General features: G+C 39.8%; 1 protein-coding gene, 2 long non-coding RNA genes and 3 pseudogenes across 5 annotated transcripts; 4 read left to right on the top strand and 2 right to left on the bottom strand.

Annotated features, from left to right (window-relative positions):
* Window positions 1-45,794: 45,794 nt before the first annotated feature.
* On the top strand, window positions 45,795-81,317 carry Gm33605. The gene is made up of 4 exons (XR_878224.2): window positions 45,795-45,875; window positions 52,002-52,269; window positions 79,678-79,756; window positions 80,713-81,317. It is a non-coding gene; the product is annotated as a predicted gene, 33605 (long non-coding RNA).
* E530001F21Rik (RIKEN cDNA E530001F21 gene) lies at window positions 62,754-63,881 on the top strand (annotated as a pseudogene). Its single transcript, NR_002167.2, has one exon. The product of NR_002167.2 is annotated as an RIKEN cDNA E530001F21 gene (transcript).
* Gm39532 (predicted gene, 39532) lies at window positions 75,911-77,644 on the top strand (annotated as a pseudogene).
* Window positions 81,318-86,118: 4,801 nt separating the features above from the next.
* Window positions 86,119-87,503, bottom strand: Gm6292 (predicted gene 6292; annotated as a pseudogene).
* Gm45946 lies at window positions 92,036-102,461 on the top strand. Of its 2 annotated transcripts, XR_878221.2 has the most exons (4): window positions 92,036-92,372; window positions 97,040-97,140; window positions 99,207-100,668; window positions 101,964-102,461. It is a non-coding gene; the product is annotated as a predicted gene, 45946 (long non-coding RNA). The 2 variants fall into 2 exon arrangements; XR_003953100.1 differs by having other exon boundaries at window positions 97,040-100,668.
* A 1,836-nt stretch (window positions 102,462-104,297) lies between these two features.
* On the bottom strand, window positions 104,298-107,881 carry Magee1 (melanoma antigen, family E, 1). Its single transcript, NM_053201.4, has one exon. It carries the CDS (start codon window positions 107,646-107,648, stop codon window positions 104,892-104,894), a length of 2,757 nt encoding a protein of 918 aa, NP_444431.3. The 5' UTR covers window positions 107,649-107,881; the 3' UTR covers window positions 104,298-104,891.
* Between the last annotated feature and the right edge of the window lie 328 nt (window positions 107,882-108,209).

The raw sequence follows: 108,209 nt of genomic DNA, 5'->3' as shown, positions 1-108,209 counted from the left end.
TTACTCAGGAGCTCCAGGAACTTAAGCATCTTCAGATACTCATTTCCATCATTTGTCAAAACAGACTTGAATAAGTTGGTTTAAAGATTCTAGTATGATGCTCTAGTTTAGTACCTTCCTATCAAGAGTCAAGTGGTATGATAATTTAGAGCATAGACCTTGGTGTCATGATACCTTGGTTCAAATCAAAGCTCTACTACTTACTTGATTCTGGGATGTTAAAACTCACTAAATATCTGTTTATCATATTATAGCAGTTTGAATGAAAAATGTCCCCCATAGTCCTAGGCATTTGAACACTTGGTGCCCAGTAGTTGGCACTGTTGGGGAGAATTAGGAGGTATGGCCTCACGGGAATAAATATATCATTGGAATTTCAGAATTTCAACTTGTGCCATTTCTAACCCCCCCTTTTCTGCCTCTCTCTTGTCTTTCCTTCCCTCTCTCCCTCCCGCTTTTCTTCCTTCCTCCCTTGTTTTCTCCCTCCTCTGCTTTGTGCTTGTGGTTTTACATGTGACCTCTCAGCTTCCTGTTCCTGCCACCATGCCTGCTGCTTGGTGTCATGCCTCTGCTCTACCACCATGGATTCTCAGCCCTCTGGAGCAGTAATTCCAAAATAACCCCATTCCTTCTGTAAATTGCCATGGTCACTGTGTCTTATCCCAGCAACAGAGAAGTAACTACTACACACATTTAAATGTGGTTGATAGTAATAATAACCTAGTGCCCAGGAACAGGCAAAATGCCCACCATCCCTTCAGGGTCACTGGGGTTTCTAGCCTTAGCTCAATTGGGAACCAGGATACCTTTCACAGCCCACTGCCCAACATGGAAAGCTCTCAATAAGCTAATTAGTATTACTACTATTCTTCTTATTCCTTTCCTGAATTGTTACCATAGATATGACAGCACTCAAGAGAGTCCCTATGCAAAACTGCTTTCCCTACCATCTCAAATTCTACTAATTTAGAATTATTAGCTAAGCACAGTAGGACATGCCTATAGCTCCAGTTTTATGGAGACTGATATGGGAACCTTACTTGAGACTAGGATTTTCAGACCACCCTGGGCAATATAGAAAAAAAAAAAACCAAACAAACAAAAACAAACAAACAAAAAACCCTTATATCAGAGAAAAAATATTGTAAGTTTTCTTATTCTCTGCTAAAAATGAAAGTAGATGCCATGAACAGATGAATGGATAATGAAAATTTGGTACATATGAAAAATTTACAGCTCTAAAGAAAAACATAATAGTAAAATTTTCAGGAAAATGGGTGAATTTAGCATAGGAAATATTAAACAAGGTCATACAATCTAAAAAAGAAAAAAGTCCAACTCCCTCACACATGGAATCCTAACAACGTTTGTGTGTGCATGTGCAGGTATGCATGTCTGTGTACCTCATGTGTGTGTGTGTGTGTGTGTGTGTGTGTAAAGAAATGTATACATTGGTACAGCATACCATGTAGAAATGAGAACAAGAAAGGCTAAATGTTAGAGGTTAACACTGAGTCAAATTATCTTAGTTTGCTTTGTATTCCTATGATAAAACACTATGACCAAAAGCCACTTGGGGTGAAAAAGATTTATTCTAGCTTAAAGTTTACAGTTAGCCATGAAAGAAATTCAAGACATGAACTTAGGAGAGGAACCTGGGGGTAGGATCTGAAGTAAAGGCCATGAAGGAAGCTGCTACTTTTAAAACTATAAACACACATACATACACCCGGGGGTGTAGGGAATGAGAAAGAGAAATAATATAATTACACCCTTCCCTTTTTGCCCTCCAAATCAATGCCATGTACCCTACTGCTCTCTTTCATTTCTTATACAACCCAGCCAGAAACACCTGCCCAGCAGTGTCACTGTCCAGAGTGGGTTGGGCGCCCCCAAATTAATTATTAATCAAGACAATACCCCAACAGACTTGCCTGCCGGCCAATCTTATGGAGGCATTTTTTTAATTAGGGACCTTAGATGAAATGTTCAACAGTGGGGAATTTGTAGAATCCACCTCCAGTAGAAAGACAGGGCATCAAGTGGAGGGATGGGGTTGCCATCCCACAGTTAAAAACTCTGACCCAGAACTGTTCCTGTCTAAAAGCACTGCAGGGACAAAAATGGAAAAGAGACTGAGGAAAAGGAGGTCCAGTGACAGGCCCAAATTGGGATCTAGCTCAAGGGGAGGCTCCAAGGCCTAACACTATTACTGATGTTATGGTGTGCTTACAGAAGGAAGCCTAGCATGGCTGCCCTCTGAGAGACCCAACAAGCAGCTGACTGAGACAGACTCAGATACTCACACTCAACCAATGTACTGAAGCCTGGGACCCCTGTGGTTGGATTAGGGAAAGGCTAGAAGAATTTGAGGAGGAGGGCAACCCCATATTAAGACCAGCAGTCTCAACTAAGCTGAACCCCCGAGATCTCTCAGACACTGGACCACCAACCAGGCAGCATACACCAGCTGATACAACCCTCCACCCCCCCCCCCCAATATACAGCAGAGGACTGCCTGGTCTGACCTCAGTGAGAGAAGATGCACCTAACCCTCGAGAGTCTTGAGACCGCAGGGAGTGGGGAGGCCTGGTGAGGTGGGGGTGGGGTGGAGAGTAGGGACATGCTCTTGGAGATGGGGAGGAGGAATGGAATGAGAAACTGCCAGAGGGCAGACCAGAAGAAGGATAACGACTGGACTATTAAAAAAAGATTAAAGATAATTTTTAAAAGAATGTTCTGCCCAGATATATCAAAATTGTATCAAGGTGACCAAAAAAAAAAAAAAACCACAGAAGGTGATAGACATGAGTTATGAAAGAGGACTTAGGCTAATTGTTTTGTTAGTCCTGGATGTGTAATTGATTTGAGGTGGGGTGTGGATAAATAAATAAAAATATATTCGATAGCAAAAGTGAAAATCCAGTGTAGAGCTCCACAGCTTCAGAGTGGCTCTTTTAAGAGTATAGACGTTTGTTTGGATATTTAGTCTTTGTTTCTGGTTAATTTAGTGTGTGTGTGTTTCTCCTAAGAATTTTTATACTAGCATTTTAAAAACTATTCTTTCCACCTCACTCCTTTTTTTCTAATGGATCCCTGTTTTCTACAAAATATTTTAGTCTCTTAGAGTAGTAAGCAAAATTCTCCAGAACATAGTTTGCCCCCACCCCCCTTCTTGAGACAGCATCCCAGGATGACTTGAAAGTCCTAATCCTCCTTCCTTAGTTTCCCAAGTGCTAGCATAATAGCTTTGTGCCCTGGGCCCAACTTTATGGTATAGACTCTTTGTTGTTCTCTAGATTCACCTTTCAGGACTGAAGATAGAGGACCTCGTGTACATAATCCGTTTCCTTGCCTGTGTGTCATACTTCAGCTGTTTCTTCTCTATAAGATGGCCTTTTCGGGGATTTCCAACTTTCACAGTTTTGTCCAGGGCCCTCTTTTGAAGCACAGTTTAGATGTAATGTCCTCAACAAAGTTTTTCCTATTCCTTAAGTCTGGGTTATCTTCTAGCCAGATACTCAAATATTTTTATCTGTATCCTTCAGTAACAGCTGATGAAATATAGGCTATTTAACCTATTTTTACTTATTGCAGCATCCAAAATGTTCAAATCAAACACAAAGTCCAAAACAATTATATTGTAGGTAGGGTAAATGGTTTACCATGTCTAGTTTATCAAATCTAAGGATGGGAGTGCAGGACAATAATCAAAGTTTGGCCACCCAGTGGAGGAAATTTTCTAACCTGTGCTTGAGAGAAATGTGGGGATTCAGATTTTTGGCAGTAATAAGCTTATGTAATGAGAAATTGGGCAATACTCTGCTGCGCTGATAGGAAAAATGGAGTTGGGGTAGGGCTAATTGATCTGACTTGACTGTGCAGGTGCAGCAAGTTTATATTAGAGAGCAGGGAGTGAAGACAACCCTACAATTGCAAAGAGAAGCAGTGCTATTTTTGTCCATTTAACTTAACTTTATAGCCTTAGTAACATAGGATTTAGTAACAGAAGTATTCATAGTTGCACAAGATTTGGAAGACATTATCCACTGAATTAATGTTAGTTTAGTGTATATATATATATATATATATATATGAGTCTCTTCTACTGAAAGTTTTAACTGCTTATCCACAGATAAGAAAAATTTCCAATACTCAAATATCAGTAAAAGAAGGTGTGTGTGACTGAGGGATGTGACTCACACTCAGCATGGATTGTACCTTCTACATTGTACCTTAGACAGGCATGAAAAGAGAGTGATGTGTGCCTGCCTGCTTTTGCCTCCTTTCCTGAGCTGTGCATCCTTTGGCCATTCTCAAACTGACACCACACTCCGGCCTCTTCAGCTCTCCCAGTGCTGACTCAATAGAAGTAGCTGTGCAGGGAGCTCTGAGCCTTAGGCCGGGCTTGTGACTGTTGAGGATCTAACCCATGGATTGAGCAGCTCCTTGCTTTCTGATGTTGAGATAGCCATTTTTTGAACCACCCATATCCTGTCTTATAAACCAATCTAATAAACACAACTTTATACCACAAAAAAAGAAGGTGTGTGTGGCATAAGATAGTAAATTAGTGGCATATCTTAAAAGAAGTGCCAGTGTATATCAAGTAGAACTAGGTATATATATATATTCTTTATATGGTAACCAACTGGAGGCTCTGTATTAATTGCCATCAAGAAGGAGCTTCTCTGAGAGTTGAGAGACACTCTCATCTATGGACATAAAAATAAGTCATTAGTAGTAGTTTTTGTTTTGTTTTGTTTTGTTTTGTTTTTTTGAGATAGGGTTTCTCTGTGTAACCCCAACTGTACTGGAACCTTCTCTCTGTAGGCCAGGCTGGCCTTCAACTCAGAGATCTGCCTCCTCAGTGCTGAGATTAAAGGCATGTGCCACCAGCACATAACTAAGGAGTAGTTTTAATACTACGTGCAATTAGTAGAATTCTCACCTTGGTCCATTCTTTAGTGCCAGGTATGTTTCATCTCATGGACCTGGGCCCTTGAGTCACTCAGAAAGTGGTTCCTTATTCCAACAGCATTCATGCCGCTCTCACAGCAGTGAATCTATCTTGTTAGGCCAGTCATTGTTGTAGCTTGCAGGTGAGTACCAGTTTGATGTTCCCATGTTTCATGATTCAAGTATGTGTTATCTTCAGCAACATGGTCTTAGCATCAATTTCTAGAGGGTAGCAAGGAGTACTGACAATGACCTGTGGTATTTGGGGGCTATATGACCTTGTTGCTTGACAGCTCAAAACAAGGTAATTCATTCCTGGTGGTAAAGTTTACATTTGCTAGCATGGGGTGTCTAATTGGTGTATTATCTATGTCATAGAGCAACTCCATTAAGACATATTTTCACATGTATATATTTTATGAAGTTTTGCAGTAGTTGGATTCTGTATGGCTTTTTAAACAGGCCTTTTGTGTTAGTTATCCCTCCCTTTACCCTCTCCTCTTCCATACCGTTTACCACCCCAATTTAACCATTCTTGTTTCACTATGTCTCCTCCCTTGAAGGCCCTTCTCCCCTATGGTTCCTTACTAAATCCTGATCTCTTTGAGTATCCCAAATGGAAGACATATTCAAAGCTAACATCCAAAAATGAGAGTAAACCTGAGATCTTTATCTTTCTGGGTCTGGGTTATGTCACTCAGGATGATTGTTTCTAACTCTATACACTTACATGTGAATTCCGTAATTTTTCTTAACAGTTGAATGAAATTCCATTGAGTAATTGTATCTCATTTACTTATGAGTTGGGCTTGACATCCTACCCCTAGTTGAAGGCTGTTGGTATGTTAATTTGCTGATAGAGGGAGAGATAGCTTTCTCTAAGACTAGAGCTCATGGTAAGATACCCTAATTCCAATGGAAGACCATGCCTCCAAAGATATTTAGACAGCAAAATTTTATCTTAAAGGTTGTTTTAAAAGGGAGACACAAAATTGTGTGTAGAGAGAAGGACATGAATCTGGGAAGAGTTGGGGGAAGAATAGTGATTATAACTGAAGTACATTGTACAAAACTTGCAACAGACTAATAAAAATTTTAAAAAGCAAAACATAAAATGAAACTAATAAAAACCTCAAACATTTCAGGTATTTGATAGTCAGATCATAACATTGTCAGCTGCAGATAGACTGAGAATATAAGAAACTTGATGTGAACAGATGGGAGAGATAAAGAAATGTAGAAGCTACTCTTGGACGATGTGAGATACGATATTGAATATTGACTGCTACTTCAAGCTCAAGAAATATGAAAGCATTAGTAAGTTAATATATTAATATTAAGGCATTAATAAATTAAAATGTTAAAGTGTTCTCTGTCATCCAAAAGGATTGTTGAATGAGTTAGAAGTGGATATTCTCAGACCAAACATGCTGAATATGTATCTGCAATTGAGAAAATTTCCAGGTGATTTGTTTGTTTGTTTGTTCATTTATTTATTTGTTGTTGTTATTTGGGACAAGGTTTCATTCTGTAGCCCTAGCTGTCCTGGAACTCTCTATAGAGACCAGGCTGGCCTTGAACTCATAGGGATCCACCTGCCACTGACTGCCTCCCAAGTCCTGAGATGGAAGATGTATGCTACTACATTCAGCTTTCCAAGTGATTTTTATGCAATTAAAATTTGAGAATCACTGTAAAATGTATAAAATATAAAGATATTAAAATTAAGGAGAAAAAGAAAATAAATGAAAAAAGAAAGAGGGGATATAAGATAATGAATGATGTGAACAAGAGACAGACTGGTCAAGCAAAAGAGAGATTCTCCCCAACCCGAAAGCAGCACTTCTGAGAATGCCCTTGCTGGAGTTCGGGGATGTCAGAAGAGAGTTCTGATGCCCGTTTCTTTATTATTTCCTACACCAGCACCTTTGCCTAAAAGCTTTTAATGCTAATATTTCTGAAACTGAGAGGAGACACCTAGACACTGGGTTGGGCTAACTGGACTGAGCCACTCATATCTCACAGCTCCTGCTATCAAACCTGATTGTGGGAGGTTTGTGCCTTTGGAACTGTTTTGTACCTGGTACAGTAAAGAGTTTGGTACAGGGCTTTAAATGCCATAGCATGCTGGAAGCAGAGCTTAATGGGCCATTTTTGTGAAAACTTGGGAGACAAGAATAATGGAAAACACAGACAGTAGAACTCTGGCTCATGACATCTTTGGAACTGAGGTCAGGGGCTTCACTATCTACTTCTAGCTCCTGATAATTCCAGGGACCATCTGTGTGAAATTTTCGCCAAGAATGTGTTTTCATTCTATCTGTGTTCTGAGAACCTGTGTGAAGCTGAATTTGGAGATAATGGACTAGTTTATTTGGCAGAAGAAACTACAAGACAGGAACACATTCCATCTAGTTCTGAGAAAAGAACCGTAGTTGTTAGAGGATATCTGCAACACATTGGAATGGTAGGAAAGATATCCCAAGGGCAAAATCTAACCCCTTGAAGGCTTTATCTCCTAAGGAACCACATTCATTTCAAGGAAGAAAGCCTGGCCTGAAGAGGTTTCCTGATCCTTAAAAGTAATCCCCAATAAACAATTTCTCTCCACACAGAAGTTGTATAGGCTGCATGATGGGAGTTAGGCTCTATCCCAAGATGAAAGCAGACATTGCCAGCATTATTCATGTAGTAGTAGATTTGAAGACATGAATAGTGCATGATTTAGGGGGCCATGGAAAGCAGCTGAGGCCAAGCAGCATGTAGAATGCCTACAAATAGACCCTGAGAGTCCATTGTATGCAGTTGTGAAGGTGAAGCCCAAATCTCAGTAGAGACCCCAGGATAGTGAAGATGCCAAGACTATGGTGTGCCTGCAGAGAAAGGCAGCAAGGATAGAGCTGGAGGGGTGAGGCTGCCAAGCCCCTTGGGGCACAGTTGGTTTACTTAACAAGTCTCAGATGTTAGACATGGAGTTGCAATGTAATGTTTGCCCAGCTGGTTTAGGATTTTGACTCCGTATGATCATTTCTTGCTGTCACAGTTCTTCCATTTTGAAATGAGACTGTTTACTCTGAGCCATTCTGTGGTACATGTATGTATCTTGTACTTTTAAAAAAATTTGGAGGAACTCATAGTTAAAAGACTTTGGTCTTTAAGATTTTTGGTATTGTTTAAGACTACAAGGACTTTTGAAGTTGGACTAGATGAATTTTACAGTATATTATGGTCATGGGCTTATAGCACAAGAGGTAGAAAGTTATGGCTTAAAAGTAGTGCATTTGAGTGTCAAGTTGACAAGATGTGGACTTGTAAATGTTAACTGTGGGCTTGACAGAATCTAGAATCACCTGGAAGATGGGTCTCTGGGCATACCTGTGGAACATTATCTTAATTGGGTTAATTGATATGGAAATGCCTATCTTAATTGTGGGTGAGACCAATCCATTAGTAGGAGACTCTGGACCACACATGAGTGGACAGAGCAAGTTGAGCATGCATGTGTAATATGATCAGCTGTTCCTAGTTTTTTAAAATTTAATTTGAATTTTTACTTATTCACCTTATATCGCAATCACTGTCCCCTCCCAGTCACCCCTTCCCACAATCCTTCCCTGTCGTCTCCCCCTTTCCTTCTCCTCTGAGTGGATGGAGGCTCCCTGGGTATCCTCCAACTCTGGCACATCAAGTCTCTGCAAGGCTAGGCATGTCCTCTCCCACAGAGGCCTGAAAAGGCAGCCTTGCTAGAAGAACATATCCCAAAGACAGGCAACAGATTTGGAATAACCCCTATTCCAGTTGTTCAGGACCCACATGAAGACCAAGCTGCACATCTGCTACATGTATGCAAGGAAGCCTAGGTCCACTCTGTGTATGTTCTAGGTCCAGTCTGTGTATGTTCTTTGGCTGGTGGTTCAGTCTCTGAGAGCCCCAAGGGTCCAGGTGAGTTGATTCTGTTGTTATTTCTGTGGAGTTCCTATCCCCTTCAAGGCCTACAATCCTTCCATAAGAGTCCCCACTACTGTGGGTCTCTGCATCTGTCTGAGTCAGCTGCTGGGTGGAGCCTCTCAGAGGACAGCTGTGCTAGACTCCTGTCTGCAAGCATAACAGACTATCATTAGTTGTGTCAGAGACTGGTGCTTGGCCATGGGATGGGTCTCAAGTTGGGCAGGTTAGTTGGCCATTCCCTCAGTCTCTGCTCCATTCACCACGCTTGCATTTCTTGTAGAGATTCTGAGTGAGGTAACTCAGTCCTAAAAGGACATGCATGATATGTATTCACTGATTAAGTGGGTATTCGCCATAAACACAGGTACCATGCTACACTCCGCAGACCCAAAGAGCTAGGAAAACCCAAAGAAGCAAGGAAGCTTAAATCTCACTTAGAAAGGGGAATAAAATAATCATGGGGGAATAAAATAGTCAAAAGAGGTAGATGGAGGGAGAGAACTATTTCTTTTTTTTAACTGATTTTTTTCACATGGTACCAAAATTTTTATTAGATATTTTCTTTATTTACACTTCAAATGCTATCCCAAAAGTTCCCTGTATCCTCCCCCAGCCCTGCCTTGATTCCCCTGCTAAGATAGACTGTAACCTAGAACTGTAAGTTAAACTCTTGTTCCCATAACTTGTTTTTGTTAGGATATTTAATCATGGCAAAAAGAAAAAATACTAAGACAAATTTCCATATGCATTTGAACTACCAAAGTAAAACCAAGATGAGATAAATGATTAAAACATATATACAGTATGCAACAAGATTGAAACAGTAATTTTAAAACCTAAAGACAAAACAACAACAACAAAAAAGTCCACCTATAGTGGAATTCACTACAGAATTCTGCAATGCTCGCTTATAAAGACAAATGAAAAACAGTGGTTCTCAAAGTTTTCTATAAAATATAAAGGAAAACAGTTACACTGATAGCCAAACAAGATAGACACAGAAAAAGGAAAACAATAGACAAATCTCCCTGATGAAGATAGATGCAATTATTTTATGGTGAACTGAATTTAAGAACACTCAAAAGATCATCTACCATGCTCAAGTTGGCTTCGTTTTAGAAAAAAAAGGGGAGAAATGGTCCAATATACATAGCTTTAAAAAAATGTAATTTATCACATCAATGACCTCAAGGATAGAAGGTACATGGTCACCTAAATAAATGAAGAAAATGCCTTTGACAAAATCTAACATCCTTTCACAATAAAATTTTTTGAAGGACTATGGATGTAGGGATCTCATTTCAACAAAATAAAGGCTATGTATTACAAACCTTTAGCCAACATCATAGTAAATCGAGAAAATACTCAAAGCATTCTCACAAAACCAGGAACATGACAAGTCTCTCTACTTCTAATCAATATGTGTATTTAAGTCCTGGAGCACTAATATAAGAGAAATAATAAAAAGGGGATATAAGTAGTCAAAGAAGTAAAAGTGTCCTTATTTACAGCTGACAGAGGTCTATACATAAGAGAGCCCAAAGACTTAACCAGAACACAGAGTTGACAAAATATTCAGCAAAATACTAGGATATAAAACATACAAAAATCACTAGCATTCCTATACACTTACATACATACTGATAACCAAATTAATGAGGGCTAGGTAAGGAAGTCTGGGGATGTGGATTAATTGGTTGACTGTTTGCCTAGTATGAAGGAAGTCCCATGTTTGGTTCTCAACTCCACATAAAACTGGGCATAATGGTGGATGTCTGTAATCCCAGCCCTCAGCAATAATGACATTAAAATCAGAAGTTCAAAATCATCCTCAGATATATGTTAAGTTTGAGGCTAGCTTAGCGTATGTGAGACTCTACCCACCTCCCATCCCCCAGAATAAATGAAGGGAATATTCCCATTTACAATGAGTTAAAAATAAACAAAATGCATTGAAATAAATCTAGCTAAAATCAAAGACCTCTAAAGCAAAATTTTAAAAACACTTAAAAATTGAAGAAGACACCATTATCACATAATTAGAAAAATCAATATTGTGAAAATGTAATCTACAGGTTCAATGCAATACCAATCAAAAGCCTAATGCCATTCTTCACAGAAATGCAAAAGGCAATTTAATGTTCATATGTAAACATAAAAGACAACACATAGCCAAAGCAGCTCCAATAAAAAGTAATTCTGATTGGTAGAATTAATATTATGAAAACAACCATACTACCAAAAGCAATTTACATAGTCAACATGATTGCAACCAAAATACCCACAATATTTTTTACAGAAATTTTAAAAACATCCTAAGCTTCATATGGAACCAGAAAAGACCTCTGATAGGCAAAGGAATTCTGAACAAGAATGATAATACTGGAGGGATTGCTATTCCAGACTTCAAGACATTATAAAGATTCCAGTAGCTTGAATGAGGATGGCCCCCATAGGCCCATATGTTTGAATGGCTGGTTCCCAGTTGGTAGATCGTTTAGGAAGGATTAGGAAGTGTGGCCTTGTTGGAGGATGTGTGTTACTGGGGGTGGACTTTGAGGTTTCAAAGGCCCATACTAGGTCCACCCTCTCCTTCTTCCCCTCCTTCCCACTCCTCCATCTTTCCAAGAAGATGTGAGCCTGCTTCAGTACCATGCCGACTAACATGTTTCCTGCCATGATGATCATGAACTAACCCAACCCTCTGAAACTGTAAGCAAGCCCCCAATTAAACGTGCATATATATATATATATATATATATATATATATATATATATATATATATCCTTGGTCATTTGGTCATGGTGTCTTTTCATGGCAATAGAACAGTAACTAAGATATAAGTATAGTAATAAAAACAATTGGTACTGGTACAAAAACAGACATGTAGACTGGGGGAATAAAATGGAAGATCCAAGTACTCACAACTACAGCCATATGATAATTGGTGAAGAGGCAAAAAAATTAACTGGAGAAAAGACAGCATCTTTAATAAATGGTGCTGAGAAAACTGGAAAAAACAGTACAGAAAAGTGAAGTTAGACTCTTATCCCTCACCCTGCACAAAAATTAGATCCAAGTGAATCAAAGACCTCAATTTGAAATCCAAAACACTAAAAATGCTACAGGGAAACATATGCAGTACACTATAAGATACAGTGTAGGGAAGGATTTTTTCAACAGGACTCCATTTTCCAAGGAATTAAAGACAGCAGTTGATAACTGTGGCCTCATTTAAAAAAAAAAAATCTTCTGCACAGCTAAGACAACAATTAATTGAAAAAGAAACCAACAGGAATGAGAGAATCTTTCTTTGCCTACTATACATCTGATAGATGATTAATATGAAAAATATAAAAACTAAAAAAAAAGAAAAGGACACACATAAAATGGGCTAGGGATCTAAACAGAGTTCTCAATGAAAGAAATAAAACTGGCTAAGAAACACCTCAAAAAGAGTTCATTTTCCTTAGCTATCAGGGAAATACCAATTAAAATGGCTTTGAGATTCCAACTCACCCCAGTCAAAAATGACAAAGATTAATAAAACAACTGACAATGGCTGCTGGTAAGGATATGTAGAAAGAGGACCACTTATCTGTTGTTTGTGGAGCAGACCGTGAGAGTCAGAATACCAGGAAGTCTGCTATTAAGTGGTCTCTCCTAGATATGGCTACATAAAAAGACTGAAAAAAAATAACAGTATCAATGGACATGTTAATGTAGAAGGTGGAAAGTTTGCAGGGTCCCACCCCTACACAAAGTTACAGGCTGCTACTTCTCCCAGGGATGAGCCCCTTTGTTAGTTGTTCAATGAAGAATGGTCAGCCTTGAAACTATATATGCATAAAAAACAAAAACAGACTCCATAGATTATATATAGAGAGATTTTTATATACATATACATACACACACATAAGAGATAGATAGAGAGAGAGAGAGAGAGAGAGAGAGAGAGAGGCTATCAACATGAGAGTGAAGAGGGCATGAGAGAGATTCGAGGGAAGGAACTGGGAAGGGTCAGAGGGACAAAAAATATGGGGAAGTGATGTAATTCCATTTCAATTAAAAACACTAAAAAAAAAAAAAGAAAAATTTCTGAAGGGATTATCATACCTGGTTTCAAGTTACTCTAAAGAGCTGTAGTAACAAAATACTCCAATCAAATGAGACTAGGAAACAAGAAAACATTACTATTCTAATATCTGACAAAGTAGACTCCAAACTAAAAGTAATCAGAAGAGATTTAAAATTTTTCATTCTAATCAAGGGAACAGTTAATTAAGAAAGCATTGCTATTCTAAACATATATTCAGAATTAAATATCACACACCAAATTGACTTAACAGACACCTACAGAGTATTCCACCCAAACACCAAACACAAAATAAATCTTAACAAATTTAGAAAGCATGAAATAACTCCATTCATCCTGTCTCATCACAACAAAATAAAAGGTAAAGCCAACAGCAAACAATTCTCTAGTAAGTGCATACAGCTCATGGAGATTAAACAGCCCATTATCGAATGTTGATTGGATCAAAATGAAATCAAGAAAGAAATAACAAATTCCTTGGAACCAAATGAAAATGAAAACACAACACAACAAAACTTTAGGGACTTATTAAAAGCAGCCTTATCCCTTCATGGGAACTTTTTATCTCTAAATGCCTACAATAAATCATAAAGAGCACAAATAAATGACTTAATGATGTAACTCATAAATTTGGAAGAACAAGAATAAGTCAAACCCAAACCCACTAGATGGCAAGAACTAATAAAAGATCCAAAATTAGTGAAATAGAAACAATGAAAACAACAGAAAGAAGCAATGTATCTAAGAACTGGTTCTTTGAGAAGATAAATAAGGTTGACAGATGCTTGGCTCAACTAACCAAAAGAAGGAAGGAGAAGACCTAAACTAACGAATCAGAAATGAATAGAGAAACATTACAACAGACACTGAAGAAATTCAGAATGTTATAAGGGAATACTTTAAAAACTTGTACTCCATTAGGTTGGAAAGCTAAAGGAAATAGATAGATTTCCAGATTCTGCCAAACCACCTAAATTAAACCAAAAAGAGATCAGCAACCTAAACAGACCCATAACAAACAGCCCATAACAAAGGAATAAAAGGCCTTACAACTAAAAAATGTCCATGCTCAGATGGATTCCCAGCAGAATTCTACTAGAATTTCATAGAAGATCTACAGCCAATCCTTAAACTATTGAAAGAAAGAAAGAAAGAAAGAAAGAAAGAAAGAAAGAAAGAAAGAAAGGAAGGAAGGAAGGAAGGAAGGAAGGAAGGAAGGAAGGAAGAAAGAAAGAAAGAAAGAAAGAAAGAAAGAAAGAAAGAAAGAAAGAAAGAAAGAAAGAGAAAGAAAGGAAGGAAGGAGAGAGGAAGGGAAGAAACAGGGGAACATCTAAACTCCTTCTATGAAGCCAGTATTGCACTAATACCAAAAACAGGTAAAAGACACAACAACAAAAAGCCATAGCAAACTGAATACAGACATACATCAAAAAGACTATGACCAAATTAGATATATCTGACAAATGCAGGGATGGTTTAATAGATGCAAGTCTGTTGCAGGAAATATTAAAAGAAATAAACTGGCATGTCCCACAGTTGTGCCTCTGCCCTGGCGGCTTGGCTGGCCAAGCACTGGTGGGCAATAGCTGACCTGTTTTTATCTCATGGAGACGCTGACTCAGAACTCCACAATCTCTCCACCCAGCTAGATAGGTTCCCACAGGCTGGTCATTACCATGCCAACCCTGTGCTTCAAATCCCCCCACAGCCTTTATGGTGCATATCTGGCAAATCCACGCTTTGCCACCATACCTTTCTCTCTGGAACCCAGATGAGCTGCCATGTAAAGGAAAACGCAACACAAACTTAGTCCAGAAAAAATGGGAACTCAATCTCAGGGCACAACAACTAAAACCTAATCTTGTTAAAATCCTTATTAAAATCCAATTCCTCCAGTGGTGAATCCTTGCAGATCCACCATGATACCAGGAAACTCTAGCAACTACATCTTACCCTTATCCTGTCTCCATTCCAAAAAGACTTAACTTTCTCCTGCTTCCTCTCTTCCTTCCATCCAACCTGCAAGTCCTGCCTACTCATCCAGTGATTGGCTCCTTTATTCATTAGGGGATTTGCTCAAAAGAAGTCACCTGAGTTTGACTCACTTCAGGTCCAAAGCCCCTCGCAGGAGAGTGGAATTAGCATACGAATAGCACCAGGCCCATTCACAACACAAGTCAATGAATGTAATCTACTTTTAAAAATAAACTTAAAGATAAAAATATAATCATATCGATAGGTACAGAAAAAGCTTTTGGTGGAATCCAACTGTACCTTCACGATAAATTTCTTAGAGAGTAGAACTAGAGACAACGTACTTGAACATTTTAAAAGCTATAGATGAGAAAAACTACAGGCAACATTATTCTAAATTCAGAAAAACCTGAAGCAATATTATACATAAGAAGTCCCAAAAATTCTACTAGAAAAAAAAAATCTAGAAATGGTCAACAATTTCACCAGTATGGCAGGATACAGAAGCAACTTGTAATAATCAATACCTTTTCTATACACCAACAACAAACATATAGACAAAGATATAATTGGCACACTCCCAATCACAATAGCCTCAAAGAAAATAAATATTTAGGAATAAGCCTAACTGAAGAGGTGAAAGACTTTCATCATAAAAACTTTACATCTCTGAAGAAAAAGATAAAGACACTAGAAAACAGAAAGACACCCTATGACCACAGATTGATAGAATGTGAAAATGGCTTTCTACCAAAAGCCATCTATAGATTCTATGCAATCCCAATCAACATCTCCATCTCAATCCTCACAAAAATAGGAAAAAGATATCTTAAAATGTCTATAGAACCAGGAAAGATCCCCATTCTCTGAAATAACACTGAAAAAAAAAGAAAAATGCAAGAGGGATATATTACAGAGCCATAGTAATACAAACAATTTGGTGGTGGCACAAAAGTAGGTATATGGATCAGTGAAACAAAATTTAAGAAACAAACATGAGTAACTGTGGCCATCTAATTAATATTCAATCAAAATGCCCAAAAAATGTACACTGGGGAAAAACAGCATCTTCAACAAATGGTGCTAAGAAAAATAGATACCCACATACAGAGGAATGGAATCAGGTACAATATCTATCATGTTGCACAAAAACTAACTCCAAATGGACCCAAACTCAAAATGTGAAACCTGAAATAGTGAAACTGATAGAAGAAAACATAGTCACTACCCTACACAATATAGGTGTGTGAACGGACTTTCTGAATGGGAGCTCATTTGTTCAGGTAATGAGGCCAGCAATTGACATGTGGGACTCATAAAACTAAAAAGCTTCTACACAGCTGAGGAAACAACTGAGTGAAGTAGCAGCCCATGGAGTGAAAGAGAATTTTTGCTAACTATGTATTTGGCAGAGGATTAATATTCAGAGTATACAAAGAACTCAGAAAACAAAAATGATCCATTCATAAATGGGCTAGGGATCTGAACAGGGAGTTCTCAAAAGAAGAAATAAAGACGGCTAAGAACTGCTTCAAAAAATGTTCTTTTTTTTCCTAATATCCACTTATTAGTGAGTACATACCATGTATGTCCTGTTTGATCTGAGTTATCTCACTCGGGATGATATTTTCTAGTTCCATCCATTTGCCTGCAAAATTCAGGATGTCCTCGTTCTTAATAGCTGAATAGTATTCCATTGTATAAATGAACCACATTTTCTGTATCCATTCTTCTATTGTGAGACATCTGGGTTGTTTCCAGCTTCTGGCTATCACAAATGAGGCTGCTATGAACATAGTGGAACATGTGCCCCTGTGGCATGGTGGGGCATCTTTTGGGTATACTTCCAAGAGTGGTATAGCTAGGTCTTCAAGTAGATTTATTTCCAATTTTCTGAGGAATCTCCAGATTGACTTCCAGAGTGGTTGTACCAGTCATGTGCTGTCACCTGAGGTTTTGATCTTAGCCATTCTGACTGGTTTAAGGTGGAATCTCAGGGTCGTTTTGATTTGCATTTCTCTGATCACTAAGGACTTTGAACATTTCTTTAAGTGTTTCTCAGCCATTCAAGATTCCTCCATTGTGAATTCTCGGTTTAGTTCTATCCTCCATTTTTTGATTGGGTTGTTTGGTTTTTTTGGTGATTAACTTCTTGAGTTCTCTATATATTTTGGATATTAGCCCTCTATCAGCTGTGGGGTTACTGAAGTTTTTTTCTCAATCAGTAGGTGGCTGATTTATCTTATTGACTATGTCTTTGCTCCACCCCTTAATGACCACAATTCTGCTTCCTGTTCATGTTTTAAAAATTCATATAGATTGAACTTTATAGCATTGTCTTCTTTTGTGACCTAGTTTTCTATACTAAGAATAATGTTTTCAAAGTGCACCCATGTTGCAGAACAACTGCTGTCAAATGACATGCCACTTCTACGGCTTATCTCATTCAAATCCTCTCAATAGCCCTATGAAATCTGTTTTATTTTGTCATTTTATGGTTTAAGCAAATAAGCCTCAAGTATGTTAAGTTTTCCAGAGGACATGCAGCCAAATATAGCCTACAACATTCAAAGATGTTTTTCCCAAATGCCTTGTTTCCATTAGGACACTGTCACAGCTGTGATGATTTGATCAATATCCATGGGGAGACAATCAAAACTACATGCATTGGCCTGCTTCCTTCATGCCTGATTATTTGTTTTGTTTTAGTTTGGAGAAGATGTAGGCATGCATGTGTGGGTTTTTCTGAAATGCTGATAAGAAACAGAACAGGCTCTTAGAAAAATGTAGGCCTGGAATGTTCATAATAAATCTCTAACATTCCAAGTTTAAATGGTCAGCACATTTGGACATATTTTGGTATAAATGTGAAAAATACAACAGTGAACATTACAGCTACAGCAAAGAGGTTGTCAGAGACAAGGCATAATGACAATAAATAAATACCATCCTAAATTTCAAAACCCTAAATTACACAATTAAGCATAGTCTTTGGTTCTAAATGCTCAGATCTTTTGCCTATTTAGGGAGTTAATATTCCTCTGATGACTATGTCTTCTTGGTGTAATATTTAATATTCTCTCCTCTCTTCTCCTCTCCTCTCTTTCTCCCTCTCTCTCTTCCTCCCTCCCTTTCTCCCTCCCTCCCAAACTTGGCCATTTGCCTGCATACCCAGCTATATTAGTTAGCATTGTTATTGCTGTGATGAAACACCATGATCAAAAGCAACTTGTGGAGAAAACAGTTTATTTAGCTAACATGTCCCAAGCCACCAGTCCATTGAGGGATGCCAACACAGGAACTCAAACCGGGTGGGAACCTGGAGGCAGGAGCTGATGCAGAGGCCATGGAGAAGTACTGCTTACTGACTTGCTCCACATGGCTTTCTCAGCCTGCTTTCTTATAGAACTCAGGACCATCAGCCCAGAAGTGGCAACACCCACAATAGGTTGGGACCTCCCCCATCAATCACTAATTGAGATAGTAGTCTGCAAGTTAGCCTACAGCCTGATCTTATGGAGGCATTTTCTCAGTTAAGGCTTCCTCCTCTCACACAATCCTAATTTGTGCCTAGTTTAAATCAAACCAGTCAGCACACCAGATCAGGTAGAGCCAATAGAAGACAAATTTCAAAAGTAAAATATTTTTGAGAAGCCGGGCATGGTGGCGCACACCTTTAAGCCCAGCACTCAGGAGGCAGAGGCAGGCGGATTTCTGAGTTCGAGGCCAGCCTGGTCTACAAAGTGAGTTCCAGGACAGCCAGGGCTACACAGAGAAAACCCTGTCTCGAAAAACCACAAAAAATAATATTTTTGAGAGAAAATGATGCCGGGTGTTGTTATGTATTGTGTGTCAATAAAACTAACTCACTCTAAACAATAATAAATGCTAGCCAAACTAAACTTAGTCTGCCAATATATATATGAAAACGCATGTGTATGGTAAGCATTGTGAGTCTAGGGAACAAAATAGGCATTCCTTCTAATTTATGATGCTCTAAATTTCTCCAGCCAAAAATTTTGGTTTATAGTAACTTGCAAAATTATCCTTTCTCTGGATTTTTCTCACTTTCATAAGTTGAATTTTAAAGAGTAGCAATGTACTTCTGTATGTTTAATGATGTCAACTATTACTATAAATCTGAGAGAAAAACATAGTTTTCTGTCATTTTTTCTCATTTTCATTGGCTGAATAGTATATCACTGGAAATGAAATATAGAGTAGTATCTACCGGTGAACAGAGAGACAGTTTAATCCTTTGGGGTCAGGTAGCAGCTTTTGATGAATTTGCCAAGCAAATAACCCCTCTAATTATATAAAACAAATTTTCCAGAGTTGGAGTAGAGATTAATTCTGGGGAGAAAAGGTTTTCAAATGGCAGGATTATAGCTTGTAATAATTTCTCTTTTGAATGCCTTTTTGAATTCACATCAAAGGAAAATGCTATTCCATTCCATCCAGGCCGATCTTGGACACAAAAATCATCACTTTTTCTTGTTAGCTTTAACAACTATGAAACACTATAATTGTGAAAAGAAAAAAATACTAAAAATAAAGTAAATGCGGCAGACAGCAAATGAGGGAAATTTTTAGCATTAGAAAATAATCATGTTTGTAAAAAGCTGACATCTCAGTCTATTAAAGCTTCTCTGATTCACACTCTAATTGAGAAATAGCTCTTTTTAAAAATTCTTAGATTGAATGCCCCACTTTCTACTTTATTTTATAAGGATTTCCAGAACTTTAAAAAAAAAAGTCACGATAGGCAGCTACTTTTCAAGGAAACAATAGGTTAAAAAAAATGATGATCAGTTTTTTTCTGAGTGAATGGGAAAGTATCACATTTCTCTAGGAAAATTAAAGTTGAAGGGGCGATTGACACTTCTTCACTTAGAAGGACAGTATTCTTTTTACAGAACCAAAAGGCATTGTGACATTTTTAATGTGATGATCCAATGGTACAATGGAAATAAAATAAATATAAGAGTGTGACTAGAGAGGTCCTCAAATAGTCATTTTGCAATCGGTCTACCCTTTATTTATATATATATAAAACACTAAAGCTTGCTGCCCCATGTTGGGTCTGGCTTTATGATAAGATTTTGTTATATTGAGCATATTATGATAGGTAAGCCAAAATGGTCATATCCGGCAGATGTTAGTAACCCAGAGAAAGTCACCCATTACTTTATTATGAAGTAACTTTCAAGAGAATTATCAGATATGGAACATATTATACTGTTAGGCAAAATGCATATGGCTCATATGTGAAGCTACTTTATTGTCATTAAAATAATAGCTATAGTTTTCAATTGTTTTTCTCCCATAAGGTTCCATGAGATTTGAAGTTTAATTATAGCTAATAGAAATTACTTCAAACATGGTCTATAATTCATGGGTATGCTACAAAATTGTCAGATCACACAGTAGGCTTAGTTTTTTAAAACCTACTTTTAACAAGGGTTCTCAAATTCCTCAACCCTGCTTCTAACCCACCATCCAGAGGTAAGGAAGAAAAGATGGTAAATAGGACAAGGGGATATGGACTTGTTTAGAAGAAGTTCCTTGGGGTGATTCCAATCTCTGTTGTCAGGATACCAGCAGTCCAGTTCAGCAGTGTCAGGATATCAAACACAAATTATCTATGGTGGCCTGATCCAGCAGAAACAGTCAGGTCTCCGCTGAAGCAGGCCTGGTTGCCAGAAGTTCTCTGCAGTGCATTTTCTCAACGAAGTGAAGATCAGCAGAAGTGAAGATGAACACTTGAGACCAATAAATCATTGCAAGGCTAGCTATGCAAGTGCACCATCACTGTCTATTGAGTCCTATGTACATTCTCTGCAAACATCACTTGTCCTCCCATGGGTCTTGCCTTAGCAAAACATCACGTGAGTCTGTATCACCTGACATATCCAGAAACTTCCACTTCAGACCACTATTTTACTGGGCTTAAAAGTTGTCCAAATGGAAAAGAATCTAGTCTTCCTGTATATAGGAGGACCTTCTTATCTCACAAGTCATAAGGAAATAAAAGTAAAAATGGGGATCTTAGGTTCAAGATAGAACAACTGGCATATGATTTTTCCCTGTTTCTTCCATTACCATTAATTTTAAAAATATCCTGTGTTCCCATACAGTTCCATGTTTAACTATCCTTAACATACGCTTAGTACTCACAAGTTCTGAGTATATCTGAATACAACCAAAGCTTGAATTTACGAATAAGCTGTAGTGTATCAGAGCAATAAAAATTTGCAAGTCCTTGACCAATAAATGTTACAATTTACTTCACTAAAAGTTGTGTTATGGCCATAGGAGTCAAAAGAGTATCCAGTGTTTGTGGAACAATTGATATAGACGTAAAGATTTTGAATGGTGCTAAAATCAGGTCAAAAAATTAGAACTGATGTCCTGATGAGAAAGAGATAATATACAGTATACAAATGAATTAATGTGGAAACCTATACAAAGCTGTCAGTATTGTGGGGTAAACCTAAAATTCTGTATAGCTATTTAGTGAGTGACCTATGGATTAATGTTTAATATGGGTAAATCCCATAATGACAAGAAAGAGAATTGCCATTCTCCAAGATGTTCTGATACGGATTTGCTTTATCATTTAAATATATTTTTTGAAGTAGGGGAACACTGATATGTAAAACAGGTAAAAGAGACAGACACACACACACACACACACACACACACACAGAGAGAGAGAAAGAGAGAGAGAGAGAGAGAGAGAGAGAGAGAGAGAGAACACTGGTCTGGTTTGAAAACAAGCTAGGAAAGTTAAGGCATTTGTGGTGTTTTGTATATGTTTGGCCCAGGGAGTGGTACTATTAGGAGGTGTGGCCTTGGAGTAGGTATGTCACTGTGGGCATGGTCTTTAAGACCCTCCTCCTAGCTAACTACTTGGAAGCTGTTTGCCTTCAGAGCAAGATGTTGAACTCTCAGCATCTCCTGCCTGGGTGCTACCATGCTCCTTCCTTGATGATTAAGACTCAACCTCTGAACCTGTAAGCCAGTCCCAATTAAATATTGTCCTTATAAAAGTTGCATTGGCATTGGCCATGGTCTCTGTTCACAGCAGTAAAACTCTAACTAAGACAGCACTGGTAATTGCTCTGCCCCCTTCCCAAATATCTCTGTGAAACAGCAGAGCTCAGCAAAGCACAGCTTACAGGTCTCTGTACCAGTCTAACTTACTTTCATTGTATACAGACACAAAGCAAAGAACAGAAAGAAATATAACCAAGGTTGCAGAGGATTTATCAAGGAATAATACTGAGTTGAGACTACTTAGATATGTACCTTATGTGTAACTTAGTAATGAATGATTATGAGTATTATAATACTATCACTTGCTTCTGTGTCTCAATTTGTGAGCTGCAGGTAACAAATTGAGTTATTATACATAAAATGCCTAGACCAGTTTGATGAGTGTAAATATATCCCAAGAATTCTTGTAACACCACATGGTACCTCTTATGTACTCCAAAATCCATGTGATTATGTAATCTTTAAACTACACCTAGGGATCAATCAAGTAATTAGAGAAATAGTCTTATGAGGTTCATCATATGCTATTCTGAACTCTGCTTAGATGTTGTGGGAAGACCATGGATTTTGGCATAAAGTACATCTAGTTTGGCATCTCAGAGTCACTGCTTTCTAACTTTGTGATCCTGCAAGTTGTTAAATCCCTTTGGACTCAGATTTTACACCTTAAAAATCCTAATAATTACTACTGCTAGAAAAAGTAAACAAGGAACAGAACTTCGAATGGTCTATATCATTATTCTAAAAGACTGAGATTAGTACATTTAGGCAATAAACACTACAGAGGGAGCAGAAAGACTTAGAGGAGCCCCAGATAATCTTACCAGGAGTAATGAGTTGAACTCAAGCAAAGGAAATATTAAACCACAGAATAGGATAAATGGAAAGGAAATTGTATTAAATACTAGAATGATTGTTCCCAAGGGAAACTATGGAAGTTCCTTGGTTGGAGTCATTTTATATTATATTGAAGTAAGGAAAAAACAGAGTCCTGGCAAACAGTCCTTCTGCAGCTGGGAGACCAAAGAGATGAGCTAATATTGTTTTTACATCTATCTTTTCTCTAAGTCAGGGGTGGAAAAGTCTCTTAGATGCACAACTACCTAGAATCTGAGCCAACTATAGATGGTAACAGTTAAAAGAACCACACAGATATGAAGGAGAGAGAAAAAAGAAGGAACATTGGGGGAAAGTTTAAGAGGGAATCAGGAAAGAGGATAAGAAAAGGCAAAGAAAATGAAGAGGAGGCAAAATCAGAAGGGATCAGAGGGAAGAAGAAGCAGAGGTGGGTAACTTAAAAGGGCTTCTACCAAGGATACAGAGGTGTCACTAGCACAGTGCTATTAGTCTCCTATTAAGTAATGATGTATGCTCCCATTACATAGGCCTGTGAACTGGGACTTGGCTTCAGAAAACAGTTGATTCCTAGCAGCTGATAAATAAACAAGCCTAAGCCCAGAAATGATCAGACAGAGATATCTTTTTTTTTTCTTCCCGGTGAAAGAAATGTCATTTTTTTCCCCTGCTCTCCAAAAGGTAAACAATGCTTGTTTCCTAGAAACAGTTGGGAGTATGGGAAGAATATCATCTGCTCTTGCCAGCCCCAGAATTCATTCCAGGGATCCAAATCCCTTTCCCATCATTCTGGTTCTTTAGCCAACCCATTTGCAGAGACAAAGCTCCCCACCCATCCTACCTGTGCCAAAGAAAAAAGACTTTTGTACTCCTTGAGAGCCTCCAGGCCTATGCTAAGGTTCTTTACATGTGCTTAGGGCTATCTAAACACTGTTGTTCAAAAAAATCCATTTCTAAAAGTTTTCTCTTAGAAAATATTAGAAACACTTGCACATGATACTATCTGTGTCACCTTTGCTTGTATATGGTCTGTCACCAATTTTTTTCCTTTATTTACTCCTCTTCAACTTTTCATGTAGCTCCTGCTTTCTCTCATAACTCAAACTACTCACAGCCTTCCTCTATATCTGTCCAACTTCTCTTTACATTGTTCCAGGGGGAGAGTAGGTCACTTCAGTGGATATCACCATCACCATCATCATCATCATCAATTGTGATGGGGGCACATGTGCTATGGAGCTCTGTGGAAGAGGTCAGAGAAAACCTTTTGGAAATCAGTTCTTTCCTTTTATCTTTACATTGGTCCTAAGGATTGAGCTCATGTTGTTAGAGTTAGTGACAAGCCCCTTTACATACTGAGCCATCTTGCTGGCTTATAGAGACAAGTTTAAAGGTCAGAGACTACAGAAGGATTCACTCTTCAAACAATCTTTCTTTTCTAACCTTAGAAAATTTTCCCATTAAATACTGTCAGAGATCAAATTGTAGTCATGCTACCAAGTGTAAAAATATAATAATCCCCACTTTCTGAAAAACTTTATATTCAAAAACTTCAAACTCAAGAATATTGTCATATTGTGATCCAATGATTTAATTTACATTTTGAAGGAACATGTAAGCACAACCAAGTTAAAAAAGATATATTTTCGTTTGCTCAAAATTTAAACAAGGGCAATGTGCATGGTAGGCAATCACACTATCCCTGAGCTCAATTCAAACAATAATAAAATCTCTCCATCTTTAACATGGAAATTACGCATTTGTTCAATGGCCAGTGGGCAGAACCAGCCTTGTAAATAGTACTATATATGTGTCCCTACATAGAGTTCCAGACCTCATGAATAGAATTGTCTTTCCACTAACTTGATTGATCACTAATATGAAACTTTCAAGATTTAAGAAGAACTTAAATCTATTTATTTTATAGTCCTTGTCTTTTAGGCCAGATTCTACAAATGTAAACAGAGATCTCTAAAGCTGCTACAGATGGAGGCTGGAGAGATGGCTTGGCTGTTAAGAGCACTATCTGCTCTTCCAGAGGACCCAAGATCTATTTCTCGCACCCACATTACAGCTCACAACTGTCTGTAACTCCAGTCCAGAGGATCTGGCATCCTTGCACAGACATGCAAGCAGAATACCAATGCACATAAAAAAATAAACAAATCATTTTTAAAAGCCACTAGATATGTCTTCTGGCCCAACACCTTCCCCAAAACTTATACATTATTGTCTGACTTTCTGATGAGCCAAAAAATGAAAGAATTTTGAGGTATGTTAATAAAGAACCTAAATAAACCCAGAGAAGCATGAGCCTATGGCAGAAAAGCTCTGTGAGACCTATCATAGTTGATTGATTGTTTGCTCTGTAGGCTAATGCCAGGCCTAAGATTTGAATATTTCTTGAGAAAGTTCAGCTAGACCCTAGAGTATGATAAGGACAGTCAAGCCTAGAACCTGCATAGTAAACACAGAGCCTTACCAAGATATGAGCTCTTTGAAGATACTCCAATAGTCATAGATGACTCTCATTTTTTTTTAAGATTTATTTATTTATTATATGTAAGTACACTGTAGCTGTCTTCAGACACTCCAGAAGAGGGAGTCAGATCTTCTTACAGATGGTTGTGAGCCACCATGTGGTTGCTGGGATTTGAACTCCAGACCTTCGGAAGAGCAGTCGGGTGCTCTTACCCACTGAGCCATCTCACCAGCCCCGACTCTCATTTTTTTGAAATTTATTTTTTATTAGGTATTTTCCTCGTTTACATTTTCAATGCTATCCCAAAAGTCCCCCATACCCACCCCCCCAATCCCCTACCCACCCACTCCCCCTTTTTGGCCCTGGGGGTTCCCCTGTACTGGGGCATATAAAGTTTGCAAGTCCAATGGGCCTCTTTTTCCAGTGACGGCCGACTAGGTCATCTTTTGATACATATGCAGCTAGAGTCAAGAGCTCCGGGGTACTGGTTAGTTCATATTGTTGTTCCATCTATAGGGTTGCAGTTCCCTTTAGCTCCTTGGGTAATTTCTCTAGCTCCTCCATTGGGGGCCGTGTGACCCATCCAATAGCTGACTGTGATCATCCACTTCTGTGTTTGCTAGGCCCCGGCATAGTCTCACGAGAGACAGCTATATCTGGGTACTTTCAGCAAAATCTTGCTAGTGTATGCAATGGTGTCAGCGTTTGGAAGCTGATTATGGGATGGATCCCTGCATATGGCAATCACTAGATGGTCCATCCTTTCGTCACAGCTCCAAATTTTGTCTCTGTAACTCCTTCCATGGGTGTTTTGTTCCCATTTCTAAGAAGGGGCAAAGTGTCCACACTTTGATCTTCGTTCTTCTTGAATTTCATGCATTTAGCAAATTGTATCTTATATCTTGGGTATCCTAAGTTTCTGGGCTAATATCCACTTATCAGTGAGTACATATTGTGCGAGTTCCTTTGTGATTGGGTTACCTCACTCAGGATGATGCCCTCCAGGTCCATCCATTTGCCTAGGAATTTCATAAATTCATTTTTTTAATAGCTGAGTAGTACTCCATTGTGTAAATGTACCACATTTTCTGTATCCATTCCTCTGTTGAGGGGCATCTGGGTTCTTTCCAGCTTCTGGCTATTATAAATAAGGCTGCTATGAACATAGTGAAGCATGTGTCCTTCTTACCGGTTGGTACATCTTCTGGATATATGCCCAGGAGAGGTATTGCTGAATCCTCCGGTAGTACTATGTCCAATTTTCTGAGGAACCGCCAGACTGATTTCCAGAGTGATTGTACAAGCTTGCAATTCCACCAACAATGGAGGAGTGTTCCTCTTTCTCCACATCCTCGCCAGCATCTGCTGATAGATGACTCTCTTAATACTCATTTTTAGTAGGTGGGAGGATCCCAGACTACCTCATGTTAATGATATAGATTAGAGGGGCACTCCCTTTCCTAAGAATACTTACTTAGATGTTCAGCACTGTTGAATACTGTTAAGAATGTTAATATTATGACTGGTCTTTATTGTAAGCACTCTTTAATGTTTATTTTCCTTAAAATCAGTTAAGCTGCTTTGGGGTATGTGGTTTTAACTCTTTGAATGACAGCTGTCAATCCTGTGCCCTGAACAAAGGTGCACCAGAACACTCACCCATGCCCTGTCCACACTCCCAGGACTAGCTCAGGTCTGACTGCCTAGAAATAGACACAACTGGAAAATATTATATGTAGTGAGGCAACCCAACCCAGAAAGACAAGTGTATTTGTGGATCCTAGCTCTAAATCTTTAGCTATAAGTATAGCTCTTGATCCTCATCAATAAAGTTTCTTTTGAATCTACTACCACTATTCTTCTAGACCAGCATAATCACTTACTACATTCTAAATTTTATTCTTATACACAAAAGTGTCTTTTCACAACATAATGAGCACAATGCAAAGACCAACAGATCATGGAGAGGTGCCAGGCCCAATTGATATAGCTACATAACCACTCTTATATCTATGGCTCAGGGAACATATCTGAAGAGAGGTAGGAAAGATTGTAAGAACCAGGCTACCAGAAAGTCAGCGGGAAAACACTTTTCCCTATCACTACAAAAACAACAGAAAACAATAGCTATATCTACACATACTAGTAAGAAAGTGTGGAAATCTCATGGAGTCCCATCTCTAGACAAAGAACTACAGACAGTTAATGACTGCTGAAAGGAAGAGTTAACCTCTCCCAGGGATGAGCCCCTTAATTGGTTAACCAATACAAAGTGGTCAGCCCTAAAACAATATGCACACACACAACAAAGAGAGTCAGAAGGTTGTATTTATATATTTTTGCATACATGTATGTGTGTATGTAACAATAAAAATCAAAGAAAGAGAAGCTATCATTCTGAGAGTCAGGGAGCACATAGAAGTAGTACTCACTGATAAGTGGATATTAGCCCAGAAACTTAGAATACCCAAGATATAAGATAAAATTCGCTAAACACATGAAACTCAAGAAGAACGAAGATCAAAGTGTGAACACTTTGCCCCTTCTTAGAATTGGGAACAAAACACCCATGGAAGGAGTCACAGAGACACAGTTTGGAGCTGAGACGAAAGGATGGACCATCTAGAGACTGCCATATCCGGGGATCCATCCCATAATCAGCTTCCAAACGCTGACACCATTGCATACACTAGCAGGATTTTGTTGAAAGGACCCAGATATAGCTGTCTCTTGTGAGACTATGCCAGGGCCTAGCAAACACAGAAGTGGATGCTCACAGTCAGCTATTGGATGGATCACAGGGCCCCCAATGGAGGAGCTAGAGAAAGTAACCAAGGAGCTAAAGGGATCTGCAACCCTATAGGTGGAACAACAATATGAACTACCCAGTACTCCCCAGAGCTCGTGTCTCTAGCTGCATATGTATCAGAAGATGGCCTAGTCGGCCATCAGTGGAAAGAGAGGCCCATTGGTCGTGCAAACTTCATCTGCCTCAGTACAGGGGAACGCCAGGGACAAGAAGTGGGATTGGGTGGGTGGGGGAGTGGGTGGGGGAGCGTGTGGGGGAACTTTTGGGATAGCATTGGAAATGTAAATGAAATAAATACCTAATAAAAAATAAAAATAAATAAATAAAATAAAAAGAAGTAGTTGAGGGGAGAGGACTTGGGAAGGTCAGTGAGGAGAAAACAGAAAGGGGGAAGTAATAAAATTATATTTTTATTAAAATGTATAAAACATTATGAAACCATCCTTTTGCAGCAGATGGTGGTTATTACTAATTTCCACAATGGGTCAAAATTCAGAAAATAAGTGACCTTGAGGCACTCAACCACAATTGATGTATCTACAATGCAACCCCTATACCTGAGCCTCAGGAAAAATAATGGAGGAGAGGAACAGAAAGATTCTAAGAGCCAGAATACCAGGGGACAGTATCATATATAATAGGGAAACTGCAAACATGAAAGTTCAACATTATGATTGCCTAAATAAGACCTGCACAATAGCAACATCAGTTGATATGCCAATATGAGTAGAGAAATCTTACCCCTAGATAAAGAGCCAATTTGAGGTCTTCCTACCAGGCTTCCAGTGTCAGGCACCTAGCAGCAAGCACTATAAAGAACTAGAGAGTGACTACTGGAGAGATGGCTCAGCAGTTAAGAGCACCAACTGCTCTTCCAGAGGCCCTGAGTTCAATTCCCAGCAACCACATGGTGGCTTACAGTCATCTGTAATATGATCTGATGCCCTCTTCTGGTGTGTCTGAAGAGAGCAATGGTATAAATAAATAAATAAATAAATCTTTTTTTTTTAATTAGGTATTTTCCTCGTTTACATTTTCAATGCTATCCCAAAGTTCCCCAATACCCACCCCCCCAATCCCCTACCCACCCACTGCCCCTTTTTGGCCCTGGTGTTCCCCTGTACTGGGGCATATAAAGTTTGCAAGTCCAATGGGCCTTTCTTTGCAGTGATGACCGACTAGGCCATCTTTTGATACATATGCAGCTAAAGACAAGAGCTCCCGGGTACTGGTTAGTTCATATTGTTGTTCCACCTATAGGGTTGCAGATCCCTTTAGTTCCTTGGGTACTTTCTCTAGCTCCTCCATAAGGGGCCATGTGACCCATCCAATAGCTGACTGTGATCATCCACTTCTGTGTTTGCTAGGCCCCGGCATAGTCTCACGAGAGACAGCTATATCTGGGTCCTTTCAGCAAAATCTTGCTAGTGTATGCAATGGTGTCAGCATTTGGAAGCTGATTATGGGATGGATCCCTGCATATGGCAATCACTAGATGGTCCATCCTTTTGTCACAGCTCCAAATTTTGTCTCTGTAACTCCTTCTATGGGTGTTTTGTTCCCATTTCTAAGAAAGGGTAGAGTGTCCACACTTTGGCCTTCGTTATTCTTGAATTTCATGTGTTTGGCTAGTTGTATCTTATATCTTGGGTATCCTAAGTGTCTGGGCTAATATCCACTTATCAGTGAGTACATATTGTGCGAGTTCCTTTGTGATTGGGTTACTTCACTCAGGATGATACCCTCTAGGTCCGTCCATTTGCCTAGGAATTTCATAAATTCATTTTTTAATAGCTGAGTAGTATTCCATTGTGTAAATGTACCACATTTTCTGTATCCATTCCTCTATTGAGGGGCATCTGGGTTCTTTCCAGCTTCTGGCTAAAAAAAAAAAAAAATAGCCATAAGCCCCTAAGACTTCTGGGATCATTTAAGCAACTAGACAGCAAGTGAATTATTTCCAGGGAACAAAGCAGCTGGATAAGAAAGTGGACAGCTGAGACTGTAGAAGGCAAAGGTAGTAAGAGATGAAAATCTTTTCTGGAGAAGTTCCAGAGAGTCACAAGGATTGAAAGTAGAAGATTGATGGGTGTGGGGTGGGGTGTACAGATGACCCTGAAGTTAAAAGGGTCAGTTCACCACACCTACATGATAACTTACTGTCTTGGGGTCTCCATTCCTGTGAAGAGACACCATGACCAAGGCAACTCTTATAAAGGGCAACATTTAATTGGTACTAGCTTACAGGTTCAGTCCATTATCATCAAGGTGGGAAGCATGGTGATGAGAGGTCTACATCTTGTTCCAAAGAGAACCACTAGAGGACTGTCTTCCAGGCAGCTAGGAGAAGGGTCTGAAAGCCCACCCCCAAAATGACACACTTCCTCCAATAAGGCTATACTTACTCCAACAAGGCCACACTTCCTAATAGTGGCACTCCCTGGGCCAGGCATATTCAAATCTCTACACTCACAATGGTTTCTAACTTTGATTTCAGGAGATCTGATGCCCATTTTTAGCCTGCACAGGCACACTGTATACATATGGTACAAGAACCTACATTTCATGTATAAGGATAAAAAATAAAAATTAGTTCATTTTATAAAATGAAATAGAAGGTTTTAATGCCCAAATGATGGTGGTACAACCCTAGCTGCTAGATAATTGATCACCAGAATTCAAAGACCAGTAGAATAAGTATATGATACAAATGCTAAGAGTTTTCGTTCTTCTTGGAAGAATTTTGGAGTTTAGAGCAATGTGGTGATTTGAATAAAAATATCTCCCATAGGCTCATATATTTGAATGCTTGGTCCCCAGGTGGTAGAACCATTTGAAGAGAATTAGGAAGAGCTGTCACTGGGGGTGGGCTTTGACATTTCAAAACCTTTGTACCATTCACATGCCCACACCTCTCTTTCCCTGACTCTTACAGGTCAAGATGTGATCTCTTACATGTTCCTTCCACCATGCCTCTGTTCAATTACCATGTACTTTAACTCTCTAAAACAGTAAGCCCCAAATCAAGCACGTCTTCTTATAAAATTGTCAAGCTCTCAGTGTTTTATTACAGCCAAAGAAAAGACAAACCGATACCAGAAAGTAGACTATTTCAAAGACATACCTGAAAATGTCTGTCTGTCTGTCTGTTTTTGAAGTAATATGAAAGACTTTGGGTCTTTGTACTGGGAAAATGGTTGAGCACTGTAAGCAGAGCTTAATGGAACATCCTAGTCGGATCTTGGAAGACAGTAGTGCCAACAGCAATGTGGACTATGGAATCAAGCTCAAGAGGTTTCAAAGAACAAAATTAGCAACTGGGCTAGAGACCATTCTTGTGATATTTTGGCAAAGAATGTGGCTACTTTCTGCCCTTGTCCTAAGAGTCTGCCTGAGGCTAAATTGAAACATTGTATACTAATTCCTTTGGTAGAGGTAATTTCTGTAACATGGTTATTAGTAATTACTTTTATGAAGGGCTATAATGAAAAAGAACAAGCGAACAAAAAATACAAAATTTGAAGCAAAAAATGAGTACCAGGAAATTTACTGTTGGAACCAAAGATTTTGCTTTACTGATGAGCAGCTTGACTCAAAAAAGGAACAAAGTGGTGTCCTCATGGCAAGACCCTGCCCCCATAATCCTGAAGTTTGCCAAGAAGGAAAGATCTGAGGATTTCTGCTCCTAAAAACCAACAATAAAGAAAATCTTATGCAAATGTGATTCAAAGGGGGGGGTACAGGCTTTACCTCAGCCAACCCTGGTTGTGTTGTCTACATGGTGCTGGCTTTAGAGTCATGAAAAATACTGGAGTAAAGATTATGGAATCTATTCCACAGTTGAGAACAGCTAAAGTCAGGCAGTGTGTGGCAGATCAGACCCTATAGGAGGACCCTGAGATGGCAAGAAGCCCTAGGATGCCATTGAGCAAAGCTGGGAAGGTGAAGCCTGGATTGTGTTGGAGATCCCTAAGATGTTGAAAATGCTAGAGTCATGAGACATCTGCCAAGGAAAGCTGAATTCAGGGATGGAACCAGCCCAAAAGCAAGAAATGTGTTCAATGCAGCAAAGCTAGGAGGGAAAACCCATCTAAGCCCTCTGACATCAGATATAGAGCTACATATTTTTAAATTTACCTTGCTTAGTTTCAAATTTGCTTTGGTTCAGTACTTCCTCACTATGTTCCCTTTCTCTCTTTTGGAAGAGTAATATATGTTCTGTGCCATTGAATATTGGAAATAATGTAATTTGCTTTTTGATTTTACAAGGGGTTACAAATAAAAGATTGCCTTGAGTCTCAGTAGAGACTGTGAACTTTTAAACTTCACTGAGACTGTGAAAGACTATGGGGACTTCTCAAATCGGACTGAATGCATTTTGCATTATGATATGGCCATAAGCCTATGGGAGGCAGGGAGTGGAATGTGGTAGTTTGAATGAAAATGGCCCCCATAGGATCATATATTTGACTGCTTTAGTCCTAGTTGGTGGGATGGGGAAGTATGATTAGAGGATGTGGCCTTGCTGGAGGAGGTGAGTCACTGGAGATGGGCTTTGAGGTTTCAAAGACTCCCATCATTCCTAGTCTCAGTCTCTCCCTCCCTCCCTCCCTCCCTCTTTCCTACCCCCCTCTATCTTAATTAGGGTTTTTATTGCTGTGAAAAGACACAATGACCAAAGCAACCCTGAACAAGAAAAACCTTTAATTGGGGCTGGCTTACACTTTCAGAGGCTTGGATCATTATCTTCATAGTTGGGAAGCATGCTGCTACACAGGCAAACATGGTGCTGGATAAAGAACTGAGAATTCTGCATTTAGATCAGCAGGGAGAAAAAATAATCACCTGGCTTGAGCATCTGAAACCTCAAACCCACCAGTGACACTTCCCCCAACATGGTCATACCAATCCAACAAGACAACACCTTTGAATAGTGCCACTCTCTATGAGCCTGTGGGGGGCCATTTCCACTCAAACCACCACATACACATCCTCTCCACCTCTAGCTTTCAGATCAAGATAGAAACTCAAAACTTCCTGCCACCATTCCTTTATTCTGCCATGATGAAATTAAACAGTTTCTTAAGTCGCATTGGTCATGGTGTTTCATCATAGCAATAGAAAAGTAGCTAAGACAAGCAATATGCCTTTGGTTCTCAGGGTTCATAAAAAGCCTATAACTTTGATATCAAGACTTTACTCTGACCTGAGCACCTAGAGATATGTGTCTATGGATTTTAAAACTTGGGGCCATAAGCCTTTAATTCTCAGGACCTAGATACAAACTTATAGGCTTCCAAATTTAGCCTATAAGTACCTGGCTTTTGAGAATTCAAGGCTGACAACTCTTGTGGGTTTTGTCTTACTAATTTGTGACTTCCATCCTGACAGAGCAAAGGGACCCCCAGGCAGATGTTTATGACAGCATGGGTCTAAGAAGCAGTACACTCTGTGTCAGAACACAGGGTTCTCAGAGGAACTGAACTGATTGAATATATATTAAAATGGAATTTATTATACTTGATTGAAAAATATAATCTGGGTAGATTCCCATGGCTAGCTTCTTGCTAGAGAAGAGCTGCTCAGTCCACAATCTTTGATACCCCCTCTTCCTCACTCTGGTGTTGAAAGCTTGAAGGATTCCTAGAGAGGACTGTTCTTCAGTCTACATCAGAATGCCAAAGAAACTGAGTATCAGGGAAAGATGGTGGTAACTGGAGTGGTGGCACTTATAATAAGATGCAAAGGGAAGTAGGCAAAAAGCAAAAAAGCCTTTCCATTTCCCTCAGACCACTATGGAGGCATTAGTACCTTGGACACTGGCAGAAGGTTCTATGCCCATGTGTAGGGTGGGTTTTCCCATCTCAGTTAACCTCATTAAGAAGGTCCACTCCTCGTCATGCCTAAAGGATAACCTAATCACAGGTTGCAGACACTTGACTCATGGGTGACACTAGATCCTGTCAAGTTGACAAGATTAAACACCATGATTTTTAGTTTTTCTTCTTCTTTTTGGAGTTTTATGTTCATTGGGAATAAAAAGAGTTTGGAATGACATATGTAAATATTGACAGTAGATAAGATACTTCTGAGAAAAAATGGTAGACTATAATTACCTAATTTAATTATCTCTTGCAACTTTACTTTAAAAGAAAGGCATGACTGTCTCTTTTTTTAGCTCTCTCTCTCTCTCTCTCTCCCCACTCTTAGTATTTGTGTTTAAATCTACACCATAACATTTTCTTAATGAACTCCAATTTAGCTTTAAGAAGTAAAAGTAAAACAAAGTAGTATTTTATGGATATGTAAACCTACAAGAATGACAGAAGAGAGAAGCAATTCAGTTTTAACAGCCAGAGTGAAGATGGCATAACAACCAATTAAGCATGCCTAAGAAAATATAATATACAAGGCTATCGGATTATGTTGAACAAGTAAGTTTATGCTGAGTTAAATTCCCAAAGCTCAAGACTAGTGGTAATGGTAAATCAAAATTAAGTATATGGGCCACAGACTGTGGCTTAGCAGTTAAAACCACTTACTGCTCTTTCAAAGGAACTGTAGTTTTGTTTCCATTACCACATAACAGCTCACCTCTATCTGCACTTCAATTTCCAGAGGATCTAACACCCTCTTCTAGCTTCCACAGACCCTAGGCATGCATGTGGTCCATATACAGACACAGGCAAAACACTTATATACATAAACAAAGAATAATTTAAAAAGTATAAGGGGAAACTCAAGAAGAATGAAGACTGAAGTGTGGACACTATGCCCCTCCTTAGAATTGGGAACAAAACACCCATGGAAGGAGTTACAGAGACAAAGTTTGGAGCTGAGACGAAAGGATGGACCATGTAGAGACTGCCATATCCAGGGATCCACCCCATAATCAGCCTCCAAACGCTGACACCATTGCATACACTAGCAAGATTTTATTGAAAGGACCCAGATGTAGCTATCTCTTGTGAGACTATGCTGGGGCCTAGCAAACACAGAAGTGGATGCTCACAGTCAGCTATTGGATGGATCACAGGGTCCCCAATGGCGGAGCTAGAGAAACTATCCAAGGAGCTGAAGGGATCTGCAACCCTATAGGTGGAACAACATTATGAACTAACCAGTACCCCAGAGCTCTTGACTCTAGCTGCATATGTATCAAAAGATGGCCTAGTCGGCCATCACTGGAAAGAGAGGCCCATTGGACTTGCAAACTTTATATGCCCCAATACAGGGGAACGCCAGGGCCAAAAAGGGGAAGTGGGTGGGTAGGGGAGTGGGGGTGGGTGGGTATAGGGGACTTTTGGTATAGCATTGGAAATGTAAATGAGCTAAATACCTAATAAAAAATGAAAAAAAAAGTATAAGGGGATTATATTGTAACAGATAAAGTTATATAATAGGTTTAAAACAAAATATATTTATTTATTATTTATGCTGGTCATCTAATGTAGTCACATAGGTGCCAAGACTTATGAGGGATCCATCTTGGAACATTTCTATGATGGCTGTTTCTGAGGTGGTGGTGGGGAATACAGCATCTGTCCACAAAATGGCATGCTACATGCTCACATTTCATAGCCCAAACAGACTATGCCCATAGTCCATACGATGATGCTATCCTCTGAAGAGCCTGGGAAAGGTAAATGGTAGTTCATCTTTACCACTCCCCCTGTCATCTCCATGGCACTAGACAACTCCACTCCACCATCACAGAAATCTGAGCATTTCTTTTCCTAAAATGGCAAAATAAAATGTGTCTTCAATGAAGAATAGTTGATACAACTAAGGATCAAACTAATAAATCAACTGAAGTTCTCCAAAGCTTTCCTCCACCTGACTCCTAGAAATCTAGCAGACAGGTCTATAATCTCCGAGGCAATGGGAAAATGGAAATGTCTTTAGGAGTAGACATTTAAAAAGAAAAGTACAACCATAGTGATAATTTATACAGTATTTATTATATGTTTAAGAAGGAGTTCAGAGTCAGCAAGGCCTAATGTAAACAGAGAATCCAATAATATTAAATGGAATAGGGTCATCTAAGCAGTATGAGACAACTGAAGATACTGACCAAAAAAAGAAGGAAAGAAAGAAAGAAGACAGTGTCAAACAAAAAGCAGATTATGAAATGAGAGGTCGAAAAAATAAGAACAAATTTTATACAGCTGGAACAGCTGGAGAACAATAAACACCCTTGGAATTTCAAATAATTCTTTTTTAGGCATTTTTATTAGATATTTTCTTCATTTACATTTCAAATGCTATCTCCAAAACCCCCTATACCCTCTCCCTGCCATGCTCCCAAATAATTCTTTAATAGTAAGATTTTTTAAATGGTAGACAACGAGGAAGGACATAGTGTAGGCAAAAGGATCCATGAGTCATGAAGGAGAATAGAAAGTTTTGCCCCTAGTCACCATACTATCATTTAGTTTTATTTTTCCCCTGTGATGGATATGTGAATTCGACTTGCTGTGTATTGAAGTAGAAAGAACACCTTTGCATTGCAGAAAATCAAACATGTGTTATTCCTTTGACATGACAATTATAAAGGTTGGGCTAGTTCATTTTACTGACCATTAATTAGTACAACAGGAATTACACATGACCACTCATTGGCTGTATTTGTCACACTGACCCACTTAGAAAAGGTAAGGTTTTTTTTTTTTAATTTGTTTCAGGGAAGAAGTTCTACAACCTCTTCTTTTTAAACACATATAAAATCATTCTATAAATTAGAAGACAAGTTCATATATATAATTGGCACCACAAAAACAGTAACAATTACAGCAGAAAAACAATCACATCACTTAAAACTTCAAGAAAATAACCAATAGTTCTCTAATTGGACTTAAGACTCACTCAACAAGAGGGTAACTGCTGCACCTCACTACTAACATTGCACTCTACCATATCTTGACAGCTTTCCTGAGATCAGCACAAAATGGAAGACTCCCTTTTCTTAGTGGGCTTCTCTGCCTGATCTGGGAACCCTGACTCTAATCTTCTACCTGAGGAATGTCTCATATGTTCAACTTCCTGGAATGGCTCTCCTCTCAAATGAGGCATCCCGGAATCTTAAACCTTGGCTAATGAAACTTCACCCTAAGAAAAAACCCTTCCAATGGGAGCACCCTCATAGAGGCAGGGGGAAGAGGGATAGGATAGGGGGCTTCTGAAGGGGAGACCTGGAAATGAGATAACATTTGAAATATAAATAAAGAAAATATACAATAAAAGAAAAATGTCTACACAAATCAATATGATTAAAAGAAAAGTCTAGAAAAATTTAAAAAATAAAAACAAAGGTAAATTCATTTGTTTAGGCTTTCACTTTTCATTTCCATGCTTGCAGGAAAGTACATTTCTCTTGTAAAGGTATAAGCAAGGAAATGCTTTAGAATTCAATTCTAATCAAAGACAAAATATTTTACTGTACTTTATTATTCTCCAGTGGGACTCCAGAGAGGTGCATGATATCTGGCTAAGTAACTCAGGAGCATCAATAGCCAATCATAAGGGAAGCATTTTCCCTTTACTTCTTGAATACAATATTAGACTTTTGTCAAATAGAGAATTATTTCAAATAAAACTCAGTGATGTCTTTAAAATGTGCATTTTTTTCCTCCTACTAATTTCAAAATCAACCTAGCTTGTGTCACACAAATGTGACTCTTCATCATTTGAAATTCTCTTTTACACCACTATTATAAAATAAAGAGTGTGATTTTGGCAAAATTTTTAAAAAGGGATAAAAACCCCTTCACACTCTCCAACATTTACCCAAATAAAGTATATGTGCACAAGCTGTTGAACACCATCTGAGAGAGTTGTTTCATTGAATGTCCTCTAAAAGAACTGTAACACTGAAGAGCTATTTACACTGAAATCTTTTGAGAAGACCTCCTCTCTCTTGCATTCACTACCAGACTGGGTTCCTGCTGACCCACCTGTTCTGGACTTCACTTCATCTTGTCCTGCCTGGTGTTTAGCAGTACCTGGACACCCCAAGGGAAGATGCAGAAAAACAGAACCACAGGAAACAATACCTGGTCCTGGAAATCGTACTAAATACCTGGGGGGGGGGGGGGGGGGGCTAGCAAAGTCATGGATCCTGGAGGAAAATCTACAACTACTAATTGATTAAACCAGCACAATCCCTAACTACATTGTAAATAGTTGTCTCTATATCCACAAATAAGATTAATTTTTATCCCTCATCAAGAGTCACCTCTTTGCAAAAGACAGGGACCATTACAGAAAACCACAACTAACAGAAATTCAGTGATGTGGAGTCCAATTCCAACAGATACACCTACAAAGCAAGTCTAACACCTAAGGCTCAGGGAACATCGTGGAGGAGGTGGTACAGAGATTAAGATCCAGAGGATCACAGATTTTGCTGTGAGATTGTGTCTCCTAAGAGTTTCAGAAGCTACACCCCATAAACTCTTATCAACATGACTGCCTAAAAATGAGCTGAATGACATTGAAACCAATAGGCATACTAATGTGGATGTGGGAAATCCCGTGAGACCTCAAATCTACACAAAGAATTATAGACAACCAAGGAATGCTGGGCACTGAAGAAATAGCTTTCTCCAAGGAAGAGCACGCCAATTCATTATCCAATACCAAATGGTCACTCCTGAAATCATATATGCATACAAGTAACACTATATGGGCTGAGCAGGTTGTATTTATATATTTACAAATATAAATATATATATATGTGTGTATATATATATATATATATATATATATATACATACATAAGAACTAATAAAAAAGAAACCATGAGTTTGAAAGAAAGAAAGAAGGGGCACAAAAAAAAGAAGGGGCACATGGGAGGGTTTGGAAGGAGGAAAAAAGGGTGCAATGATGTAATTATGTTGTAAGTTCAAATATAATAAATAAAAATTTTAAAAATAAGGTATGTCAGGACTGAAACACCTGATTTGTAGACCAAACAATGAACCTGCAGGGCCATGTACCATGAGAGAAAGCCTGGTAAGATTGCGCTAAAGGCTTGAAGCCCCAGAGACCCTGAAGGAACAATAGGAGCTTTGCTTGGTCCCAGTGCCAGGCTTCCTCTCATGGTCCACTCAATGGTTCCTCTCATTGCCTCACACGGACCTATAGAATACTTGCAACCGTGAATGAAAATAGATCTGCACCAAGTATTAACACTAAATTTCAGAGTCTTTGGGACAAAAAAAAATTAGAAGTTCTGTTATTTCCTTTGCTATACAGAAGTGTTTGGGTTTGATACAACACATCTATGAGTTCTTGTTTTTAATCCCTTAAGCTGTTGGCACTATATTCAGAAAACACATAAAAGTAGGAGAGCTATTAGGGAACAAGAAATGTACCAATAGAAGAATGGAATACCAGTAAGTACAGGTAATAGGAGGGATAAATATAATCAAAAAACGTAGTTAGATATGTAATATAGTCATAATGAGAACCAAATATTTTGTAAAATTAAAACACACTAATAAAATCATTTAAAGCTTCTAGAAAAATATAAATAGTTGAGACATAAGAAGTCAAGAATACAAATTTCTCAGTGGGAAACATTAGAAGATATATATATCTATTTCTCTCTTTAGCTCTCTCTCTATATCAGAAGGTAGAAAGTATGGCTGCAATTAGGCAGATATAGTGCTAGAGTAGTAGCTGAGAGTTCTGGATTCACAGGGAGCAGAGAGAGAGAGAGACCGACAGACAGACAGACTTCCTCCAATAAGACCACACACCTCCTAATTCTTTCAAATAGTGCCATTCCTAGTGGTCAGGTATTTAAATCTATGAGTGCAGGGACCCATTCTCATTCAAATCATGACACCAATCAAAATTTAGTTATGAGCGAAACCACTTCCATATGTGTGAAATATTGAGTTAAGCCCCATCAAATTTATATGTCGAAGCTATAAACCCCAGTCTACCAAAACTTGATCATTTTTAAAATAACATTGTTTTATAAATTGTTATTTAAGATCAGAGTATATTGAGGCAAGTTGAGTCCTTAATCCAACATACTTTACACTTTATATAAAGAACACATTTTTACATAGACATATGTACACAGTGACAATGATGTTTGGGCAAGAAGACATGGGCAGGACTGATCCATCTATAACAAACCACCAGAGGCTAGTAAAGAGCTATGAAATGTGTTCTCCCTTGCAACCCTCAGAAATAACCAAATATGTTTTATATCTGGGATTTGTAGCCTCGGGAGACAATAAATTTCTGTTGTATACTTCACTCATAATGAATGTACTTTACTATGGCAATGTTATATCTAACAAACGAATACATGACGTCTCAAAAATATTTATCTACTATGTATCATCTTCATGTAACACATTGTGGAACTCCCTAACATTAGGCAATAAATTATTAAAGAGAAAAATCACAGAATACAAAAAAGGGGGAAATAAAATGCCTGCAAAGGTCAAGGGACTCTCCACATGTATTAGCTAATTTTCTATTATTGAAGTGATTTCATGAAATAAATCAACTTACTAAGAAACAAGGTTTATTTGAGCTTTCAATTTGGGATGTTTTGGTGCATAGTTGGTTGGCCCTGCTACTTTTGAGCCTGTAGAGGGATAGCACTGGAAGCAGGAGTGTATGGCAGAAGAAACTGCTTACTTCATGGCAGCTGAGACTCAGAGAAGGAACTGGGTTCCCACAATTCAATTTAAAGGCAGGCCACCAATAACCTCTAATCCACCATAAAGACACATATTTTCAAAGTTACCACTACATTTTAATAGTGCCAAACTGAGACCCAAACTTTAAAACGTGGCCTTTGAGGGACTTACCAGATCCAAGCTGTATAGCAGCAGTACCAGGATAATGGTGAAAGGAGATTTCATATGTTCATCAAGCATTGCAGCTAAGCAATCTGGATTGATACTGTGCCATTCATAAGAAACATCAAAAATGTTATTCCTGTTATCATGCCATCTGGGCAGTTAGAAAAACTACCCCAGAAATTTTGTAAGTTTTGTACGAATATCAATTTTTTGTTTTGTGTTTTGTGTTTTGTCTTTTGTTTTCAAGACAGGGTTTCTCTGTATAGCCCTGGCTGTCCTGGAACTCACTTTGTAGACCAGGCTGGCCTCGTTGTCAGTGCCTCTATTTGCTATTTTTCTTTCCTTCATCCATTTCCAAAATAGTTAATAGACTTAACTAATCGCCCCCTCCCACCACTCAAAAAAATTAGTGAGCTTGTTTACCAGTTGGTAAGAGAAAGGAGATAGGAGTTGATAAGAGAAAGGAGCCTTATTTTATAGTTAGGTACAGTTGGAAGAAGATATTTTTCTAAAACACACTTAATAATGATATCTTTGGATATATGTAGGCAATGATCAGTGAATAGTAGGTTCTTCACACCATAAGAACACCAGAAGGTTGAGTTTGAGATAGCTAAACTAAAAAGTAAACCAGGCATTGAACAAGTATTTTACTTACTTGTATGTTAGAGTGCTCTGATTCATTCTGGGTCACTAATTAAGTGATTATTAAGGGCCATATGGGTGCAGTTTGACTAATACTCTTTCCATTTTACCATGTCATCCCAGATAGAAAGAAGTACAACTACTAGAGGAAGTACACCCACTAATTCAAACCAACTGCTGTTCATGTTACAATGGTCTTTATTTTCTGAAATATATTTTGCATGTTCAATGAAGGGATCCCTAGTGTATTTATTTGACTGATAGAAATGTTAATTAAAATAGTAGTATCTATAAGCAATGTAAGTATCTCATTTTAAAGGAAATTATAATTAGTACATACTACATATACACTGCTGATTACTCTACAAGAATTAAAAGGATATGTTGAAATTTGATTTAAGTTAGAAGTTAGTTTTTAAAGTTCAAAAAACATAAGTATACCTATGAAATATAGGTAATACAACTGAGAATACTAAACGTTATATGTAGCACATGATTGCAAATATGTCAAAATGTGGAAAAAGAAACCACTTAGGAGAGAACTGCTTCAACTGCTCACAGTAGCACTTCTCTAATGTTTATGGGCTTATACATGATGTTTATCTTCTTATTTAGCCTTTTCTACATGCTTGCACATTTTCTATAATGAGCAGGTGTGTATTTTATAGCCAAGGAAAACTTACTGAAAAAATACATGAAAAAAAGCAAACAAAGAGATCATGGGAGCTGCCTGACCTTCCTTTCCTATATAATTAAGAAAGCCTGGACAGAGAATTATTAGGAGTAGGTTCCAGGAAATCTCCCTTAGATGCAAATCCCAGACCCAGATGCAAGTTTTTTCCAAGAGAAATACACTTGTTCAAAGAGTAGGTGTTTTTCAAAAGCCAAGGGTGGGAGCAAAGAATTGTTTTCCTTCAGTAGAGCAATACTGCCACCAAAAGAGAAATTGCTGAAGAAACAGCCATGACCATAGATATAAAAGAGAAGTTAAACAAAAAGGGAGAAGAGTAGAGAGGAGAGTAGAAGAAAGAAAACAGAAGAAAGAAAAAGCATTATGTAGACTCATTGATTTCCTGCTTTTGCAAAAGTTCTTCATCAGGGGCATAAAGGAATCATTGTTATTCACTAAGAAGAAAGGCCATAGATGGCCTGGCACTAAGCCGTTTGGGATTATGAAGTGAGTAGAGTTCTGAGGGTCTAAAAGTTTTCATTAGAAGAAAGAGTGTATAGCAAGTGCACGGGGTGATTGGTTATGCTAGGTAAGCAAGCCAAGAACTTCTTTGATACATAGTTTTGAAACTGCTTGGAGAAATGATTCAATAGAACATTTCAGGATTCAATAGAACATTTCAGGAAACTCTTCACCATAATGGTGTGTGTGTGTGTCCATATATATGGTATTAATTTTGTTTCATTTTTAAAGCAAAATTTATAATCTTTGGTTTAGTAGGACAAGTCAATAACACTGACAGTCAATTTTATTTTATTTTGTTGTTTGTTTTCTTGCTTGCTTGTTTTTAAGAAAGGATTTTTCTGTGTATCCCTGGATTTCTTGGAACTCACTACGTAGACCAGGCTGTCCTAAGACTAACAGAGATCTGCCTAAGTCTGCCTCCTGCGTCCTGGGATTAAAGGCATGTGACACCACTGCCTAGCATAAAATTTTAATATCTTATAAATTGTTTTTAAGGCTCTGGGTTCTTTCTTCACTCAAAAGGACTCTTGAGGGACCCCAAAAACATCCTGCTTCCCAGTGGAAACCTTTCGGGGCCTCAAGACCTTGGAAATCTGTTTTACTAATCCCATCCCAGTCAATCCACCCACCATACCACTTGGGACCGACAGGGACACAGCCTGCAGAGTAGGGTCTGCTTGAGGCACAGCCAGCAAAGTTGGGTACCCTGACCTTCATTGTCTGGCACATAGCTACCTCTACCTTCCCTAGAAGTCCTGCTGCCATCAAGACCATCCAGCCAACACCAAGGACAAACAGATGCCTAAAGGACAGCAAAAAAACACAAACAACAAGACCTAAGGCAATATGGCACAACTAAAGCTATCCTGCTACAATAAACACTGGATATCCTAATGAAACTAAAACACATGAAGAGGATCTTAAATCTAATCTTATAAAGATGATAGGGGCCTTCTTTTAAAGGTAACATGAACAAATTCCTTAGGGAAATAAAGGAAAATACATTCAAGCCAATACAGTTGATAAAAAAGGAAGCAAATAAATATAAAGAAATAAAGGGAAATACAATTAAACAGATGAAAGATATGAATAAAACTGTCCAAGACCAAAAAAGGGAAATAGAAACAATAAAGAAAACACTAACTGAGGAAATCCTGGAGATGGAAAACCTAGAAAAGAGAACAGGAACTACGGACATAAGCATCATCAAGAGAATGCAGGTGATGAAAGGGAGGATCTCAGGTACACAAGATAGGAGAGAAAGAGATCAATATATCAGTCAAAGAAAATGCAAACTCTAAAAAGTTCATAACACAAAATATCCAGGAAATTCGGAACACCATGAAAAGACCAAACCTAAGAATAATAGGAATAGAAGAAGGAGAATATTAGATTCCCGGTTCAAAGGCCCAGAAAACATCAACAAGATCATAGAACTAAATTTCCCTAAGCTAGAGAAAGAGATGCCTATAAAGGTACAAGAAGCTTACAAAACAGCAAACAGATTGGATCAGAAAAAAAAAAAATCCCCCTGCCACATAATAATCAAAACACTAAATATACAGAACAAAGAAAGGATTTTAAAAGCAGGAAGGGGGAAAGTACAAGTAACATATAAAGGCAGACGTAATCAGAATTACACCCGATTTCTCATCTGAGATCCTAAAAGCTAGAAGGGCCTGGACAGAGGTATTGCAGACCCTAAGAGAGCACAGAGGTCACCCCACACTATTATACCCAGCAAAATTTTCAATGGCCACGGATAGAGAAACCAAAATATTTCATGACAAAACCAGATTTAAACAAGACCTTTCCATAAATCTACCCCTACAAAGGATAATAGGAAGAAAACTCCAACACAAGGAGGCTAACTATATCCAAGAAAACACAAGAAATAAATAATTTCACATCATTAAAACCAACAGAAGAGAAACAGACACACTCAACAACTACCAACATAAAAATAACAGGAAGTAGCAATCATTGGTCATTAATATCTCTCAACATCAATGAAATCAATTCCCCAGTTTAAAAAAAAACACAGGCTAACAGAACGAATATATAAACAGAATCCATCATTCTGCTTCATACAAGAAACATATCTCAGCAGCAAACATAGTATTATCTCTGTATAAAGGGCTAGAAAAAGGTTTTCCAAGCAAATGGGCCCAAGAAACATGCTGGAGTAGCCATTCTAATATCTAATAAAAGAGACTTTCAACCAAAAGAAATCAAAAGAGACAGGGAAGGACACTTCATGCTCATCAAATGAAAAATCCACCAAGAAGAAATCTCCATTCTGAACATCTATACCACAAATCCAAGGGCACCCGCATTTGTAAAAGAAACATACTAAAGCTTAAAAAGCACATCAATCCACACACATTAATTGTGGGAGACTTCAACACACCGCTCTCACCAATGGACAGGTTGTCAAGACAGTACTAAACAGAAAAAGAATGAAACTAACCAAGGTTATGATTCAAATGGTCCTAACAGATATATATATATATAGATAGATATAGATATAGATATAGATATAGATATAGATATAGATATAGATATAGAAATAGAATGTTTCACCCAAACACAAAAGAATATATATTCTTCTCACACCTCATGGAATATTCTTCAAAACTGACCATATAATCAGTCACAGCACAAGCTTCTATTGGCCCAACTTGGAATCCATCTCAAGAAGAAGCTCCAAGGCCTGACACTTATTACTGATGCTATGGTATGCTAACCCTTGAGAGACTTGAGGCCCTAGCAGTGTGGGGGTGGCATCCTCTTGAAGACAAGAGGGGAGGAGGAATGAGAGGGTGGGCCAGGAGGGGTACAATGACTGGACTGTAAAAAAGAAATTTAAAAAATTTTTAAAAAGAAAATGCAAAACAGAACAAAACCAAGAAGATTGAAATAACCCCTTGCATCTTATCAGATTACCATGGATTAAAGCTGGACAACTGAAACAACAGAAAGCCCATGGAAACTAAACAACTCTCTACTCAATGATCACCAGGTAAGGGAAGAAATAAAGAATAAAATTAAAGACTCTAGAATTCAATGAAAATGAGAATACAACATACCCAAACTTATGGGACATTATTTCTTTTTCTTATGGGACACTTTTAAAGCAGTGCTGAGTCAAGTTCATAGCAGTAAATACCTTCATAAAAGAAAAAAAACTGGAAAGTTCTCATAGTAACAAATGAAACATACATCTGAAGGGTCTAAAAATAAAAGAAGCAAACACATGCAGGAGGAGTAGACAGTGGGAATTAATCAAACTCAGAGCTGCAATCAATCAATTGGAAACAATGAGAACAATACAAAGAATCAATAAAACCAAGAGCTGGTTCTTTGAGAAAATCAACAAGATAGATAAACCCTTAGCCGTCATAACTAAAAGGCAGAGAGAGAGAGTACCCAAATGAACAAAATCAGATTTGAAAAAGGGAGACATAAGAACAGATTCAAAGGGGAGGACCTTAGATAAAATGCCCGACAGTAGGGAGAGGGAACTTATAGAGCCCACCTCCAGCAGGAAGACAGGACATCAAGTGAGGGATGGGATTGCCATCCCACTGTCACATCTCTGACCTGTTGCTGTAAATCTCTCCAACACAATTATGCCCCAGCAATGAAAACACAACACAATAGGAATACATGCTCTGCACCTAGATTGGGCAGATCTACCACAACACTAACATCTTCCACATCTATGAGACCCCTTAGGACTTGCGGTTTATCCCTGCATGTGCTTCTGCTCTGCTTTTCTTCTTCCTCTTCCTCTGCCTTCTCTCTCTCTCTCAAACCTCCTTTTCTTTCTTTCCACTCCATCTTCCCTTTTATCTGCTCAGTCATCAGCTCTCTTTTATTTTACAAATTAAGATGGAAGAAGGTTTATAAGAAATCACCTGAGTGCTGACTCATTCCTTGTTCACAACCCCTCACAGGAGAACAGAATTGACAACAAAAATAATTAGCCCCAGGGCTACCCACAACACTTCCCCCTTTCTGTTCAATTAAAAGACAATTTTATCTCAGATATAATTGAACAAAACTATTACTATTTTGTAACTTATAATGTACAAGAGACCTAACACCCAGTCCATCATCTTTGTTAATTAAACAGAACCTCTGTCCTCTATTCTTACTTAAAAGACTTATAATTCACATCTCGCTAATGTCTTGGCTTTAGATTGAATGCCATCTGAAAACCATCCTCTCAAAACTGTTCCTCTCAAAGCAAAAAGCTTGGGTTGGCTAGGAGACTATGTGGTCTTTCAACCCCATCAGAAATCCAAAAACGACTGATATTAACTGAAAATATATAGAAAGCCTAACACAGCTTCCAAAACTTAGCCTCTCTTTATGTTGTAATTCTAATATTGCAGCATCTGCATTATTTTGATTTGCTAGCTTTAATAAATTATCCTCTAGACTATGTTGCCAAGTCTTAAGCTTATCTCTCTGTTGCTCAGACTCATGTATGAACTTCAGAAATTTCTGTTCTAGCATCTCTTCCAGCTTTGGTCTCCAACCCTCATTCTCCTCTTTCTGTTGCTTATTTTGACTTATGAAATCCTGAGCCTTTAGTTCTAGTATTACTTGTAATCTCTTTTCTAAGGCAAGGATTTTTTTTATCTAGGGCCCAGTCTTTTGAGAAGACATAGTAAATAAAGAGAATAAATATTGCAATACCAATAATGATAAGGTGTCTATTTCCTTTAACTCCATCCCTGTCAAACCATTCAAAATATCATCACGTAAAGCCAAAAAGATATTTATTGTGTTTCCAATCTTTAAGTATCAAAAGGTTATACATCTCTCTTTATGTCAATGAATTACCTAGTCTGGAGCCCTTGGTACCTTTATGTCCATGGGAAGCTGAGTGTAGAAAGACCCTCGTGGTCGTCTGTGTCACTGATTTGTGTACAACTGGCAACGTGTGCTTGTGTGCTGATTTCAGGCAATCTACAGAGTAAACAAGCAGTCAGGAGATCCAGTCTGGCTGTTCTCCCAGGCAGTTATGTTCCCTACAGCTCTGGGCTGAGGTGCTGCCCCTGGCTGTAGCTCTCTATCTGTGAGTTAGGGGAGAGAGCCTCTCTGTTGTTCTCTGTAAGCCACTCAGACTCAGTCAGTTTCCAATCCACACTGCTGCAGCCTATATCTCTGCCCAAGCCCTATTCAGGGATTGGGGGACAGTGAACGTTGATCTCAGGTTAGTTGAGTTCAAATCAATAGGTTGGGCACCATTTTGTTGCTGTAAATCTCTCCAACCCAATTATGCCCCAACAATGAAAACACAACACAATTAATATGAATACATGCTCTGCACCTAGATTGGGCAGATCTACCGCTACACTACCATCTTCCATATTAATGAGGCCCCTTAGGACTTGCGGTTTTTCCAGGCCATGTGCTTCTGCTCTGCTTTTCTTCTTCTTCCTCCTCCTCTGCCTTCTCTCTCTCAAACCTCCTTCTTTTCTTACTTTCCACTCCACCTTCCCTCTCTCTGTCCAATCATCAGCTCTCCTTTATTTTACAAATTAAGGAGGGAAGAAGGTTTACAAGAAATCACCTGAGTGCTGACTCTTTCCTTGTTCACAAGCCCTCACAGGAGAACAAAATTGACATCAAATATAATTAGCCCCAGGGCTATCCACAACACTGACCCATAATTGTTCCTGTCTGAAAGAATTGCAGGAATGGAAATGGAGAGGAGCCTGAGGAAAGAAGGTCTAGCAACAAGCCCAAAGTAGAATCCAGGTTAAGGGGAGGTTCCAAGGCCTGACACTATTACTGAGGCTATGAAACGCTCACAAAAAGGGACCTAGCAAGATCGCACTCTGGAAGATCCAACAAACAGCTGAAAGAGTCAGATACAGATATTTAAACCCAACCAATGGATAGAAACAGCTGACCCCTGTTGTTGAATTAGGGAAGGCTGAAAGAAGCTGAGGAGAAGGGTGACCCTGTAGGAGGACCAGCAGTCTCTAATTAATCTGGACCCCTAAGATCTCTCAAACACTGGACCACCAAACAGACAGCATACACCAGCTGATATGAGGCCCCCAACACACATACAATAGAGGACTTCTGGGTCTGTGTTCATTCAGAGATGATGCACCTAACCCTCAAGAGACTGGAGTTTAGAGGTCAGGTGGGGTGTGGGGTGGGAATATCCACATGGAGACAAGGGTGAGGAGGAGGTATGGAATGTGGAACAGTCAGAGGGTGGACTGGGGGGGAATAAAATATGGAGTGTAAAAAATAAATTAATAAAAAAAGAAAAAAGGAGACATAAGAACAAACACTGAGGAAATTCAAAGTATCATTAGGTCTCAGTTCAAAAGCCTATACTCCACAAAATAGAAAAATCTAAATGAAACGCATGGTTTTCTAGAAATTACCAAAGATACCAATTACCAAAGAAAAATCAAGATCAGGTAAACTATCTTAATAGTCCTATAACCACTATGGAAATAGAAGCAGTCATTAAAAGTCTCCCAACCAAACAAAAAACAAAAAACAAGCCAGGCGTGGTGGTGCACACCATTAATCTCAGCACTTGGGAGGCAGAGGCAGACAGATTTTTGAGTTCGAGGCCAGCCCGGTCTACAAAGTGAGTTCCAGGACAGCCAGGGCTACACAGAGAAACCCTGTCTCGAAAAACAAAACAAAACAAAACAAACAAAAACAAAACAAACAAACAAAACCCCTGGGCCAGATGGTTTTAGTGCAGAACCCTACCAGACTTTCAAAGAATTAATGCCAATATTCGTCAAACTACTTCACAAAGTAGAAACAGAAAGAACACTTGCCAAACTCATTCTATGAGTCCACAGTCATACTGATACCTAAACAACAAAAGTACTCAAGAAAGAAAGAAAATTTCCAACAAATTTCCCTTATGAACATTGATGCAAAAATACTCAATATAAAACTCACAAACCAAATCTAGGAACACATCAAAGACATCACCCACTAAGATCAAGTAGGTTTCATTCTATGGATGCACGGGTGGTTCAATATATGAAAATCCATCAATGTAATCCAACATATATATGGACTAAAAGAAAGAAAAACATGATCATCTCACTAGTAATAAAACTTGCTCGGCCATTAGTGGAAAGAGAGGCCCATTGGTCATGCAAACTTTATATGCCTCAGTACAGGGGAATGCCAGGGCCAAGAAATGGGAGTGGGTGGGTGGAGGAGTGGGTGGGGGAGGGTGTGGGGGACTTTTGGGATAGCATTTGGAAATGTAAATGAAATAAATACCTAAAAAAATAAAAATAAAACACACACACACACACACACAAAAACTTGCATGGTATTAGTACAGAAACAGATAGGTCAGTCAATGAAACCAAATCAAAGACCCAAAGACCCAGAAAGAAACTCACACACCTACAGACACTTGATTTTTAACAAAGAAGCCAAAACTATGCAATGGAAAAGGAAAAGCGTCGTCAACAAATGGTGCTGGTCTAACTGTAAGTCTGCGTGTAGGAAAATACAAGTGGATCCATATTTATCACCCTGCACAAAACTCAACTCCAAGTAGTCAAAATACCCCAAAGTAAAACCAGATACACTAAATCTAATAAAACAAAAAGTGGAGAATAGCCTTGAATTCATCGGTACAGGAGACAACATCCTGAATAGAACACCAATAGCTCAGATACTAAGGTCAACAATTAATAAATGAAACCTCATAAAACTGAAAAGCTTCTTTAAGTCAAAGGACACTGTCAATAGGTCGAAACAGAAGCCTAGAGAGTGGGGGGGGGGAGATCTTCACTAACCCTATGTCAGAAAGAAGGTTAATATCAAAACTGTATAAGAAACTCAAGAAGTTAGACACCAACAATCCAAATAATCCAATTAAAAATGGGATGCAGAGCTAAACAGGGAATTCTCAACAGAGGAGTCTCTTAATGGCCAAGAAGCACCTAAAGAAATGTTCACTGTCCTTAGTTATCAGGGAAATGCAAATCAAAACGACTCTGAAATTCTGTCTTACATCCATCAGAACAGTACATGCTGGTGAGGTTGTGGAGCAAGGGGAACACTACTCCATTTCTCGTATGAGTGCAAACTTGTACCACTCGGAAAATCAATTTGGTAGTTGCTCAGAAGATTGGGAATAGTTCTATCTCAAGACCCAGCTATACCACTTATGGGCATTTTCCCAAAAGCTGCTCTACCATCCCATGAGGACACCTGCTCAGTTATGGTCATAGAAGCTTTATTCATAATAGGCAGAAACTGGAAACAAGCTAGATGTCCCTCAGCTGAAGAATGGATAAAGAAAATGTGGTTCATTTACACAATGGAATAGTACTCAGCCATATAAAACAAGGACATCATAAATTTTACAGGCAAATGGATGGAACTAGAAGCTATCATCCTGAGTGAGGTAGCCCAGACCCAAAAGGACATGCATGGTATATACTCACTCATAAGTGGTTATTAGCCATAAAGTACCTATTAACCATGCTATAATCAACAGACCCAAAGAAGCCAAATAACAAGGAAGGCCCAAGGGAGGATAGTTGAATCCTTCTCAGAAGGAGAAACAGAATAAACATCAGAGGTCGATGAAAGAAGGGAACTGGGTAGAAGAAGGGGATGAGGAAGGGAACGGGGTGGGGTGGGGGAATCATGTAGGGAGAACCAAGGGAGATAGGCAGTCGGGTGTATAGTGGGAGAGGCAAACTCTAGGATGTGCCAGAGACTCCGGATACGGGGAGGCCCCAGATAATCTATTGAGATGACTCTAGCTGAAACTCCTAGCAGTGGGGGATATGGATCCTGAAGTGGACAGTCCCTGTAGCCAGGCAGAATTACCTGGAGGATTCTTTCCGACTGAGGCTAGACATGACAGTCCATTTAGGGGCTCAGGATCTACAGACAGGCAGGCAACAGGCTCAGGGACAGCCACAGTGGAGGGATAAGGATAATAACCCACCCACAAAAATTCAACCCCAAATGTGTCTTACCTACAAGATGTAGAGGGATAAAGATGAGCAGAGACTGAGGGAATGCCCAACCAATGACTGCCCCAACTTGAGACCCATACCATGGGCAAGAACCAATCCCTGACAATATTAATAATACTCTATTATGCTTGCAGACAGGAACCTAGCATCACTGTCATCTGAGAGGCTCTACCCAGAAGCCAATGGAAAAAGATGCAAAGACTCATACCCAAACATTAGGTGGAGCTCAGGGAGTCATATGGAAGAGTTGAGAGAAGGGTTGAGGAATCCGAAGAGAAAAGGAATACTACAGGAAGACCAACAGAGTCAACTAACATGGACCCTTGGAAGCTCCCAGAGAACAAATCACCAACCAAAGAATATACACAGGATGGATGTAGGCCCTCTGCACATATGTAAAAGGTGAGTAGCTTGATCTTCATGCAGGTCTCACAACAATGGGAACAGGGGATGTCCCTGAGCTTGCTGCCTGCCTGTGGATCCTGTACCCCTAAATGGACCACCTTGTCTGGCCTCAGTGGAAGAGGATGTGCCTAGTCCTGCAGCAACTTGGGGTGTGTGTGTGTGTGTGTGTGTGTGTGTGTTGTGAGGAGCAGGGGTGTTTGTGGGGGTGTGACACCCAGAGGGGGGTTTCCCCTTCCCCAAAGAGAAGGGGAAGGTGGAATAGAGATCTTACATGAGTGGGTACTGAGGAGAGAGGAAGAGCTAGTATTGGGTTGTAAAGTGAATACATAAATTAATTTAAATAATTTTAGAAGGTCAAGCATGGTAGTATATGTCTTTCATCACAGTACCCAGGAGGCAGAGGCAGGAGGAACTCTCTGTGTTTGAGGCCAGCCTGGTCTACAGAGCCAGTTTCATGACAGCCAGAGCTACATAGAGAGGACATGTCTCCATGTCAGCAACAACAAAATAGATGGACTTTTAAGTCTGTAAGACACTGTTGACAGTTTGTTTCAAGAATAAACTATTAGGTAGCCTAAGAAAAGCATCCACAAGGTCCAATACAGCATGAAAAGATTCCATTACTCATACCAATTGTTCTTTTTTAGAAATGAAGTTAGGTGGAGCTGTGTGGATGGGAAGATTTTTCCTTTTTAGTAGGCAGAGGAGGCATCACTGAGAGGAATGTCTTAACTGCTTTTGAGAAGTGGTATGACATGATATGGATTCTATTTTTAAATATAATAATCTCCAAATCTCAACTGCAACAAGAAACATTTAAAAATAATGGTTCAGTTCTGAAACATAAACAGGAATTATAAGTGACAAACCTACTAAATACGAAAGCATTAATCCACAAATGAAAACCTTGCTAAAAATACAGAGCTGGCCTGGCAGAATATGGAAACAGTGATATAAAGTGCATGTACGTTTATATAATTTATTTTACATAATTGAAATAATTTTTTCAAATTATTAATGTAAGTTTGGACTAACAGATCATTGCTTCATTTGAAACAAATTCATTTACCTCTTTATTATACATAAGTAAACCCACATAGTAAAGTATTTTAAGCAAGTGTTACAAACTAAATGTAGGCCACAAGAGCTGTCTTTTCAAGATGGCAGATGACACTCTGGTATGGTCTGCCAAAGTCCCTAGGGAATAATTCTGAGAAACCCTGCAGAATAACTATCAGAACACTAGTAGACTCTGAACAACTGAGTAAAATATTTTAAGCAAGTGTTACAAAATAAATATAGGCCACAAGAGCTGTCTTTTCAAGATTGCAAATGACACTCTGGTATAGTCTGCCAAAGTTCCTGGGGAATAATCCTGAGAAACCCTGAAGAACTGTCAGAACACCAGTGGACTCTGAGCAACTAGAGAGTGGCCAAGTATAAGGCAGCAGCAGAATCAGGCAGGAGGTTGAGAAAAACACTTTCCCCTTTGTGCTCAGCTTTAGGCAACTAACAGCCTTTTTTTTTAATTTCTTTTTTTTAATTAGGTATTTATTTCATTTACATTTCCAATGCTATCCCAAAAGTCCCCCACACGCTTCCCCACCCACTCCCATTTCTTGGTCCTGGCATTCTCCTGTACTGAGGCAGATAAAGCTTGCACGACCAACGGGCCTCTCTTTCCAGTGATGGCCGACTAGGCCATCTTCTGATACATATGCAGCTAGAGACACGGGCTCTGTGGGTACTGGTTAGTTCATAATGTTGTTCCACCTATAGGGTTGCAGTTCCCTTTAGCTCCTTGGGTACTTTCTCTAGCTCCTCCATTGGGGGCCCTGTGATCCATCCAATAGCTGACTGTGAGCATCCACTTATGTGTTTGCTAGGCCCCTGCATAGTCTCACAAGAGATAGCTATATCTGGGTCCTCTCAGCAAAATCTTGCTAGTGTATGCAGTGGTGTCAGCGTTTGGAAGCTGATTATGGGATGGATCCCCGGATATGGCAGTCTCTAGATGGTCCATCCTTTCGTCTCAGCTCCAAACTGTGTCTCTGTAACTTCGTCGATGGGTGTTTTGTTCCCAGTTCTAAGAAGGGGCAAAGTGTCCACACTTTGGTCTTCATAGGGCTGGAGAGATGGCTCAGCCGTTAAAGGCTAGGCTCACAACCAAAAATATAAAAAACTAACAGCCATTTTTAAAGACAGAGAATCAGGCACTCTGTAACTCAAGACCTAGGAATCAAATTCTCAGAGAAATTCAGACCAGTGTTGCCAGACCATCTGCTGAAAACTGACCAGTAAAACACTGCATAGCCATGGAAAAGGCTCTTTAAATCAGGTGTGCACAGCATTCAGCAAACTGAAAATCTAGTGGGAACCAAAGTCTGCATGAGAATGTTCACAGACTCCAAGCAGCAATGTTGATCATTTAGAAGAGCTGCACGGCACTAGGGCCAGCATTCACAGCCAGAAACCAAATGGAATCACAGAAGCATCAGCAGCATCTGCCCAGAAAGCAGGAACCACAGTCTGGGATGACAGTGATAATTTGGCCATTCAAAAGAGAGAACAGGAGAGGCTATCATGGAGGAGATGCCAGTGGCAAGAAAGGTTTCTAGGACATAGGGGAAAAGTTCTGAGACTGCTCAGAATCCAGCAGTCAGGTAGGTCAGCTTTCATATCCTGTATCTCCACACAGATCTATCTCTTTCCCCTATATTCACTCCTTACTTATTTAACAATGAATATTTAGCCAATTTAGCAGCCCAAGGGCTAAAGAGAGAGTTCATTAATCAAGAGCACTCGCTCTACTTGCAGAGGAACAGAGTTTGGTTCCTAGCATCCTTCCCATGTATCTCATGATGGCCAGTATCTCCAGCTCCAGGAGATATGATGCCCTCTGGTCTCTGTAGCCATTGGCATGTACATGGAAATTCATATAAACAGATATATAAAATAAAAAGAATATTTTTTAACATTTTTAGCAGACTAGCTTAATTCTGCCCCATTCTTCTCCTTTATTTCATCTCCCCCTCCTCAGTACTCTTCTCTTTTTCTTTTTCTTCTCCCATAGAAGACAGGTTTGCAAGTTCTCCATGACTTGGCATCCTAAGAGATGAGACTCTTCTACACTATAGGATATATAGCACATCTTTAACTCTCTCCTTTCAATCTGCTTTAGCCAAAACGCCCTGGTTCCCCTTTGTTTTTTAACCCTATGGTACCCTCTTCTATTTATATTCTTCTATGTATCCACCCAATGCTACTAACTGTTTTTCTTCCTTTTTGTTTATTTTTCTTTCCACGGGTACACACGGTAACTAGTATGTTACTATAGAATTATCATATCTCTACATTCTCTAAAATGATTAGTGCTTAAGGAATGATTATTTTGTACTTAAGCATTACCCTATTAACATAGTGGGGCTATCCCTGCATAGTGACTGTTGTAGGCAGCATTATACTCCTACAGAAGAATTGGAGATGGTGTCTGGTGATCTGAGAACCAATATAACAGAGAAAAACTATACCTCAATCATACTACAACTAGGTCCATGCCAAACAGTGTAATCACGTCTACTGAAAGAATAAATTTGACTTACATAAAATGAAATTCCACCAGTGCTCTAACTCCAGATGTATGCATCTCAGTGGGAAAATAAACACAAGTACAGTGAAAACCCAAGACAAAACATATCTCCCCACTAAATGTGCCATTCCATAGTAGTAGCCCAAATGATAGGTAATTAAGTGAAATTGCAAAGAATTCAAAAGAATGATAGTAGATATGTTTAAAAAGTAAAAGATTAAATAAACTTCTGGAAGAATTTCAAAAGAATACAAACAAATGAATGAAATAAAGAATGTAATATGGTATATAAAAATGGAATTCAATAAAGAGATATAAAAATCCTCAGAATGAATCATGAGGGAAACAATACCTGGGCTTGAAGACAAGATAAATGAGTTGGAGCATTCATCTAAGAACAAACATAGATAAATAAAAACATTAACAGAACATGTAAGATCTTTTGGGACACCATAAAAAGACACAATCTATAAATTGTGGGCATAAAAGAAGTCCATTCTAACACCATAGAAAATATTTTTTAGCTATATTGTAACAGAAAAAAATTTGCAAATCTATGAAAAGAGGTTCCCATCCAAATGAAAGAGACATATAGAACACAAAAAGAAAGTCCCCATGTCTACTGCATTTAAAGTGCCAAATATACAAAAGAAAGAGAATATAAATGCTAGAAGGACTTGGAGCAATATATTTCAAGTTCTGAAATACCACAGCTGCCAAGCAACACAGAGGAGCAGAGTTTGGTTCCCAGCATCCTTCCCATGTATCTCATCAAGGATACTATACCACAGCAAGAACATGTCATGGTTGAAGGGAAAATTCCAAGATAAAGGTAGGCTAACATAATGTTTTTCTACAAACACAGCTCTAATCATCCCATCCAGATACTTTCAGAGTATAGTATTTCTCAGCATCCCACAGAACTTTCTTTCAAATATGTCACACATGAAGATACAATGCACATTTCAGCAAATATAGGAAAACTGAAATAACTTCTTATGTTTTATTTGATGGAATTACCATCAAATTTATTACCACCATTAACAATTACAGATTATTAAAAATAATTACAAGTAGTTGTTACCATTACTATGATGGAACAAAGAAATCAATAACAAGAAAAAATACAGAAATTCAAAAAGATTAAATAACACCCAATTGAATGATGAATGGATCACTGAGGAAACCAAGACACTTAAAGATTCCTGGAACATAAAGTAAAAAGTTTTAAAATGTATCAAATCTTATATGATTCAATAAAAGCAGTCCTAAGAGGAGAGTTTAAATTTATAAGGGCCCGCATTTAAAAAAAAAAAAAAAAAAAAAAAAGGTGTACCTTTGGTCAATGGAAGATAAAAAATAAGCTAGAGTCAAATGCAGTAGGTCAAAAAATAATATCAGTGTTTAAATGAGTGAAATAGAGGTGAAATAAACACACAAAATATCGAAGAAAAAGTGTTGGTTCTTTGAAAAGATCAGCAAACCTTTAGCGAAACTAATGAAAAGAAAGTAAAAAGACCCAAACTAATAAAACTAGGAATAACAAGTGATATAACTGGTACAAATAAAATTCAGAAAATTATGAGGATAGACTATAAAATCTTGTGATCCACTAAACTGCAAAATCTAAAAGAAACAGATAAATTTCTAGTCACAGATGATCTAATGTTGGTAAGTCAGAAAAGGAAATCGTTGGCCAGTTTCACTTATGGAGACACAAACACTCAAGAATACATCTTTGAAAAATCATTTACCATGATCAAGATGACTCAGTTCCCAAGTTACAGGGATGATTCAACACATGAAAATCAATAAATATAATACATTATATGTGAGGTTTTTAATATCAATGCTTGTATACAATATATAAATGGACTCAAGAAGAGAAATTGCACAATTCTCTAACTAGATACAGAAAGCTTTAACAAAATACAAAATCCATGATAAAACCAGACATAGTGGTAAACAGCTTTAATTCCAGCAGTCTGGAGGGAGCGTCAGGTGGATCTCTAAGTTCCAGGCCAGCCTTGTCTAAATAATGAGTTCTGGGACTGCAAGAGCTATGTAGTCAGACACCCTCTCTCTCTCTCTCTCTCTCTCTCTATATATATATATATATATATATATATATATATATATATATATATATATATATATGATAAAATCCTCAAAGAGACTAAAAATAGATGGAACATATCTCAACATAATAAAAGCTATATACAAAAGTCTAGAGCCAACATCATGGTAAATGAAGAAAACTCAAAACATGTCTACTATGATTAGCAACAAGTGCTCATTCTTTCCTCTTTTGTTCAATAGAGGGCTTGAAGTCTTAGCTAGAGCAATAAAAGAAGTACAAAGAATGAATACAAATAGGAAAGCAGAAGTAAATATGTGCTTAATCTCAGGTGATGTGATTCTATACATAGCAGACCCTAAAGGTTCTACCAGAAATTCTTGGAGTTAATAAACACTCAGTAAAGTGGCAGAATACAAAAGTAATACATAAACTCAGTAGCCTTTCTATATGTCAATGACAAACACACCAAGAAGCAAATCATGGAAACAATCACATTTATAATACCCTAAAAATATTTTGGAATAAACCTAACCAAGGAATTGAAAGACCTCTAGAGTGAACACATTAAAACCTTGAAAAACATAATTAAGGAAGACAGTAGAGAATGGACAGAACCTTCGTGTCCATGTATTAGAAAGCTAATGTTGTAAAATTGGCTATTCTACACAAAGCAATTTACAAACTCAGTGCAATTCTTATCAAAATTGGGAACATGGTACTGAGAAAAAAAAGCAGATATGCAAATTAGTGAAGGGGACCAAGGGATGACAAGATGGCTCAGGTGGTAAACATGCTCGCTCCTCAAGACTGGTTACTTGAGCTCAGTGCCCTGATTGGGAAGTCATAGTTCCTAGTGGAGAAGCTACTACTGTTGTTCTGCAGATTGAACATAATGTACCCAGCCAACTTGCTTTCTAAATAATTAGATTTATGCCCAAAGATTAATGTGGCTGTCTACTTTGGTTAGAGAAACTTCCTTTTATTGCAGCGAGTAACAGCAACTGTTATATATAACTGACATATAACTGGTCCAAGTAATGAGAATGAATAACTGTTGAATGCTCAGCCAAAAGTGAGACATCTCTGTCACCCCCTCCAAAGCTCATGGAACATCACAGATGTGAAGTTGGTAGAAACGTAAGGGCTGGAGGAATGAGTGGAGTGTTTTGGAACACTGTCTTCTGGGCTCAACACAGCCATTGCACTCTTGAAATCACAGCACCTGTGATTATTAGGCTAGGACTTGCACCTGATCGATCTGGCCTATCAATATTCCACCATGAAGGGAGGAGATGAAATCCCATCTCTTTCTTAAGACTTCCCTCTCTAATGGTTGACACCTATGCACCTGTAGACAAGCCTAATGAAAGTGATGGGATCATACCAAAAAACAGGTTAAAAGGGAGGTAGTGGGAAAGAAGGAGGGGATTGGTGCAAGTGAGGAGACAGAGTGTAATAAGGGTGGTGAACATAAGATATATTTATACATATATGCAAATATAATATTGGAATTAATTATTATACATAATTTATATGCACTAGATAAGAGGGGATTGGTGCAAGTGAGGAGACAGAGTGCAATGAGGGTGGTGAACATGGTAAGATACATTTACACATATATGCAAATATATTGGAATTCTAGATAACAAAAATTAATATGGATTTTTATAGTTAAGGTTTGTGGAAAGGTTCATTTTTTAAATGACACAAAGTCAAAAATATAATAGCAACTACTGATATTTGACTACATAAAATCATAAAACAGCATAAAGTATAATGATAATATAAGAGAGAATAAACAAGATTAAGGTATTTCTAATACTAGAGACTATAACAGTCACAACAAAATGAAAGATAACTCTTGCTAACTTATCAAAACTTGGTGAAAGCAGTTGTATTAGTCAGGTTACATGAAGCTATACTAAGATATAAAGAACTTTCATAGTTTACCTCTAATATTTATTTCTTGTTCAGGACACACATTTCTGTCAGGTGAGCCATTGTCTTCTTCACTCGACAATCCAAGCTGAAAAAGGATCTGATAGCTAAGACATTAGTGATCTCGTGGCAGAGGAAAGTTGAATAACCAAACATTAAGCATTTCTCCTAAGTAGGCTACATCACTTGCACATGCCTCTTATTGTCCGTTGTAATTACAAGCCAAACCTGATGTCTATGGGATAGAAGTATAAGCCTATTCTAGGTAGGGGGGACCCACAGGGAAAAATAACAAGCATTTTGTATAATAACCTATATATGGAAGACAAAGATCTGTAATCCCCAGCAGTCTTCCACCTTGAATGGCACAGCATACAATAAGGCTCTATTTATTGGTATAAAACTCCCCAGTAAGCATTGATCTTTGTGTTGGAACACAAGTTAGAGAAAACTAGTAGTGGTAGGATCTTCATGGTCCCCCACCATCAGGCCCATGCAAACAGGTAGACTCTGAATGAGCCCTGGTATCAGGTAAGACAATAACCCCAGTGAGTTGTGCTTCTGTTTCAAGTCACTTCACTTGTGGCAGGAAGCAGCAGTCTTAGACTACAATTTTACTTCAGCAGTAGACAGTGCAAATCAACATGGTTCTTGGTGCTACCTAGTACTGTGAAGGTCTCAGCAGGTGATGGGCTCAGGGTGTGATTGCAGTGTTTATAATCATAGGAGACTGCAGGTGATCCCTCCAAGATCAGCTGTGAGAACTTAGCACAATCACAAAGCTTGAGACACTCTGTTATGGTGAATGACACAGTTCGGCCTACCTAGATAGCAGGAAATTGGTTATTAGGGTGTATTATCTCTAAAGTGCTCCTGGAGTTTATGCTGAATAGCCCATCAATGGTGACTTTATGGAAAATCTAAGCTTGGGTTGCCCTCTAGTGCCAAAACAGTAAGAACACACCACAACAGACAGACAGGAAACCTGAACTTGTGACATAATCAAATGCTGAAATTGCAGAAATGAGTAAGAAACTAAGCAAAGTGTTAGAATTTAAGAGAAGACAAGCACATACACAAAGCCAAGTGGTAATACTTAACCCTTCGGTTTGCAGATGACACTGAATACCAACAAGTATTGAGGATCTTCAGGAAGTCAGGTATAAAAGCATACATTTGTGTTTTTGATACTCAGGAAGCTGAGGCAGGAGGATCATAAGTTCTGACCAGACTGGACTACAAAACATAGCAATAACCCTGTGTCATAAGAAAAGGAGAAGGAAGGGGAAGCAGAAAACTTTCAGGGAGCAAGTTTTTCACTTGTCAAAATAAGGCATGAGGTACTCAGAAACTGGCAAGACAGGAAGCAGAAAGATTGAATTCTAGGAATTTAACAGGAACTCAATGAGTGTCAAGAAAACATGAAAATGATTCAGTACTTTCACAGAAAAACTTAAAACAAAGATGTAAATAATTATTACAGAGTTCCTTGATCTGAAAAATTAATCTAGTAGCATTTAGAATGCTATCAGAGGTCTCAGTAGCCAAATACATTAAAAACAGAATGTAGAATTAGTGAGTTTTGATGACAAGCTATGTGAAAATACACAATAGAAGAGAGTGGAGATGAATTTTTACAAGCTTGTGAAAACTTTAAGACAGTATTTAGAAGAACAAGTACCCAGGTGTAATAAATAGTTTTGAGTCCCAGCTTAATGAAATGAAGACTGAATTAGGAGACCTGTCTCTGGGTGCATATGTGAGAGCACTTCCAGATAGAACTAAAAGAAAACTCCTCCTCAAGGTGGAGAGCCCCATAGAGAGCCAGGCTATAAAGAAGACTGAAGGAGAAACTAATTTTGTTGCTGATGAGTGTATCTATTCTTCTTCTGCCTCCTCCTCCTCCCTCCTCTGCCTCCCTCCTCAATCCTTCTGCCTCCTCCTCCCTCCTCCTTCCTCTCTCCTTCCCCCTTCCCCTGCCAATGTTTCTGCTGCCATCCTGCAATGACAGCAGCTTCTTTAACCTTCCTGTGTAGACTGCAGACCAGAAGTTCACCAAGAATCATCAAGACCTTCAGCAGCATATTGAAATTGCTACAATATCCTGCTTCTTGGACTAAGCCACTGTTGAGTTCTCAGTTTCTTTAACATGCAGACAGCCATTGTTAGACTACTCAACTCCTGATATGAAATGTATTCCAGTACACACACACATACACACACGAACATTCTATCTGTTCCGCTCGAGAACTTTATCTAGTGTATCAAAAGATTATTAAAGAGATAATATATATATATATATATATATATATATATATATATATATCCCTAAGCCTAGAGATGGATCAAATATTTGGGTACAAACGATTACCAGTGAAATTTAATCTAACTAACTATATCCCTCAACATAGTGAAATCATGCTCTCAGAGGTAAAGATGATGCCAACATGAACAGAGGAAATTTTATAAGGTCCATCCCACAATGAAGAGCTACAACCAGTCAATGGTTGCCCAAAGAAAAATTAAGTTTCAAAGGTGAGGTCCCTCCTAAATGCTTATCCAATCCCAAGTGGTCAGCCCTAAACACACACATATGGTCAACTCTAAATGGAATCAGTAAGTTGTGTATGTACATGTCTATGCATGTATGTACATGTCTATGCATGTATGTGCATGTGTGTGAAACAATAGAAGAAAGGGATTATGAATATGAAAGGTACTGAGTAGAACAGGATGAAGAAGGGAAAGATGGGTGTAGAAAATGATATAAATATAATACTAAAAAAACAAAAAATATAAATTTAAAAAACAATGACTCCTAGTAATAGGGGGATACAGAATCTCAACTGCCCATCCCTTTTAGCCAGGAGAGGCTTCATGTGGTGAGACTTGGTTGCATTTAGTTGAGTTGCTGGCCAAGGGATTCCCATTGAATTCCTCAAACAACCCAGCCTGTTGCTCAGACAAAAAAAAAAAAAAAGTGACCTTCAATCACAACTGAAGTGAGCTACAGGCGAAATGGAAGCATCTCCACGTTCCCTGACCTCCTGTACCCTGGGTCCCCTTGACCAGAAGTTCAGTTGGGAGCAGCTTTCAGAGCTGGAAGCATACTTCAAGGTGGAACCATACCCAGACCTCCAGGCTCGAAAGATCATGGCCACCAGACTGAAACTGAAAGAGGAACAAGTTGAGGCTTGGTTCATCCAGAGATCCTCAGAGGAGGAGATGCGGCCCCCCTTGGCCAGGCTGCAGCAGTCTGCCCGGGATGATACCTCTTCTCCTTCCCACAAAGCCCTCTGCTGCAGGCCACCAAGCTGGAAGTACAGGCTCATTCCCATCAATCCCCCTGAGTCCCCGACCAGCTGTAAGCACAGTTGCTGATCCTCCTTCCCCATGGGCCACTCCAACATGTACCACAAAAACTGTTTCCCCAATTCCCCACCCCCTATCAGAGGCCTGGCTGCACCAAACTCATCAAATGGTGGATGCCTCCCAGAACCCTCAGGGTCAATGTTTGAATACCTGGGTGCCAGGACAGATGACATTGGACAGAAATGCTGCAGAAATGGTGTTGAGTCTCCACCTAGGGCCTCCACTTGATATGTCCAGGGCCAAACCCCCTGGTGTGGTTCCACTTCTTTTAACAGCCTCCCCTCAAAAGTGGCCTCTCCTTCAGGATAGCTATCAACTCAATGTGCAGCACAGTATCACACTGACTTCTTGCCTCCTTTCCCAAGGCATGGTTACAGACTGACATATACTGCCAGAACAACCACTTCCCAAGAGATTGACTGGTTAACAAGGCTGGATTTTTATCCCCTCTGACCTTGATCACTCATGTTGTACCAATGAGTAATTTATTGGTTTGTGTGTGATTGGATTGTATTTTTTTTTTGGTCTATTGGTGTTTCTGAGGCACCTGCTTGGGGATTTAGATCTTGGAGTGGCTCATTGATAACATGAAATTGTTGACAAATTGGTTTTTAATAAATAAATAAATAAATAAATAAAAGTTTGCGCTCTCCAAAAACTCACATCAGGGTCCCATTGCCAAAGACAACACTCAGCCAACTCATTTGTTCCCCTTCTAAGAAGGAGTGAAGTATCCACACTTTGGAGAAGTTGAGCTGGTGCCTATAGGGAGACCTCACCCCTATATTCTAGTCTCTGGTGCAGGAAGATACTGCAACATGGACAACAACACAGCCACAAAACTTTTAGCCTAGGATAAATCTGTCCTGCCTCCAAAATATTCTAGGGTAATGGTGGCACATAACTTGTGGGAGTGGTCAACCCAAACCTGATTTGACTTAAGGCCCACTCCATGAGAAGGAACCCACACCTGACATGGCTTAGGTAACCGTGAACCAGAGATTAGATAGCTTAGAAATGAAACACTACTGGTTTTTTAAAAATCAATAAAATAACTCCTAATGATATTCTGCTAAATCTGAGTATCTATCCAGTCATTATCAGAGAGGCTTTCTCTGGTAGCAGATGGGAGTGGATGCAGAGACCCATAGCCAGACAATATGCAGAGAGAGTGAGTCTGAAAGTGAGGTCTCCATCAAATCCTTCCTCTCAGAGCTCAGGTAATCTTGTGGAAGAGGAAATGGAAACAGTGTAAGAACCAGAGGGGATGGAGGACACTAAAAACCCAGGCCCTCTGAATCAACTAAGCAAAGCACATATGAGCTCACAGAGACCAAAGCGCAAGCACACATAGGTCTGCACGAGGTCCTCTGCTTATATATTAGTTTTTAGCTTAGTATTTTTATGGGACCCATGACTGTGAAAACAAGTGGGTCTCTGACTCTTTTCTTTTTTTCCCCATTACTATTGACATTTTTATTTAAGCTCTTGAGAATTATATAATTCATTTATTTATGACTACTCACTTTACATCCTGCTCACTGACCCCCGAGTTACCTCCTTCCAAAATCTTTCCCCTATTCCTCTCCCCTTCTCCTCTGAAAAGGTAGGGGCCCCTGGGTATCCCTGCACTCTAGAACTTTGAATCTCTGTGAGGCTAGATGCTTCCTCTCCCACTGAGCACAGACAAGGCAGCCCAATTAGTATAACATATCCTACAGACAGGCAACAGCTTTTGGGATAGCCCCTGCTCTAGTTGTTCAGGACCTACATGAAGACCAAGATGTCTACTACATATATGCAGGGATGCCTAGGTCCAGCCTGTATATATGTTCTTTGGTTGGTGATTCAGTCTCTGAGAGCCCCAAGGGTCCAGGTTAGTTAACTATGTTGGTCTTCCTGTAGAGTTCCTATCCCCTTTGGGGCCCAGTCCTTCCCCCTACTCTTCCATAAAAGTCCCCAAGCTCCATCCACTGTTTGGGTGTGGGTGTCTGTATCTGAGTAAGCTTCTGGGTAGAGCCTCTCAGAGGGCAGCCATACCTGTCTGCAAGCATAACAGAGTATCATTAATAGTGTCAGGGATTGGTACTTGTTCAAGGCATGGGTCTCATGTTGGGCTGGTTATTGGTTGGCCATTCTCTCAGTCTCTGCTCCATCCCCAATCCCTGTATTTCTTGTAGACAGGATAAGATTGGGGTTAAAAGTTTTGTGGGTGGGTTGTTGTCCCTATTGTTTTGTCAGAGTTCCTGCCTGGCTATAGGAGACAACCTCTTCAGGCTCCATATCCCCAGTGCTTGGTATATACCTAAAAGATGCTCCACCATCCCACAAAGATACTTGCTCAACTATGTTCATAGCAGCTTTATTTATAATAGCTCAAAATTGGAAACAACCTAGATGTCCCTCAACTGAAGAATGAATAAAGAAATTGTGGTTCATCTACACAATGGAATACTATTCCGTTATGGAAAACAAAGACATCATGAATTTTACAGGCAAATGGATTTTGAGAATTTCATCCTGAGTGCGGTAACCCAGATCCAAAAGAACATGCATGGTATGTGTTCACTTATAAGTGGATATTAGCCATAAAATACAGGATTCCCATGCTACATCCACAGACCCAAAGAGGCTGGACAAGAAGAGGGCACAAGCAAGGATGCTTGAGTCTCACATGGAAGGAGGAATGGAATGGTCTTGGAAGGCAGATGGAGGGAGGGAGGGAACTAGGTGGGAGAGGAGATTAGTAAAGGAGTGGGAGAATTCAGTGTTAGGTGTGGGGAGAGGCAGGGTGATTCCCAATAGACCATGAGAAGGAATGGCAATCTGCAACTGATGGGAGTTAAGGAAAAGAGGCAAGGGGCATCTCCAGGAAGAGATGGAGACCCGGGAGAGTTGAGGTGCCCAAGAATCAGTGGCGTCTCTGACCCTTATGACTGCACTTGGGACTCTTTTTCTTATGTTGTATTGCCATGCCCAACTTTGGTATAATAGTTTTTGCTTCATCTGAGTATTTTTATTTTGTCATATTTGGTTGTTATATCATGGAAGTCTGATCTATTCTTTTTATTTTTTATTCCCTTTACATCCTGATCATAGCCCCCTCCCTCATCTCCTCCAAGCCCCACCCTTAAAATTTCCACTCCCCATGTCCCCTCTCTTTCTCCTCAGACACAGCATGTGCTGACCTTTGAGGTTTTCAGCCATTCTGATGGGTATTAGGTGAAATATCAGAGACATTTTGATTGGTATTTCCCTGATGACTAAAGATGTTAAACATTTCTTTAAGTGTTTCTTGAACTTTTGAGATTCCTGTTTAACTCTGTACCCCATTTTTAATTGGTTTCTTTAGTTTGTTGGTGTGTAACTTTTAGAGAATACCCTAAGAATTCCATAAATTCATTGTTTTTAATAGCTGAGTAGTACTCCATTGTGTAAACGTACCACATTTTCTGTATCCATTCCTCTGTTGAGGGGCATCTGGGTTCTTTCCAGCTTCTGGCTATTATAAATAAGGTTGCTATGAACATAGTGGAGCATGTGTCCTTATTACATGTTGGAGCATCTTCTGGGTATATCCCCAGGAGTGGTATAGCTGGGTCCTCAGGTAGTACTATGTCCAATTTTCTGAGGAACTGCCAAACTGATTTCCAGAGTGGTTGTACCAGCTTGCAATCCCACCAACAATGGAGGAGTGTTCCTCTTTCTCCACATCCTCACCAGCATCTGCTGTCATCCGAATTTTGGATCTCAGCCATTCTGACTGGTGTGAGATGGAATCTCAGGGTTGTTTTGATTTGCATTTCCCTGATGACGAAGGATGTTGAACATTCTTTTTAGGTGCTTCTCAGCCATTCGTTACTCCCCAGTTGAAAATTTTTTGTTTAGCTCTATACTCCATGTTAATAGGGTTATTTGGTTCTCTGGAGTCTAACTTCTTGAGTTCTTTGTACATATTGGATATTAGCCCCATATCTGATTTAGGATTGGTAAAGATCTTTTCCCAATCAGTTGGTTGCCTTTTTGTCTTATTGACCGTGTCCTTTGCCTTACAGAAGCTTTGCAATTTTATGAGGTCCCATTTGGCTCTAGCTGCATATGTAGCAGAGGATGGCCTAGTTGGTCATCAATGGGAGGAGAGGCTTTGTTTCTATAAGGCTCTACGCCCCAGTGTGGGGGAATGCCAGGGCCAGGAAATGGGAGTGGGTGGGTTGGCGAGCAGGGGGAGAAGGGAGGGGAAAAAGGGAGGGTATTTTTTGGAGGGGAAACCAGGAACGGAGATAACGTTTGAAATGTAAATAAAGAAAATATCCAATAAAAATTTTAACAAAAAAGAAGGTATCTTTTGAGGATGTGTCATGTGGATTGAGTCGAGGGAACAAACATAATGTGAAATTGTCCTTTCTTCTTCATTTCTGATTTCCATGCTATACTCTTTCACTTGATGTCCTTGTGTCTTGTGAAAGCATTTTCCTGTGTGAACTGATATTTGAATTGATGTTCCTATGTAAGGAAAGACAAAGGAAGGTCATATTCCATGTCTTGACCCTGATGTAAATTAGCTAATACACTTCTTGTTGTAGTATATTAGCTATAGTTTTAAATAAGATTTTAAGTAAGTTTTAAGTTTTAAGCAGCTTTTCTTGACAATGTTTATTGTATGCTGTAATTAAAGAGAAATTAGGCAGTACAAGGAATTCCTTGTAGACATGGGCTATAGAAAATTCATGAAATTCTGGTAGGTTACTTTTTGTTTACTTGCTTTTTGAATGGGGCATTGGCAATGGAGGACCTATTCCTCCTTAAATTTAAACCATCATGCAAATTGATATGTTGCCAATGGATCTTGTCTTGAGTGTCTCTGTCCTGTTCTTTGAATTACCAAAATACAAATACCAAAAATCCTGCTTTTCCCCACAATCATTATTACTATATTTTTTTTGTTTATAATGCAAAATGCTGTTCCTTATGTAATGGAATCAAGTATACCAAAGACTTAATGACTTGTAACTCATCTAACTTACCAGTTTAAGCAGTACAATGATATAAATCCCTAGCTGTCCCCTGGTGTGAGAGCAATAACTGTTGTTTGTATTATGGTACCTGACATTAAATTCAATTTTAAATAACATTTTTTTATTGTTTAAAAGTTTCATATATTGTTTCAAAACAATTCAATTATATCCATTTACCACTACCTCTCTTTAATTCTTGGTGTCTTCAACCCCATTCACCCAATATCATAGCCTCTTTTTAAATGGTAAGTCTTTAATATTCATATATGCATGCGATGTGTTTTTCTTTAATCCACCTGGAGGTGGTGGCGCACGCCTTTAATCCCAGCACTCAGGAGGCAGAGGCAGGTGGATTTCTGAGTTTGAGGCCAGCCTGGTCTACAAAGTGAGTTCCAGGACAGCCAGGGCTACACAGAGAACCCTGTCTCAAAACAAAAACAAAAAAAACAAACAAAAAATCTCTGTGCTCTGAGTTGTTCTGAACAGATATTGAATTCAGGGGAACAACTCTCCCAGGGTCCATTCTTTTGCCATGAATGACATCAGTACAGTGTTCTATCACTATAGCCATGGAGACCAAAACATGTAATACTGAAAAGATTACACTCAGTATAATTTTATTATGACTTGTCATCACTGAAAAATCTCATAGAACTGTAATTTTCCCTTTCTCAGCAATATAGCTATGAGGATTTAAAGTGATGTCAATCTTCCCTTCAAACATTTACGTTTGTGATACAGGGCTACTTCTTGTGAGATAAATACAGATATTAGCAAGAAATTCAGTATCTTAACATGTATCTTGAAAGTGGATGAAATAGTAATGCTAAATAGACAACATCACCTTGAGTAGCAGAAAAAAAAAATCCAGTCTGTGTGGGTTCCTCTATATTAAAATATATCCAATATTTTTAACCAGATATTTCAGAAAGGTGATAGAGACAAATGTATTGAGAATAAAACGTAGTTACTTTCAATTCCCAAGGGAATGTGGTACAATATTCTTCAAAGGGCCACATAAATGTCAATATTGATCTAGTAAGAGAAGGAATGTGTCTTTATTAGATTTTCCATGAGAAAGGCTAAGCATGGCAGAGGAAGTGACATAGAACTGACTACTATGTATAATGTCACCATACTCAGATTTTTAGGACCTGTCATAGTTGTCTTGTGTCTGCTCTTGGCATGCTATTAGGGAAAAAATAGTAGTGATAAAACATAAAGCAATTAGTTGACCAGTATGAGCTCTGTCTTGATTGAATAGTTCATAACAGGTGGACCGATATGGGAATTGGTGGCTATGGATTTATGGATTTCTCTTCCCATAGCTAGCTAAATCTGAGAAGGAGAGCCAGTAGGAGAGATACTTATTATAATAATTTGATTCACACAATGGTAGAGACAATTTAAACAGTGCCTACAATGCTATTTCTGTGATTAGTACAATTGCTTGAATTCCATAGGGGTAGGAATTGGGAAGAGAAGATGATAAAAAGATTATAATCTCAAGAAAAAATCTGGATGTCCAGGGGATGGGCTGAAGCTCATATTATTAACTGAAAATGAGGCAGGCATTTTGAGGCAAAGCTGAGCACGACACAGCATGTTCTTTACTGCCATTTTTTTAACCTTCAAATGTACACTGATCATTACCTTAAATGTGTCTGATATCTTTCTTTTTTGAACTATGACCTTAATTTGAACATGTTCAGGAATGTATATCTAAAGTATGTCCCTATATGTTTTTATAAACTCTCTAAATATAATTTCCATGTTGTCATCATTCAAAAATGTCATTACCTTGGATAAAACTCCTATACTGTCCTTACTTATGCCAAAATAGATTGTTTTAATCCACTCTTTTATTTTCTGGCTATGCTTGATTCTGGCATTGCATTCACTAAAATGTGAGCCTATTGCATTGGATTACAGTTTCTGTTGTAAATGACTCTGAGACTGGCAATGAATGAATCCTTAATTCAGGCAGGACTCTTTTCTAGAGCTATAAAGGCTCACTTTGCTTGGCTATTGTTTCATCTTGAATTGAGCCAGCATATAACCAATGATTTTATGTTACAAAATGGATGCTACCTTCCTCTTACCTTCCAAAATCTAAAAAGATTCCCAATTCTGAAACCCTAAAAAGAAATAGAAAAATGTAAATGTAAAAAAGAGAATATAAGTACAACAACTTCTATTTCTCATCTGTTGTTGCTAGCACATTTGAGAAACAGGAAAAATGGCTGTTGAAGTGTCTTGAATATGCCATCTTCACAGGAGAAAACTGGGGCTTTATATGCCACTAATGACTATAAATTGTTATTAAACCAATGTACTTCTTTTGGAGAGATTTTTTCCCCAGAAACTGTTGATTTTTCAGCAGGAATAGGAAACAATGAGAAGTGAAATATGGTCTTTTTTTTTTCCTGTAGCTTTTGATTTACCCATGTCATTTATAAACACAGGCTGCTCTCACCTCTTATCAGAGAAGCTTCTTTTTGGAGAAGGCAGGGTCTACTACAGAGATCAAAAACTGATCAAGTACAAAGAATAATTAACTGTAGGATGCTTAATGGCAATTGGTATATCTACAAAGCAATCTCTACATTTAAGACCCAGGAAACATTACAGAAGAGGGAGGCAGAAAGACTTTAAAAGCCATAGGACCAGGACACCTGCTGCTACATAGTGTCTTCTAGATGTGACATGAATGGTGTATTCATGGAATCTTATCAAAGTGTTAGCCCAAGTAAGACCTGTATAATGACATCACTAATGTGCAAAAAAAAAAGGGGGGGGGGAATTTCATAAGGCCCCGCCTCCAGATGAAGAGTTAGAAGAAATCAATGGCTGCCAAAAAAGGGAGAATCAGTATTCTCTATGGAAGAGGTACCTGATAGGTTATCCAGTCCCATGAGGTCAGCAGCAAACAGGTATGCATGCAAACAAACAATGCCAAATGAACTCAGTATTCTGTCTGTATGTCGCTCTGTGTGTAACAATGATTATGGACAAGTGGGAGTCCATTGGAGGAAGGGAGGGAGAGGAGGAAATTATGTAAATACAGTGGTCATGTGTGAAATTCTCAAAAAAGCAAGGAATTAATTCTTGCTACAGCAATAAAATAACAATAATAATAATAATAATAATAATAATAATAATAATAATAGGAGATCAAGGTGATACAAATTGGAAAGGAAGAAGTCAAAGTATCCCTATTCAAAGATGACAGGATGGTATACATAAGCAACCCTAAAAAGTCTACCAGAGAACTCCTACAGCTGATAAACACTTTCAGTGAAGTGAATGAATATGATTAGTTTTTTAAAACTCAGTAGCCCTCCTATATACAAACAACAAACTTACAAATAAATCATAAAAAAACACCACCCTTTGCAATAGACACAATATAAAAGATCTTGGGGTAACTCTAACCAAGCAAGTAAAAGACCTGCATGGCAAGAATGTTGTCTTTGAAGAAAGAAACTGAAGAAAATCTCAGAAGATGGAAAGGTGCCTCATGCTCATAGATTGGTAGGATTAACATAGTAAGAACGGACATCCTACCAAAAGGAATCTACAGATTCAATGTAATCCCCATTCAAATCCAACATATTTTTTTACAGAACTTGAAATGACAATTTTCAACTTCCTGTGGGATAAAAAGCACCACAGTTTAGCTAAAACAGTCCTGAGCAATAAAAGAACTGCTGGAGGTCATCACCATCCATGATGCCATGTTGCACTACAGAGTTTTAGTGTAAAAAAAAAAGCATGGTATCAGCATAAAAACAGAGAAGTTAATCAATGGAATCAAATTGAAGACCTGTACATAAATCCACACACCTAGGGACATTTTTTTTTTACCTAGGGACATTTGACTTTTGATAAGGAAGCCAGAAATACATACTGAAAAAAAGAAAGCATTTTCCACAAATGATGCTTGTCTAACATGTAGATGTCAGGATGTCAGCATGTAGAAAAATGCAAATTGTTCTATATTTATCACCATGTACAAACAAGTCCAACTAGATCAAAAGCCTCAAAGTAAAACCAGATACACTAAATCTAATGGAAGGAAAGTTGGAAATAGGCTTGAAAGCATTGGCACAGGAGACAACTTCCTGAGGAAAACACCAATGCCTCGGGCTCTAAGTTCAACAATTGATAAATGGGACCTCATGAAACTGAAAAGCTTCAGTAAGGCAAAGGATGCTAATCAATAGAACAAAACAGCAGATTGGGCAAAGATCTTCACCAACTTTACATCCAATAAAGGACTAATATTCAAAATAGATAAAGAACTCAAGAAACTAGATATCAAAACCCCAAAATAATCCAATTTCAAAATGGGGAACAAATCTAAGCAGAAATCTTGATAGAGGAATCTCAAATGGCTGAGAAACACTTAAATGTTCAACATCCTTAGCCATCAGGGAAATGCAAATCAAAACTACTTTGAGAGTCTACCTTACAACTGTCAGAATGGCTAAGATCAATAACACAAATGACAGCTCATGCTGGCAAGGGTGTGGAACAAGGAGAACACTTCTCTACTGCTGAAGTAGAGAGTGCAAACTTGTACAGCCACTACAGAAATCAATGTGAAAGTTCCTCAGAATATTGGAAATCCATCTACCTCAAGACCCAGTTATACAACTCCTGGGCTTAGACCCAACGGACACTCCATCCTACCAGAAGGAAACTTGCTCAACTATATTCATAGCAGCTTTATTGGTAATAGCAAAAAACTGAAAACCACCTAGATGTCCCTCAACCAAAGAATTAATAAAGAAAATGTAGTACATTCATTTGCACCGAGGAGTATTAGTCAGCTGTTAATAACAATGGCACCATGCAATTTGCAGGTAAATGGATGGAACTAGAAAAGATCATCCTGAGTGAGATAACTCAGACCCAGAAAGATAAACATTGTATGTACTCACTTATAAGTAAACATTAGATGTAAAAGATAATCCTGCAACATTCACAGACCCAGAGAGGCTAAGTAACAAGAAGGACTCAAGAGGGGGCTGGTGTAAAGATCTTCTTGGGAAGGGGAAATAGAATAGACTTCTCAGGTGCTCTGGAGGCAGGTGTGGATAGGAACAAGAGAGATGAGGTGGGCCAAATGGAGGGAGAGAGTAAGGAGAGATACAAATAGAAATGGGGCACACTTCAGGAGCAAAGTAAAAGCCTTGTGCAGTGAGAACTCCCTGGAATCTATGAGGGTGACCCTAGCAAAGACTCCTAGTAATGAGAGATATGGAGACTGAACTACCAACCTTCCACAACCAGACAAGGGTTCCAGTGAAGAGACTGGAATACCAACCCAGCCACAAAAGCTTCAACACACAATTTGTTATGCCTATAAGCTGTACTGAGGTAAGGGTGGCACAGAACTTCTGGGAATGGCCAACCAATGACTGCTCCACGTTGATCTCCATGCAAAGAGAAGGAGCCTATGCTTGACAGTGCCTGGAGAGCCAGGAACCAAAGCTGGAGCCCAGAGACCTTAGAGGCAAGCATGACTGGAAAAAAAAAAAAAAAGTCAATGAAATATTTCCTTCTACTCTGCTATATTCAGAGACCTTAGAGTTAGGAGCCTAGCATAATCATCATCAGAGAGGCTCCATGCAGTAACTGATGGTAACAGATGCAGGGACCCACAGACAAACATTAGGAAGAAATCCGGGAATCCCACAGAAGGTGGAGAGAAAAGATTGTTGCATCCAGAGCAGGCAAGGACACCACAAGAAAACCGACAGAATCAACTCACCTAGACTCATAGGGACTTACAGAGACTGACCTGACAACCAGGAAACCTACATGGGTCTGACCTAAGACCTCTCCATACATATTATATATGTAGCTTGGTATGCTTGTGGGACTCCTAACAATGGAAGTCAGGGATGTATCTGAATCTTTTGCCTGCTGTTGAGGTCCCCTTTCTCCTACTGGATCGTCTCATCCAGAATAGTTTATAGATAACCTGGAAGGAGAAGAGGATAAAAATTCTTGTCCTTTAACACATGTTGGAGAGGTGGAGAAAGAGGAATGCTCCTCCATTGCTGGTGGGATTCTAAACTGGTACAACCACTCTGGAAATCAATCTGGAGGTTCCCCAGAAAATTGGAAATAGATCTACCTGAAGACCCAGCTATACCACTCTTGGGAATATATCCAAAAGATGCCCCAACATGCCACAGGGGCACAAGCTCCACTATGTTCATAGTGGCCTTATTTGTGATAGCCAGAAGCTGGAAACAACCCTGATGTCCCACAATAGAAGAATGGGTACAGAAATGTGGCTCATTTGCATAATGGAATAGTACTCAGCTATTAAGAATGAAGACATCCTGAGTTTTGCAGGCAAATGGATGGAACTAGAAAATATCCTGAGTGAGGTAACTCAGAGCCAAAAGGACATACATGGTATGTACTCACTAATAAGTGGATACTAGACAAAAAAAAAGAAGTACAGAATACCCAAAATACAGTCCACAGAACTCAAAAAGGTCAACAAGCTGAAGTGCCCAAGTGAGGACGCCTCAGTCCCAATTGGGATAGAGAAGACAGCAATCACAAGTGGGGAGGGAGGGAGAGACCTGGGAGGGAAAGTGGATGGAGTGGGGGGGAGGGAGGAGGAGAGGGAAACCTGATCTGGTATTGGGTGAGAGAAAAGGACTGAAGCTCTGAGAGCCAGCAGAAAGAATGTAAACAGGCAACCTCAGGAAATAGGAGGTTTGGGGGAGGAGGGGCTCCAGAATGCACCAGAGACTTGGGAGGTAAGGGACTCCCAGGACTCAAAGGGAGGGACCTTTGATGAAATGCCCAACAGTACAGAGAGGGAACTTATAGAGCCCACCTACAACAGGAAGACAGGGCATAAAGGGGGGGGGGGATCCCACAGTAACAACTCTGACACATAATTGTTCCTGTCTGAAAGTATTACAGAGATGGAAATGGAGAAAAGCCTGAGGAAAAGAAGGTCCAGCGACAGGCCCAAAGTGGAATCCAGCTCAAGGGGAGGTCCCAAGGCCTGACACTATTACTGAGGCTATGGAGCGCTCACAAAAAGGGATCTAGCATGACTGCCCTCCAAAAGACCCAACAAGCAGTTGAAAGAGTCAGATGCAGATATTTGTACCCAACAAATGGACAGAAGCAGCTGACCCCTGTTGTTGAATTAGGGAAGGATGAAACAAGCTGAGGAGAAGGGCCATCCTGTAAGAGGACCAGCAGTCTCAATTAACCTGGATCCCCAAGATCTCTCCAACCCTGGACCACCAAACAGACAGCATACACCAGCTGATATGAGGCCCCCAACGTATATACACTAGAGAACTGCGAAGTCTGTGTTCATTCAGAGATGATGCACCTAACCCTCAAGAGACTGGAGGCCCCAGGGAGTTTAGAAGTCAGATTGGGTGGGGAGTGGGGGCATCCACGTGGAGAAGGGGTGGGGTGGGGAGGAGGTATGGGATGGGGAGCAGACAGAGGGTGGATGGGGGGCGGGGAATGGAATATAGAGTGTAAAATATAAATTAAAAATAAAAAAAAGAGGAGGAGGAGGAGGAGGAGGAGGAGGAGGAGGAGGAGGAGGAGGAGGAGGAGGAGGAGGAGGAGGAATCTTGTTTGGTCAGAGCTGGAGTGGCGGTAGCACAGCATGGCGGCTGTGGCGGCTGCGTCTCTGTACTCTGGTGGCCCCGGGACCGTGTGGCTGCCGCGCTCGCAGCCACTGAAGGCGCTGGCAGGACAGCTGCGGTGGCTCGCAAAGGGTGGCCCGGGCATGTGGGGCGACGGTGGGCTGCCCGCCGCTAGAGCTGGCTGGTTGCTTTGTGGATGCAGGGCACCGTGCTGGCGGTGGAAAAGTGGCCAGGCACAGCTGCGCGACCCGAGCGAGTGGGATCTTCTTTGTGCATGGCCTGGAGCGCGTACTGGCAGCCAGCCCTGCCTGCTCCCAGGACAGTATGTAATGGTGATGAGGGTGGTTCAGGCCTGCAGGCAAGGCTCAGGATGAATCTTTCTGACAATCCTATCCACGAAAATGTGTGGGAACTGGGGGTGGAAGACTGTTAGAACTGGGACCCTCTAAGAACAGTTTACCCCTATATGGGTCACAGGAACATCACAAAAGTTTCTTGAAGAGATTTGCTTTGGTTGAGCCAGACATCTGGACCCTGGGAGTTGGACCTTCAGTTGTCTCAGCCATTCCTCCCTGCAGGTGCTTTGCTTGATGAGAAGCAGATACCCCCGTTTGTCACTTACAGGTGTGTGTGTGTGTGTGTGTGTGTGTGTGTGTGTGTGTATTCCTTTCTCTTGCTGAAGCACGTGGAAAGCTCATGTTGCTGTTTCCTGATTCTGTCAGTGATAACACTTTCTCCTTGACTGTACCTCTGAATTTCAGTTATTGCCAATGGATTAAAATTACAGACATGAGGACAGAATGGCGTAATGACCTGACTCTCATCACCAGCTATTGCCATCTTGTAGGGGCAGGTACCAGCCCCTTGTTGACAGCTCTCTCTCTCTCTCTCTCTCTCTCTCTCTCTCTCTCTCTCTCTCTCTCTCTGCTTCAATGTACTCATTCCTCATTGTCTGTTCCTTAGATTCTGAAACTGAGGCCAGCCGTTGAGAATGATCGGAATTCTCACAATTCTCTGTTGAACTTAAAAATCCAAGATGGAGACATACTTTTCTTTTTTTAAATATTTATTTATTTATTATATGTAAGTACACTGTAGCTGTCTTCAGACACTCCAGAAGAGGGCGTCAGATTTTTTTTTGTTACGGATGGTTGTGAGCCACCATGTGGTTGCTGGGATTTGAACTCAGGACCTTTGGAAGAGCAGTCTGCACTCTTAACCTCTGAGCCATCTCACCAGCCCCGGAGACATACTTTTCAAACACTTCTGCTTCAAAACTGTTGTGGAGAGGCAGCCAGGGTAGGAATAGCCTGCAGGCTTAGAGTCCTGACCTCCTTTCTGTATGAAATAACCTTTCTGTTGGAATTGTATCAGTGTTGGGTTTGGCTTTCTGCTGACAACCCAGGCTAGATTCATATTTGGATGGCAAAGTCCATTTATATCACAATATTGCTGTAGGATTCTTCCTAGTGATATTTTTGTATGGTGTTGTTTTTAAAAGTAAGTTCTATTATCTGTTTGTCTTAAGACAGGGTCTTATATAGCTCAGGTAGTCTCCAACTTGTGACCCTCTCGCCTCCACTCCAGCCTGTTGAGATTACTGGTGTGCACTACTATGTCTTCAGTGCTGGGGATGGAACCCAGGGCTTCCTGCAGGCTAAGCAAACACTGTTATTACTGAGCCACATTTCCAGCCTACAATGTTGATTTATTGAAACAGTTTTAAGTTTAAAAAAAATCTTGCCCTTGATTTCAATACTGTCTCAGGTTCGTCAGGATGATGGCGAAATGAAAACGGTAGATCTGCCACTGGTAGATGGCATCAGTTGACTGGAGGGAATGTTACTTCTTTTAGAAAGATAAATATACATCTGTTTTTAAAATAGTGGATGGAAAACAAAAACTATATGAATTGAGATGGAAAAAAAAAGATGAAATGATATGGAAATATCTGGAAAACTATCTACCAAAATTGAAATTATGTATTTATGTTTTATGTATTCAAAAAGCTGTATTGGGGCTGGTAACCTGGCTCAGTGTATAAAAGGCATTTTCTGGAATGCCTGAAAAGCTGTGTTTGATCCTTGAGACCCACATGGTGGCTGGAGAGTATCAGTTCCTGTGGGTTGTCCTCTGACCTCCACGTATCTGCTCTGGCTTGAAGATACACTTAGAAACAAATAAACAAAAAAAGATAATTTTAAAAACTATTTTTAAAAGAGTATTGAGACAGGAACCCAGGACCTTGTATTTGCTGGACAAGTGATCTAGTGCTGAGATAAATCAAATCAATAATACCTGGAAATGTTGTTTTTACATGCAGAAGTGTAATAGTGGTGGGGCACACCTGTAGTTTCAACAGCTGGAAAGCAGAGACAAGAAGAGTTCACAAATTAGAGGCTAGCCTGGTGAGTTCCAGGACATCCAGGACTACAAAGTAAGATCCTGTCTCAAAAGCCTTAAAATAATGAGCATGTGTCATGTGTAAACAAAAGGGGGCGTAGTCTGCAAGAGGGAAAAGAAATGGCTAGAGTAGGAGGAAGAGGGCACAAGGAAGGGCAGTGGAGGAGGGAACAAATTCTAACTAAGTATGATGACACATGTGAATGCAAATGCTGTAATGAAACAAATTATTTTTATGCTAATTTTTGAAGATGTTTTTGTTTGTACAAATGTTTTGCCTGCATGCATATGGACACCAGATGTATGTCTGGTGCCCACAGGGGTCAGAAAGGGCTGCTGGATCTCCTGGAACTGTAGTTACAGATTGTTGGTAACTGTTACGTGGGTGCTGGGAACCAAACCCAGGTCCTCTGCAAAAGCAGCAAGTGCTTTTAATGACTGAGCCATTTTGATAGCCCTGCTACCATGCAAAACAACATAACCAGTGTGATGGTTCACTGGGTAAAGAAAGGGACTTGGCAAATCTGAGTTCTCTCTGTGGGATCCATATGATGTAAGGGGAGAACTGACTCTAGAAATTTTTCTCTGACCTCCACACGAGCACCATGGTATATAAATCCCCACACCCACACCTACACAAATACACATACACAGAAAGAAATGAAAAGGTAATAAAATGTAAACATCAACAGCAGTAATAAACACATACAGAAATCACCATGGAAACCGTTATAGATGTGCCCTGTGTACTCTATTGACTGTCACCTATAAAATCATGCTTGACAACTGTGCAATCAAGTTACAAAAAACAATCACAAAAATCTTGTAATGCTAATCATTTTGTGTTTGAATGCATCCATATAGCTATCCTGGGCCCCATATGACCTATGGCCTGTAAGTTAGCATGTATATAATTTTTTTCCATTATAGAAGAAGCCTTATCATATACAGAAAAGTGAATTCATGTGGGGCATTGGGCTATGCACAGACAGGCTGGTCTCCACTCGAATTGAGATGCTGAACTCCGGGACCTGGTGTTCATAATTTACCTACATGGGATGGAAGGAGTTCCCTCATGTCTCCTGGAACTCTGGCTCCTGCCTAAGTTACCACCCCCCACAGCGCCCACAAGAGAAGCATGGCTAGAAGTCACGTAGGCAATGGCCCAAGCTTCTGACCTTCAGGCTAAACTCCTCTCCAGTTACCTAGCAACAGAAAATTCCTTAAATTTCCATAAGAACTTTCTAAAAACAATTTTAAATTTCCACAAATCACCTTATGAAAGACTAATTTGTAATAAGCTAAATCTGAATTCTGAAATTTTCATATGATGCATAACTCCACTTTTCATTTTTCCAGGGCAAGCTCCATGCTCAGGAATAGTCAGCCAACACATATTGGACTCCATGCTTACTACAAAAGATGGCTGGAGCAGGGGGTAATTAATTGTCTTTGTCTCCCATGTAAGATTTACCTTATCAGGGTGAAATGGATATGGCTTAATGTATGTGTGAGAGTGGGGGTGAGTCTGGGAGGATTGGAAGAGGGAAAAGAATATATGATCAAAATATATCATGTGACATTTTCAAAGAATAAATAGAAACTGGTTTGAGGGGGCTAGAGAAAGATTCAGCAGTTAAGACTCTTGCTGCTCTTGCAAAGAACCCATGTTTGGCTCTCAGCATTCACATTCAGTGACTCACAACCACTGTAACTCCAACTCCAGGGGATCTGCACACCATCTTCTTACAGCTGAAACACACACACGAACATGTATATGTGAATGCACACCCATACACCCACTCACCCACCCCACCCTACATCATCCCCACACACAGACACAAATTTTTTGAAAATCTTTAAAAAATATTTTTATCAAAGTTTCTACATATATGTATAAAAATGCACAATTCTATTTATAATATAAACACTGTTTTATATCATATATTATATTTATATATTATACATTCCTCACAATGTATATTTATAATTATTAAATAATTATAGTTGTATCTTTTTAATTGACTTCCCGATGAATTGGCATTCTTTGCTGCCTTGCCCTTTTATGATTTCAGATCTATTTCATTTTGACATGTCATCACATTGTATTTTGGTCTACAAAGTTTTGTTTTTCCTGAGAAATCCACCCATACTTTTGTGAAGGGATTCCTTTCATGTGACAAATGGCTTTACTTTTTTTTGTTTTTTATAACTCTTTGACTTTGACTTTGATAATTCAATTCTAATACAGTACAATAATCTTTCTGTCAAATGTTGAGAATCTTTAGTCTTCCTTGTGAGTATATATTTCTAGCCCTAAATTTGGGGATATTTTAACCATTGTTTCTTTTAATAATCTTTTTTCTCCATCTCTTTTTCCTCTTATAACTCCAGCTCTAGGAGTTCTGATACCCTGAATCTGGCACCTAAAGGCACCATATGTATACATATATTATAATGTATTAGTCAATTTTCTGTTGCTATAAACAAGTGCCTGAGGCTGGGTACTTTATAAATAGAGTGGATTTATTCACCTCATAGTTTGTGGGAAATGACTGTCCAAGATCAGTTATTCTCATCTGTTCAGCTTCTGCCAAGGACATTTTGATGTCTCAGAAAGAGATGGACAGCATGATGGAAGGGCACATGTGAAGTGGTACTACATTGTGAAAAGACAGAAAGCCAGAGAGATTCAGAGGTCAGTCTCAATATTATAATGGAACCCATTCTTGAGAAAGCTAACTCCTGCTGTGATACCAGAATTAATCCTCATAAAAAGAAGTGCTCTTAGCAACTTAATTACATTTCAGTAGGCTACAGGGTTCAACAAGAATATTTATAATTATCTAAAAAAAATAACATTCTCCTCTCCTTTTCAGCTACCTATATGCAGGAGATCAGATTTTCTTCTGAGATTTCAACCTAAGGAACTGATCACAATAAAATGAATACAGAATCAAATATTAGGATCTGTCAATAAACAGATTATAAAAATCCAAGTGTGATTTATCTCATTGGTTTCTGTTCTGGAAGTGACAGTTATTCCAGTTATTTACATATAATACATGTTGTTCATAACTTCTAATGAGTTATTAATTTTCAAGACTTGCGTGGGGGGGTGTCTTTGTCTGTGAGAGAATGTGTGCCACATGTGCATGGGTACCCATGAAGGCCAGAAAAGAGCACTGATCTGGAGCTAGAGTTACTGGCAGTTATGGGTTCTGGGAACTGAACTTAGGTTCTCTGGAAGAGCAGCAAGTGATTATAACTGCCAAGCCATCTCTTCAGCCCTGGGTTATTATTTTTTTACATAGATAGTAAGTACCATTTTAAAACAAAATAGAAATAAAAGAATATGAAGAAGCAACAAGCTCAAAGCAAGACAAAAAAAATCAAGGAAGACCTAACCATTGTATACACAGTACAATAGAAGTTAGGTATCTAAGACCCTGGGAAGTCATACTCTCATGGCTTTTTTTAGTTGGAGTTCACATGGTTTGCTCTATTAATCATATTATCTTTTAAAAGAGTATGTTCTGTGCTGGAGATATAGCTCAGTAGGTTGAAAGCCAGCCTTACATACCCAAGGTCCTGTGTTCAATCTCCATCACCATCTAAAATGAGGTGGTGGAAGCACACTGGCTTGTAGTCCTAGCCATTCCAGAAATGGAAGCTGGAGGCTCAGGACTTCAAGCTCATCCTCCGACCCTCAGATCAGCTACTTGATGGGCAGTGCAGGTGGGGGCAGTTTTACCAAGCCAGTTATAGAGATACAAGTCACAAAGAGAGAACAAGCTAGACACTTGTAAAGATGGAACAAACTGAAGAATGAGAAAGAGCCAGAAGATTAAAACAGAGGCTAGACTTAGTTTGAGGCCAAGCAGAGCAATTCAGTTAGAGGCTGAGAGAAAAGTGAGATTGAATCAGACATCCTGCAGAGGAGTTTGAGCCAGAACAGCTAGGTTGACCAGCCAGCCAGAGTTCAGAAAGAACTAGAAAGGGTGAGCTTGTTCAGCAGTCTTAGAGGCTGAAAGCCTTCTAAGCTTAGATTAGATTGTACAGAGGCTAGAAGCTTTCAGGACTAGACATAGGTTAGCAGACAGGCAATAAGCTTTGGAGATAACAATTACTTCTGGAGAATAAAAGTTACAGTTACAGGTGGGTTTTCCAGTATAGAGCTTGGGTTTTTATTCTGTAGGGCAGGGTCTGGGTCCAGCCATTATGGCATAGTGTACTGTGGGTGAAAGCTGGCAGTTGGAGGTCCTCGGGGAAGGGGAGTGCCTTGAAGAACTTACAAAGATGCTCCACGGCAGAATTGATGAGAAAATGGCTATCTTGCCAATAGTAATCTACAAGTTCAGTACAATCCCCTTCAAATTTTGAATTATAACCTTTACAGAAGACATAACAATCCTAAAACTCATATTGAGTCCAAAAAAGACTGGTTATCCAGAATAATCATAAACAGAAATGGCAATTCTGAAGATACCATAATACCTGGCTTTAAATTCTACTATAGAACTGTATAACAAAGACAGCATCATACAAATGCAAAAACAGATACATGGACCAATAGATGAATTGAGGACCCAGGTATAAGCCAACACAGCTACAGCTGCTGAATCTTTGACAAAAATATAAAAACAAAAACATATTATTTTTAAAAAAAGATATTCACTTTAACAAATGATTCTGAGATAACCGGGTATCCAGATGACTGGATCTCTCTCACCCCTGCAGGAAAAAAAATCTGTTGGAGATCGATTAAGGAGGGACTGGAGAGATGGTTTGCCGCAGACCTTCTGGGTCCCTGTGTCTGCGTGGAACGGGGTCTCTCGACGCGGGTGGGCAAAGCGTGGATGAATGACAGACAGACACACACACAGGAGAGTTTGTGTGGAATCTGAATGTAATTTGTCAAATCGAACATCAGACTTTTTATGCAGAAGACAACAAGGTAGTTGGGTGACATACCCACAAGGTACAAATGAGGTAACCGGATGCTTAATGACTCTTACACAGAACAGAGGAATGAAAACGCAAAGACTGGCAGGAACTGGGCAATAAAATAACTGAGACAGAGTCAGCCCTATCTAAGGTCAGCTATAGTCTTAGAAGCCAGGTGTGAGAACTTTTCACTCCTAGGGCAAGGGCTTTCACACCCAAGTCATGGTTCTAACTAGGGAGTTCCGTTCTAGCTAACCATCTCATGAATAATGCAATACTCTAAAACCACAGCTGGATCTACTTCCTAAAACCATTGTAAATTCCTGTATATAGGTGTAACTCAGCTATAATTCTAAATATCTATTCTGGTTTCTCCTACGGTCAGAAACTTCTTTCTTCCGTAGTGATGGTAAATTCCTGTGAAGGGCAGTGACCTAACTTTTACTCAAAGAGATAGTGTAATACCAGGGGCAGTACTGAATTCCAAGCCCAAGGTCTTGCTAAGGATGAACTAGGACTGTTGGAACACTGGCGAACGGCTTTAGCTATGTCAGAATTCAATCTTAAAAGGCACTTATGATAGGAAAATATTGAAAGAGAGCACGTGGATCCATACACTAGACTAACGCGGGAATGGAACACGGGAATGAAAAATTACTGTATGGGTAGGGAACGCTAGACTCCAGGAGGAGAGCTTCCTTGAAACTCTTTTGCCTCATGAGTGACTTTTAAGCCTCTCGGCTTGTCCAGTTGACTCGACCAGAGAGCATAGCAATGGTTCAGTGTTGCTCTTACAGAAGACCTGTGCTCAGTTCCCATCACTAATGTGGTGACATGTAGCCATTCATAAGTCCAGCTCTAGGGAATTCATTGCCTCCTTTTGACTGCTACAGGCATTGCATCCATGTGGTGAACATACATATATGCATGCAAAATACTTACACACATACAATAAATCTTTAAAAACTAATCAAAAACCTTAAAATAAGACCCAATACACAGAAACTGCTAATGGAAAGTGCAAAATACTTTTAGATATATGCATAGGCAAAAATATTTAAAAAGTGGTTTCAGTAACATAGAAGATACTCCCAAGAATTAACAAATGAAATTACATGAAATGAAAAAGCTGTTGCACAGTAAAGGAAACTATCACCAGAATGAAGAGAAAGCCTGCAGACTAGGACAAAAGTCTTGCCAACTATATATCAAAAAATGGGTTGATATCTAGAATATATAAAGAGCTAACCAAAACAAGGAAAAAGAAAGAAAGAAAAGAAAAGCTTAAAAAAAAACCCAAACAACAACAACAACAACAAAAGGTTTGGAGAGAAGGCTCAGTGATTGAGATCACTGACTGCTCTTCCAGAGGTCCTGAGTTCAGTTTCCAGCAACCACATGGTGGCTCACAACCATCTGTAATGGGATCTGATGCCTTCAGATTAGAGAGCACTCATTGCTCTTGCAGAGGATCTAGGTTTCATTTCTAGTGCCCACATCAGATGGTTCATAATATCCTTCACATCCAGCTCTATGAGGATCCACACCTCTGGCTGAAAAGGTCACCAACACTCGTGTGAACCTACTCATATACAGACACACTCACATACATGTAATTAAAAATAAAATAAATATTTTTTGAAAAAGAAGTGACAAAAACCATGCAGACAAAGATGAAACAGTCCTAATATACAGTGCTGGTAGGAATGTAAACTGATGCAGTCACTATGAAAATAAGTATGGAGGAATTTCATAAAACCAAAAATATAACTACCATATGACCCTGCTATAATCACTCCTGGGCATGTAACCAAAGGACACCAAGTCCTACCACAGATATACCCTCACATTCAAGCTTTTCATTATTCATAATAGCTAAGAAACAAAGACAAGCTATCTATCAACACACAAATGGATAATATACACAACAGAATATATACAACTCAGCTCTAGAGAGAAGTGAAATTATAATATTTTCAGGAAATGTGATGAAACTGTAAATCATTATATTAAGTGAAATGAACCAGACTGTGAAAGACAAGCCCTGACTGTTTTCTTTCATATGCTGGTTCTAGACTTTGAGTATATGTGAATATGTACTAGTGCGTATGACTATAGGTTATGGAACTAGAAAGAACACCACAAGAGGAGAAGATTTAAAAATGGAAAACTACATGTGTCATGCAAGAAGAAGGGGCACTATTGGACAGAGAGATGAGAAACAGACAGAAGGAGTGCGATGTGATTGGGAGGAGAAGAAGAAGAGGACCAATAAAAGTAAAACATGTAGGAAAAGTATATAATAAAACCATTAATTTGTATGCTAATGACAAAAAGCTCATAAAGTTAATAGGTACATAAAAATAAATATATTTAATAGACTATGATGAAAGATGATAAACATTAAATAAGAATTTTCAAAAACTAAAGAAAATATTTTATCTGTCACACTCAAATCAACAATGGCTTGATTTCCTGTGATTGGTAGAGATTAAACATCCTTTGTCATACTAATATTTGATGTCCAAGTATCATTTATTTTTTTAAGAGGTCTCCTTTGTCATTTTAATTGAAGCACTGCTAATCACTCTTTTAAACCTTTAAAAGCACCAAATTTTAATATCTAAGTCAATTTGGGGGTGAGAGGGGAGAAACACTACCAGGAACTTCTCTCCAGAACAAAACAATGATGTTCATTCCTCCACATGTCCAAATTAAAGGTCTACTGAAACCAAAATGAAAACCCAAACCCCACACAGAGAAAAAAAAAATACTAAAATCCCATTCTAGGGGGTCAGTGCATTCCGCAGTCTTTGCTGGGCTTTCTAACTGTCCTTTGGCCGACTTTTAAAATTAACACCCTAACTCATCAAAATATACATTTTTCCCATTGCCTTTTGGGGGGGGCTTTTAAAATTAAAAATAATAATTAAAAGTGAAAACCACTTGAAGGAATTCATGAGCAGTTGCCTGACTCATTTGATGGCACATACGGCATATGGAGGTCAGGAAGGTGGCTTGCAGCACACGTCATTGGGGCATGCTCATCTTTAAGGCTCAGCTTTCTTCCAAACAGTGTAAAATACCCACAATTCCAAGTATGAAGGGACACAGACAATCTCTTTTGAGAATTCCACAAGACAATACAGACACCCCAGCTGTTCGTCATAGAGCGACAGGGCTTCAGTAAAGTTGACACAGTTCCCCTGTGTGAAGTATTTTCCAGCCTGTTTCAGAACCTTCATCAACAGGTCGAGAATCAGTCTGAGGAACTCCCATGTGCAATCTTCTTCTGGAGAGTAGAGTTAGGGACAACTGTCAAATCACTAATCACATAATCAAACTCTCTCCCTTCTTTGGCAAACCTCTTCAGTACTGGGATTCAGTCTTCTATAAGACCCTGATAGCAGTCTCCTTTAAGATTGTCTAAGACATCTCCACATGTTCTCCGCATGCATTTCTTACATCCATCAGTGACCATTTGGTCAATCTCTACCATAGTGACCATCTTTGGCTTCAGTTTGACAATTTCACACAATATGCCTCCATCGCCGCCTCCCAGAATCAGTACATCTTTGCCAGTGTAGTCTTTTTTACCACTGCCCATGATGGCACGGGTATATGCCAAGTCACTCTCTGCCAAATTAACATCCCCGCTGAGGATGAGAGTATTCCCAAACTGCTCTGAGTGTAGGATTTTAATGTTCTGATAGGGTGAATCTTCATCATACACCACTTCATCTATGTCATACTCAGCCAGGCGCCCATCAGCAGTAGGCCAGTATCTGTCAATGGCCCCTCCTCGAACTATGGGTGGTAATTGCTTCACCCGCCCAGTACTGTCTTGACTCAATTCTTTCATTTTTTTTCTTCTATTTTGTTCAAAAGGCTGTCAGTTTCTTGTTTGCCTTGCACATCACTGTCGTAACTCTGAAGGTCCAGCAACACCAATCCATGTGGATAAATTCACAAATTGGCAAAGCTGCCATTCTTGTTTGTGTAAGTTGCTAAATATCCATGGTCCTGCCAGGTGTGCACTGACTCTGTCATCCCCTGCTCCTGAAAAATGGACTGAAGGCCTTTCAGAATGGCCTCACCATCAGCTTTGGCGTAAAGTCGAGCGTGCTGTGTCTTGCTGCTGCCATAGTGTGGCGAGGCCCTGTGCCATGACTGGGGAGCCGACCGCAGGAGACTGAGGGTCCACGCGGCGTGTCAGGCTGCAGGCCGGCGGGGAGTGCCCCAAGTATCATTTATTAAAATAACCATATGTCCAACATTATCTGCAATGCCATATTTATAAGGAAATCTTTGTTAGATATTCTGTTCTCTCTCATTGGCATGGCTTTTTTATCTTTTGAGGGGGGAAGGAAAGAGTTCATTTGACTTGCACTTTGATATCAATATTCATCACTGAAGGAAGTCAGGACAAGAACCAAACAGGGCAGTAACCTGGAGGCAGCAGCTGATGCAGAAGCCTCATAGCAGAGCTGCTTATTGGCTTGTTCTTCATGACTTACTCATCCTGCTTTCTTATAGAACACAGTAAATTCTTTCAGTTCTCCCACTTGCTAGAGGTAGTTATAGAGTTATTTATGAAACCTTGTGTTATATTTCCCCCATGCTTCTCTGGCTTTGCTTTCTTTAGGTAGTAGACACCAGGCTGTCCTCTACCTCTTTAAAATAACAATATGGAACACAGGGCCCCAATGGAGGAGCTAGAGAAAGTACCCAAGGAGCTAAAGGGGTCTGCACCCCTATAGGTGGAACAACAATATGAACTAACCAGTACCCTCAGAGCTCATATCTCTAGCTGCATATGTAGCAGAAGATGGCCTAGTCGGCCATCACTGGGAAGAGAGGCCCCCTTGGTATTGCAAACTTTATATGCCCCACTACAGGGGAATGCCAGGGCCAAGAAGTGGGAGTGGGTGGGTAGGGGAGCAGGGTGGGGGGACGGTATAGGGGACTTCCGGGATAGCATTTGAAATGTAAATGAAGAAAATATCTAATAAAAATAACAATATGATAAAGAGAAGATAAACAAATGTTTATTACCTTCTCTGACTTCAGCTGTGAGATTGTAGGCCTTTGCTTCTTGTTTTATTTTATTATTTTATTTTTTTCTTTGGTTTGTTTTTTGTTTGTTTGTTTTATTAGATATTTTCTTTTTTATTGGAGATTTTATTTACATTTCAAATGTTATCCCCTTTCCCAGTTTCCCTCCTTCCCAGAAACACCCTATCACATCCTCCCTCCTCCTGCTTCTATGAGGGTGTTCCTCCACCCACACACCCACTCCCACCACCCTGCTCTCGATTCCCCTACACTGGGGCATCTATCAAGCCTTTATAGGACCAAGGACCTCTCCTTCCATTGAAGCATGACAAGGCCATCCTCTGCTGCATATGCATCTGGAGCCATGTGTACTCCTTTGTTGATAGCTTAGTACCTGGGGGTTCTGGAAGGGTCTAGTTGGTTGATACTGCTGTTCTTCCTATGGGTTTGCAAACTCCTTCAACTCCTTCAGTCCTTTCTTTAATTAATTTATTTATTTATTATTCTTTAATCTTTTTTTTACAGTCCAGTTGTTATTCCCTTCCCTGTCCACCCTCCAACAGTTCCACATCACATAGCTTCCCCCTCCTGTCTCCAAGAAAATGTTTCCACCCCCACCCCACCAGACCTTCCCACTACCTGGGGCTTCAGGTCTCTTGAGGGTTAGATCTGTCTTCTCTTACTGAGGCTAGACCAGGCAGTCCTTTGCTGTATATGTGTCAGGGGCCTAGGGCCAGCTAGTGTTGTTTTTTTTGTTTTGTCTTTCTTTGTTGTTTTTGTTTTTGTTTTGTAAGGGCTATATGTCCTTTCAATGGTTTTTGGGATTTTTTTTTTTGGATTTTATTTCTTATTTTTAAAAAATATATAAGAAATAAATGTAATAAACCAAATGCATGGACAAGAATCATATGATCATCTCAATGGAAGCAAAAAAAAAGAAGAAGAAGAAGAAAGAAAGAAAGAAAGAAAGAAAGAAAGAAAGAAAGAAAGAGAGAAAGAAAGAAAGAAAGAAAAAGCCTGATAAGATTCAACTTGCATTCTTAATAAAAGCCCTAGAACATGTAGGACTGTAGGAAACATAGTTCAACATAATAAAGATTATGTATGACAAACTCATGGTCAATATCATCCTAAATGAATAAAACCATTAATAAGCCCCATTAAAATCAGGAAGGAGAGAGGACTGCCCACTGTCCCTACTGCTCACCCATAATGTGATTGAAGCATTAGCTGGAGCAATAAGGCAAGAGAAGGGATACAAATGGGAAAATATTAAGTCAAATTATTTTCAATTGAAGATTATATTATCTTATATCCAATATTCCCAAAATTTGACTAGAAAAACTGTAGAAATTATCAATATTTTCATCAAAGTGTTATGATACATAACTCTCTTTAAAGGGATTTTTGTGTTTCCGTTTTAAGGGCTTCTAGCTGTTTACCTGTGTTCTCCTGTATTTCTTTAAGGATTTATTTATGTCCCTCTTAAAGTCCTCTATCATCATCATGAGAAGTGATCTTAGATCTGGATCTTGCTTTTCTGGTGTGATGGTGTATCCAGGACATGCTATGTTGGGACAATTGGGTTCTGATGATGCCAAGTAACCTTGGTTTCTGTTGCTTATGTTCTTAAGCTTTCCTCCTGCCATCTGATTATCTCAAGTGCTCCCTGCACATGGAGGAACTAATGCTCTAGGGTCCAAGGAACTATCACCATCCATGCATGGAATATAGGAACTCCATTGCCATTCTGTTAATGTTGTGCATGGTGCAGGTATTTATGGAAGTGAGGTAGCTGAAACATACTACTTTTTATCTTTTCTCTTTAACTTACATTTATGTATGTGTATGTTTGACTGCTTACTTCTGTGAATATTACATGTGCGTGGGTGTTGAGGAGGCAAGAATAGGGTATCATTTCCACCAGAACTTGAGTTATAGATAGTTGTGAGCAACCTAATGTGAGTACTTGGAACCAGACCTGGGTCCTCTGCAACAGCAAGTGTTCTTGAATACTGAACAATCTTTCCAGCCCCTGTTCTATTTTACAATTTATTTTTTATTTATTTCTGAAAATTCTACTTATCAGCAATATGTTTCATTTATGTAGAAGTCTATATAGAAGAATACTTCATTCCAAAGGTGTTATTTTTACTCAAACAAATTTGTAAATATAAAAATTCCAATGCTTGTTGTGGAAATTGATAAATGGAAATTCACAGAATCAAGAGTCAAGATTATCTTGAAAGAAAAAAAAACCAAATAAATTTAGAGACCTGGGAGGTGAGAGACTCTCAGGACCCAAAGGGGGGAACCTTAGATGAAATGCCCAACAGTGGGGAGAGGCAACTGGTAGAGTCTTCCTCCAGTAGAAAGACAGGGCATCAAGTGGAAAGGTGGGGTTGCCATCCCACAGTCAAAAACTCTGACCCAGAATTGTCCCTGTCTGAAAGAACTGCAGGGACAAAAACAGAGAAGAGACTGAGGGAAAGGAGGTCCAGTGACAGGCCCAAATTGAGATCCATCTCAAGGGGAGGCTCCAAGGCCTGACACTATTACTGATGCTATGGTGTGTTTTCAGACAGGAACCTAGCATGGCTGCCTTCAGAGAGGCTTTATCAGCAGCTAAAAGAGTCAGATGCAGATTCTTGCACCCAGCTAGTGGACAGAAGCTGGGGACCCCTGTGGTTGAATTAGAGAAAAGCTGGAAGAAGCTGAGGAGAAGGGCAACCACATAGGAAGACCAGCAGTCTCAACTAACCTGGACCCTCGAGATCTCTCAGATACTGAGCCAACAACCAGGCAGCATATACCAGCTGATATGAGGACTCCAACACACATAAGCAGAGGACTGCTTGGTCTTGACTCAGTCGGAAAAGATGCACCCAACCCTGGAGAGACTTGAGGCCCCAGGAAGGGGAGGGGGAGAGATAGAATGAGGAACTGTGGAAGGGTAGACCAAGAGAAAGGTAACAGCTGAACTGTAAAAAAAAATAATAATAATAATAAAGGAAGGTTCTCAGTGCTTACTACAACAGCTGTTAAAGGATCTTCTCAAAGGAAAAAAAAAGAAAAGAAAAGGAAAAGAAAAAGGACACCACTGGATATAGTGTTCAGGGAGAAAAGCCAACAGTTTCTAACAGTCTCTGGACACACTTCTGGTGTCTTAACCAAGAATCATAAAACGTTTAGATTTCCAGTCCAGTTAGCTCTCACCATAATGTATTATTCAATCCTTCTTAACATACTGCCATTAAGTTATTTTAATATATAGTCAGTGTATTTTCAATTATGTAAACAAATTTTCTGTTGTCTACCTCAGGCTTGAGATATATGTTTGGGTTATCCGAAGCCAATAATCACAAAGGCCTATCTTTAGTGTTACAAAGTGAAGATCAGATCCTGAGATGGAAGTCCTATAATAGAGGTTCCTCCAAGGTGTCTGTGCTATTTAAAGGCCCAATAGTCAAATAAGAAGATAAATATATTCATTTGGCTTCATCACAAGCTACATTTCTTTCTGTGCTGTGCATTATGGTTTACCATAATTCTTAGTCTAGGACAAAATGTCTACATTATTTTAACGTAATATTGCCCAGGCATAAACAATCATTTGGACAGCCATAAAAATTGTCTTGCTTCCAGGGTCTAAATTAGATTCTATCATTTGTAAGCCCCTGGTAACTATTACTCTGCTCCTCATCTTTTGTCCCTACATTTTTTTATTATAAAATGCAAATCTTTCAGACTTCAACAGTTTCATGCTAAAAAATATGGTCCTGCAAGATTTCAAAGGCACCTACAATTCCTCTGACTGCCATGGATCAGACTCGTTTCCTTTCCCTCAATAGGTAGAGTCAACAGCACAGTGTCAACTAGTAGTCATTCACCCCTCAAGATTAAGGAATAGAAGTCTCCAAGGGAAGAAATAAGCTAGAGAGGCACAAAGGGGCAAGAGGCAGACAGCTAATCGCTAAAGACAAACAGCTGTTCTACAACAGGACATCATGTGACTAAGCAAACAGTACAGACACAAAACCCCACCAAACCAGGTAATACCAAAGTAGCCAACTGAGAAGACTGCTAATCGCCCTTTGCTTTGTTGTATCGGTAGCTCCATATCATTAGCAGTGCAAAATTGTCCATCCTGTTCTACATCTAATTTTATCCCGTATCTGAAAAATCCCATAAAAGGACAAAAAAGAAGGTACCTTCTTTTCCAGGAAAGTCTCAATCCATTCTTAGAATTGCTCACCTCTCCTCCACCAAAGTTGAATCCACAAAATGAACTGTCCAACACCCCAGTATCTCCCCCCCTCCTCTGTTTCTTTGATTTGTTTTATTGGTCTTTAGTTTTTATATTACGATCTCTGATTTAGTGTTTTTGTATTGTGCATCTTGTGGGGTTTTTGCTTGCTTGGTTTTTGTTGTCGTCGTTGTGCTTTTTTGTTAGGACATGGAATTGGGTGGATGAGGAGGTGGGGAGGATCTAGGAGTAGCTGGGGACAGGGAAAGCATAGTTAGAATATATTGTGAGAAAAAAATTGTATTTTGGAAAGAAAAAAAAAGAAGCCTGCACTCACCCTTTGAGAATTTTAGTATTGTCTCTCAATTCCCTCGCGATCCCTTAAAGAGGGAGGATGCATAAATTACAAATGTATACACCCAGTATGGGTGTACTTAAATATATAAAGTAGATATTAATAAATCAAAAAGAAGTAGTACAAGTAAGGGAATACTCTACTTTCAACAATGGGTATATCATCCACAGTAGTTCTAAAGAAACATAGAACTTTTAGTACAATGTAAGTAAAATTTACTTAGCACAAATATGCAATCATTCTGTCCAATAGCAGCAAAATACATATTATTTTCAAGCATATGTGGAATACTCTACAGGAAGGGCACAAAAGTTATAATAAACTTCAAAAGATAGAACACATATTAAACATCTTTCTGAAACTGGCAGCACTGAGAATTTAGAGAAATTTGCACATATAGTAGGAGACAATGAGACAAGAAATAGTTTTTAAAGAAAATAAAAAGGTATGTTGAGAAAATTAAATAGAAACATTTGAAATCAAATGGGATTTAGAAATCATAGTAGTTATAAGAAGAACACTTACAGCAGTAAGTGCCTCCATCAAAAAGGGAAGCTGTCAACCAACCTGATGGCTAAAACTGTAACAGGGTGTCTTAGTCAGGGTTTCTATTTCTGCACAAACATCATGACCAAGAAGCAAGTTGGGGAGGAAAGGGTTTATTCAGCTTACACTTTCATACTGCTGTTCATCACCAAAGGAAGTCAGGACTGGAACTCAAGCAGGTCAGGAAGCAGGAGCTGATGCAGAGGCCATGGAGGGATGTCCTTTACTGGCTTGCTTCCCCTGGCTTTCTCAGCCTACTCTCTTATAGAACCCAAGACTACAGCCCAGAGATGGCAGCATCCACAAGGGGCCTTTCCCCCTTGATCACTAATTGAGAAAATGCCTTACAGCTGGATCTCATGGAGGCATTTCCTCAACTGAAGCTCCTTTCTCTGTGATAACTCCAGCTTTGTCAAGTTGACACAAAACTAGACAGTACACAGGGTAAAATAAGCACAAAGTTACTATAAAGAATAAAATAGGATCCGGCCAAAGTTAATAAACTAGAGACTGGAAAAGCAGTATAAAACAAACAAAATAAACTTGGTTTTTAAAGAAATAAAGTGGAGCCTGGTATAGCTATCCCCTGAGAGGTTCTGCCAGAGCCCAACCAATACAGACACAGATAAACACAGCCAAACATTGGACTGAGTGCAGGGACCCCAATGGAGGAGTTAGAGAAAGGACTGAAGGAGCTAAAGGGGTTTGCCACCCCATAGAAAGAACAACAATATCAACCAACCAGACCCCTCCCCAGCCCAGAGCTCCCAGGGACTTAACCATCAACCAAAGAGTACACATGTTGAGACCCATGGCTCCAGCTGAATATGTAGCAGAGGATGGCCTTGTCTGGAATCAGTGGGAGGGGAGGTCTTTGGTCCAGCAGGCCCAGGGTAGGGGAATGCTAGGGGGCTGAGGCAGGAGTGGGTAGGTGTGTTGGGGAGCACCCTCATAGAAGCAGAGAGGCAGGGGAGGAGATAGGGAGTTTATGAGGGAAGGGGGTAACATTTGAAATGTAAATAAATAAAATTTAAAAAGGATAAAGGTAACTGACAAATGTTTAGGTAGACTTAGAAAAAAGGAAAACTATCCAAATAACTAAAAGAAGTGCATGTTACATTTCAATTGACAATACAGATGTACAAAAAAATAATCACCACAAGCAACAAATTGGATAATGTAGAACAGATGGATACATTCCTACACTTACACAAGCTACCAAAACTGAACCAAAAGGAAATATAAAATCTGAGCAGACTAGAAGAAAGTAGAGGGGTAGAGTCTAGCAAAGAGAAGCTCAGTATCAGATGGCCTCACAGGTGTATTCTATCAAACCTGGAAAGAAGAGGTAACACTAATCCTTGCCTGTCTCCCCCACCCTCAGATATTAGGGAACAATTTCAAAAAACATGTTACAAAGTTCACAATACCCTTGTTTCTAAAGCTGAGGAGCCCAGATTTTTTTTTAAAGTATTTAACTAATTGCAATCAACATCACATTAAAAAAGAGTCATTCAGGGGCTGGTGAGATGGCTCAGTGGCTAAGAGCACCCGACTGCTCTTCCGAAGGTCAGGAGTTCAAATCCCAGCAACCACATGGTGGCTCACAACCATTTGTAACGAGATCTGACTCTCTCAGCTACAGTGTACTTACATATGATAAATAAATAAATCTTTAAAAAAAAAAGAGTCATTCACGAGATTTAAGTTTAATTTACCCACTGGAATGCTTTCCTGAGAATGCAACACACATAAATCAAAAAGGATAAACCTCATATGATCACATCAATAGGTGCATAAACAGCATTTGACAAAATTCAACATTTGTGTAGTGCATTTTGAAGCTGGGTGTTTTAATACCTCCAGGCGTGTTCCTACTCCTTGAAATTGCTTTGGCCTTACTCATGGACTTTTGTGGTCCCATATGGATTGTTTTTCCTAAATCAGTGAAACATGACATTGGAATTTTGATAAATACGGTACTAAATCTGTATATTGATCTTAGTAGTTTCCAGCACAATATGATGGCTCATAACCATCTGTAAGTCCAGTTCCAAGAGAGCAACACCTTCTTCTGGACTCTGTGGGTACCAGGCACACATAGGGTGCACAGATATATATACAGGCAAAATACCCATACATGCAAAAATAACAGTAAATAAATATTATTTTAAGTATCCACACTACCCAGAGTTATCTAAAGATTTGAGGCAGTCTCTATAAAAATCACAATATGATTCTTTACAAAAATAGAATAAACAATCCTAAAATTTGTATGAAACCACAAAAGACTGAACAATTGTTCATTAATAGCCAAGATGTGGAATCCACTTAAATGTTCACCAATGAATAAACTAAATGTAATATACATACACAATAGAATGTTATTCAGATATTAATAATATTGATTAATTGAGTGGACATTATGGTAATATAGAAATAAGCCACACACAGAAAGAAAAGCATCACATGATCTCATTCTCATACTGAATCCAAAGAAATTAGATACATAGAAGTAGAAAGTATAACAGTGGTTGCCAGGGACTAGGGGATAATGGGTAATTGGGAGATGCTGACAGACTACCAAGTTTGAGTTAGACAGAATAAGTTCTGAGGATATATTTTACTGCATGGCGACTATAACTAATAATAATGTAGTATATATTTAACCATTCCTAATATTTTTCTCAGAATATTTTAAATAGTCTCATAAAAAGTGGTATATGAGGTGATAGATACATAAATTGGCTTTATTTACTTCATAATGTACATGTATATGAAAACTTCACATTATATTTCATGGATATATGTAATGAAGAAATCAATAGCCAATAAGCATGGAAAAATGTCCTCAATATAACTGTTAGAAAATTAAAATCACGGCCTGGAGAGATGGCTCAGTGGGAAAGAACACTGACTGCTCTTCCAAAGGTCCTGAGTTCAAATCCAAACAAACACATGGTGACTCACAACCACCCGTAATGAGATCTGATGCCCTCTTCTGGTGTGCCTGGAGACAGCTACAGTGTACTCATATAATATAAATAAATTAATAAATCTTTTTTAAAAAGAAAATTAAAATCACACTGAAATACTAGGTTCTACACACTACAGTGAGTACTTTTAAAAAAAACTGATAATGCCAACCGTTTGGTATTTATGCAAAGCAACTTGAAGTGTCATGTGTTGCTGGTGGGAGTCAAAACTGCATAGACATTTTGGAAAAAAAAAACAGTCAACTTCACATGAATGCTCAACGTATACCTACTGTGTGCCCTAGCAATTCTACTTGTGTCGTTTTACTTAGAAACATACCCACAATAAAAGAAGACAAAACTATTTATCGTAGCTTTATTTATGATAAGCAAAACTTGGAATTATTCTAAATATCACTGAAGAAAATGTATAGGCTGAGGAAACAGAAGATGGCAGTGGCTACAGGCTCTCAAGAGACAGTGGAACAGCCCAGAGGAGCTTGAGAGACTCATGGAAGCTCTCAGGGGAGACACTGCAGTGAAGGAGGAGTCTGCAGAGCCCACAGTACCTCTGAAATGACTTTTTTTTAAATGCAGGTTTTATGGGAAGATGCTATTAAAAAGTGGTCTCATGAAACTAGAAGAAACGATGGTGGAGTGGAGCCATGCAAGATTGGCAAAGAAACTCAGTGCCTCTGGTATGGGAGTGGTATGGGAGTTTGACCTTCAGGACAAGGGAACACTATGTTGCTGAGTAGGACAGGTCCTCAGAGTGAGATAGCAGGGTCACAGAATGGAGCTGCTCACCCTGCTGCAAGGGAGGAGAGCATGGGGACCATGATGCTGGCTGCAGGTACAATAGCCAAACCTAGTGGGGCATCCAGCATTGATGGCAGAGAGGTGTGCAGTGGCCTGGAGTTCTTTCTGATCCTTCTCTGGACACCCTGCCTAGCTATAAAATCATTCTGACCCTGGACAAACAACAGGATATCCAAGGAGAGTCTCAGTGATAGTTCAGTAGTTACGGTGTTTCAGAAATCAGAAACCTTGAAGTAGACCAATGCCTTTTTTTACAATAAGTATTTTCATGCAAATCTATTTGGGAAAAATATATAATATGTGACACACTGCAGTTTGCAATGCCACTTCAATGAACAAATTTGTGATGGAGAGGTGGGAATAATGGCAGAACAGAACAGCATGCATGCAGCAGAAAGAGGTAGAACTAAAGACAGCAGTGACAGATGCAGAAGTGGGACTCTGGTGGACAGGGAAGCATGTTGTTGGTAAATAGGGCTAGCAGAGTGAGAAAGGTTCATTTTCTGAATTGGGACTCCTCAAAAGACCTTTATGGTATGTGCTGTTGCCAGAGGCCATGTTGGTGTATAACGCTTTTACTGGCAGAGGCCATGTGGATGTACTTGGTCTGTTTTGGCACCCCAGGCCATATTGATGACTGTGGTCCTTCCTGCTGCTAGAGACCATGTTGAGCATTGTTGAACCAATTTAAACTTATCCCCATCTAGCTTACAAATCAATGAGACTCAGACTATGGTTATTTTATTTGGCTTTGACAATTACTTGGGGATAACGCCTAAACTACTTTTGTAACTTTTGACCTAGCTACTTCCCCAAACACTCAGTTTCTCCTGGCCATGTGCTCATGGTTCATCTCCTTTCATAAGGGCTTTATCCTCACTGCATCCTTCACCTCTCTCTTCCCTTCTGTAACTCCCATCCAGGTAACTCAAAACCTGTCTACCTCTAGTCCCCCAAGTACTTGGCTGTAGCCATTTTATTAATCTATAGTTTTACATTTAAAAAACAAGTTTTCCACGACAAAAGCTGGTAAACATGAAGTCACTTGTAGGCCTAGATTATATATATAGATATATAATTATATAGATCTTCAGGTACAGAATTGAGCATTACAATACATAGCAACAGACCAAACCTCAACATTTCCCCCTTTTTTGACTAAATAAAAAGGCTATTTCTCTTATAATATTAAACAGCATACAGTAGGAACAATTATAAGAAGACAGTAGTCCCAGTCCCTAAAGATGAGGTGGATGGTTTTGGTCATTTTATGAGTTATAGATATTTTGTCTTTTTCGGGATGATTATAAATAATTATGGCCTTGGTCAGGGAGGAAATGAAAGAGGGAACTTAGACTCAGGAATTTCTCTTTCCTTTACTTTTCTCTACCCTTTTCTTTCTTTGATAAAGAGAAGAGGGTTGAGAAGAAAAAAAGGGGAATATAGAATTATATAGAAATAATAGAATAAAAGAGTAGATTATTGAATCTACTCTTCAACTTAGAGCTATTGTTATTCTCAAAAAAAGTTTATTTTGGTTTACATGGGTATGAATTATCATACATTGAAACAGGTTTAGGGTTTTCATTGATATACATCTTTGTATATTGATAAAAAAATTAAGGTTAATTTTGTTGCAACATACTATAATATTATGTTTCAATTCTTAGATAGGCATTGTGCCTGAACAACTCATTTAAAAATACAAGGTTTAGTCCCAGCCCTTTTAATAGCTGCTGTTACAAACTGTTGAGGATAATTAACTAATGCAAGTTAATAGTCAATCAATCAAACTCATCATCTTATTATCACAGAAATATACATCCTGGGTTGAACAGACAATAAATAGCTAGACACATCAATGTAAGCTTGCTTAGATAAGAGACTCACAGAATCTGGCATTTAAGCATGTTTTTATTAATTTAAAATCTTTTTTAACATTGAGGCAAATCAGCTCCTGGCAGCACCTCATTCAATTTGGAAGAAGATGAGCATTGAAAGACCTCCGTTTGGAGATGGCTTCATTTGTGACAAGCTAATCACTGGGCAAAGAAAATGTCCTAACTTCATCTGCAGACAGAATGTTGTCCATAAAGAGCAAATGTTCACTGGGAAGTCAACTGCTGAATTCTGCCAAGAGAGGTTAAACAAGTCATTCATAATTTTTACTTCACAAAAGGTCTTTCAGATATTCTAGGTCAGAAGGCTGAAGATGATGCCCCAATATTTTAGAGAATATTGGGGAATCTCCTAGCAGTCAGCTGTCTCTGTCATTTCTATAATTCTTGAAAGCTGCAACCCTGAACTTCCTAAAACCTCAGGTAATATTTATTACTTCTTAGGTCTCTGATGAGGTTGAAGAGTAGATAGTCATAGTTTGTTTTGTTTGTTTGTTTGTTTTCTGTTTGTTGATAGTCATTGTCATACTATAAGCTTACAATGTCTAGGATTTAAGATAATGCCCTAGGTCTAAGAAGATGTTTTTAAATAAAGAAAACATCCAATTTAAAAAAGAGGTACTTTGACAAGTAGGATGGTAGGAAAAGACATGAGAATGTAATGAGGAAACAATGATCAAAGTACATGATATATATGCAGGAGAACGTCATAATGAAACCCAGTATTTTATACAATGAATATATGCTACTCCAAAAAAGAAAAAAAAAAAACCCCCACATTTCTACTAAGAACGTGGAAAACCACCCAGTTGCCTCAACTCTACAGGATTGAAGTGCTTATTCCTCCAGCACTTGACAGTTTTGACAGTCACTGGGTTTATACTTAACACAGACTACTTTTGCCTGGGAAGAATTGGCTTATCCACAGGTCTAAGACACTTCATCAAGAGACAGGATTCATTCAAGGGTGAAGCACTATAGAATTATAAAAATTCAGTCCCATTTTCCTAATTTGGGACAACTCTGTAAAATCAGCCCTGACTTGAAACTTGCTTCTGAAATCAACTAATCCATGGGTATTTTATTCCCTATTCTAAGGAGGAATGAACTATCCATGCTTTGGTCTTCCTTCTTCTTGATTTTCGTGTTTTGCAAATTGTATCTTGGATATTCTAAGTTTCTGGGCTAATATCCACTTACCAGTGAGTACATATCAAGTGACTTCTTTTGTGATTGGGTTACCTCACTCAGGATGATATCCTCCAGATGCATCCATTTGCCTAAGAATTTCATGAATTCATTGTTTTTAATTGCTGTGTAGTATTCCATTGTATAAATGTACCACATTTCCTGTATCCATTCCTCTGTTGAGGGACATCTGGACGAAAGGATGGACCATCCAGAGACTGCCCCACCCGGGGATCCATCCCATAATCAGCCTCCAAATGCAGACACTATTGCATATGCCAGCAAGATTTTGCTGAAAGGACCCTGATATAGCTGTCTCTGGTGAGTGCCAGTGCCTAGCAAATACAGAAGTGAATGCTCATAGTCATCTATTGGATGGAACACAGGGCCCCCAATGGAGGAGCTAGAGAAAGTACCCAAGGAGCTGAAGGGGTCTGCAACTCTATAGGTGGAACAACATTATGAACTAACCAGTACCCCCAGAGCTCATGTCTCTAGCTGCATATGTAGCAGAAGATGGCCTAGTCAGCCATCATTGGGAAGAGAGGCCCCTTGGTCTTGCAAAGATTATATGCCCCAGTACAGGGGAACGCCAGGGCCAAAAACTGGGAGTGGGTGGGTAGGGGAGCAGGGCGGGGGCGGGGGAGGGTATAGGGGACTTTCAGGATAGCATTTGAAATGTAAATGAAGAAAATATCTAATAAAAAAGAAATCAACTAATCTATTTGCTGTAACTATCACCCTATGTCTGCAAGTTTCCACTTCCTTTGCTTTCTCATAGGTACTGAGCCTCAACAAACTCCCCAGTAAAAGTTTCATGGAAATTTCCACTTCTCAATTCTATTCCTGAAGAAACCAACCTGCAGCAGCATCTACATATTGCTAACCATATCTGGTCTTGTTGTATTTTACATGTTACATTTAATTATTACATAATTATGGGCCAGATAAAATCATTATGCCCATTTTGCAAACAAGGTTCCTGAAGTGCAAAATTCAAGTGTAAAATACTTTATTTAATGCCATATACCTGATAATCATTATTTTTGTACTAGGCACTGTAGTTCTAGACCACATAATCTTAATCACTATGCGTTAATTCCTTTAATATCTTCATACAAAAAGATCGTTTTCTCAGGTATTTTAAAAATTAACAGGATTCCTGGCTCTAACTATTTTAGTTAAAATTTCCTTGAAAATTATACCTTTTGATTAAAGCATTAGGGAAGAAATGCTATCCTGAAAGTAGAGGATCTGTTTCCCTTGGTCCCTTAGCTTTTCAGTACAAGAGTCCATATAATTCTGTCAAAACTACTCTAATCCTTTCCACTCCTCAGATCAAAATCTTTCCATCTCACAATAAGCACTAAATTCTTAGATGGCCAGCTAGGTTTTGTATTCATAATTTGTGTAGATGCTCAATTAGGCCATATCTTTCCTTGGAAGAAGTATATGTTCCTTCCATTGACAGAAAGCTTGATTATTTGACTTGGATTTTGCCAATGGATTATAATACACTTGAGCAGAAATTTTTGAAAAAGCACCATATTACTCTGGTATGGCTATTTTACCTTTACTAAAAGAATACATTTTCTGTATGTGGGCTCCTCCTTTAGCTTGTTTACCTGAATGAAGACAATATAAACAGAACTATGGGGAACCCATGGAGATCATGTAAAATGGCTCAAAATGTGGATGCTTGCAGCCAACCATTGGACTCAGCACAAGGTCCCTAATGGAGGGCTAGACAAAGGACCCAAGGAGCTGAAGAGGTTTGCAGCCCCATAAAAGGAACAACAATATGAATTAACCAAGACTCCAAGAACTCCCAGGGACTAAACCACCAACCAAAGAGTACACACGGAGGGACTCATGGCTCCAGCTGCATATGTAGCAGAGGATGGCCTTGTTGGACATCAGTGAGAGGAAAGGCCCTTGGTCCTGACAAGGCTAGATGCCCCAGTGTGGGGGAATACTAAGGCAGTGAGGTGGGAGTGGGTGGGTTGGTGAGCAGGGGGAGGGGGGATGGGATAGGGGGTATTCAGAGGGGAAACTAGGAAAGGGGATAACATTTGAAATGTAAATAAAGAAAATATCTAATTAAAAAATGGACTTACTAAGTGTGTTGGTGTATACCACGGAGAGTTGAAGATTTGTTTTATTTACTTCCCCATGTCTTCATTTGTTTACATATTTACTTTTAATTATATGTAAGTGCATGCGCATGCATGCACACGTGATTGCGTGTATACCATGTGTGTGCAGGTACCTGAGGAATCCAGAAGAAAGTGCATGATCCCTGAAGCTGGAGTTCCACGCGGCTGTGAATTGTTTGGGATGTGTGCTAGGAAACTGGACTGAGGTCCTCTAGAAGAATAGCAAGTGCTTTTAACTTCTGATCCACTTCTCCAGTTCCTTTTTAAATATTCATTCTTATTATTGAGAACATCACACATATATACAATGAACCATGATCATATCCACCCACCCCCCCCCCAAATTTTCCTTCCAACTCCCTTCAAGTCCTCCCCAACGTGGTCCCCTCCCAATTTTATGTTCTCTCTCTCTCTCTCTCTGTCTCTCCCTCCCTCCCTCCCTCCCTCCCTCCCTCCCTCCCTCCCTCCCTCCCTCCCTCCCTCCCTCCCTCCCTCCCTCTCTCTCTCTCTCTCTCTCTCTCTCTCTCTCTCTCTCTCTCTCTCTCTCTCTCGCTCTCACATACTCTCATAACCTAAGTCCAATTTTTCCTGCTATTATGTGCGTGGGTAGGGGGCCATCTACTGGAGCATGGTAAAATCTGCCAGTGGCGATGTATTTTTAAAAAAAGACTTATTCTCCCTCCCACAGCAACTATCCATTGCCAATAGCTTGCTCTTCAGTAAAGGTGGAGCCTGGAGAGTCCTTCCCCTATCTATGTGAGAATTTTGGCCATACTGATCTTGTGCAGGCCTTGTGAGGGGGAAACCACAGCCAGTTTAAGTTCTTGAGTGTAATCACCATGCCAAGTGCACAGCTTGGCATTCCATAGCACTCTTCCCTGTCATCCAGCTGTTAAACGCTTTCAGCGTTGTTTTTCTCCTTTGATGTTCCCTGAACCTTGATGGTTATAAGGGTGAGAAACATGTACCGTTTAGGACTAAGCGCTCACTTTGGGGATGCATATTAAAACTGCTATATAACTCAGAGGAAGCTGACTCAAGCATCTTCCTAAATTATTTAAGACAAGGCCTTATCTATCCCAGGCTGGCCTTGAACTCTATGTAGCTCATAATAACTTTGAACTTCTGATCCCCTGTGCCTCCATTTCCCGAATACCAGGACTACAGTAGCAAGCTACCACATCTGGTTTATATAGTGATTGGGACAGCACTCAGGGCCGTGTGAAAACTGCATCCCCAGGTTTTTTTCCTTTTTATTAATGTGCATGTGTATATCTTTGTGTGAGTGCCTCCTGGGGCCAGGAGGCATTGGATCTCCTGGAGCTTGAGTTACAGGTAATTGTGAGGTGCCCAAAGCGGGTGTCCGGATCCAAACGTAGATTCCCTGGGAGAGCACTAAGTACTATTAACCACCAAATTATCACTCCAGCCCCATGACCTAACCAAGCATCTTAATGAGATAGCTTATGGCATGTGAAACCTCTTACCTTGAACTCACTGACTTCAATCCATACCGGTACTCACTGAGGACTAAAATCCAGATTCAAGTTCATTTACCTTATGTTGTATCAAGAAGCCAGTCTTGTCTTCCCACCCCTATCCATCATGGTCACCATGGACCATTTGGATTCCGGAATTTGATTGATGTATCTCCTCTTAACTCCCAGAGTACTCTCTACATAGTGTATTTAGTGTATCATAATAAAACTGCTGGTCTGGAGTTGTAGAGAAGGTGCTATGCCTTGTATATGTCTATCACACTATAACCAGAATATACTACTGTGCCCATTATATGAGAGGAGTTTAATATATATTTATTGAATAAATTAGTGGATTAGCATTATTTGATTTATTACACTTTTATTTTTCAACACACTTTAGTACAGCAAAAGCAAATACAGGGAAACGTTAGTATTCTTTACACAATAGCAGACAAAAGGGAAGCCAGCCACAACTTAGTACTTTGTCAGTTGTTCTATATTTGTTTAACATCTGAAACTAGATCACTTTACTGATGATTTTTTTTCAAGCTTTCAAGGAAAAGCCTATATCTATAGCTATCTGCTATATGTTCTCTTTCAGACAATGCAACAAGATGGAAAGAGTCCTAAAACACTTTATAACACTATCAAAATGCTCACAGCACAAAGTACACCAGAGAGACAGTAAGTGGTCAATCACATTTACATTAATGGACAGTATTACTAAAACAATGGAAACTTTTCAAGATACCAAACAAGAACTAAATATGAAAAGATACATAAGTGGAACTGGAACACAAGTATCAAATACAATACGTACCCCCCCCCCAACACACACACACACCCACTCCTAATACATGAGAACCAGAGCTCTAGGCCTGGCCATACAAGGCCTCGATGACACAATCTATCGCAAGTTGCGAACGATCAACGGACGACGCCCAGCTTCAGCTCTGTTGGCCTCATCTTCCATTGCCTCCCTGTACTGCTCCGGCCAGTCTTCTGGCTCCTTTCTGTGGATTCGGGCCACATATCGCAGGGCTTTCATCTTGGAGGTTTCCAGGCGGGCTCTAGGGCCCCATACAAAATCATATTGCACCGGATCACTGTCAGGAACCCGCAAACTGTCTAGGTAGCGCTGACTCAAATACCGACAGGTAATCACGTGCTTTCTGCCATTTTGAACTCCCAAGCCCCTTAGAAAGGCCCAGACTGCAGACTCCCTCGCATGGTTGCCCATGATAAAGATGAAGCTCAGAACCTGCATTAAGAAATTGTTGCCGGGCCTGTTTGGACTGTCCATGATCTCTTCTGTATCTTCCATTTCTCTTCGGTTGTACAGGGTGTAGGAGTGGTTCCTGGGATCAAGGACCACTAGCTCTGTGCCATACACGTGGTTTAGGGTGCGAGCAGCACGATTCAGGAGATCAGGGAACACTTTGGTGCACTCTCGACCGATGTAATACAGGATTCCCTTCTTTGGTATAGGCAGCTTAGTTGAATCCATCAGCAGAAATAACTGGACCAATTTCCTTGCCTTGCTCTCTAATCTTGACTCAGGCCAAGAATGGGGAGAATATTTTGAGCCAGAAGCATCTAGCTCTGGAGCAACTTCTGCAAAAAGGGGCCTCCTAAATGGACGAGCAACTCTGAAGTTATTAACAACAACTCTGTCAGCGTCTTCTTCCAGAGCTTCGTTGTACAGGGCTGGCCAGTCCATAGGATCTTTGTTATAGATCTTAGCCATGAACTTCAGAATTTTCATCTTGGTGGTTTCTGCGCGGGATCGTGGGCCCCAGTAAAACTCATACTCGACTGGCACACAGTCAGTTAGTGGCCTATAGTCCAAGTAACGCTGCCACACAAACTCTACAGACAGAAGTCTCTTCACGTTCCCAAAAACAGAAAGCCTTCTTTCACGCTGCACTCCGAATCTCCAGAGCATCTCCCAGATATCAGCTTCTCTCGCTTGGTTGCCATTTAGTAATATGTGTCCCAGAATCATCATCAAGAGGCCCATCTTTGGCCCATTTGGGACGTCTTCTAACCCTTCAAAGGGCACTGGTCCCAGTTTGTTGAGCAGGATGTAGATGTGCTCCTCAGTGTCGAGCTCCTTCAGTTCAAACCGAAAAATGCACTCCAGGTGGACTGCTGCTCGTCTGAGGATCTCCGGGAACTGGTGGCGATAGTCTTTGTCAATGAATTCCCTCATATCAGATTCCTTGATAGGGTACTTGGTCTGATCCTTCAGCAGCAGAAACTGCAACAATTCTGCTACGTTTTGCTCCATGGGATCCTGAGGCTTCAAGGTAAGAGCAACGCGGGAGGTGCCCAGGCCCATAATGGTGATGGAGTTGGAATTCTTACTGTCTCTCAGGACCTGGAAATCCAGGAAGCGGTCTTCACGCTTTGGGCGTACAGATGGATCCTTGGCCTTTTGCAGAGCACGGGAGGTGCTCTTGTTCCTGCGCTCAGAAGCACAGCAGCTCAGTGCTTCCTCGGGGTTATTAGCTTCAGTGGGCATCCCAGAAGCGCTAGGGCCCTCGGCAGCTAGGGACATCTGCGAGGTGCTCGACCCCTCCCCCAGGCAGTGCAGCTCCGAGGTGCTCCGGCCCTCCCCGCAGGGAAGCAGCTCACAGGATCCCTCCGCAGCGCATGGCGCCAGCGAGCTGCAGAAGCCCTCAGCAGAAATGGATGACAGGGACGAGCTCAGGCCCTCGGCTGAGGTGCTCGGGCTCTCACAAGCAGCTGATGGCACCGAGGTGCGCAGTCCCTTTTTGGAGGTGGGCGGCACGTTGACGTTACATCCCTCCATTATGATGGGCGACACCCAGGAGCTCTGGATCTCACCGGAGGGGGGCGACATGGAGGCGAACAGTCCCTCAGCGGAGGGGGGCGGCGCAAAGATGTCGGGTTCCTCCAAAGCGGAGAACAGCATAGAGATGCTCAGGCCCTCACCGAAGGTGGGCGGCAGGTTGATGCCCAGTCCATTAGAGTCAGTGGGCGGCACCGAAGTGCTTGGGTCCTCACTAACGGAGTAGGGCTCGTTGATACCCGGTCCCTCCGAGATGTTGGGCGACATAAAGATGCTCAAGCCCTCATCAGAAATGCCCGATTCCTCAGAGAAGGTGGGCGGCACCGAGATTCCCGGGCCCTCACCCAGGGTGGGCTCCATGTTAGGGCCCCCATCAGAGTGACGCTGCTCAGAGATGGCCAGCCCTTCTGAGACAGGGAGATGCTCATAGGCCTTTGAGCCTTTAGGAGCAGTGGGCGGCACAGGGCTATTCGGGCCCTCCGAGGCGGTGATTGACATAGCGGTGTTCAGCCCTGCGGAAACTGCAGGAGGCCGGGAGGCGCCCCGACCCTTCCTGGAGGTGGGCATCTCGGAGGTGTTCGGCCCCTGGGAAATGATGAACTGCCTAGGGGCGCTTGAGCCCTCTGAGGCGGTGGGCGGCACAGAGGCGCTTGGGCCCTCCCGGGGGGTGGGCAGCATGGAGGTGCCAGGGCCCTCAGAGGCGCGGAGGCCCTGGAGGATCTTAGGATCGTTGCGATCCCGAGGGACGTCTGGGCCTGGCACAGCAGCAGGGTGACCCTTCCCGTTGTTTCTGCGCGCATTGGCCCTTCCACCGCGGCGGCGGCGCGAATTCTGGCTTACCAGCGACATGGTCCTGTCGACCGACGTGTGGAAGCTGACACTGACAGGCCCGCGATCTCACAGACGAGGGGGAGAGGTATGTAGGCGCCTCTGCACGGAACTGCCGCTAGAGCAGGAATGCTGCTGCTGCCAGGCCCGAGCAAGTCGCAGGAGCAGAAATTAGAGGTGGTGGGCAAGAACGAAGGTTCTAGCCGACTGTGAACGCTAGTCTCAGAATGCTCGCCTCTCACACCCCGCCTTCTGCCGCAGTCCGCGCAGGCGCAGTTGGGCTCTGCGACAAGGCGACCCCGCCCAACCCAGCCTCTCCCGTGGGTTTGCGAAAGTGGACCTGGTGATTCTGCACCAAAACTGCGCAATGGCAGGAGGGAGGCTTTGATAGGAGACAAGGAGCTTGGAGCAGATGGGTAAATGGAGGTAATACTAGCTATTTCTCAAGAGTCAGGGTACCTACTAGAAGGTTTCTACCCAAGTGTCAGGTACTTGATAGATTTTCAAAATTGCATCCTAAGGATGCATTGGGGAAAATGTGCGTGGCGCATGGAAGGGTGCAGCTTTCATCCCCTCCCTTGT

Source organism: Mus musculus, chromosome X, assembly GCF_000001635.26.
Source record: "Mus musculus strain C57BL/6J chromosome X, GRCm38.p6 C57BL/6J".
Taxonomy (NCBI): domain Eukaryota; kingdom Metazoa; phylum Chordata; class Mammalia; order Rodentia; family Muridae; genus Mus; species Mus musculus.
This window is presented reverse-complemented; position numbering and strand designations above follow the sequence as displayed.

Coding starts and splice junctions, on each gene's coding strand:
- Magee1 (NM_053201.4), bottom strand. CDS start 107,648: ATGTCGCTGGTAAGCCAGAATTCGCGCCGCCGCCGCGGTGGAAGGGCC.